Here is a 144,179-nt window from a genome sequence, read left to right on the forward strand (position 1 = left end):
CACTCCGTTCAACACGAAATTTCCAATGAAAGAGTAGCTTTCAAAAATTAATTTGACCACTCCTGACACACTCTTTTGGTTTTAGCAGTGTTGTATTGTCTTTTCAGACTCATATTTTGATTCAGAGAAGCAGATTTTCCTGTCAAATAAGTGGAATGTTGAGAAAATTGTCTTTGAGAAATATTTGAACCCTAACCCTAACTAGCAAAACCCGAAGCTAGGGTTAGGGTTTTATTCCCATACAATGTAGACAGTTTTTCATGGCATGGCTGTGTTTTAGGGCTGAAAGGATATTTAGGAATATAGTTCTTTCAATGTTTTCTAAACATTTTTTTCTGACCTATATGGCTGTATACAGTGCTTTGCCCCAAAAAGGAATGGTGTCTGAACTGCCCAACAAGCAAGAGTTCGAAAGAACCTGATTTAACTTTTAAAATCTTGCCATGGGCTTTGAAATCACAGGCAAATTAACAGATAAAGCCAAAATGTATTAGTTGTTTCGGACTTTTAGGCCACTTCAGCCTAAACGTACATTCATTCAGCACTCCGTTCAACACGAAATTTCCAATGAAAGAATAGCTTTCAAAAATTAATTTGACCATTCCTGACACACTCTTTTGGTTTTGGCAGTGTTGTATTGTCTTTTCAGACTCATATTTTGATTCAGAGAAGCAAATTTTCCAGTCAAATGAGTGGAATGTTGAGAAAATTGTCTTTGAGAAATATTTGAACCCTAACCCTAACTAGCAAAACCCGAAGCTAGGGTTAGGGTTTTATTCCCATACAATGTAGACAGTTTTTGATGGCATGGCTGTGTTTTAGGGCTGAAAGGATATTTAGGAATATAGTTCTTTCAATGTTTTCTAAACATTTTTTTCTGACCTATATGGCTGTATACAGTGCTTTGCCCCAAAAAGGAATGGTGTCTGAACTGCCCAACAAGCAAGAGTTCGAAAGAACCTGATTTAACTTTTAAAATCTTGCCATGGGCTTTGAAATCACAGGCAAATTAACAGATAAAGCCAAAATGTATTAGTTGTTTCGGACTTTTAGGCCACTTCAGCCTAAACGTCCATTCATTCAGCACTCCGTTCAACACGAAATTTCCAATGAAAGAATAGCTTTCAAAAATTAATTTGACCACTCCTGACACACTCTTTTGGTTTTGGCAGTGTTGTATTGTCTTTTCAGAATCATATTTTGATTCAGAGAAGCAAATTTTCCAGTCAAATGAGTGGAATGTTGAGAAAATTGTCTTTGAGAAATATTTGAACCCTAACCCTAACTAGCAAAACCCGAAGCTAGGGTTAGGGTTTTATTCCCATACAACGTAGACAGTTTTTGATGGCATGGCTGTGTTTTAGGGCTGAAAGGATATTTAGGAATATAGTTCTTTCAATGTTTTCTAAACATTTTTTTCTGACCTATATGGCTGTATACAGTGCTTTGCCCCAAAAAGGAATGGTGTCTGAACTGCCCAACAAGCAAGAGTTCGAAAGAACCTGATTTAACTTTTAAAATCTTGCCATGGGCTTTGAAATCACAGGCAAATTAACAGATAAAGCCAAAATGTATTAGTTGTTTCGGACTTTTAGGCCACTTCAGCCTAAACGTCCATTCATTCAGCACTCCGTTCAACACGAAATTTCCAATGAAAGAATAGCTTTCAAAAATTAATTTGACCACTCCTGACACACTCTTTTGGTTTTGGCAGTGTTGCATTGTCTTTTCAAACTAATATTTTCATTCAGAGAAGCAGATTTTCCAGTCAAATAAGTGGAATGTTGAGAAAATTGTCTTTGAGAAATATTTGAACCCTAACCCTAACTGGCAAGACCCGAAGCTAGGGTTAGGGTTTTATTCCCATACAATGTAGACAGTTTTTGATGGCATGGCTGTGTTTTAGGGCTGAAAGGATATTTAGGAATATAGTTCTTTCAATGTTTTCTAAACATTTTTTTCTGACCTATATGGCTGTATACAGTGCTTTGCCCCAAAAAGGAATGGTGGCTGAACTGCCCAACAAGCAAGAGTTCGAAAGAACCTGATTTAACTTTTAAAATCTTGCCATGGACTTTGAAATCACAGGCAAATTAACAGATAAAGCCGAAATGTATTAGTTGTTTCGGACTTTTAGGCCACTTCAGCCTAAACGTCCATTCATTCAGCACTCCGTTCAACACGAAATTTCCAATGAAAGAATAGCTTTCAAAAATTAATTTGACCACTCCTGACACACTCTTTTGGTTTTGGCAGTGTTGTATTGTCTTTTCAGACTCATATTTTGATTCAGAGAAGCAAATTTTCCAGTCAGATGAGTGGAATGTTGAGAAAATTGTCTTTGAGAAATATTTGAACCCTAACCCTAACTAGCAAAACCCGAAGCTAGGGTTAGGGTTTTATTCCCATACAATGTAGACAGTTTTTGATGGCATGGCTGTGTTTTAGGGCTGAAAGGATATTTAGGAATATAGTTCTTTCAATGTTTTCTAAATATTTTTTTCTGACCTATATGGCTGTATACAGTGCTTTGCCCCAAAAAGGAATGGTGGCTGAACTGCCCAAGAAGCAAGAGTTCGAAAGAACCTGATTTAACTTTTAAACTCTTGCCATGGGCTTTGAAATCACAGGCAGATTAACAGATAAAGCCAAAATGTATTAGTTGTTTCGGACTTTTAGGCCACTTCAGCCTAAACGTCCATTCATTCAGCACTCCATTCAACATGAAATTTCCAATGAAAGAATAGCTTTCAAAAATTAATTTGACCACTCCTGACACACTCTTTTGGTTTTGGCAGTGTTGTATTGACTTTTCAGACTCATATTTTGATTCAGAGAAGCAAATTTTCCAGTCAAATGAGTGGAATGTTGAGAAAATTGCCTTTGAGAAATATTTGAACCCTAACCCTAACTAGCAAAACCCGAAGCTAGGGTTAGGGTTTTATTCCCATACAATGTAGACAGTTTTTGATGGCATGGCTGTGATTTAGGGCTGAAAGGATATTTAGGAATATAGTTCTTTCAATGTTTTCTAAACATTTTTTTCTGACCTATATGGCTGTATACAGTGCTTTGCCCCAAAAAGGAATGGTGTCTGAACTGCCCAACAAGCAAAAAATTGAAAGAACCTGATTTAACTTTTAAAATCTTGCCATGGGCTTTGAAATCACAGGCAAATTAACAGATAAAGCCAAAATGTATTAGTTGTTTCGGACTTTTAGGCCACTTCAGCCTAAACGTACATTCATTCAGCACTCCGTTCAACACGAAATTTCCAATGAAAGAGTAGCTTTCAAAAATTAATTTGACCACTCCTGACACACTCTTTTGGTTTTAGCAGTGTTGTATTGTCTTTTCAGACTCATATTTTGATTCAGAGAAGCAGATTTTCCTGTCAAATAAGTGGAATGTTGAGAAAACTGTCTTTGAGAAATATTTGAACCCTAACCCTAACTAGCAAAACCCGAAGCTAGGGTTAGGGTTTTATTCCCATACAATGTAGACAGTTTTTGATGGCATGGCTGTGTTTTAGGGCTGAAAGGATATTTAGGAATATAGTTCTTTCAATGTTTTCTAAACATTTTTTTCTGACCTATATGGCTGTATACAGTGCTTTGCCCCAAAAAGGAATGGTGTCTGAACTGCCCAACAAGCAAGAGTTCGAAAGAACCTGATTTAACTTTTAAAATCTTGCCATGGGCTTTGAAATCACAGGCAAATTAATAGATAAAGCCAAAATGTATTAGTTGTTTCGGACTTTTAGGCCACTTCAGCCTAAACGTACATTCATTCAGCACTCCGTTCAACACGAAATTTCCAATGAAAGAATAGCTTTCAAAAATTAATTTGACCACTCCTGACACACTCTTTTGGTTTTGGCAGTGTTGTATTGTCTTTTCAGACTCATATTTTGATTCAGAGAAGCAAATTTTCCAGTCAAATGAGTGGAATGTTGAGAAAATTGTCTTTGAGAAATATTTGAACCCTAACCCTAACTAGCAAAACCCGAAGCTAGGGTTAGGGTTTTATTCCCATACAATGTAGACAGTTTTTGATGGCATGGCTGTGTTTTAGGGCTGAAAGGATACTTAGGAATATAGTTCTTTCAATGTTTTCTAAACATTTTTTTCTGACCTATATGGCTGTATACAGTGCTTTGCCCCAAAAAGGAATTGTGGCTGAACTGCCCAACAAGCAAGAGTTCGAAAGAACCTGATTTAACTTTTAAACTCTTGCCATGGGCTTTGAAATCACAGGCAGATTAACAGATAAAGCCAAAATGTATTAGTTGTTTCGGACTTTTAGGCCACTTCAGCCTAAACGTCCATTCATTCAGCACTCCATTCAACATGAAATTTCCAATGAAAGAATAGCTTTCAAAAATTAATTTGACCACTCCTGACACACTCTTTTGGTTTTGGCAGTGTTGTATTGACTTTTCAGACTCATATTTTGATTCAGAGAAGCAAATTTTCCAGTCAAATGAGTGGAATGTTGAGAAAATTGCCTTTGAGAAATATTTGAACCCTAACCCTAACTAGCAAAACCCGAAGCTAGGGTTAGGGTTTTATTCCCATACAATGTAGACAGTTTTTGATGGCATGGCTGTGATTTAGGGCTGAAAGGATACTTAGGAATATAGTTCTTTCAATGTTTTCTAAACATTTTTTTCTGACCTATATGGCTGTATACAGTGCTTTGCCCCAAAAAGGAATGGTGGCTGAACTGCCCAACAAGCAAGAGTTTGAAAGAACCTGATTTAACTTTTAAAATCTTGCCATGGGCTTTGAAATCACAGGCAAATTAACAGATAAAGCCAAAATGTATTAGTTGTTTCGGACTTTTAGGCCACTTCAGCCTAAACGTACATTCATTCAGCACTCCGTTCAACACGAAATTTCCAATGAAAGAATAGCTTTCAAAAATTAATTTGACCACTCCTGACACACTCTTTTGGTTTTGGCAGTGTTGTATTGTCTTTTCAGACTCATATTTTGATTCAGAGAAGCAAATTTTCCAGTCAAATGAGTGGAATGTTGAGAAAATTGTCTTTGAGAAATATTTGAACCCTAACCCTAACTAGCAAAACCCGAAGCTAGGGTTAGGGTTTTATTCCCATACAATGTAGACAGTTTTTGATGGCATGGCTGTGTTTTAGGGCTGAAAGGATATTTAGGAATATAGTTCTTTCAATGTTTTCTAAACATTTTTTTCTGACCTATATGGCTGTATACAGTGCTTTGCCCCAAAAAGGAATGGTGGCTGAACTGCCCAACAAGCAAAAAATTGAAAGAACCTGATTTAACTTTTAAAATCTTGCCATGGGCTTTGAAATCACAGGCAAATTAACAGATAAAGCCAAAATGTATTAGTTGTTTCGGACTTTTAGGCCACTTCAGCCTAAACGTACATTCATTCAGCACTCCGTTCAACACGAAATTTCGAATGAAAGAATAGCTTTCAAAAATTAATTCGACCACTCCTGACACACTCTTTTGGTTTTGGCAGTGTTGTATTGTCTTTTCAGACTCATATTTTGATTCAGAGAAGCAGATTTTCCTGTCAAATAAGTGGAATGTTGAGAAAATTGTCTTTGAGAAACATTTGAACCCTAACCCTAACTAGCAAAACCCGAAGCTAGGGTTAGGGTTTTATTCCCATTCAATGTAGACAGTTTTTGATGACATGGCTGTGTTTTAGGGCTGAAAGGATACTTAGGAATATAGTTCTTTCAATGTTTTCTAAACATTTTTTTCTCACCAATATGGCTGTATACAGTGCTTTGCCCCAAAAAGGAATGGTGGCTGAACTGCCCAACAAGCAAGAGTTCGAAAGAACCTGATTTAACTTTTAAAATCTTGCCATGGACTTTGAAATCACAGGCAAATTAACAGATAAAGCCAAAATGTATTAGTTGTTTCGGACTTTTAGGCAACTTCAGCCTAAACGTACATTCATTCAGCACTCCATTCAACACGAAATTTCGAATGAAAGAATAGCTTTCAAAAATTAATTTGACCACTCCTGACACACTCTTTTGGTTTTGGCAGTGTTGTATTGTCTTTTCAGACACATATTTTGATTCAGAGAAGCAAATTTTCCAGTCAAATAAGTGGAATGTTGAGAAAACTGTCTTTGAGAAATATTTGAACCTTAACCCTAACTAGCAAAACCCGAAGCTAGGGTTAGGGTTTTATTCCCATACAATGTAGACAGTTTTTGATGGCATGGCTGTGTTTTAGGGCTGAAAGGATATTTAGGAATATAGTTCTTTCAATGTTTTCTAAACATTTTTTTCTGACCTATATGGCTGTATACAGTGCTTTGCCCCAAAAAGGAATGGTGGCTGAACTGCCCAACAAGCAAAAAATTGAAAGAACCTGATTTAACTTTTAAAATCTTGCCATGGGCTTTGAAATCACAGGCAAATTAACAGATAAAGCCAAAATGTATTAGTTGTTTCGGACTTTTAGGCCATTTCAGCCTAAACGTACATTCATTCAGCACTCCATTCAACACGAAATTTCCAATGAAAGAATAGCTTTCAAAAATTAATTTGACCACTCCTGACACACTCTTTTGGTTTTGGCAGTGTTGCATTGTCTTTTCAAACTAATATTGTCATTCAGAGAAGCAGATTTTCCTGTCAAATAAGTGGAATGTAGAGAAAATTGTCTTTGAGAAATATTTGAACCCTAACCCTAACTGGCAAAACCCGAAGCTAGGGTTAGGGTTTTATTCCCATACAATGTAGACAGTTTTTGATGGCATGGCTGTGTTTTAGGGCTGAAAGGATTCTTAGGAATATAGTTCTTTCAATGTTTTCTAAACATTTTTTTCTGACCTATATGGCTGTATACAGTGCTTTGCCCCAAAAAGGAATGGTGTCTGAACTGCCCAACAAGCAAGAGTTCGAAAGAACCTGATTTAACTTTTAAAATCTTGCCATGGGCTTTGAAATCACAGGCAAAGTAACAGAAAAAGCCAAAATGTATTAGTTGTTTCGGACTTTTAGGCCACTTCAGCCTAAACGTCCATTCATTCAGCACTCCGTTCAACACGAAATTTCCAATGAAAGAATAGCTTTCAAAAATTAATTTGACCACTCCTGACACACTCTTTTGGTTTTGGCAGTGTTGCATTGTCTTTTCAAACTAATATTTTCATTCAGAGAAGCAGATTTTCCTGTCAAATAAGTGGAATGTTGAGAAAATTGTCTTTGAGAAATATTTGAACCCTAACCCTAACTGGCAAAACCCGAAGCTAGGGTTAGGGTTTTATTCCCAAACAATGTAGACAGTTTTTGATGGCATGGCTGTGTTTTAGGGCTGAAAGGATACTTAGGAATATAGTTCTTTCAATGTTTTCTAAACATTTTTTTCTGACCTATATGGCTGTATACAGTGCTTTGCCCCAAAAAGGAATGGTGGCTGAACTGCCCAACAAGCAAAAAATTGAAAGAACCTGATTTATCTTTTAAAATCTTGCCATGGGCTTTGAAATCACAGGCAAATTAACAGATAAAGCCAAAATGTATTAGTTGTTTCGGACTTTTAGGCCACTTCAGCCTAAACGTCCATTCATACAGCACTCCGTTCAACACGAAATTTCCAATGAAAGAATAGCTTTCAAAAATTAATTTGACCACTCCTGACACACTCTTTTGGTTTTGGCAGTGTTTTATTGACTTTTCAGACTCATATTTTGATTCAGAGAAGCAAATTTTCCAGTCAAATGAGTGGAATGTTGAGAAAATTGTCTTTGAGAAATATTTGAACCCTAACCCTAACTAGCAAAACCCGAAGCTAGGGTTAGGGTTTTATTCCCATACAATGTAGACAGTTTTTGATGGCATGGCTGTGATTTAGGGCTGAAAGGATATTTAGGAATATAGTTCTTTCAATGTTTTCTAAACATTTTTTTCTGACCTATATGGCTGTATACAGTGCTTTGCCCCAAAAAGGAATAGTGGCTGAACTGCCCAACAAGCAAGAGTTTGAAAGAACCTGATTTAACTTTTAAAATCTTGCCATGGGCTTTGAAATCACAGGCAAATTAACAGATAAAGCCAAAATGTATTATTTGTTTCGGACTTTTAGGCCACTTCAGCCTAAACGTACATTCATTCAGCACTCCGTTCAACACGAAATTTCGAATGAAAGAATAGCTTTCAAAAATTAATTCGACCACTCCTGACACACTCTTTTGGTTTTGGCAGTGTTGTATTGTCTTTTCAGACTTATATTTTGATTCAGAGAAGCAGATTTTCCTGTCAAATAAGTGGAATGTTGAGAAAACTGTCTTTGAGAAATATTTGATCCCTAACCCTAACTAGCAAAACCCGAAGCTAGGGTTTGGGTTTTATTCCCATACAATGTAGACAGTTTTTGATGACATGGCTGTGTTTTAGGGCTGAAAGGATTCTTAGGAATATAGTTCTTTCAATGTTTTCTAAACATTTTTTTCTGACCTATATGGCTGTATACAGTGCTTTGCCCCAAAAAGGAATGGTGTCTGAACTGCCCAACAAGCAAGAGTTCGAAAGAACCTGATTTAACTTTTAAAATCTTGCCATGGGCTTTGAAATCACAGGCAAAGTAACAGAAAAAGCCAAAATGTATTAGTTGTTTCGGACTTTTAGGCCACTTCAGCCTAAACGTCCATTCATTCAGCACTCCGTTCAACACGAAATTTCCAATGAAAGAATAGCTTTCAAAAATTAATTTGACCACTCCTGACACACTCTTTTGGTTTTGGCAGTGTTGCATTGTCTTTTCAAACTAATATTTTGATTCAGAGAAGCAAATTTTCCAGTCAAATTAGTGGAATGTTGAGAAAATTGTCTTTGAGAAATATTTGAACCCTAACCCTAACTAGCAAAACCCGAAGCTAGGGTTAGGGTTTTATTCCCATACAATGTAGACAGTTTTTGATGGCATGGCTGTGTTTTAGGGCTGAAAGGATATTTAGGAATATAGTTCTTTCAATGTTTTCTAAACATTTTTTCTGACCTATATGGCTGTATACAGTGCTTTGCCCCAAAAAGGAATGGTGGCTGAACTGCCCAACAAGCAAAAAATTGAAAGAACCTGATTTATCTTTTAAAATCTTGCCATGGGCTTTGAAATCACAGGCAAATTAACAGATAAAGCCAAAATGTATTAGTTGTTTCGGACTTTTAGGCCACTTCAGCCTAAACGTCCATTCATACAGCACTCCGTTCAACACGAAATTTCCAATGAAAGAATAGCTTTCAAAAATTAATTTGACCACTCCTGACACACTCTTTTGGTTTTGGCAGTGTTGTATTGACTTTTCAGACTCATATTTTGATTCAGAGAAGCAAATTTTCCAGTCAAATGAGTGGAATGTTGAGAAAATTGTCTTGAGAAATATTTGAACCCTAACCCTAACTAGCAAAACCCGAAGCTAGGGTTAGGGTTTTATTCCCATACAATGTAGACAGTTTTTGATGGCATGGCTGTGATTTAGGGCTGAAAGGATATTTAGGAATATAGTTCTTTCAATGTTTTCTAAACATTTTTTTCTGACCTATATGGCTGTATACAGTGCTTTGCCCCAAAAAGGAATAGTGGCTGAACTGCCCAACAAGCAAGAGTTTGAAAGAACCTGATTTAACTTTTAAAATCTTGCCATGGGCTTTGAAATCACAGGCAAATTAACAGATAAAGCCAAAATGTATTAGTTGTTTCGGACTTTTAGGCCACTTCAGCCTAAACGTACATTCATTCAGCACTCCGTTCAACACGAAATTTCGAATGAAAGAATAGCTTTCAAAAATTAATTCGACCACTCCTGACACACTCTTTTGGTTTTGGCAGTGTTGTATTGTCTTTTCAGACTCATATTTTGATTCAGAGAAGCAGATTTTCCTGTCAAATAAGTGGAATGTTGAGAAAATTGTCTTTGAGAAATATTTGAACCCTAACCCTAACTAGCAAAACCCGAAGCTAGGGTTAGGGTTTTATTCCCATACAATGTAGACAGTTTTTGATGGCATGGCTGTGTTTTAGGGCTGAAAGGATATTTAGGAATATAGTTCTTTCAATGTTTTCTAAACATTTTTTTCTGACCTATATGGCTGTATACAGTGCTTTGCCCCAAAAAGGAATGGTGTCTGAACTGCCCAACAAGCAAGAGTTCGAAAGAACCTGATTTAACTTTTAAAATCTTGCCATGGGCTTTGAAATCACAGGCAAATTAACAGATAAAGCCAAAATGTATTAGTTGTTTCGGACTTTTAGGCCACGTCAGCCTAAACGTACATTCATTCAGCACTCCGTTCAACACGAAATTTCCAATGAAAGAATAGCTTTCAAAAATTAATTTGACCACTCCTGACACACTCTTTTGGTTTTGGCAGTGTTGTATTGTCTTTTCAGACTCATATTTTGATTCAGAGAAGCAAATTTTCCAGTCAAATGAGTGGAATGTTGAGAAAATTGTCTTTGAGAAATATTTGAACCCTAACCCTAACTAGCAAAACCCGAAGCTAGGGTTAGGGATTTATTCCCATACAATGTAGACAGTTTTTGATGGCATGGCTGTGTTTTAGGGCTGAAAGGATATTTAGGAATATAGTTCTTTCAATGTTTTCTAAACATTTTTTTCTGACCTATATGGCTGTATACAGTGCTTTGCCCCAAAAAGGAATGGTGGCTGAACTGCCCAACAAGCAAAAAATTGAAAGAACCTGATTTAACTTTTAAAATCTTGCCATGGGCTTTGAAATCACAGGCAAATTAACAGATAAAGACAAAATGTATTAGTTGTTTCGGACTTTTAGGCCACTTCAGCCTAAACGTACATTCATTCAGCACTCCGTTCAACACGAAATTTCCAATGAAAGAATAGCTTTCAAAAATTAATTTGACCACTCCTGACACACTCTTTTGGTTTTGGCAGTGTTGTATTGTCTTTTCAGACTTATATTTTGATTCAGAGAAGCAGATTTTCCTGTCAAATAAGTGGAATGTTGAGAAAACTGTCTTTGAGAAATATTTGATCCCTAACCCTAACTAGCAAAACCCGAAGCTAGGGTTTGGGTTTTATTCCCATACAATGTAGACAGTTTTTGATGACATGGCTGTGTTTTAGGGCTGAAAGGATTCTTAGGAATATAGTTCTTTCAATGTTTTCTAAACATTTTTTTCTGACCTATATGGCTGTATACAGTGCTTTGCCCCAAAAAGGAATGGTGTCTGAACTGCCCAACAAGCAAGAGTTCGAAAGAACCTGATTTAACTTTTAAAATCTTGCCATGGGCTTTGAAATCACAGGCAAAGTAACAGAAAAAGCCAAAATGTATTAGTTGTTTCGGACTTTTAGGCCACTTCAGCCTAAACGTCCATTCATACAGCACTCCGTTCAACACGAAATTTCCAATGAAAGAATAGCTTTCAAAAATTAATTTGACCACTCCTGACACACACTGTTGGTTTTGGCAGTGTTGTATTGACTTTTCAGACTCATATTTTGATTCAGAGAAGCAAATTTTCCAGTCAAATGAGTGGAATGTTGAGAAAATTGTCTTTGAGAAATATTTGAACCCTAACCCTAACTAGCAAAACCCGAAGCTAGGGTTAGGGTTTTATTCCCATACAATGTAGACAGTTTTTGATGGCATGGCTGTGATTTAGGGCTGAAAGGATATTTAGGAATATAGTTCTTTCAATGTTTTCTAAACATTTTTTTCTGACCTATATGGCTGTATACAGTGCTTTGCCCCAAAAAGGAATAGTGGCTGAACTGCCCAACAAGCAAGAGTTTGAAAGAACCTGATTTAACTTTTAAAATCTTGCCATGGGCTTTGAAATCACAGGCAAATTAACAGATAAAGCCAAAATGTATTAGTTGTTTCGGACTTTTAGGCCACTTCAGCCTAAACGTACATTCATTCAGCACTCCGTTCAACACGAAATTTCCAATGAAAGAATAGCTTTCAAAAATTAATTTGACCACTCCTGACACACTCTTTTGGTTTTGGCAGTGTTGTATTGACTTTTCAGACTCATATTTTGATTCAGAGAAGCAAATTTTCCAGTCAAATGAGTGGAATGTTGAGAAAATTGTCTTTGAGAAATATTTGAACCCTAACCCTAACTAGCAAAACCCGAAGCTAGGGTTAGGGTTTTATTCCCATACAATGTAGACAGTTTTTGATGGCATGGCTGTGATTTAGGGCTGAAAGGATATTTAGGAATATAGTTCTTTCAATGTTTTCTAAACATTTTTTTCTGACCTATATGGCTGTATACAGTGCTTTGCCCCAAAAAGGAATAGTGGCTGAACTGCCCAACAAGCAAGAGTTTGAAAGAACCTGATTTAACTTTTAAAATCTTGCCATGGGCTTTGAAATCACAGGCAAATTAACAGATAAAGCCAAAATGTATTATTTGTTTCGGACTTTTAGGCCACTTCAGCCTAAACGTACATTCATTCAGCACTCCGTTCAACACGAAATTTCGAATGAAAGAATAGCTTTCAAAAATTAATTCGACCACTCCTGACACACTCTTTTGGTTTTGGCAGTGTTGTATTGTCTTTTCAGACTTATATTTTGATTCAGAGAAGCAGATTTTCCTGTCAAATAAGTGGAATGTTGAGAAAACTGTCTTTGAGAAATATTTGATCCCTAACCCTAACTAGCAAAACCCGAAGCTAGGGTTTGGGTTTTATTCCCATACAATGTAGACAGTTTTTGATGACATGGCTGTGTTTTAGGGCTGAAAGGATTCTTAGGAATATAGTTCTTTCAATGTTTTCTAAACATTTTTTTCTGACCTATATGGCTGTATACAGTGCTTTGCCCCAAAAAGGAATGGTGTCTGAACTGCCCAACAAGCAAGAGTTCGAAAGAACCTGATTTAACTTTTAAAATCTTGCCATGGGCTTTGAAATCACAGGCAAAGTAACAGAAAAAGCCAAAATGTATTAGTTGTTTCGGACTTTTAGGCCACTTCAGCCTAAACGTCCATTCATTCAGCACTCCGTTCAACACGAAATTTCCAATGAAAGAATAGCTTTCAAAAATTAATTTGACCACTCCTGACACACTCTTTTGGTTTTGGCAGTGTTGCATTGTCTTTTCAAACTAATATTTTGATTCAGAGAAGCAAATTTTCCAGTCAAATGAGTGGAATGTTGAGAAAATTGTCTTTGAGAAATATTTGAACCCTAACCCTAACTAGCAAAACCCGAAGCTAGGGTTAGGGTTTTATTCCCATACAATGTAGACAGTTTTTGATGGCATGGCTGTGTTTTAGGGCTGAAAGGATATTTAGGAATATAGTTCTTTCAATGTTTTCTAAACATTTTTTCTGACCTATATGGCTGTATACAGTGCTTTGCCCCAAAAAGGAATGGTGGCTGAACTGCCCAACAAGCAAAAAATTGAAAGAACCTGATTTATCTTTTAAAATCTTGCCATGGGCTTTGAAATCACAGGCAAATTAACAGATAAAGCCAAAATGTATTAGTTGTTTCGGACTTTTAGGCCACTTCAGCCTAAACGTCCATTCATACAGCACTCCGTTCAACACGAAATTTCCAATGAAAGAATAGCTTTCAAAAATTAATTTGACCACTCCTGACACACTCTTTTGGTTTTGGCAGTGTTGTATTGACTTTTCAGACTCATATTTTGATTCAGAGAAGCAAATTTTCCAGTCAAATGAGTGGAATGTTGAGAAAATTGTCTTGAGAAATATTTGAACCCTAACCCTAACTAGCAAAACCCGAAGCTAGGGTTAGGGTTTTATTCCCATACAATGTAGACAGTTTTTGATGGCATGGCTGTGATTTAGGGCTGAAAGGATATTTAGGAATATAGTTCTTTCAATGTTTTCTAAACATTTTTTTCTGACCTATATGGCTGTATACAGTGCTTTGCCCCAAAAAGGAATAGTGGCTGAACTGCCCAACAAGCAAGAGTTTGAAAGAACCTGATTTAACTTTTAAAATCTTGCCATGGGCTTTGAAATCACAGGCAAATTAACAGATAAAGCCAAAATGTATTAGTTGTTTCGGACTTTTAGGCCACTTCAGCCTAAACGTACATTCATTCAGCACTCCGTTCAACACGAAATTTCGAATGAAAGAATAGCTTTCAAAAATTAATTCGACCACTCCTGACACACTCTTTTGGTTTTGGCAGTGTTGTATTGTCTTTTCAGACTCATATTTTGATTCAGAGAAGCAGATTTTCCTGTCAAATAAGTGGAATGTTGAGAAAATTGTCTTTGAGAAATATTTGAACCCTAACCCTAACTAGCAAAACCCGAAGCTAGGGTTAGGGTTTTATTCCCATACAATGTAGACAGTTTTTGATGGCATGGCTGTGTTTTAGGGCTGAAAGGATATTTAGGAATATAGTTCTTTCAATGTTTTCTAAACATTTTTTTCTGACCTATATGGCTGTATACAGTGCTTTGCCCCAAAAAGGAATGGTGTCTGAACTGCCCAACAAGCAAGAGTTCGAAAGAACCTGATTTAACTTTTAAAATCTTGCCATGGGCTTTGAAATCACAGGCAAATTAACAGATAAAGCCAAAATGTATTAGTTGTTTCGGACTTTTAGGCCACGTCAGCCTAAACGTACATTCATTCAGCACTCCGTTCAACACGAAATTTCCAATGAAAGAATAGCTTTCAAAAATTAATTTGACCACTCCTGACACACTCTTTTGGTTTTGGCAGTGTTGTATTGTCTTTTCAGACTCATATTTTGATTCAGAGAAGCAAATTTTCCAGTCAAATGAGTGGAATGTTGAGAAAATTGTCTTTGAGAAATATTTGAACCCTAACCCTAACTAGCAAAACCCGAAGCTAGGGTTAGGGATTTATTCCCATACAATGTAGACAGTTTTTGATGGCATGGCTGTGTTTTAGGGCTGAAAGGATATTTAGGAATATAGTTCTTTCAATGTTTTCTAAACATTTTTTTCTGACCTATATGGCTGTATACAGTGCTTTGCCCCAAAAAGGAATGGTGGCTGAACTGCCCAACAAGCAAAAAATTGAAAGAACCTGATTTAACTTTTAAAATCTTGCCATGGGCTTTGAAATCACAGGCAAATTAACAGATAAAGACAAAATGTATTAGTTGTTTCGGACTTTTAGGCCACTTCAGCCTAAACGTACATTCATTCAGCACTCCGTTCAACACGAAATTTCCAATGAAAGAATAGCTTTCAAAAATTAATTTGACCACTCCTGACACACTCTTTTGGTTTTGGCAGTGTTGTATTGTCTTTTCAGACTTATATTTTGATTCAGAGAAGCAGATTTTCCTGTCAAATAAGTGGAATGTTGAGAAAACTGTCTTTGAGAAATATTTGATCCCTAACCCTAACTAGCAAAACCCGAAGCTAGGGTTTGGGTTTTATTCCCATACAATGTAGACAGTTTTTGATGACATGGCTGTGTTTTAGGGCTGAAAGGATTCTTAGGAATATAGTTCTTTCAATGTTTTCTAAACATTTTTTTCTGACCTATATGGCTGTATACAGTGCTTTGCCCCAAAAAGGAATGGTGTCTGAACTGCCCAACAAGCAAGAGTTCGAAAGAACCTGATTTAACTTTTAAAATCTTGCCATGGGCTTTGAAATCACAGGCAAAGTAACAGAAAAAGCCAAAATGTATTAGTTGTTTCGGACTTTTAGGCCACTTCAGCCTAAACGTCCATTCATACAGCACTCCGTTCAACACGAAATTTCCAATGAAAGAATAGCTTTCAAAAATTAATTTGACCACTCCTGACACACTCTGTTGGTTTTGGCAGTGTTGTATTGACTTTTCAGACTCATATTTTGATTCAGAGAAGCAAATTTTCCAGTCAAATGAGTGGAATGTTGAGAAAATTGTCTTTGAGAAATATTTGAACCCTAACCCTAACTAGCAAAACCCGAAGCTAGGGTTAGGGTTTTATTCCCATACAATGTAGACAGTTTTTGATGGCATGGCTGTGATTTAGGGCTGAAAGGATATTTAGGAATATAGTTCTTTCAATGTTTTCTAAACATTTTTTTCTGACCTATATGGCTGTATACAGTGCTTTGCCCCAAAAAGGAATAGTGGCTGAACTGCCCAACAAGCAAGAGTTTGAAAGAACCTGATTTAACTTTTAAAATCTTGCCATGGGCTTTGAAATCACAGGCAAATTAACAGATAAAGCCAAAATGTATTAGTTGTTTCGGACTTTTAGGCCACTTCAGCCTAAACGTACATTCATTCAGCACTCCGTTCAACACGAAATTTCCAATGAAAGAATAGCTTTCAAAAATTAATTTGACCACTCCTGACACACTCTTTTGGTTTTGGCAGTGTTGTATTGACTTTTCAGACTCATATTTTGATTCAGAGAAGCAAATTTTCCAGTCAAATGAGTGGAATGTTGAGAAAATTGTCTTTGAGAAATATTTGAACCCTAACCCTAACTAGCAAAACCCGAAGCTAGGGTTAGGGTTTTATTCCCATACAATGTAGACAGTTTTTGATGGCATGGCTGTGTTTTAGGGCTGAAAGGATATTTAGGAATATAGTTCTTTCAATGTTTTCTAAACATTTTTTTCTGACCTATATGGCTGTATACAGTGCTTTGCCCCAAAAAGGAATAGTGGCTGAACTGCCCAACAAGCAAGAGTTTGAAAGAACCTGATTTAACTTTTAAAATCTTGCCATGGGCTTTGAAATCACAGGCAAATTAACAGATAAAGCCAAAATGTATTATTTGTTTCGGACTTTTAGGCCACTTCAGCCTAAACGTACATTCATTCAGCACTCCGTTCAACACGAAATTTCGAATGAAAGAATAGCTTTCAAAAATTAATTCGACCACTCCTGACACACTCTTTTGGTTTTGGCAGTGTTGTATTGTCTTTTCAGACTTATATTTTGATTCAGAGAAGCAGATTTTCCTGTCAAATAAGTGGAATGTTGAGAAAACTGTCTTTGAGAAATATTTGATCCCTAACCCTAACTAGCAAAACCCGAAGCTAGGGTTTGGGTTTTATTCCTATACAATGTAGACAGTTTTTGATGACATGGCTGTGTTTTAGGGCTGAAAGGATTCTTAGGAATATAGTTCTTTCAATGTTTTCTAAACATTTTTTTCTGACCTATATGGCTGTATACAGTGCTTTGCCCCAAAAAGGAATGGTGTCTGAACTGCCCAACAAGCAAGAGTTCGAAAGAACCTGATTTAACTTTTAAAATCTTGCCATGGGCTTTGAAATCACAGGCAAAGTAACAGAAAAAGCCAAAATGTATTAGTTGTTTCGGACTTTTAGGCCACTTCAGCCTAAACGTCCATTCATTCAGCACTCCGTTCAACACGAAATTTCCAATGAAAGAATAGCTTTCAAAAATTAATTTGACCACTCCTGACACACTCTTTTGGTTTTGGCAGTGTTGCATTGTCTTTTCAAACTAATATTTTGATTCAGAGAAGCAAATTTTCCAGTCAAATGAGTGGAATGTTGAGAAAATTGTCTTTGAGAAATATTTGAACCCTAACCCTAACTAGCAAAACCCGAAGCTAGGGTTAGGGTTTTATTCCCATACAATGTAGACAGTTTTTGATGGCATGGCTGTGTTTTAGGGCTGAAAGGATATTTAGGAATATAGTTCTTTCAATGTTTTCTAAACATTTTTTCTGACCTATATGGCTGTATACAGTGCTTTGCCCCAAAAAGGAATGGTGGCTGAACTGCCCAACAAGCAAAAAATTGAAAGAACCTGATTTAACTTTTAAAATCTTGCCATGGGCTTTGAAATCACAGGCAAATTAACAGATAAAGCCAAAATGTATTAGTTGTTTCGGACTTTTAGGCCACGTCAGCCTAAACGTACATTCATTCAGCACTCCGTTCAACACGAAATTTCCAATGAAAGAATAGCTTTCAAAAATTAATTTGACCACTCCTGACACACTCTTTTGGTTTTGGCAGTGTTGTATTGTCTTTTCAGACTCATATTTTGATTCAGAGAAGCAAATTTTCCAGTCAAATGAGTGGAATGTTGAGAAAATTGTCTTTGAGAAATATTTGAACCCTAACCCTAACTAGCAAAACCCGAAGCTAGGGTTAGGGATTTATTCCCATACAATGTAGACAGTTTTTGATGGCATGGCTGTGTTTTAGGGCTGAAAGGATATTTAGGAATATAGTTCTTTCAATGTTTTCTAAACATTTTTTTCTGACCTATATGGCTGTATACAGTGCTTTGCCCCAAAAAGGAATGGTGGCTGAACTGCCCAACAAGCAAAAAATTGAAAGAACCTGATTTAACTTTTAAAATCTTGCCATGGGCTTTGAAATCACAGGCAAATTAACAGATAAAGACAAAATGTATTAGTTGTTTCGGACTTTTAGGCCACTTCAGCCTAAACGTACATTCATTCAGCACTCCGTTCAACACGAAATTTCCAATGAAAGAATAGCTTTCAAAAATTAATTTGACCACTCCTGACACACTCTTTTGGTTTTGGCAGTGTTGTATTGTCTTTTCAGACTTATATTTTGATTCAGAGAAGCAGATTTTCCTGTCAAATAAGTGGAATGTTGAGAAAACTGTCTTTGAGAAATATTTGATCCCTAACCCTAACTAGCAAAACCCGAAGCTAGGGTTAGGGTTTTATTCCCATACAATGTAGACAGTTTTTGATGGCATGGCTGTGATTTAGGGCTGAAAGGATTCTTAGGAATATAGTTCTTTCAATGTTTTCTAAACATTTTTTTCTGACCTATATGGCTGTATACAGTGCTTTGCCCCAAAAAGGAATAGTGGCTGAACTGCCCAACAAGCAAGAGTTTGAAAGAACCTGATTTAACTTTTAAAATCTTGCCATGGGCTTTGAAATCACAGGCAAATTAACAGATAAAGCCAAAATGTATTAGTTGTTTCGGACTTTTAGGCCACTTCAGCCTAAACGTACATTCATTCAGCACTCCGTTCAACACGAAATTTCCAATGAAAGAATAGCTTTCAAAAATTAATTTGACCACTCCTGACACACTCTTTTGGTTTTGGCAGTGTTGTATTGACTTTTCAGACTCATATTTTGATTCAGAGAAGCAAATTTTCCAGTCAAATGAGTGGAATGTTGAGAAAATTGTCTTTGAGAAATATTTGAACCCTAACCCTAACTAGCAAAACCCGAAGCTAGGGTTAGGGTTTTATTCCCATACAATGTAGACAGTTTTTGATGGCATGGCTGTGATTTAGGGCTGAAAGGATATTTAGGAATATAGTTCTTTCAATGTTTTCTAAACATTTTTGTCTGACCTATATGGCTGTATACAGTGCTTTGCCCCAAAAAGGAATGGTGGCTGAACTGCCCAACAAGCAAGAGTTTGAAAGAACCTGATTTAACTTTTAAAATCTTGCCATGGGCTTTGAAATCACAGGCAAATTAACAGATAAAGCCAAAATGTATTAGTTGTTTTGGACTTTTAGGCCACTTCAGCCTAAACGTACATTCATTCAGCACTCCGTTCAACACGAAATTTCCAATGAAAGAATAGCTTTCAAAAATTAATTTGACCACTCCTGACACACTCTTTTGGTTTTGGCAGTGTTGTATTGTCTTTTCAGACTCATATTTTGATTCAGAGAAGCAAATTTTCCAGTCAAATGAGTGGAATGTTGAGAAAATTGTCTTTGAGAAATATTTGAACCCTAACCCTAACTAGCAAAACCCGAAGCTAGGGTTAGGGTTTTATTCCCATACAATGTAGACAGTTTTTGATGGCATGGCTGTGTTTTAGGGCTGAAAGGATATTTAGGAATATAGTTCTTTCAATGTTTTCTAAACATTTTTTTCTGACCTATATGGCTGTATACAGTGCTTTGCCCCAAAAAGGAATGGTGGCTGAACTGCCCAACAAGCAAAAAATTGAAAGAACCTGATTTAACTTTTAAAATCTTGCCATGGGCTTTGAAATCACAGGCAAATTAACAGATAAAGACAAAATGTATTAGTTGTTTCGGACTTTTAGGCCACTTCAGCCTAAACGTACATTCATTCAGCACTCCGTTCAACACGAAATTTCCAATGAAAGAATAGCTTTCAAAAATTAATTTGACCACTCCTGACACACTCTTTTGGTTTTGGCAGTGTTGTATTGTCTTTTCAGACTCATATTTTGATTCAGAGAAGCAAATTTTCCAGTCAAATGAGTGGAATGTTGAGAAAATTGTCTTTGAGAAATATTTGAAACCTAACCCTAACTAGCAAAACCCGAAGCTAGGGTTAGGGTTTTATTCCCATACAATGTAGACAGTTTTTGATGGCATGGCTGTGTTTTAGGGCTGAAAGGATATTTAGGAATATAGTTCTTTCAATGTTTTCTAAACATTTTTTTCTGACCTATATGGCTGTATACAGTGCTTTGCCCCAAAAAGGAATGGTGGCTGAACTGCCCAACAAGCAAAAAATTAAAAGAACCTGATTTAACTTTTAAAATCTTGCCATGGGCTTTGAAATCACAGGCAAATTAACAGATAAAGCCAAAATGTATTAGTTGTTTCGGACTTTTAGGCCACTTCAGCCTAAACGTCTATTCATTCAGCACTCCGTTCAACACGAAATTTCCAATGAAAGAATAGCTTTCAAAAATTAATTTGACCACTCCTGACACACTCTTTTGGTTTTGGCAGTGTTGTATTGTCTTTTCAGACTCATATTTTGATTCAGAGAAGCAAATTTTCCAGTCAAATGAGTGGAATGTTGAGAAAATTGTCTTTGAGAAATATTTGAACCCTAACCCTAACTAGCAAAACCCGAAGCTAGGGTTAGGGTTTTATTCCCATACAATGTAGACAGTTTTTGATGGCATGGCTGTGTTTTAGGGCTGAAAGGATACTTAGGAATATAGTTCTTTCAATGTTTTCTAAACATTTTTTTCTGACCTATATGGCTGTATACAGTGCTTTGCCCCAAAAAGGAATGGTGGCTGAACTGCCCAACAAGCAAAAAATTGAAAGAACCTGATTTAACTTTTAAAATCTTGCCATGGGCTTTGAAATCACAGGCAGATTAACAGATAAAGCCAAAATGTATTAGTTGTTTCGGACTTTTAGGCCACTTCAGCCTAAACGTACATTCATTCAGCACTCCGTTCAACACAAAATTTCCAATGAAAGAATAGCTTTCAAAAATTAATTTGACCACTCCTGACACACTCTTTTGGTTTTGGCAGTGTTGTATTGACTTTTCAGACTCATATTTTGATTCAGAGAAGCAAATTTTCCAGTCAAATGAGTGGAATGTTGAGAAAATTGTCTTTGAGAAATATTTGAACCCTAACCCTAACTAGCAAAACCCGAAGCTAGGGTTAGGGTTTTATTCCCATACAATGTAGACAGTTTTTGATGGCATGGCTGTGATTTAGGGCTGAAAGGATATTTAGGAATATAGTTCTTTCAATGTTTTCTAAACATTTTTTTCTGACCTATATGGCTGTATACAGTGCTTTGCCCCAAAAAGGAATGGTGGCTGAACTGCCCAACAAGCAAGAGTTTGAAAGAACCTGATTTAACTTTTAAAATCTTGCCATGGGCTTTGAAATCACAGGCAAATTAACAGATAAAGCCAAAATGTATTAGTTGTTTCGGACTTTTAGGCCACTTCAGCCTAAACGTACATTCATTCAGCACTCCGTTCAACACGAAATTTCGAATGAAAGAATAGCTTTCAAAAATTAATTTGACCACTCCTGACACACTCTTTTGGTTTTGGCAGTGTTGTATTGTCTTTTCAGACTCATATTTTGATTCAGAGAAGCAAATTTTCCAGTCAAATGAGTGGAATGTTGAGAAAATTGTCTTTGAGAAATATTTGAACCCTAACCCTAACTAGCAAAACCCGAAGCTAGGGTTAGGGTTTTATTCCCATACAATGTAGACAGTTTTTGATGGCATGGCTGTGTTTTAGGGCTGAAAGGATATTTAGGAATATAGTTCTTTCAATGTTTTCTAAACATTTTTTTCTGACCTATATGGCTGTATACAGTGCTTTGCCCCAAAAAGGAATGGTGGCTGAACTGCCCAACAAGCAAAAAATTGAAAGAACCTGATTTAACTTTTAAAATCTTGCCATGGGCTTTGAAATCACAGGCAAATTAACAGATAAAGCCAAAATGTATTAGTTGTTTCGGACTTTTAGGCCACTTCAGCCTAAACGTACATTCATTCAGCACTCCGTTCAACACGAAATTTCGAATGAAAGAATAGCTTTCAAAAATTAATTCGACCACTCCTGACACACTCTTTTGGTTTTGGCAGTGTTGTATTGTCTTTTCAGACTCATATTTTGATTCAGAGAAGCAAATTTTCCAGTCAAATAAGTGGAATGTTGAGAAAACTGTCTTTGAGAAATATTTGAACCCTAACCCTAACTAGCAAGACCCGAAGCTAGGGTTAGGGTTTTATTCCCATACAATGTAGACAGTTTTTGATGGCATGGCTGTGTTTTAGGGCTGAAAGGATATTTAGGAATATAGTTCTTTCAATGTTTTCTAAACATTTTTTTCTCACCAATATGGCTGTATACAGTGCTTTACCCCAAAAAGGAATGGTGGCTGAACTGCCCAACAAGCAAAAAATTGAAATAACTTGATTTAACTTTTAAAATCTTGCCATTGGCTTTGAAATCACAGGCAAATTAACAGATAAAGCCAAAATGTATTAGTTGTTTCGGACTTTTAGGCCATTTCAGCCTAAACGTACATTCATTCAGCACTCCATTCAACACGAAATTTCCAATGAAAGAATAGCTTTCAAAAATTAATTTGACCACTCCTGACACACTCTTTTGGTTTTGGCAGTGTTGCATTGTCTTTTCAAACTAATATTGTCATTCAGAGAAGCAGATTTTCCTGTCAAATAAGTGGAATGTTGAGAAAATTGTCTTTGAGAAATATTTGAACCCTAACCCTAACTGGCAAAACCCGAAGCTAGGGTTAGGGTTTTATTCCCATACAATGTAGACAGTTTTTGATGGCATGGCTGTGTTTTAGGGCTGAAAGGATATTTAGGAATATAGTTCTTTCAATGTTTTCTAAACATTTTTTTCTGACCTATATGGCTGTATACAGTGCTTTCCCCAAAAAGGAATGGTGGCTGAACTGCCCAACAAGCAAGAGTTTGAAAGAACCTGATTTAACTTTTAAAATCTTGCCATGGACTTTGAAATCACAGGCAAATTAACAGATAAAGCCGAAATGTATTAGTTGTTTCGGACTTTTAGGCCACTTCAGCCTAAACGTACATTCATTCAGCACTCCGTTCAACACGAAATTTCCAATGAAAGAATAGCTTTCAAAAATTAATTTGACCACTCCTGACACACTCTTTTGGTTTTGGCAGTGTTGTATTGTCTTTTCAGACTTATATTTTGATTCAGAGAAGCAGATTTTCCTGTCAAATAAGTGGAATGTTGAGAAAACTGTCTTTGAGAAATATTTGATCCCTAACCCTAACTAGCAAAACCCGAAGCTAGGGTTAGGGTTTTATTCCCATACAATGTAGACAGTTTTTGATGGCATGGCTGTGATTTAGGGCTGAAAGGATATTTAGGAATATAGTTCTTTCAATGTTTTCTAAACATTTTTTTCTGACCTATATGGCTGTATACAGTGCTTTGCCCCAAAAAGGAATGGTGTCTGAACTGCCCAACAAGCAAGAGTTTGAAAGAACCTGATTTAACTTTTAAAATCTTGCCATGGGCTTTGAAATCACAGGCAAATTAACAGATAAAGCCAAAATGTATTAGTTGTTTCGGACTTGTAGGCCACTTCAGCCTAAACGTACATTCATTCAGCACTCCGTTCAACACGAAATTTCGAATGAAAGAATAGCTTTCAAAAATTAATTCGACCACTCCTGACACACTCTTTTGGTTTTGGCGGTGTTGTATTGTCTTTTCAGACTCATATTTTGATTCAGAGAAGCAGATTTTCCTGTCAAATAAGTGGAATGTTGAGAAAATTGTCTTTGAGAAATATTTGAACCCTAACCCTAACTAGCAAAACCCGAAGCTAGGGTTAGGGTTTTATTCCCATACAATGTAGACAGTTTTTGATGGCATGGCTGTGTTTTAGGGCTGAAAGGATACTTAGGAATATAGTTCTTTCAATGTTTTCTAAACATTTTTTTCTGACCAATATGGCTGTATACAGTGCTTTGCCCCAAAAAGGAATGGTGGCTGAACTGCCCAACAAGCAAGAGTTCGAAAGAACCTGATTTAACTTTTAAAATCTTGCCATGGACTTTGAAATCACAGGCAAATTAACAGATAAAGCCAAAATGTATTAGTTGTTTCGGACTTTTAGGCAACTTCAGCCTAAACGTACATTCATTCAGCACTCCGTTCAACACGAAATTTCGAATGAAAGAATAGCTTTCAAAAATTAATTTGACCACTCCTGACACACTCTTTTGGTTTTGGCAGTGTTGTATTGTCTTTTCAGACTCATATTTTGATTCAGAGAAGCAAATTTTCCAGTCAAATAAGTGGAATGTTGAGAAAACTGTCTTTGAGAAATATTTGTACCCTAACCCTAACTAGCAAAACCCGAAGCTAGGGTTAGGGTTTTATTCCCATACAATGTAGACAGTTTTTGATGGCATGGCTGTGTTTTAGGGCTGAAAGGATATTTAGGAATATAGTTCTTTCAATGTTTTCTAAACATTTTTTTCTGACCTATATGGCTGTATACAGTGCTTTGCCCCAAAAAGGAATGGTGGCTGAACTGCCCAACAAGCAAAAAATTGAAAGAACCTGATTTAACTTTTAAAATCTTGCCATGGGCTTTGAAATCACAGGCAAATTAACAGATAAAGCCAAAATGTATTAGTTGTTTCGGACTTTTAGGCCATTTCAGCCTAAACGTACATTCATTCAGCACTCCATTCAACACGAAATTTCCAATGAAAGAATAGCTTTCAAAAATTAATTTGACCACTCCTGACACACTCTTTTGGTTTTGGCAGTGTTGCATTGTCTTTTCAAACTAATATTGTCATTCAGAGAAGCAGATTTTCCTGTCAAATAAGTGGAATGTTGAGAAAATTGTCTTTGAGAAATATTTGAACCCTAACCCTAACTGGCAAAACCCGAAGCTAGGGTTAGGGTTTTATTCCCATACAATGTAGACAGTTTTTGATGGCATGGCTGTGTTTTAGGGCTGAAAGGATATTTAGGAATATAGTTCTTTCAATGTTTTCTAAACATTTTTTTCTGACCTATATGGCTGTATACAGTGCTTTCCCCAAAAAGGAATGGTGGCTGAACTGCCCAACAAGCAAGAGTTTGAAAGAACCTGATTTAACTTTTAAAATCTTGCCATGGACTTTGAAATCACAGGCAAATTAACAGATAAAGCCAAAATGTATTAGTTGTTTCGGACTTTTAGGCCACTTCAGCCTAAACGTACATTCATTCAGCACTCCGTTCAACACGAAATTTCCAATGAAAGAATAGCTTTCAAAAATTAATTTGACCACTCCTGACACACTCTTTTGGTTTTGGCAGTGTTGTATTGTCTTTTCAGACTTATATTTTGATTCAGAGAAGCAGATTTTCCTGTCAAATAAGTGGAATGTTGAGAAAACTGTCTTTGAGAAATATTTGATCCCTAACCCTAACTAGCAAAACCCGAAGCTAGGGTTTGGGTTTTATTCCCATACAATGTAGACAGTTTTTGATGACATGGCTGTGTTTTAGGGCTGAAAGGATTCTTAGGAATATAGTTCTTTCAATGTTTTCTAAACATTTTTTTCTGACCTATATGGCTGTATACAGTGCTTTGCCCCAAAAAGGAATGGTGTCTGAACTGCCCAACAACCAAGAGTTCGAAAGAACCTGATTTAACTTTTAAAATCTTGCCATGGGCTTTGAAATCACAGGCAAAGTAACAGAAAAAGCCAAAATGTATTAGTTGTTTCGGACTTTTAGGCCACTTCAGCCTAAACGTCCATTCATTCAGCACTCCGTTCAACACGAAATTTCCAATGAAAGAATAGCTTTCAAAAATTAATTTGACCACTCCTGACACACTCTTTTGGTTTTGGCAGTGTTGCATTGTCTTTTCAAACTAATATTTTCATTCAGAGAAGCAGATTTTCCTGTCAAATAAGTGGAATGTTGAGAAAATTGTCTTTGAGAAATATTTGAACCCTAACCCTAACTGGCAAAACCCTAAGCTAGGGTTAGGGTTTTATTCCCAAACAATGTAGACAGTTTTTGATGGCATGGCTGTGTTTTAGGGCTGAAAGGATACTTAGGAATATAGTTCTTTCAATGTTTTCTAAACATTTTTTTCTGACCTATATGGCTGTATACAGTGCTTTGCCCCAAAAAGGAATGGTGGCTGAACTGCCCAACAAGCAAGAGTTCGAAAGAACCTGATTTAACTTTTAAACTCTTGCCATGGGCTTTGAAATCACAGGCAGATTAACAGATAAAGCCAAAATGTATTAGTTGTTTCGGACTTTTAGGCCACTTCAGCCTAAACGTCCATTCATTCAGCACTCCGTTCAACACGAAATTTCCAATGAAAGAATAGCTTTCAAAAATTAATTTGACCACTCCTGACACACTCTTTTGGTTTTGGCAGTGTTGTATTGACTTTTCAGACTCATATTTTGATTCAGAGAAGCAAATTTTCCAGTCAAATGAGTGGAATGTTGAGAAAATTGTCTTTGAGAAATATTTGAACCCTAACCCTAACTAGCAAAACCCGAAGCTAGGGTTAGGGTTTTATTCCCATACAATGTAGACAGTTTTTGATGGCATGGCTGTGATTTAGGGCTGAAAGGATATTTAGGAATATAGTTCTTTCAATGTTTTCTAAACATTTTTTTCTGACCTATATGGCTGTATACAGTGCTTTGCCCCAAAAAGGAATGGTGGCTGAACTGCCCAACAAGCAAGAGTTTGAAAGAACCTGATTTAACTTTTAAAATCTTGCCATGGGCTTTGAAATCACAGGCAAATTAACAGATAAAGCCAAAATGTATTAGTTGTTTCGGACTTGTAGGCCACTTCAGCCTAAACGTACATTCATTCAGCACTCCGTTCAACACGAAATTTCGAATGAAAGAATAGCTTTCAAAAATTAATTCGACCACTCCTGACACACTCTTTTGGTTTTGGCAGTGTTGTATTGTCTTTTCAGACTCATATTTTGATTCAGAGAAGCAGATTTTCCTGTCAAATAAGTGGAATGTTGAGAAAATTGTCTTTGAGAAATATTTGAACCCTAACCCTAACTAGCAAAACCCGAAGCTAGGGTTAGGGTTTTATTCCCATACAATGTAGACAGTTTTTGATGACATGGCTGTGTTTTAGGGCTGAAAGGATACTTAGGAATATAGTTCTTTCAATGTTTTCTAAACATTTTTTTCTGACCAATATGGCTGTATACAGTGCTTTGCCCCAAAAAGGAATGGTGGCTGAACTGCCCAACAAGCAAGAGTTCGAAAGAACCTGATTTAACTTTTAAAATCTTGCCATGGACTTTGAAATCACAGGCAAATTAACAGATAAAGCCAAAATGTATTAGTTGTTTCGGACTTTTAGGCAACTTCAGCCTAAACGTACATTCATTCAGCACTCCGTTCAACACGAAATTTCGAATGAAAGAATAGCTTTCAAAAATTAATTTGACCACTCCTGACACACTCTTTTGGTTTTGGCAGTGTTGTATTGTCTTTTCAGACTCATATTTTGATTCAGAGAAGCAAATTTTCCAGTCAAATAAGTGGAATGTTGAGAAAACTGTCTTTGAGAAATATTTGAACCCTAACCCTAACTAGCAAAACCCGAAGCTAGGGTTAGGGTTTTATTCCCATACAATGTAGACAGTTTTTGATGGCATGGCTGTGTTTTAGGGCTGAAAGGATATTTAGGAATATAGTTCTTTCAATGTTTTCTAAACATTTTTTTCTGACCTATATGGCTGTATACAGTGCTTTTCCCCAAAAAGGAATGGTGGCTGAACTGCCCAACAAGCAAAAAATTGAAAGAACCTGATTTAACTTTTAAAATCTTGCCATGGGCTTTGAAATCACAGGCAAATTAACAGATAAAGCCAAAATGTATTAGTTGTTTCGGACTTTTAGGCCATTTCAGCCTAAACGTACATTCATTCAGCACTCCATTCAACACGAAATTTCCAATGAAAGAATAGCTTTCAAAAATTAATTTGACCACTCCTGACACACTCTTTTGGTTTTGGCAGTGTTGCATTGTCTTTTCAAACTAATATTGTCATTCAGAGAAGCAGATTTTCCTGTCAAATAAGTGGAATGTTGAGAAAATTGTCTTTGAGAAATATTTGAACCCTAACCCTAACTGGCAAAACCCGAAGCTAGGGTTAGGGTTTTATTCCCATACAATGTAGACAGTTTTTGATGGCATGGCTGTGTTTTAGGGCTGAAAGGATATTTAGGAATATAGTTCTTTCAATGTTTTCTAAACATTTTTTTCTGACCTATATGGCTGTATACAGTGCTTTCCCCAAAAAGGAATGGTGGCTGAACTGCCCAACAAGAAAGAGTTTGAAAGAACCTGATTTAACTTTTAAAATCTTGCCATGGACTTTGAAATCACAGGCAAATTAACAGATAAAGCCAAAATGTATTAGTTGTTTCGGACTTTTAGGCCACTTCAGCCTAAACGTACATTCATTCAGCACTCCGTTCAACACGAAATTTCCAATGAAAGAATAGCTTTCAAAAATTAATTTGACCACTCCTGACACACTCTTTTGGTTTTGGCAGTGTTGTATTGTCTTTTCAGACTTATATTTTGATTCAGAGAAGCAGATTTTCCTGTCAAATAAGTGGAATGTTGAGAAAACTGTCTTTGAGAAATATTTGATCCCTAACCCTAACTGGCAAAACCCGAAGCTAGGGTTAGGGTTTTATTCCTATACAATGTAGACAGTTTTTGATGGCATGGCTGTGTTTTAGGGCTGAAAGGATATTTAGGAATATAGTTCTTTCAATGTTTTCTAAACATTTTTTTCTGACCTATATGGCTGTATACAGTGCTTTCCCCAAAAAGGAATGGTGGCTGAACTGCCCAACAAGCAAGAGTTTGAAAGAACCTGATTTAACTTTTAAAATCTTGCCATGGACTTTGAAATCACAGGCAAATTAACAGATAAAGCCAAAATGTATTAGTTGTTTCGGACTTTTAGGCCACTTCAGCCTAAACGTACATTCATTCAGCACTCCGTTCAACACGAAATTTCCAATGAAAGAATAGCTTTCAAAAATTAATTTGACCACTCCTGACACACTCTTTTGGTTTTGGCAGTGTTGTATTGTCTTTTCAGACTTATATTTTGATTCAGAGAAGCAGATTTTCCTGTCAAATAAGTGGAATGTTGAGAAAACTGTCTTTGAGAAATATTTGATCCCTAACCCTAACTAGAAAAACCCGAAGCTAGGGTTTGGGTTTTATTCCCATACAATGTAGACAGTTTTTGATGACATGGCTGTGTTTTAGGGCTGAAAGGATTCTTAGGAATATAGTTCTTTCAATGTTTTCTAAACATTTTTTTCTGACCTATATGGCTGTATACAGTGCTTTGCCCCAAAAAGGAATGGTGTCTGAACTGCCCAACAAGCCAGAGTTCGAAAGAACCTGATTTAACTTTTAAAATCTTGCCATGGGCTTTGAAATCACAGGCAAAGTAACAGAAAAAGCCAAAATGTATTAGTTGTTTCGGACTTTTAGGCCACTTCAGCCTAAACGTCCATTCATTCAGCACTCCGTTCAACACGAAATTTCCAATGAAAGAATAGCTTTCAAAAATTAATTTGACCACTCCTGACACACTCTTTTGGTTTTGGCAGTGTTGCATTGTCTTTTCAAACTAATATTTTCATTCAGAGAAGCAGATTTTCCTGTCAAATAAGTGGAATGTTGAGAAAATTGTCTTTGAGAAATATTTGAACCCTAACCCTAACTGGCAAAACCCGAAGCTAGGGTTAGGGTTTTATTCCCAAACAATGTAGACAGTTTTTGATGGCATGGCTGTGATTTAGGGCTGAAAGGATATTTAGGAATATAGTTCTTTCAATGTTTTCTAAACATTTTTTTCTGACCTATATGGCTGTATACAGTGCTTTGCCCCAAAAAGGAATGGTGGCTGAACTGCCCAACAAGCAAGAGTTTGAAAGAACCTGATTTAACTTTTAAAATCTTGCCATGGGCTTTGAAATCACAGGCAAATTAACAGATAAAGCCAAAATGTATTAGTTGTTTCGGACTTGTAGGCCACTTCAGCCTAAACGTACATTCATTCAGCACTCCGTTCAACACGAAATTTCGAATGAAAGAATAGCTTTCAAAAATTAATTCGACCACTCCTGACACACTCTTTTGGTTTTGGCGGTGTTGTATTGTCTTTTCAGACTCATATTTTGATTCAGAGAAGCAGATTTTCCTGTCAAATAAGTGGAATGTTAAGAAAATTGTCTTTGAGAAATATTTGAACCCTAACCCTAACTAGCAAAACCCGAAGCTAGGGTTAGGGTTTTATTCCCATACAATGTAGACAGTTTTTGATGACATGGCTGTGTTATAGGGCTGAAAGGATACTTAGGAATATAGTTCTTTCAATGTTTTCTAAACATTTTTTTCTGACCAATATGGCTGTATACAGTGCTTTGCCCCAAAAAGGAATGGTGGCTGAACTGCCCAACAAGCAAGAGTTCGAAAGAACCTGATTTAACTTTTAAAATCTTGCCATGGACTTTGAAATCACAGGCAAATTAACAGATAAAGCCAAAATGTATTAGTTGTTTCGGACTTTTAGGCAACTTCAGCCTAAACGTACATTCATTCAGCACTCCGTTCAACACGAAATTTCGAATGAAAGAATAGCTTTCAAAAATTAATTTGACCACTCCTGACACACTCTTTTGGTTTTGGCAGTGTTGTATTGTCTTTTCAGACTCATATTTTGATTCAGAGAAGCAAATTTTCCAGTCAAATAAGTGGAATGTTGAGAAAACTGTCTTTGAGAAATATTTGAACCCTAACCCTAACTAGCAAAACCCGAAACTAGGGTTAGGGTTTTATTCCCATACAATGTAGACAGTTTTTGATGGCATGGCTGTGTTTTAGGGCTGAAAGGATATTTAGGAATATAGTTCTTTTAATGTTTTCTAAACATTTTTTTCTGACCTATATGGCTGTATACAGTGCTTTGCCCCAAAAAGGAATGGTGGCTGAACTGCCCAACAAGCAAAAAATTGAAAGAACCTGATTTAACTTTTAAAATCTTGCCATGGGCTTTGAAATCACAGGCAAATTAACAGATAAAGCCAAAATGTATTAGTTGTTTCGGACTTTTAGGCCATTTCAGCCTAAACGTACATTCATTCAGCACTCCATTCAACACGAAATTTCCAATGAAAGAATAGCTTTCAAAAATTAATTTGACCACTCCTGACACACTCTTTTGGTTTTGGCAGTGTTGCATTGTCTTTTCAAACTAATATTGTCATTCAGAGAAGCAGATTTTCCTGTCAAATAAGTGGAATGTTGAGAAAACTGTCTTTGAGAAATATTTGATCCCTAACCCTAACTAGCAAAACCCGAAGCTAGGGTTTGGGTTTTATTCCCATACAATGTAGACAGTTTTTGATGACATGGCTGTGTTTTAGGGCTGAAAGGATTCTTAGGAATATAGTTCTTTCAATGTTTTCTAAACATTTTTTTCTGACCTATATGGCTGTATACAGTGCTTTGCCCCAAAAAGGAATGGTGGCTGAACTGCCCAACAAGCAAAAAATTGAAAGAACCTGATTTAACTTTTAAAATCTTGCCATGGGCTTTGAAATCACAGGCAAATTAACAGATAAAGCCAAAATGTATTAGTTGTTTCGGACTTTTAGGCCATTTCAGCCTAAACGTACATTCATTCAGCACTCCATTCAACACGAAATTTCCAATGAAAGAATAGCTTTCAAAAATTAATTTGACCACTCCTGACACACTCTTTTGGTTTTGGCAGTGTTGCATTGTCTTTTCAAACTAATATTGTCATTCAGAGAAGCAGATTTTCCTGTCAAATAAGTGGAATGTTGAGAAAACTGTCTTTGAGAAATATTTGATCCCTAACCCTAACTAGCAAAACCCGAAGCTAGGGTTTGGGTTTTATTCCCATACAATGTAGACAGTTTTTGATGACATGGCTGTGTTTTAGGGCTGAAAGGATTCTTAGGAATATAGTTCTTTCAATGTTTTCTAAACATTTTTTTCTGACCTATATGGCTGTATACAGTGCTTTGCCCCAAAAAGGAATGGTGTCTGAACTACCCAACAAGCAAGAGTTCGAAAGAACCTGATTTAACTTTTAAAATCTTGCCATGGGCTTTGAAATCACAGACAAAGTAACAGAAAAAGCCAAAATGTATTAGTTGTTTCGGACTTTTAGGCCACTTCAGCCTAAACGTCCATTCATTCAGCACTCCGTTCAACACGAAATTTCCAATGAAATAATAGCTTTCAAAAATTAATTTGACCACTCCTGACACACTCTTTTGGTTTTGGCAGTGTTGCATTGTCTTTTCAAACTAATATTTTCATTCAGAGAAGCAGATTTTCCTGTCAAATAAGTGGAATGTTGAGAAAATTGTCTTTGAGAAATATTTGAACCCTAACCCTAACTAGCAAAACCCGAAGCTAGGGTTAGGGTTTTATTCCCATACAATGTAGACAGTTTTTGATGGCATGGCTGTGTTTTAGGGCTGAAAGGATACTTAGGAATATAGTTCTTTCAATGTTTTCTAAACATTTTTTTCTGACCTATATGGCTGTATACAGTGCTTTGCCCCAAAAAGGAATGGTGGCTGAACTGCCCAACAAGCAAAAAATTGAAAGAACCTGATTTATCTTTTAAAATCTTGCCATGGACTTTGAAATCACAGGCAAATTAACAGATAAAGCCAAAATGTATTAGTTGTTTCGGACTTTTAGGCAACTTCAGCCTAAACGTACATTCATTCAGCACTCCGTTCAACACGAAATTTCGAATGAAAGAATAGCTTTCAAAAATTAATTTGACCACTCCTGACACACTCTTTTGGTTTTGGCAGTGTTGTATTGTCTTTTCAGACTTATATTTTGATTCAGAGAAGCAGATTTTCCTGTCAAATAAGTGGAATGTTGAGAAAACTGTCTTTGAGAAATATTTGAACCCTAACCCTAACTAGCAAAACCCGAAGCTAGGGTTAGGGTTTTATTCCCATACAATGTAGACAGTTTTTGATGGCATGGCTGTGTTTTAGGGCTGAAAGGATACTTAGGAATATAGTTCTTTCAATGTTTTCTAAACATTTTTTTCTGACCAATATGGCTGTATACAGTGCTTTGCCCCAAAAAGGAATGGTGGCTGAACTGCCCAACAAGCAAAAAATTGAAAGAACCTGATTTAACTTTTAAAATCTTGCCATGGGCTTTGAAATCACAGGCAAATTAACAGATAAAGCCAAAATGTATTAGTTGTTTCGGACTTGTAGGCCACTTCAGCCTAAACGTACATTCATTCAGCACTCCGTTCAACACGAAATTTCGAATGAAAGAATAGCTTTCAAAAATTAATTCGACCACTCCTGACACACTCTTTTGGTTTTGGCGGTGTTGTATTGTCTTTTCAGACTCATATTTTGATTCAGAGAAGCAGATTTTCCTGTCAAATAAGTGGAATGTTGAGAAAATTGTCTTTGAGAAATATTTGAACCCTAACCCTAACTAGCAAAACCCGAAGCTAGGGTTAGGGTTTTATTCCCATACAATGTAGACAGTTTTTGATGACATGGCTGTGTTTTAGGGCTGAAAGGATACTTAGGAATATAGTTCTTTCAATGTTTTCTAAACATTTTTTTCTGACCAATATGGCTGTATACAGTGCTTTGCCCCAAAAAGGAATGGTGGCTGAACTGCGCAACAAGCAAGAGTTCGAAAGAACCTGATTTAACTTTTAAAATCTTGCCATGGACTTTGAAATCACAGGCAAATTAACAGATAAAGCCAAAATGTATTAGTTGTTTCGGACTTTTAGGCAACTTCAGCCTAAACGTACATTCATTCAGCACTCCGTTCAACACGAAATTTCGAATGAAAGAATAGCTTTCAAAAATTAATTTGACCACTCCTGACACACTCTTTTGGTTTTGGCAGTGTTGTATTGTCTTTTCAGACTCATATTTTGATTCAGAGAAGCAAATTTTCCAGTCAAATAAGTGGAATGTTGAGAAAACTGTCTTTGAGAAATATTTGAACCCTAACCCTAACTAGCAAAACCCGAAGCTAGGGTTAGGGTTTTATTCCCATACAATGTAGACAGTTTTTGATGGCATGGCTGTGTTTTAGGGCTGAAAGGATATTTAGGAATATAGTTCTTTCAATGTTTTCTAAACATTTTTTTCTGACCTATATGGCTGTATACAGTGCTTTCCCCAAAAAGGAATGGTGTCTGAACTGCCCAACAAGCAAGAGTTCGAAAGAACCTGATTTAACTTTTAAAATCTTGCCATGGACTTTGAAATCACAGGCAAATTAACAGATAAAGCCAAAATGCATTAGTTGTTTCGGACTTTTAGGCCACTTCAGCCTAAACGTACATTCATTCAGCACTCCGTTCAACACGAAATTTCCAATGAAAGAATAGCTTTCAAAAATTAATTTGACCACTCCTGACACACTCTTTTGGTTTTGGCAGTGTTGTATTGTCTTTTCAGACTTATATTTTGATTCAGAGAAGCAGATTTTCCTGTCAAATAAGTGGAATGTTGAGAAAACTGTCTTTGAGAAATATTTGATCCCTAACCCTAACTAGCAAAACCCGAAGCTAGGGTTAGGGTTTTATTCCCATACAATGTAGACAGTTTTTGATGGTATGGCTGTGATTTAGGGCTGAAAGGATATTTAGGAATATAGTTCTTTCAATGTTTTCTAAACATTTTTGTCTGACCTATATGGCTGTATACAGTGCTTTGCCCCAAAAAGGAATGGTGGCTGAACTGCCCAACAAGCAAGAGTTTGAAAGAACCTGATTTAACTTTTAAAATCTTGCCATGGGCTTTGAAATCACAGGCAAATTAACAGATAAAGCCAAAATGTATTAGTTGTTTCGGACTTTTAGGCCACTTCAGCCTAAACGTACATTCATTCAGCACTCCGTTCAACACGAAATTTCCAATGAAAGAATAGCTTTCAAAAATTAATTTGACCACTCCTGACACACTCTTTTGGTTTTGGCAGTGTTGTATTGTCTTTTCAGACTCATATTTTGATTTAGAGAAGCAAATTTTCCAGTCAAATGAGTGGAATGTTGAGAAAATTGTCTTTGAGAAATATTTGAACCCTAACCCTAACTAGCAAAACCCGAAGCTAGGGTTAGGGTTTTATTCCCATACAATGTAGACAGTTTTTGATGGCATGGCTGTGTTTTAGGGCTGAAAGGATATTTAGGAATATAGTTCTTTCAATGTTTTCTAAACATTTTTTTCTGACCTATATGGCTGTATACAGTGCTTTGCCCCAAAAAGGAATGGTGGCTGAACTGCCCAACAAGCAAAAAATTGAAAGAACCTGATTTAACTTTTAAAATCTTGCCATGGGCTTTGAAATCACAGGCAAATTAACAGATAAAGCCAAAATGTATTAGTTGTTTCGGACTTTTAGGCCACTTCAGCCTAAACGTCTATTCATTCAGCACTCCGTTCAACACGAAATTTCGAATGAAAGAATAGCTTTCAAAAATTAATTCGACCACTCCTGACACACTCTTTTGGTTTTGGCAGTGTTGTATTGTCTTTTCAGACTCATATTTTGATTCAGAGAAGCAAATTTTCCAGTCAAATGAGTGGAATGTTGAGAAAATTGTCTTTGAGAAATATTTGAACCCTAACCCTAACTAGCAAAACCCGAAGCTAGGGTTAGGGTTTTATTCCCATACAATGTAGACAGTTTTTGATGGCATGGCTGTGTTTTAGGGCTGAAAGGATACTTAGGAATATAGTTCTTTCAATGTTTTCTAAACATTTTTTTCTGACCAATATGGCTGTATACAGTGCTTTGCCCCAAAAAGGAATGGTGGCTGAACTGCCCAACAAGCAAGAGTTCGAAAGAACCTGATTTAACTTTTAAAATCTTGCCATGGGCTTTGAAATCACAGGCAAATTAATAGATAAAGCCAAAATGTATTAGTTGTTTCGGACTTTTAGGCCACTTCAGCCTAAACGTACATTCATTCAGCACTCCGTTCAACACGAAATTTCGAATGAAAGAATAGCTTTCAAAAATTAATTCGACCACTCCTGACACACTCTTTTGGTTTTGGCAGTGTTGTATTGTCTTTTCAGACTCATATTTTGATTCAGAGAAGCAGATTTTCCTGTCAAATAAGTGGAATGTTGAGAAAATTGTCTTTGAGAAATATTTGAACCCTAACCCTAACTAGCAAAACCCGAAGCTAGGGTTAGGGTTTTATTCCCATACAATGTAGACAGTTTTTGATGGCATGGCTGTGTTTTAGGGCTGAAAGGATATTTAGGAATATAGTTCTTTCAATGTTTTCTAAACATTTTTTTCTGACCTATATGGCTGTATACAGTGCTTTGCCCCAAAAAGGAATGGTGTCTGAACTGCCCAACAAGCAAGAGTTCGAAAGAACCTGATTTAACTTTTAAAATCTTGCCATGGGCTTTGAAATCACAGGCAAATTAACAGATAAAGCCAAAATGTATTAGTTGTTTCGGACTTTTAGGCCACTTCAGCCTAAACGTACATTCATTCAGCACTCCGTTCAACACGAAATTTCCAATGAAAGAATAGCTTTCAAAAATTATTTCGACCACTCCTGACACACTCTTTTGGTTTTGGCAGTGTTGTATTGTCTTTTCAGACTCATATTTTGATTCAGAGAAGCAAATTTTCCAGTCAAATGAGTGGAATGTTGAGAAAATTGTCATTGAGAAATATTTGAACCCTAACCCTAACTAGCAAAACCCGAAGCTAGGGTTAGGGTTTTATTCCCATACAATGTAGACAGTTTTTGATGGCATGGCTGTGTTTTAGGGCTGAAAGGATATTTAGGAATATAGTTCTTTCAATGTTTTCTAAACATTTTTTTCTGACCAATATGGCTGTATACAGTGCTTTGCCCCAAAAAGGAATGGTGGCTGAACTGCCCAACAAGCAAGAGTTCGAAAGAACCTTATTTAACTTTTAAAATCTTGCCATGGACTTTGAAATCACAGGCAAATTAACAGATAAAGCCAAAATGTATTAGTTGTTTCGGACTTATAGGCAACTTCAGCCTAAATGTACATTCATTCAGCACTCCGTTCAACACGAAATTTCGAATGAAAGAATAGCTTTCAAAAATTAATTTGACCACTCCTGACACACTCTTTTGGTTTTGGCAGTGTTGTATTGTCTTTTCAGACTCATATTTTGATTCAGAGAAGCAAATTTTCCAGTCAAATAAGTGGAATGTTGAGAAAACTGTCTTTGAGAAATATTTGAACCCTAACCCTAACTAGCAAAACCCGAAGCTAGGGTTAGGGTTTTATTCCCATACAATGTAGACAGTTTTTGATGGCATGGCTGTGTTTTAGGGCTGAAAGGATATTTAGGAATATAGTTCTTTCAATGTTTTCTAAACATTTTTTTCTGACCTATATGGCTGTATACAGTGCTTTGCCCCAAAAAGGAATGGTGGCTGAACTGCCCAACAAGCAAAAAATTGAAAGAACCTGATTTAACTTTTAAAATCTTGCCATGGGCTTTGAAATCACAGGCAAAGTAACAGAAAAAGCCAAAATGTATTAGTTGTTTCGGACTTTTAGGCCACTTCAGCCTAAACGTCCATTCATTCAGCACTCCGTTCAACACGAAATTTCCAATGAAAGAATAGCTTTCAAAAATTAATTTGACCACTCCTGACACACTCTTTTGGTTTTGGCAGTGTTGCATTGTCTTTTCAAACTAATATTTTCATTCAGAGAAGCAGATTTTCCTGTCAAATAAGTGGAATGTTGAGAAAATTGTCTTTGAGAAATATTTGAACCCTAACCCTAACTGGCAAAACCCGAAGCTAGGGTTAGGGTTTTATTCCCAAACAATGTAGACAGTTTTTGATGACATGGCTGTGTTATAGGGCTGAAAGGATACTTAGGAATATAGTTCTTTCAATGTTTTCTAAACATTTTTTTCTGACCAATATGGCTGTATACAGTGCTTTGCCCCAAAAAGGAATGGTGGCTGAACTGCCCAACAAGCAAGAGTTCGAAAGAACCTGATTTAACTTTTAAAATCTTGCCATGGACTTTGAAATCACAGGCAAATTAACAGATAAAGCCAAAATGTATTAGTTGTTTCGGACTTTTAGGCAACTTCAGCCTAAACGTACATTCATTCAGCACTCCGTTCAACACGAAATTTCGAATGAAAGAATAGCTTTCAAAAATTAATTTGACCACTCCTGACACACTCTTTTGGTTTTGGCAGTGTTGTATTGTCTTTTCAGACTCATATTTTGATTCAGAGAAGCAAATTTTCCAGTCAAATAAGTGGAATGTTGAGAAAACTGTCTTTGAGAAATATTTGAACCCTAACCCTAACTAGCAAAACCCGAAGCTAGGGTTAGGGTTTTATTCCCATACAATGTAGACAGTTTTTGATGGCATGGCTGTGTTTTAGGGCTGAAAGGATATTTAGGAATATAGTTCTTTTAATGTTTTCTAAACATTTTTTTCTGACCTATATGGCTGTATACAGTGCTTTGCCCCAAAAAGGAATGGTGGCTGAACTGCCCAACAAGCAAAAAATTGAAAGAACCTGATTTAACTTTTAAAATCTTGCCATGGGCTTTGAAATCACAGGCAAATTAACAGATAAAGCCAAAATGTATTAGTTGTTTCGGACTTTTAGGCCATTTCAGCCTAAACGTACATTCATTCAGCACTCCATTCAACACGAAATTTCCAATGAAAGAATAGCTTTCAAAAATTAATTTGACCACTCCTGACACACTCTTTTGGTTTTGGCAGTGTTGCATTGTCTTTTCAAACTAATATTGTCATTCAGAGAAGCAGATTTTCCTGTCAAATAAGTGGAATGTTGAGAAAACTGTCTTTGAGAAATATTTGATCCCTAACCCTAACTAGCAAAACCCGAAGCTAGGGTTTGGGTTTTATTCCCATACAATGTAGACAGTTTTTGATGACATGGCTGTGTTTTAGGGCTGAAAGGATTCTTAGGAATATAGTTCTTTCAATGTTTTCTAAACATTTTTTTCTGACCTATATGGCTGTATACAGTGCTTTGCCCCAAAAAGGAATGGTGTCTGAACTACCCAACAAGCAAGAGTTCGAAAGAACCTGATTTAACTTTTAAAATCTTGCCATGGGCTTTGAAATCACAGACAAAGTAACAGAAAAAGCCAAAATGTATTAGTTGTTTCGGACTTTTAGGCCACTTCAGCCTAAACGTCCATTCATTCAGCACTCCGTTCAACACGAAATTTCCAATGAAATAATAGCTTTCAAAAATTAATTTGACCACTCCTGACACACTCTTTTGGTTTTGGCAGTGTTGCATTGTCTTTTCAAACTAATATTTTCATTCAGAGAAGCAGATTTTCCTGTCAAATAAGTGGAATGTTGAGAAAATTGTCTTTGAGAAATATTTGAACCCTAACCCTAACTAGCAAAACCCGAAGCTAGGGTTAGGGTTTTATTCCCATACAATGTAGACAGTTTTTGATGGCATGGCTGTGTTTTAGGGCTGAAAGGATACTTAGGAATATAGTTCTTTCAATGTTTTCTAAACATTTTTTTCTGACCTATATGGCTGTATACAGTGCTTTGCCCCAAAAAGGAATGGTGGCTGAACTGCCCAACAAGCAAAAAATTGAAAGAACCTGATTTATCTTTTAAAATCTTGCCATGGACTTTGAAATCACAGGCAAATTAACAGATAAAGCCAAAATGTATTAGTTGTTTCGGACTTTTAGGCAACTTCAGCCTAAACGTACATTCATTCAGCACTCCGTTCAACACGAAATTTCGAATGAAAGAATAGCTTTCAAAAATTAATTTGACCACTCCTGACACACTCTTTTGGTTTTGGCAGTGTTGTATTGTCTTTTCAGACTCATATTTTGATTCAGAGAAGCAAATTTTCCAGTCAAATAAGTGGAATGTTGAGAAAACTGTCTTTGAGAAATATTTGAACCCTAACCCTAACTAGCAAAACCCGAAGCTAGGGTTAGGGTTTTATTCCCATACAATGTAGACAGTTTTTGATGGCATGGCTGTGTTTTAGGGCTGAAAGGATATTTAGGAATATAGTTCTTTCAATGTTTTCTAAACATTTTTTTCTGACCTATATGGCTGTATACAGTGCTTTCCCCAAAAAGGAATGGTGTCTGAACTGCCCAACAAGCAAGAGTTCGAAAGAACCTGATTTAACTTTTAAAATCTTGCCATGGACTTTGAAATCACAGGCAAATTAACAGATAAAGCCAAAATGCATTAGTTGTTTCGGACTTTTAGGCCACTTCAGCCTAAACGTACATTCATTCAGCACTCCGTTCAACACGAAATTTCCAATGAAAGAATAGCTTTCAAAAATTAATTTGACCACTCCTGACACACTCTTTTGGTTTTGGCAGTGTTGTATTGTCTTTTCAGACTTATATTTTGATTCAGAGAAGCAGATTTTCCTGTCAAATAAGTGGAATGTTGAGAAAACTGTCTTTGAGAAATATTTGAACCCTAACCCTAACTAGCAAAACCCGAAGCTAGGGTTAGGGTTTTATTCCCATACAATGTAGACAGTTTTTGATGGCATGGCTGTGTTTTAGGGCTGAAAGGATACTTAGGAATATAGTTCTTTCAATGTTTTCTAAACATTTTTTTCTGACCAATATGGCTGTATACAGTGCTTTGCCCCAAAAAGGAATGGTGGCTGAACTGCCCAACAAGCAAAAAATTGAAAGAACCTGATTTAACTTTTAAAATCTTGCCATGGGCTTTGAAATCACAGGCAAATTAACAGATAAAGCCAAAATGTATTAGTTGTTTCGGACTTGTAGGCCACTTCAGCCTAAACGTACATTCATTCAGCACTCCGTTCAACACGAAATTTCGAATGAAAGAATAGCTTTCAAAAATTAATTCGACCACTCCTGACACACTCTTTTGGTTTTGGCGGTGTTGTATTGTCTTTTCAGACTCATATTTTGATTCAGAGAAGCAGATTTTCCTGTCAAATAAGTGGAATGTTGAGAAAATTGTCTTTGAGAAATATTTGAACCCTAACCCTAACTAGCAAAACCCGAAGCTAGGGTTAGGGTTTTATTCCCATACAATGTAGACAGTTTTTGATGACATGGCTGTGTTTTAGGGCTGAAAGGATACTTAGGAATATAGTTCTTTCAATGTTTTCTAAACATTTTTTTCTGACCAATATGGCTGTATACAGTGCTTTGCCCCAAAAAGGAATGGTGGCTGAACTGCGCAACAAGCAAGAGTTCGAAAGAACCTGATTTAACTTTTAAAATCTTGCCATGGACTTTGAAATCACAGGCAAATTAACAGATAAAGCCAAAATGTATTAGTTGTTTCGGACTTTTAGGCAACTTCAGCCTAAACGTACATTCATTCAGCACTCCGTTCAACACGAAATTTCGAATGAAAGAATAGCTTTCAAAAATTAATTTGACCACTCCTGACACACTCTTTTGGTTTTGGCAGTGTTGTATTGTCTTTTCAGACTCATATTTTGATTCAGAGAAGCAAATTTTCCAGTCAAATAAGTGGAATGTTGAGAAAACTGTCTTTGAGAAATATTTGAACCCTAACCCTAACTAGCAAAACCCGAAGCTAGGGTTAGGGTTTTATTCCCATACAATGTAGACAGTTTTTGATGGCATGGCTGTGTTTTAGGGCTGAAAGGATATTTAGGAATATAGTTCTTTCAATGTTTTCTAAACATTTTTTTCTGACCTATATGGCTGTATACAGTGCTTTCCCCAAAAAGGAATGGTGTCTGAACTGCCCAACAAGCAAGAGTTCGAAAGAACCTGATTTAACTTTTAAAATCTTGCCATGGACTTTGAAATCACAGGCAAATTAACAGATAAAGCCAAAATGCATTAGTTGTTTCGGACTTTTAGGCCACTTCAGCCTAAACGTACATTCATTCAGCACTCCGTTCAACACGAAATTTCCAATGAAAGAATAGCTTTCAAAAATTAATTTGACCACTCCTGACACACTCTTTTGGTTTTGGCAGTGTTGTATTGTCTTTTCAGACTTATATTTTGATTCAGAGAAGCAGATTTTCCTGTCAAATAAGTGGAATGTTGAGAAAACTGTCTTTGAGAAATATTTGATCCCTAACCCTAACTAGCAAAACCCGAAGCTAGGGTTAGGGTTTTATTCCCATACAATGTAGACAGTTTTTGATGGTATGGCTGTGATTTAGGGCTGAAAGGATATTTAGGAATATAGTTCTTTCAATGTTTTCTAAACATTTTTGTCTGACCTATATGGCTGTATACAGTGCTTTGCCCCAAAAAGGAATGGTGGCTGAACTGCCCAACAAGCAAGAGTTTGAAAGAACCTGATTTAACTTTTAAAATCTTGCCATGGGCTTTGAAATCACAGGCAAATTAACAGATAAAGCCAAAATGTATTAGTTGTTTCGGACTTTTAGGCCACTTCAGCCTAAACGTACATTCATTCAGCACTCCGTTCAACACGAAATTTCCAATGAAAGAATAGCTTTCAAAAATTAATTTGACCACTCCTGACACACTCTTTTGGTTTTGGCAGTGTTGTATTGTCTTTTCAGACTCATATTTTGATTTAGAGAAGCAAATTTTCCAGTCAAATGAGTGGAATGTTGAGAAAATTGTCTTTGAGAAATATTTGAACCCTAACCCTAACTAGCAAAACCCGAAGCTAGGGTTAGGGTTTTATTCCCATACAATGTAGACAGTTTTTGATGGCATGGCTGTGTTTTAGGGCTGAAAGGATATTTAGGAATATAGTTCTTTCAATGTTTTCTAAACATTTTTTTCTGACCTATATGGCTGTATACAGTGCTTTGCCCCAAAAAGGAATGGTGGCTGAACTGCCCAACAAGCAAAAAATTGAAAGAACCTGATTTAACTTTTAAAATCTTGCCATGGGCTTTGAAATCACAGGCAAATTAACAGATAAAGCCAAAATGTATTAGTTGTTTCGGACTTTTAGGCCACTTCAGCCTAAACGTCTATTCATTCAGCACTCCGTTCAACACGAAATTTCGAATGAAAGAATAGCTTTCAAAAATTAATTCGACCACTCCTGACACACTCTTTTGGTTTTGGCAGTGTTGTATTGTCTTTTCAGACTCATATTTTGATTCAGAGAAGCAAATTTTCCAGTCAAATGAGTGGAATGTTGAGAAAATTGTCTTTGAGAAATATTTGAACCCTAACCCTAACTAGCAAAACCCGAAGCTATGTTAGGGTTTTATTCCCATACAATGTAGACAGTTTTTGATGGCATGGCTGTGTTTTAGGGCTGAAAGGATACTTAGGAATATAGTTCTTTCAATGTTTTCTAAACATTTTTTTCTGACCAATATGGCTGTATACAGTGCTTTGCCCCAAAAAGGAATGGTGGCTGAACTGCCCAACAAGCAAGAGTTCGAAAGAACCTGATTTAACTTTTAAAATCTTGCCATGGGCTTTGAAATCACAGGCAAATTAATAGATAAAGCCAAAATGTATTAGTTGTTTCGGACTTTTAGGCCACTTCAGCCTAAACGTACATTCATTCAGCACTCCGTTCAACACGAAATTTCGAATGAAAGAATAGCTTTCAAAAATTAATTCGACCACTCCTGACACACTCTTTTGGTTTTGGCAGTGTTGTATTGTCTTTTCAGACTCATATTTTGATTCAGAGAAGCAGATTTTCCTGTCAAATAAGTGGAATGTTGAGAAAATTGTCTTTGAGAAATATTTGAACCCTAACCCTAACTAGCAAAACCCGAAGCTAGGGTTAGGGTTTTATTCCCATACAATGTAGACAGTTTTTGATGGCATGGCTGTGTTTTAGGGCTGAAAGGATATTTAGGAATATAGTTCTTTCAATGTTTTCTAAACATTTTTTTCTGACCTATATGGCTGTATACAGTGCTTTGCCCCAAAAAGGAATGGTGTCTGAACTGCCCAACAAGCAAGAGTTCGAAAGAACCTGATTTAACTTTTAAAATCTTGCCATGGGCTTTGAAATCACAGGCAAATTAACAGATAAAGCCAAAATGTATTAGTTGTTTCGGACTTTTAGGCCACTTCAGCCTAAACGTACATTCATTCAGCACTCCGTTCAACACGAAATTTCCAATGAAAGAATAGCTTTCAAAAATTATTTCGACCACTCCTGACACACTCTTTTGGTTTTGGCAGTGTTGTATTGTCTTTTCAGACTCATATTTTGATTCAGAGAAGCAAATTTTCCAGTCAAATGAGTGGAATGTTGAGAAAATTGTCATTGAGAAATATTTGAACCCTAACCCTAACTAGCAAAACCCGAAGCTAGGGTTAGGGTTTTATTCCCATACAATGTAGACAGTTTTTGATGGCATGGCTGTGTTTTAGGGCTGAAAGGATATTTAGGAATATAGTTCTTTCAATGTTTTCTAAACATTTTTTTCTGACCAATATGGCTGTATACAGTGCTTTGCCCCAAAAAGGAATGGTGGCTGAACTGCCCAACAAGCAAGAGTTCGAAAGAACCTTATTTAACTTTTAAAATCTTGCCATGGACTTTGAAATCACAGGCAAATTAACAGATAAAGCCAAAATGTATTAGTTGTTTCGGACTTATAGGCAACTTCAGCCTAAATGTACATTCATTCAGCACTCCGTTCAACACGAAATTTCGAATGAAAGAATAGCTTTCAAAAATTAATTTGACCACTCCTGACACACTCTCTTGGTTTTGGCAGTGTTGTATTGTCTTTTCAGACTCATATTTTGATTCAGAGAAGCAAATTTTCCAGTCAAATAAGTGGAATGTTGAGAAAACTGTCTTTGAGAAATATTTGAACCCTAACCCTAACTAGCAAAACCCGAAGCTAGGGTTAGGGTTTTATTCCCATACAATGTAGACAGTTTTTGATGGCATGGCTGTGTTTTAGGGCTGAAAGGATATTTAGGAATATAGTTCTTTCAATGTTTTCTAAACATTTTTTTCTGACCTATATGGCTGTATACAGTGCTTTGCCCCAAAAAGGAATGGTGGCTGAACTGCCCAACAAGCAAAAAATTGAAAGAACCTGATTTAACTTTTAAAATCTTGCCATGGGCTTTGAAATCACAGGCAAATTAACAGATAAAGCCAAAATGTATTAGTTGTTTCGGACTTTTAGGCCATTTCAGCCTAAACGTACATTCATTCAGCACTCCATTCAACACGAAATTTCCAATGAAAGAATAGCTTTCAAAAATTAATTTGACCACTCCTGACACACTCTTTTGGTTTTGGCAGTGTTGCATTGTCTTTTCAAACTAATATTGTCATTCAGAGAAGCAGATTTTCCTGTCAAATAAGTGGAATGTTGAGAAAATTGTCTTTGAGAAATATTTGAACCCTAACCCTAACTGGCAAAACCCGAAGCTAGGGTTAGGGTTTTATTCCCATACAATGTAGACAGTTTTTGATGGCATGGCTGTGTTTTAGGGCTGAAAGGATACTTAGGAATATAGTTCTTTCAATATTTTCTAAACATTTTTTTCTGACCTATATGGCTGTATACAGTGCTTTGCCCCAAAAAGGAATGGTGGCTGAACTGCCCAACAAGCAAAAAATTGAAAGAACCTGATTTAACTTTTAAAATCTTGCCATGGGCTTTGAAATCACAGGCAAATTAACAGATAAAGCCAAAATGTATTAGTTGTTTCGGACTTTTAGGCCACTTCAGCCTAAACGTACATTCATTCAGCACTCCGTTCAACACGAAATTTCCAATGAAAGAGTAGCTTTCAAAAATTAATTTGACCACTCCTGACACACTCTTTTGGTTTTGGCAGTGTTGTATTGTCTTTTCAGACTCATATTTTGATTCAGAGAAGCAGATTTTCCTGTCAAATAAGTGGAATGTTGAGAAAATTGTCTTTGAGAAATATTTGAACCCTAACCCTAACTAGCAAAACCCGATGCTAGGGTTAGGGTTTTATTCCCATACAATGTAGACAGTTTTTGATGGCATGGCTGTGTTTTAGGGCTGAAAGGATACTTAGGAATATAGTTCTTTCAATGTTTTCTAAACATTTTTTTCTGACCTATATGGCTGTATACACTGCTTTGCCCCAAAAAGGAATGGTGGCTGAACTGCCCAACAAGCAAAAAATTGAAAGAACCTGATTTAACTTTTAAAATCTTGCTATGGGCTTTGAAATCACAGGCAAATTAACAGATAAAGCCAAAATGTATTAGTTGTTTCGGACTTTTAGGCCACTTCAGCCTAAACGTACATTCATTCAGCACTCCGTTCAACACGAAATTTCCAATGAAAGAATAGCTTTCAAAAATTATTTTGACCACTCCTGACACACTCTTTTGGTTTTGGCAGTGTTGTATTGTCTTTTCAGACTCATATTTTGATTCAGAGAAGCAAATTTTCCAGTCAAATGAGTGGAATGTTGAGAAAATTGTCTTTGAGAAATATTTGAACCCTAACCCTAACTAGCAAAACCCGAAGCTAGGGTTAGGGTTTTATTCCCATACAATGTAGACAGTTTTTGATGGCATGGCTGTGTTTTAGGGCTGAAAGGATATTTAGGAATATAGTTCTTTCAATGTTTTCTAAACATTTTTTTCTGACCTATATGGCTGTATACAGTGCTTTGCCCCAAAAAGGAATGGTGGCTGAACTGCCCAACAAGCAAAAAATTGAAAGAACCTGATTTAACTTTTAAAATCTTGCCATGGGCTTTGAAATCACAGGCAAATTAACAGATAAAGCCAAAATGTATTAGTTGTTTCGGACTTTTAGGCCACTTCAGCCTAAACGTACATTCATTCAGCACTCCGTTCAACACGAAATTTCGAATGAAAGAATAGCTTTCAAAAATTAATTCGACCACTCCTGACACACTCTTTTGGTTTTGGCAGTGTTGTATTGTCTTTTCAGACTCATATTTTGATTCAGAGAAGCAGATTTTCCTGTCAAATAAGTGGAATGTTGAGAAAATTGTCTTTGAGAAATTTTTGAACCCTAACCCTAACTAGCAAAACCCGAAGCTAGGGTTAGGGTTTTATTCCCATACAATGTAGACAGTTTTTGATGGCATGGCTGTGTTTTAGGGCTGAAAGGATATTTAGGAATATAGTTCTTTCAATGTTTTCTAAACATTTTTTTCTGACCAATATGGCTGTATACAGTGCTTTGCCCCAAAAAGGAATGGTGGCTGAACTGCCCAACAAGCAAGAGTTCGAAAGAACCTTATTTAACTTTTAAAATCTTGCCATGGACTTTGAAATCACAGGCAAATTAACAGATGAAGCCAAAATGTATTAGTTGTTTCGGACTTTTAGGCAACTTCAGCCTAAATGTACATTCATTCAGCACTCCGTTCAACACGAAATTTCGAATGAAAGAATAGCTTTCAAAAATTAATTTGACCACTCCTGACACACTCTTTTGGTTTTGGCAGTGTTGTATTGTCTTTTCAGACTCATATTTTGATTCAGAGAAGCAAATTTTCCAGTCAAATAAGTGGAATGTTGAGAAAACTGTCTTTGAGAAATATTTGAACCCTAACCCTAACTAGCAAAACCCGAAGCTAGGGTTAGGGTTTTATTCCCATACAATGTAGACAGTTTTTGATGGCATGGCTGTGTTTTAGGGCTGAAAGGATATTTAGGAATATAGTTCTTTCAATGTTTTCTAAACATTTTTTTCTGACCTATATGGCTGTATACAGTGCTTTGCCCCAAAAAGGAATGGTGGCTGAACTGCCCAACAAGCAAAAAATTGAATGAACCTGATTTAACTTTTAAAATCTTGCCATGGGCTTTGAAATCACAGGCAAATTAACAGATAAAGCCAAAATGTATTAGTTGTTTCGGACTTTTAGGCCATTTCAGCCTAAACGTACATTCATTCAGCACTCCATTCAACACGAAATTTCCAATGAAAGAATAGCTTTCAAAAATTAATTTGACCACTCCTGACACACTCTTTTGGTTTTGGCAGTGTTGCATTGTCTTTTCAAACTAATATTGTCATTCAGAGAAGCAGATTTTCCTGTCAAATAAGTGGAATGTTGAGAAAATTGTCTTTGAGAAATATTTGAACCCTAACCCTAACTGGCAAAACCCGAAGCTAGGGTTAGGGTTTTATTCCCATACAATGTAGACAGTTTTTGATGGCATGGCTGTGTTTTAGGGCTGAAAGGATACTTAGGAATATAGTAATTTCAATGTTTTCTAAACATTTTTTTCTGACCAATATGGCTGTATACAGTGCTTTGCCCCAAAAAGGAATGGTGGCTGAACTGCCCAACAAGCAAAAAATTGAAAGAACCTGATTTAACTTTTAAAATCTTGCCATGGGCTTTGAAATCACAGGCAAATTAACAGATAAAGCCAAAATGTATTAGTTGTTTCGGACTTTTAGGCCACTTCAGCCTAAACGTACATTCATTCAGCACTCCGTTCAACACGAAATTTCGAATGAAAGAATAGCTTTCAAAAATTAATTCGACCACTCCTGACACACTCTTTTGGTTTTGGCAGTGTTGTATTGTCTTTTCAGACTCATATTTTGATTCAGAGAAGCAGATTTTCCTGTCAAATAAGTGGAATGTTGAGAAAATTGTCTTTGAGAAATATTTGAACCCTAAACCTAACTAGCAAAACCCGAAGCTAGGGTTAGGGTTTTATTCCCATACAATGTAGACAGTTTTTGATGGCATGGCTGTGTTTTAGGGCTGAAAGGATACTTAGGAATATAGTTCTTTCAATGTTTTCTAAACATTTTTTTCTGACCTATATGGCTGTATACAGTGCTTTGCCCCAAAAAGGAATGGTGGCTGAACTGCCCAACAAGCAAGAGTTCGAAAGAACCTGATTTAACTTTTAAAATCTTGCCATGGACTTTGAAATCACAGGCAAATTAACAGATAAAGCCAAAATGTATTAGTTGTTTCGGACTTTTAGGCAACTTCAGCCTAAACGTACATTCATTCAGCACTCCGTTCAACACGAAATTTCGAATGAAAGAATAGCTTTCAAAAATTAATTTGACCACTCCTGACACACTCTTTTGGTTTTGGCAGTGTTGTATTGTCTTTTCAGACTCATATTTTGATTCAGAGAAGCAAATTTTCCAGTCAAATGAGTGGAATGTTGAGAAAACTGTCTTTGAGAAATATTTGAACCCTAACCCTAACTAGCAAAACCCGAAGCTAGGGTTAGGGTTTTATTCCCATACAATGTAGACAGTTTTTGATGGCATGGCTGTGTTTTAGGGCTGAAAGGATATTTAGGAATATAGTTCTTTCAATGTTTTCTAAACATTTTTTTCTGACCTATATGGCTGTATACAGTGCTTTGCCCCAAAAAGGAATGGTGTCTGAACTGCCCAACAAGCAAGAGTTCGAAAGAACCTGATTTAACTTTTAAAATCTTGCCATGGGCTTTGAAATCACAGGCAAATTAACAGATAAAGCCAAAATGTATTAGTTGTTTCGGACTTTTAGGCCACTTCAGCCTAAACGTACATTCATTCAGCACTCCGTTCAACACGAAATTTCCAATGAAAGAATAGCTTTCAAAAATTATTTTGACCACTCCTGACACACTCTTTTGGTTTTGGCAGTGTTGTATTGTCTTTTCAGACTCATATTTTGATTCAGAGAAGCAAATTTTCCAGTCAAATGAGTGGAATGTTGAGAAAACTGTCTTTGAGAAATATTTGAACCCTAACCCTAACTAGCAAAACCCGAAGCTAGGGTTAGGGTTTTATTCCCATACAATGTAGACAGTTTTTGATGGCATGGCTGTGTTTTAGGGCTGAAAGGATATTTAGGAATATAGTTCTTTCAATGTTTTCTAAACATTTTTTTCTGACCTATATGGCTGTATACAGTGCTTTGCCCCAAAAAGGAATGGTGGCTGAACTGCCCAACAAGCAAAAAATTGAAAGAACCTGATTTAACTTTTAAAATCTTGCCATGGGCTTTGAAATCACAGGCAAATTAACAGATAAAGCCAAAATGTATTAGTTGTTTCGGACTTTTAGGCCACTTCAGCCTAAACGTACATTCATTCAGCACTCCGTTCAACACGAAATTTCGAATGAAAGAATAGCTTTCAAAAATTAATTTGACCACTCCTGACACACTCTTTTGGTTTTGGCAGTGTTGTATTGTCTTTTCAGACTCATATTTTGATTCAGAGAAGCAAATTTTCCAGTCAAATAAGTGGAATGTTGAGAAAACTGTCTTTGAGAAATATTTGAACCCTAACCCTAACTAGCAAAACCCGAAGCTAGGGTTAGGGTTTTATTCCCATACAATGTAGACAGTTTTTGATGGCATGGCTGTGTTTTAGGGCTGAAAGGATATTTAGGAATATAGTTCTTTCAATGTTTTCTAAACATTTTTTTCTGACCTATATGGCTGTATACAGTGCTTTGCCCCAAAAAGGAATGGTGGCTGAACTGCCCAACAAGCAAGAGTTCGAAAGAACCTGATTTAACTTTTAAAATCTTGCCATGGACTTTGAAATCACAGGCAAATTAACAGATAAAGCCAAAATGTATTAGTTGTTTCGGACTTTTAGGCCACTTCAGCCTAAACGTACATTCATTCAGCACTCCATTCAACACGAAATTTCCAATGAAAGAATAGCTTTCAAAAATTAATTTGACCACTCCTGACACACTCTTTTGGTTTTGGCAGTGTTGTATTGTCTTTTCAAACTAATATTGTCATTCAGAGAAGCAGATTTTCCTGTCAAATAAGTGGAATGTTGAGAAAATTGTCTTTGAGAAATATTTGAACCCTAACCCTAACTGGCAAAACCCGAAGCTAGGGTTAGGGTTTTATTCCCATACAATGTAGACAGTTTTTGATGGCATGGCTGTGTTTTAGGGCTGAAAGGATATTTAGGAATATAGTTCTTTCAATGTTTTCTAAACATTTTTTTCTGACCTATATGGCTGTATACAGTGCTTTGCCCCAAAAAGGAATGGTGGCTGAACTGCCCAACAAGCAAGAGTTCGAAAGAACCTGATTTAACTTTTAAAATCTTGCCATGGGCTTTGAAATCACAGGCAAATTAACAGATAAAGCCAAAATGTATTAGTTGTTTCGGACTTTTAGGCCACTTCAGCCTAAACGTACATTCATTCAGCACTCCGTTCAACACGAAATTTCCAATGAAAGAATAGCTTTCAAAAATTATTTTGACCACTCCTGACACACTCTTTTGGTTTTGGCAGTGTTGTATTGTCTTTTCAGACTCATATTTTGATTCAGAGAAGCAAATTTTCCAGTCAAATGAGTGGAATGTTGAGAAAATTGTCTTTGAGAAATATTTGAACCCTAACCCTAACTAGCAAAACCCGAAGCTAGGGTTAGGGTTTTATTCCCATACAATGTAGACAGTTTTTGATGGCATGGCTGTGTTTTAGGGCTGAAAGGATATTTAGGAATATAGTTCTTTCAATGTTTTCTAAACATTTTTTTCTGACCTATATGGCTGTATACAGTGCTTTGCCCCAAAAAGGAATGGTGGCTGAACTGCCCAACAAGCAAAAAATTGAAAGAACCTGATTTAACTTTTAAAATCTTGCCATGGGCTTTGAAATCACAGGCAAATTAACAGATAAAGCCAAAATGTATTAGTTGTTTCGGACTTTTAGGCCATTTCAGCCTAAACGTACATTCATTCAGCACTCCGTTCAACACGAAATTTCCAATGAAAGAATAGCTTTCAAAAATTAATTTGACCACTCCTGACACACTCTTTTGGTTTTGGCAGTGTTGCATTGTCTTTTCAAACTAATATTGTCATTCAGAGAAGCAGATTTTCCTGTCAAATAAGTGGAATGTTGAGAAAATTGTCTTTGAGAAATATTTGAACCCTAACCCTAACTGGCAAAACCCGAAGCTAGGGTTAGGGTTTTATTCCCATACAATGTAGACAGTTTTTGATGGCATGGCTGTGTTTTAGGGCTGAAAGGATACTTAGGAATATAGTAATTTCAATGTTTTCTAAACATTTTTTTCTGACCAATATGGCTGTATGCAGTGCTTTGCCCCAAAAAGGAATGGTGGCTGAACTGCCCAACAAGCAAAAAATTGAAAGAACCTGATTTAACTTTTAAAATCTTGCCATGGGCTTTGAAATCACAGGCAAATTAACAGATAAAGCCAAAATGTATTAGTTGTTTCGGACTTTTAGGCCATTTCAGCCTAAACGTACATTCATTCAGCACTCCATTCAACACGAAATTTCCAATGAAAGAATAGCTTTCAAAAATTAATTTGACCACTCCTGACACACTCTTTTGGTTTTGGCAGTGTTGCATTGTCTTTTCAAACTAATATTGTCATTCAGAGAAGCAGATTTTCCTGTCAAATAAGTGGAATGTTGAGAAAATTGTCTTTGAGAAATATTTGAACCCTAACCCTAACTGGCAAAACCCGAAGCTAGGGTTAGGGTTTTATTCCCATACAATGTAGACAGTTTTTGATGGCATGGCTGTGTTTTAGGGCTGAAAGGATACTTAGGAATATAGTAATTTCAATGTTTTCTAAACATTTTTTTCTGACCAATATGGCTGTATACAGTGCTTTGCCCCAAAAAGGAATGGTGGCTGAACTGCCCAACAAGCAAAAAATTGAAAGAACCTGATTTAACTTTTAAAATCTTGCCATGGGCTTTGAAATCACAGGCAAATTAACAGATAAAGCCAAAATGTATTAGTTGTTTCGGACTTTTAGGCCACTTCAGCCTAAACGTACATTCATTCAGCACTCCGTTCAACACGAAATTTCGAATGAAAGAATAGCTTTCAAAAATTAATTCGACCACTCCTGACACACTCTTTTGGTTTTGGCAGTGTTGTATTGTCTTTTCAGACTCATATTTTGATTCAGAGAAGCAAATTTTCCTGTCAAATAAGTGGAATGTTGAGAAAATTGTCTTTGAGAAATATTTGAACCCTAACCCTAACTAGCAAAACCCGAAGCTAGGGTTAGGGTTTTATTCCCATACAATGTAGACAGTTTTTGATGACATGGCTGTGTTTTAGGGCTGAAAGGATACTTAGGAATATAGTTCTTTCAATGTTTTCTAAACATTTTTTTCTGACCAATATGGCTGTATACAGTGCTTTGCCCCAAAAAGGAATGGTGGCTGAACTGCCCAACAAGCAAGAGTTCGAAAGAACCTGATTTAACTTTTAAAATCTTGCCATGGACTTTGAAATCACAGGCAAATTAACAGATAAAGCCAAAATGTATTAGTTGTTTCGGACTTTTAGGCCACTTCAGCCTAAACGTACATTCATTCAGCACTCCATTCAACACGAAATTTCCAATGAAAGAATAGCTTTCAAAAATTAATTTGACCACTCCTGACACACTCTTTTGGTTTTGGCAGTGTTGTATTGTCTTTTCAGACTCATATTTTGATTCAGAGAAGCAAATTTTCCAGTCAAATAAGTGGAATGTTGAGAAAACTGTCTTTGAGAAATATTTGAACCCTAACCCTAACTAGCAAAACCCGAAGCTAGGGTTAGGGTTTTATTCCCATACAATGTAGACAGTTTTTGATGGCATGGCTGTGTTTTAGGGCTGAAAGGATATTTAGGAATATAGTTCTTTCAATGTTTTCTAAACATTTTTTTCTGACCTATATGGCTGTATACAGTGCTTTGCCCCAAAAAGGAATGGTGGCTGAACTGCCCAACAAGCAAAAAATTGAAAGAACCTGATTTAACTTTTAAAATCTTGCCATGGGCTTTGAAATCACAGGCAAATTAACAGATAAAGCCAAAATGTATTAGTTGTTTCGGACTTTTAGGCCATTTCAGCCTAAACGTACATTCATTCAGCACTCCATTCAACACGAAATTTCCAATGAAAGAATAGCTTTCAAAAATTAATTTGACCACTCCTGACACACTCTTTTGGTTTTGGCAGTGTTGCATTGTCTTTTCAAACTAATATTGTCATTCAGAGAAGCAGATTTTCCTGTCAAATAAGTGGAATGTTGAGAAAATTGTCTTTGAGAAATATTTGAACCCTAACCCTAACTAGCAAAACCCGAAGCTAGGGTTAGGGTTTTATTCCCATACAATGTAGACAGTTTTTGATGGCATGGCTGTGTTTTAGGGCTGAAAGGATATTTAGGAATATAGTTCTTTCAATGTTTTCTAAACATTTTTTTCTGACCTATATGGCTGTATACAGTGCTTTGCCCCAAAAAGGAATGGTGTCTGAACTGCCCAACAAGCAAGAGTTCGAAAGAACCTGATTTAACTTTTAAAATCTTGCCATGGGCTTTGAAATCACAGGCAAATTAACAGATAAAGCCAAAATGTATTAGTTGTTTCGGACTTTTAGGCCACTTCAGCCTAAACGTACATTCATTCAGCACTCCGTTCAACACGAAATTTCCAATGAAAGAATAGCTTTCAAAAATTAATTTGACCACTCCTGACACACTCTTTTGGTTTTGGCAGTGTTGCATTGTCTTTTCAAACTAATATTGTCATTCAGAGAAGCAGATTTTCCTGTCAAATAAGTGGAATGTTGAGAAAATTGTCTTTGAGAAATATTTGAACCCTAACCCTAACTGGCAAAACCCGAAGCTAGGGTTAGGGTTTTATTCCCATACAATGTAGACAGTTTTTGATGGCATGGCTGTGTTTTAGGGCTGAAAGGATACTTAGGAATATAGTAATTTCAATGTTTTCTAAACATTTTTTTCTGACCAATATGGCTGTATACAGTGCTTTGCCCCAAAAAGGAATGGTGGCTGAACTGCCCAACAAGCAAAAAATTGAAAGAACCTGATTTAACTTTTAAAATCTTGCCATGGGCTTTGAAATCACAGGCAAATTAACAGATAAAGCCAAAATGTATTAGTTGTTTCGGACTTTTAGGCCACTTCAGCCTAAACGTACATTCATTCAGCACTCCGTTCAACACGAAATTTCGAATGAAAGAATAGCTTTCAAAAATTAATTCGACCACTCCTGACACACTCTTTTGGTTTTGGCAGTGTTGTATTGTCTTTTCAGACTCATATTTTGATTCAGAGAAGCAGATTTTCCTGTCAAATAAGTGGAATGTTGAGAAAATTGTCTTTGAGAAATATTTGAACCCTAACCCTAACTAGCAAAACCCGAAGCTAGGGTTAGGGTTTTATTCCCATACAATGTAGACAGTTTTTGATGACATGGCTGTGTTTTAGGGCTGAAAGGATACTTAGGAATATAATTCTTTCAATGTTTTCTAAACATTTTTTTCTGACCAATATGGCTGTATACAGTGCTTTGCCCCAAAAAGGAATGGTGGCTGAACTGCCCAACAAGCAAGAGTTCGAAAGAACCTGATTTAACTTTTAAAATCTTGCCATGGACTTTGAAATCACAGGCAAATTAACAGATAAAGCCAAAATGTATTAGTTGTTTCGGACTTTTAGGCCACTTCAGCCTAAACGTACATTCATTCAGCACTCCATTCAACACGAAATTTCCAATGAAAGAATAGCTTTCAAAAATTAATTTGACCACTCCTGACAAACTCTTTTGGTTTTGGCAGTGTTGTATTGTCTTTTCAGACTCATATTTTGATTCAGAGAAGCAAATTTTCCAGTCAAATAAGTGGAATGTTGAGAAAACTGTCTTTGAGAAATATTTGAACCCTAACCCTAACTAGCAAAACCCGAAGCTAGGGTTAGGGTTTTATTCCCATACAATGTAGACAGTTTTTGATGGCATGGCTGTGTTTTAGGGCTGAAAGGATATTTAGGAATATAGTTCTTTCAATGTTTTCTAAACATTTTTTTCTGACCTATATGGCTGTATACAGTGCTTTGCCCCAAAATGGAATGGTGGCTGAACTGCCCAACAAGCAAAAAATTGAAAGAACCTGAATTAACTTTTAAAATCTTGCCATGGGCTTTGAAATCACAGGCAAATTAACAGATAAAGCCAAAATGTATTAGTTGTTTCGGACTTTTAGGCCATTTCAGCCTAAACGTACATTCATTCAGCACTCCATTCAACACGAAATTTCCAATGAAAGAATAGCTTTCAAAAATTAATTTGACCACTCCTGACACACTCTTTTGGTTTTGGCAGTGTTGCATTGTCTTTTCAAACTAATATTGTCATTCAGAGAAGCAGATTTTCCTGTCAAATAAGTGGAATGTTGAGAAAATTGTCTTTGAGAAATATTTGAACCCTAACCCTAACTGGCAAATCCCGAAGCTAGGGTTAGGGTTTTATTCCCATACAATGTAGACAGTTTTTGATGGCATGGCTGTGTTTTAGGGCTGAAAGGATACTTAGGAATATAGTTCTTTCAATATTTTCTAAACATTTTTTTCTGACCTATATGGCTGTATACAGTGCTTTGCCCCAAAAAGGAATGGTGGCTGAACTGCCCAACAAGCAAAAAATTGAAAGAACCTGATTTAACTTTTAAAATCTTGCCATGGGCTTTGAAATCACAGGCAAATTAACAGATAAAGCCAAAATGTATTAGTTGTTTCGGACTTTTAGGCCACTTCAGCCTAAACGTACATTCATTCAGCACTCCGTTCAACACGAAATTTCCAATGAAAGAGTAGCTTTCAAAAATTAATTTGACCACTCCTGACACACTCTTTTGGTTTTGGCAGTGTTGTATTGTCTTTTCAGACTCATATTTTGATTCAGAGAAGCAGATTTTCCTGTCAAATAAGTGGAATGTTGAGAAAATTGTCTTTGAGAAATATTTGAACCCTAACCCTAACTAGCAAAACCCGAAGCTAGGGTTAGGGTTTTATTCCCATACAATGTAGACAGTTTTTGATGGCATGGCTGTGTTTTAGGGCTGAAAGGATACTTAGGAATATAGTTCTTTCAATGTTTTCTAAACATTTTTTTCTGACCTATATGGCTGTATACAGTGCTTTGCCCCAAAAAGGAATGGTGGCTGAACTGCCCAACAAGCAAAAAATTGAAAGAACCTGATTTAAGTTTTAAAATCTTGCCATGGGCTTTGAAATCACAGGCAAATTAACAGATAAAGCCAAAATGTATTAGTTGTTTCGGACTTTTAGGCCACTTCAGCCTAAACGTACATTCATTCAGCACTCTGTTCAACACGAAAGTTCCAATGAAAGAGTAGCTTTCAAAAATTAATTTGACCACTCCTGACACACTCTTTTGGTTTTGGCAGTGTTGTATTGTCTTTTCAGACTCATATTTTGATTCAGAGAAGCAGATTTTCCTGTCAAATAAGTGGAATGTTGAGAAAATTGTCTTTGAGAAATATTTGAACCCTAACCCTAACTAGCAAAACCCGAAGCTAGGGTTAGGGTTTTATTCCCATACAATGTAGACAGTTTTTGATGACATGGCTGTGTTTTAGGGCTGAAAGGATACTTAGGAATATAGTTCTTTCAATGTTTTCTAAACATTTTTTTCTGACCAATATGGCTGTATACAGTGCTTTGCCCCAAAAAGGAATGGTGGCTGAACTGCCCAACAAGCAAGAGTTCGAAAGAACCTGATTTAACTTTTAAAATCTTGCCATGGACTTTGAAATCACAGGCAAATTAACAGATAAAGCCAAAATGTATTAGTTGTTTCGGACTTTTAGGCCACTTCAGCCTAAACGCACATTCATTCAGCACTCCATTCAACACGAAATTTCCAATGAAAGAATAGCTTTCAAAAATTAATTTGACCACTCCTGACACACTCTTTTGGTTTTGGCAGTGTTGTATTGTCTTTTCAGACTCATATTTTGATTCAGAGAAGCAAATTTTCCAGTCAAATAAGTGGAATGTTGAGAAAACTGTCTTTGAGAAATATTTGAACCCTAACCCTAACTAGCAAAACCCGAAGCTAGGGTTAGGGTTTTATTCCCATACAATGTAGACAGTTTTTGATGGCATGGCTGTGTTTTAGGGCTGAAAGGATACTTAGGAATATAGTAATTTCAATGTTTTCTAAACATTTTTTTCTGACCAATATGGCTGTATACAGTGCTTTGCCCCAAAAAGGAATGGTGGCTGAACTGCCCAACAAGCAAAAAATTGAAAGAACCTGATTTAACTTTTAAAATCTTGCCATGGGCTTTGAAATCACAGGCAAATTAACAGATAAAGCCAAAATGTATTAGTTGTTTCGGACTTTTAGGCCATTTCAGCCTAAACGTACATTCATTCAGCACTCCATTCAACACGAAATTTCCAATGAAAGAATAGCTTTCAAAAATTAATTTGACCACTCCTGACACACTCTTTTGGTTTTGGCAGTGTTGCATTGTCTTTTCAAACTAATATTGTCATTCAGAGAAGCAGATTTTCCTGTCAAATAAGTGGAATGTTGAGAAAATTGTCTTTGAGAAATATTTGAACCCTAACCCTAACTGGCAAAACCCGAAGCTAGGGTTAGGGTTTTATTCCCATACAATGTAGACAGTTTTTGATGGCATGGCTGTGTTTTAGGGCTGAAAGGATACTTAGGAATATAGTTCTTTCAATATTTTCTAAACATTTTTTTCTGACCTATATGGCTGTATACAGTGCTTTGCCCCAAAAAGGAATGGTGGCTGAACTGCCCAACAAGCAAAAAATTGAAAGAACCTGATTTAACTTTTAAAATCTTGCCATGGGCTTTGAAATCACAGGCAAATTAACAGATAAAGCCAAAATGTATTAGTTGTTTCGGACTTTTAGGCCACTTCAGCCTAAACGTACATTCATTCAGCACTCCGTTCAACACGAAATTTCCAATGAAAGAGTAGCTTTCAAAAATTAATTTGACCACTCCTGACACACTCTTTTGGTTTTGGCAGTGTTGTATTGTCTTTTCAGACTCATATTTTGATTCAGAGAAGCAGATTTTCCTGTCAAATAAGTGGAATGTTGAGAAAATTGTCTTTGAGAAATATTTGAACCCTAACCCTAACTAGCAAAACCCGATGCTAGGGTTAGGGTTTTATTCCCATACAATGTAGACAGTTTTTGATGGCATGGCTGTGTTTTAGGGCTGAAAGGATACTTAGGAATATAGTTCTTTCAATGTTTTCTAAACATTTTTTTCTGACCTATATGGCTGTATACACTGCTTTGCCCCAAAAAGGAATGGTGGCTGAACTGCCCAACAAGCAAAAAATTGAAAGAACCTGATTTAACTTTTAAAATCTTGCTATGGGCTTTGAAATCACAGGCAAATTAACAGATAAAGCCAAAACGTATTAGTTGTTTCGGACTTTTAGGCCACTTCAGCCTAAACGTACATTCATTCAGCACTCCGTTCAACACGAAATTTCGAATGAAAGAATAGCTTTCAAAAATTAATTCGACCACTCCTGACACACTCTTTTGGTTTTGGCAGTGTTGTATTGTCTTTTCAGACTCATATTTTGATTCAGAGAAGCAGATTTTCCTGTCAAATAAGTGGAATGTTGAGAAAATTGTCTTTGAGAAATATTTGAACCCTAACCCTAACTAGCAAAACCCGAAGCTAGGGTTAGGGTTTTATTCCCATACAATGTAGACAGTTTTTGATGGCATGGCTGTGTTTTAGGGCTGAAAGGATACTTAGGAATATAGTTCTTTCAATGTTTTCTAAACATTTTTTTCTGACCTATATGGCTGTATACAGTGCTTTGCCCCAAAAAGGAATGGTGGCTGAACTGCCCAACAAGCAAAAAATTGAAAGAACCTGATTTAAGTTTTAAAATCTTGCCATGGGCTTTGAAATCACAGGCAAATTAACAGATAAAGCCAAAATGTATTAGTTGTTTTGGACTTTTAGGCCACTTCAGCCAAAACGTACATTCATTCAGCACTCCGTTCAACACGAAAGTTCCAATGAAAGAGTAGCTTTCAAAAATTAATTTGACCACTCCTGACACACTGTTTTGGTTTTGGCAGTGTTGTATTGTCTTTTCAGACTCATATTTTGATTCAGAGAAGCAGATTTTCCTGTCAAATAAGTGGAATGTTGAGAAAATTGTCTTTGAGAAATATTTGAACCCTAACCCTAACTAGCAAAACCCGAAGCTAGGGTTAGGGTTTTATTCCCATACAATGTAGACAGTTTTTGATGGCATGGCTGTGTTTTAGGGCTGAAAGGATACTTAGGAATATAGTTCTTTCAATGTTTTCTAAACATTTTTTTCTGACCTATATGGCTGTATACAGTGATTTGCCCCAAAAAGGAATGGTGGCCGAACTGCCCAAGAAGCAAAAATTTGAAAGAACCTGATTTAACTTTTAAAATCTTGCCATGGGCTTTGAAATCACAGGCAAATTAACAGATAAAGCCAAAATGTATTAGTTGTTTCGGACTTTTAGGCCACTTCAGCCTAAACGTACATTCATTCAGCACTCCGTTCAACACGAAATTTCCAATGAAAGAGTAGCTTTCAAAAATTAATTTGACCACTCCTGACACACTCTTTTGGTTTTGGCAGTGTTGTATTGTCTTTTCAGACTCATATTTTGATTCAGAGAAGCAGATTTTCCTGTCAAATAAGTGGAATGTTGAGAAAATTGTCTTTGAGAAATATTTGAACCCTAACCCTAACTAGCAAAACCCGATGCTAGGGTTAGGGTTTTATTCCCATACAATGTAGACAGTTTTTGATGGCATGGCTGTGTTTTAGGGCTGAAAGGATATTTAGGAATATAGTTCTTTCAATGTTTTCTAAACATTTTTTTCTGACCTATATGGCTGTATACAGTGCTTTGCCCCAAAAAGGAATGGTGGCTGAACTGCCCAACAAGCAAAAAATTGAAAGAACCTGATTTAACTTTTAAAATCTTGCCATGGGCTTTGAAATCACAGGCAAATTAACAGATAAAGCCAAAATGTATTAGTTGTTTCGGACTTTTAGGCCACTTCAGCCTAAACGTACATTCATTCAGCACTCCGTTCAACACGAAATTTCGAATGAAAGAATAGCTTTCAAAAATTAATTCGACCACTCCTGACACACTCTTTTGGTTTTGGCAGTGTTGTATTGTCTTTTCAGACTCATATTTTGATTCAGAGAAGCAGATTTTCCTGTCAAATAAGTGGAATGTTGAGAAAATTGTCTTTGAGAAATATTTGAACCCTAACCCTAACTAGCAAAACCCGAAGCTAGGGTTAGGGTTTTATTCCCATACAATGTAGACAGTTTTTGATGGCATGGCTGTGTTTTAGGGCTGAAAGGATATTTAGGAATATAGTTCTTTCAATGTTTTCTAAACATTTTTTTCTGACCAATATGGCTGTATACAGTGCTTTGCCCCAAAAAGGAATGGTGGCTGAACTGCCCAACAAGCAAGAGTTCGAAAGAACCTGATTTAACTTTTAAAATCTTGCCATGGACTTTGAAATCACAGGCAAATTAACAGATAAAGCCAAAATGTATTAGTTGTTTCGGACTTTTAGGCAACTTCAGCCTAAACGTACATTCATTCAGCACTCCGTTCAACACGAAATTTCGAATGAAAGAATAGCTTTCAAAAATTAATTTGACCACTCCTGACACACTCTTTTGGTTTTGGCAGTGTTGTATTGTCTTTTCAGACTCATATTTTGATTCAGAGAAGCAAATTTTCCAGTCAAATAAGTGGAATGTTGAGAAAACTGTCTTTGAGAAATATTTGAACCCTAACCCTAACTAGCAAAACCCGAAGCTAGGGTTAGGGTTTTATTCCCATACAATGTAGACAGTTTTTGATGGCATGGCTGTGTTTTAGGGCTGAAAGGATACTTAGGAATATAGTTCTTTCAATGTTTTCTAAACATTTTTTTCTGACCTATATGGCTGTATACACTGCTTTGCCCCAAATAGGAATGGTGGCTGAACTGCCCAACAAGCAAAAAATTGAAAGAACCTGATTTAACTTTTAAAATCTTGCTATGGGCTTTGAAATCACAGGCAAATTAACAGATAAAGCCAAAATGTATTAGTTGTTTCGGACTTTTAGGCCACTTCAGCCTAAACGTACATTCATTCAGCACTCCGTTCAACACGAAATTTCGAATGAAAGAATAGCTTTCAAAAATTAATTCGACCACTCCTGACACACTCTTTTGGTTTTGGCAGTGTTGTATTGTCTTTTCAGACTCATATTTTGATTCAGAGAAGCAGATTTTCCTGTCAAATAAGTGGAATGTTGAGAAAATTGTCTTTGAGAAATATTTGAACCCTAACCCTAACTAGCAAAACCCGAAGCTAGGGTTAGGGTTTTATTCCCATACAATGTAGACAGTTTTTGATGGCATGGCTGTGTTTTAGGGCTGAAAGGATACTTAGGAATATAGTTCTTTCAATGTTTTCTAAACATTTTTTTCTGACCTATATGGCTGTATACAGTGCTTTGCCCCAAAAAGGAATGGTGGCTGAACTGCCCAACAAGCAAAAAATTGAAAGAACCTGATTTAAGTTTTAAAATCTTGCCATGGGCTTTGAAATCACAGGCAAATTAACAGATAAAGCCAAAATGTATTAGTTGTTTCGGACTTTTAGGCCACTTCAGCCTAAACGTACATTCATTCAGCACTCCGTTCAACACGAAATTTCCAATGAAAGAGTAGCTTTCAAAAATTAATTTGACCACTCCTGACACACTCTTTTGGTTTTGGCAGTGTTGTATTGTCTTTTCAGACTCATATTTTGATTCAGAGAAGCAGATTTTCCTGTCAAATAAGTGGAATGTTGAGAAAATTGTCTTTGAGAAATATTTGAACCCTAACCTTAACTAGCAAAACCCGAAGCTAGGGTTAGGGTTTTATTCCCATACAATGTAGACAGTTTTTGATGATATGGCTGTGTTTTAGGGCTGAAAGGATACTTAGGAATATAGTTCTTTCAATGTTTTCTAAACATTTTTTTCTGACCAATATGGCTGTATACAGTGCTTTGCCCCAAAAAGGAATGGTGGCTGAACTGCCCAACAAGCAAGAGTTCGAAAGAACCTGATTTAACTTTTAAAATCTTGCCATGGACTTTGAAATCACAGGCAAATTAACAGATAAAGCCAAAATGTATTAGTTGTTTCGGACTTTTAGGCCACTTCAGCCTAAACGTACATTCATTCAGCACTCCATTCAACACGAAATTTCCAATGAAAGAATAGCTTTCAAAAATTAATTTGACCACTCCTGACACACTCTTTTGGTTTTGGCAGTGTTGTATTGTCTTTTCAGACTCATATTTTGATTCAGAGAAGCAAATTTTCCAGTCAAATAAGTGGAATGTTGAGAACACTGTCTTTGAGAAATATTTGAACCCTAACCCTAACTAGCAAAACCCGAAGCTAGGGTTAGGGTTTTATTCCCATACAATGTAGACAGTTTTTGATGGCATGGCTGTGTTTTAGGGCTGAAAGGATACTTAGGAATATAGTTCTTTCAATGTTTTCTAAACATTTTTTTCTGACCTATATGGCTGTATACAGTGCTTTGCCCCAAAAAGGAATGGTGGCCGAACTGCCCAACAAGCAAAAATTTGAAAGAACCTGATTTAACTTTTAAAATCTTGCCATGGGCTTTGAAATCACAGGCAAATTAACAGATAAAGCCAAAATGTATTAGTTGTTTCGGACTTTTAGGCCACTTCAGCCTAAACGTACATTCATTCAGCACTCCGTTCAACACGAAATTTCCAATGAAAGAGTAGCTTTCAAAAATTAATTTGACCACTCCTGACTCACTCTTTTGGTTTTGGCAGTGTTGTATTGTCTTTTCAGACTCATATTTTGATTCAGAGAAGCAAATTTTCCTGTCAAATAAGTGGAATGTTGAGAAAATTGTCTTTGAGAAATATTTGAACCCTAACCCTAACTAGCAAAACCCGATGCTAGGGTTAGGGTTTTATTCCCATACAATGTAGACAGTTTTTGATGGCATGGCTGTGTTTTAGGGCTGAAAGGATATTTAGGAATATAGTTCTTTCAATGTTTTCTAAACATTTTTTTCTGACCTATATGGCTGTATACAGTGCTTTGCCCCAAAAAGGAATGGTGGCTGAACTGCCCAACAAGCAAAAAATTAAAAGAACCTGATTTAACTTTTAAAATCTTGCCATGGGCTTTGAAATCACAGGCAAATTAACAGATAAAGCCAAAATGTATTAGTTGTTTCGGACTTTTAGGCCACTTCAGCCTAAACGTACATTCATTCAGCACTCCGTTCAACACGAAATTTCGAATGAAAGAATAGCTTTCAAAAATTAATTCGACCACTCCTGACACACTCTTTTGGTTTTGGCAGTGTTGTATTGTCTTTTCAGACTCATATTTTGATTCAGAGAAGCAGATTTTCCTGTCAAATAAGTGGAATGTTGAGAAAATTGTCTTTGAGAAATATTTGAACCCTAACCCTAACTAGCAAAACCCGAAGCTAGGGTTAGGGTTTTATTCCCATACAATGTAGACAGTTTTTGATGGCATGGCTGTGTTTTAGGGCTGAAAGGATATTTAGGAATATAGTTCTTTCAATGTTTTCTAAACATTTTTTTCTGACCAATATGGCTGTATACAGTGCTTTGCCCCAAAAAGGAATGGTGGCTGAACTGCCCAACAAGCAAGAGTTCGAAAGAACCTGATTTAACTTTTAAAATCTTGCCATGGACTTTGAAATCACAGGCAAATTAACAGATAAAGCCAAAATGTATTAGTTGTTTCGGACTTTTAGGCAACTTCAGCCTAAACGTACATTCATTCAGCACTCCGTTCAACACGAAATTTCGAATGAAAGAATAGCTTTCAAAAATTAATTTGACCACTCCTGACACACTCTTTTGGTTTTGGCAGTGTTGCATTGTCTTTTCAAACTAATATTGTCATTCAGAGAAGCAGATTTTCCTGTCAAATAAGTGGAATGTTGAGAAAATTGTCTTTGAGAAATATTTGAACCCTAACCCTAACTGGCAAAACCCGATGCTAGGGTTAGGGTTTTATTCCCATACAATGTAGACAGTTTTTGATGGCATGGCTGTGTTTTAGGGCTGAAAGGATACTTAGGAATATAGTTCTTTCAATGTTTTCTAAACATTTTTTTCTGACCAATATGGCTGTATACAGTGCTTTGCCCCAAAAAGGAATGGTGGCTGAACTGCCCAACAAGCAAAAAATTGAAAGAACCTGATTTAACTTTTAAAATCTTGCCATGGGCTTTGAAATCACAGGCAAATTAACAGATAAAGCCAAAATGTATTAGTTGTTTCGGACTTTTAGGCCACTTCAGCCTAAACGTACATTCATTCAGCACACCGTTCAACACGAAATTTCGAATGAAAGAATAGCTTTCAAAAATTAATTCGACCACTCCTGACACACTCTTTTGGTTTTGGCAGTGTTGTATTGTCTTTTCAGACTCATATTTTGATTCAGAGAAGCAGATTTTCCTGTCAAATAAGTGGAATGTTGAGAAAATTGTCTTTGAGAAATATTTGAACCCTAACCCTAACTAGCAAAACCCGAAGCTAGGGTTAGGGTTTTATTCCCATACAATGTAGACAGTTTTTGATGACATGGCTGTGTTTTAGGGCTGAAAGGATACTTAGGAATATAGTTCTTTCAATGTTTACTAAACATTTTTTTCTGACCAATATGGCTGTATACAGTGCTTTGCCCCAAAAAGGAATGGTGGCTGAACTCCCCAACAAGCAAGAGTTCGAAAGAACCTGATTTAACTTTTAAAATCTTGCCATGGACTTTGAAATCACAGGCAAATTAACAGATAAAGCCAAAATGTATTAGTTGTTTCGGACTTTTAGGCCACTTCAGCCTAAACGTACATTCATTCAGCACTCCGTTCAACACGAAATTTCGAATGAAAGAATAGCTTTCAAAAATTAATTTGACCACTCCTGACACACTCTTTTGGTTTTGGCAGTGTTGTATTGTCTTTTCAGACTCATATTTTGATTCAGAGAAGCAAATTTTCCAGTCAAATAAGTGGAATGTTGAGAAAACTGTCTTTGAGAAATATTTGAACCCTAACCCTAACTAGCAAAACCCGAAGCTAGGGTTAGGGTTTTATTCCCATACAATGTAGACAGTTTTTGATGGCATGGCTGTGTTTTAGGGCTGAAAGGATATTTAGGAATATAGTTCTTTCAATGTTTTCTAAACATTTTTTTCTGACCTATATGGCTGTATACAGTGCTTTGCCCCAAAAAGGAATGGTGGCTGAACTGCCCAACAAGCAAAAAATTGAAAGAACCTGATTTAACTTTTAAAATGTTGCCATGGGCTTTGAAATCACAGGCAAATTAACAGATAAAGCCAAAATGTATTAGTTGTTTCGGACTTTTAGGCCATTTCAGCCTAAACATCCATTCATTCAGCACTCCATTCAACACGAAATTTCCAATGAAAGAATAGCTTTCAAAAATTAATTTGACCACTCCTGACACACTCTTTTGGTTTTGGCAGTGTTGCATTGTCTTTTCAAACTAATATTGTCATTCAGAGAAGCAGATTTTCCTGTCAAATAAGTGGAATGTTGAGAAAATTGTCTTTGAGAAATATTTGAACCCTAACCCTAACTGGCAAAACCCGAAGCTAGGGTTAGGGTTTTATTCCCATACAATGTAGACAGTTTTTGATGGCATGGCTGTGTTTTAGGGCTGAAAGGATACTTAGGAATATAGTTCTTTCAATGTTTTCTAAACATTTTTTTCTGACCTATATGGCTGTATGCAGTGCTTTGCCCCAAAAAGGAATGGTGGCCGAACTGCACAACAAGCAAAAAATTGAAAGAACCTGATTTAACTTTTAAAATCTTGCCATGGGCTTTGAAATCACAGGCAAATTAACAGATAAAGCCAAAATGTATTAGTTGTTTCGGACTTTTAGGCCACTTCAGCCTAAACGTACATTCATTCAGCACTCCTATCAAAACGAAATTTCCAATGAAAGAGTAGCTTTCAAAAATTAATTTGACCACTCCTGACACACTCTTTTGGTTTTGGCAGTGTTGTATTGTCTTTTCAGACTCATATTTTGATTCAGAGAAGCAGATTTTCCTGTCAAATAAGTGGAATGTTGAGAAAATTGTCTTTGAGAAATATTTGAACCCTAACCCTAACTGGCAAAACCCGATGCTAGGGTTAGGGTTTTATTCCCATACAATGTAGACAGTTTTTGATGGCATGGCTGTGTTTTAGGGCTGAAAGGATACTTAGGAATATAGTTCTTTCAATGTTTTCTAAACATTTTTTTCTGACCAATATGGCTGTATACAGTGCTTTGCCCCAAAAAGGAATGGTGGCTGAACTGCCCAACAAGCAAAAAATTGAAAGAACCTGATTTAACTTTTAAAATCTTGCCATGGACTTTGAAATCACAGGCAAATTAACAGATAAAGCCAAAATGTATTAGTTGTTTCGGACTTTTAGGCCACTTCAGCCTAAACGTACATTCATTCAGCACTCCGTTCAACACGAAATTTCGAATGAAAGAATAGCTTTCAAAAATTAATTTGACCACTCCTGACACACTCTTTTGGTTTTGGCAGTGTTGTATTGTCTTTTCAGACTCATATTTTGATTCAGAGAAGCAAATTTTCCAGTCAAATAAGTGGAATGTTGAGAAAACTGTCTTTGAGAAATATTTGAACCCTAACCCTAACTAGCAAAACCCGAAGCTAGGGTTAGGGTTTTATTCCCATACAATGTAGACAGTTTTTGATGGCATGGCTGTGTTTTAGGGCTGAAAGGATATTTAGGAATATAGTTCTTTCAATGTTTTCTAAACATTTTTTTCTGACCTATATGGCTGTATACAGTGCTTTGCCCCAAAAAGGAATGGTGGCTGAACTGCCCAACAAGCAAAAAATTGAAAGAACCTGATTTAACTTTTAAAATCTTGCCATAGGCTTTGAAATCACAGGCAAATTAACAGATAAAGCCAAAATGTATTAGTTGTTTCGGACTTTTAGGCCACTTCAGCCTAAACGTACATTCATTCAGCACTCCATTCAACACGAAATTTCCAATGAAAGAATAGCTTTCAAAAATTAATTTGACCACTCCTGACACACTCTTTTGGTTTTGGCAGTGTTGTATTGTCTTTTCAGACTCATATTTTGATTCAGAGAAGCAAATTTTCCAGTCAAATACAGATGCAGCCATTCAAAGTGCGCGTTACAGACACGTACCGCAGGTGACGTCGCTCAGTATGACGCAAGATGACGCGGGGCACCGCAGTACGTGATTGGTTGACCGACAGGGGCACTCGTGGTCCGTTGGTCTGTCGTAGAAAGACAGTAAACGTCTTTGCTGTGCCCGTTGTAGGTATTGAATTTTACCACTGAAGGGAAATCTTAGTAGCTGAGCATAAAAAGAATAGGAGCATACTGTAACGCGTGTGAAGGTCATAAACGATATTAATTTTGGAACATAAACATACAGTGTATAGCTGGTCTTGGTACTTTAAAGAAAAAAATACACACCAGTATTCCATTTCTCCCTAAACATTTTAAGCTTCGAAGTCTTTAACTAACGCGATACCGGAGTCAACAAGCATACTTTTAGAATTTGATTAAAAGGGAATATAATATGGAATCGCGTATCTAAAGAATTTAATAATGGTATTCGTGTGCTGCGACAGGGCTGTGTAGGGCTGTTTCGCCTGCCTGTTCATGTGAGCTGTCTTGTAGACGTGACTACCAGCTGACAGGTTGTGTTTTCGAATCCAGCTGGTGCTGGTCTTTTCTTTTAACAAACATTTCTTCGAAAAAATAGAATAGCGATATTATGGACAATCAATTGACTTTTATATTTCAAAATATCGCAACATGATCGATATTTGCGATATTTTGAACATATCTTCCCTTCTGACAGCGGTGCCTGCTTCTATTGTGTGTGTGTGTGCAACAGAGTAAATTTTTAATAGCGTTTTAAGCGAATAGGTAATTAGATTGCTCGTAAACCTAATCGCTTTTTCTACATAAACACAGCATGATTACTCTCTGAAAATGCTTTTCCTTTATTTTTAGAGTAGGCTCAGATTTCAACTATAGATCGTATTATTATAAACTTTCTTGGAAAAATGTATTTTATGTAAACCATGTTTGCTATTAATTCATTTAGGGCTAAAATACGTTCATTGTCTTCCAATCGAGTCGAGTTGACATTGGAAGCCTGCCACACCCGGACTGTTAAACCAACGCATTAGCACGTCAAAGCCCATTGAGGGTATTGAGCCAGTATTGGCTTTAGTATTCCCCCCCTCTCCCCTCAATTCAATTCAATTCAAGGTGTTTTATTTGCATGACAGATGGGTACAAGCAGTGTTGGGTATGTATATTGTAACGCTTACGGCAGACAGGCACTGTGTAACAGCCGGCGCACCAGAGCAGCGCACCGAGGGAGCGTCTGCATTTATAACTTGGTTTTTAAAATTAGTCAAGCAATATGAAGCATCTTCTTTTACTTTTGAGTCCCTTAAATACATTGAACACAGCTTTCTCACCACTTAAGATTGCTCTTGATACCATCCTTACACAAAGCAGAAGGGAGATTTTAGTGCCTGAGCATAAAAAGAATAGGAGCATACTGCAACGCGTGTGAAGTCCATAAACGATATTAATTTTGGAACTTAAACGTTCAGTATATGGCTGGTCTCGGTACTTTAAAGAAAACATACACACCAGTATTCCATTTCTCCCTAAACATTTTAAGCATCGAAGTCTTTAAGTAACGCGATACCGGAGTCAACAAGCATACTTTTAGAATTTGATTAAAAGGGAATATAATATGGAATCGCGTATCTCAAGAAATTAATATGCAATAACTGAGTCAAGGGACTCAGAGGATCCAAGGCTAGACTGAGTATAATAGGCTTCGGGCTTCTATTGTGACATCTACTGTAAATTACAGAAATGTTAAAAGTAAACAAAATAAAGTAACTAAAATGTGGTCTAAAATCACCCCTTTAGACACCCCTTTTACTTCACTGGTGTCAGATATGAAAGGCAATAGTCTCCCGTTCTGTCTGCTGTGTGTTGCAGCAGAGGGACTCCCTGCCGCTGAAAGGGGCAGAGTAACTTGCATGCCCTCTAGTACAGTTTACACATGCACGACTTTAAAAGCTAGCAAGACAGGTTTCGATTCACATTAGCTGGCGAGCCTTGTTAAAAAAACGAATGATAATGTAACATGCCACTGTTCATGAACAAAGTTATACTGAGATTTCCTAAGATACGCGATTAAAAAATAAATAAATAAAAATTTGAATCTCCCGCGGAACACATTCCATAAGAATCAGTGGTTTTACAGTATATATCGCCTTTAAAGGTGGCTTCTCAAAACGCTTTACGGGATAAAAACAACCAGAACAGCAGCAACAACAATATTGTATTTCGTTGCACTTTGAAAACCAAGTAATAACTTAACTATACAGTACGTGCAAACGTTTCGTATGTTGCTGTCGTGAATGTCTGCGTACCCATAAGTATCTTATTTGCCTTGAGTCTGTCTACAGTATCTCTGTCCCACTACCCCCATCTCTCCCTCAATTCAATTCAAGGTGTTTTATTTGCATGACAGATGGGTACAATTCTTGTTGGGAATGTATACTTTGATATTTACACCCGGCGCGGCACCGAGGGAGCGTCTGCATTTATAACTTGGTTTTTAAAATTAGTCAAGCAATATGAAGCATCTTCTTTTACTTTTGAGTCCCTTAAATACATTGAACACAGCTTTCTCACCACTTAAGATTGCTCTTGATACCATCCTTACACAAAGCAGAAGGGAGATTTTAGTGCCTGAGCATAAAAAGAATAGGAGCATACTGCAACGCGTGTGAAGTCCATAAACGATATTAATTTTGGAACTTAAACGTTCAGTATATGGCTGGTCTCGGTACTTTAAAGAAAACATACACACCAGTATTCCATTTCTCCCTAAACATTTTAAGCATCGAAGTCTTTAAGTAACGCGATACCGGAGTCAACAAGCATACTTTTAGAATTTGATTAAAAGGGAATATAATATGGAATCGCGTATCTCAAGAAATTAATATGCAATAACTGAGTCAAGGGACTCAGAGGATCCAAGGCTAGACTGAGTATAATAGGCTTCGGGCTTCTATTGTGACATCTACTGTAAATTACAGAAATGTTAAAAGTAACCAAAATAAAGTAACTAAAATGTGGTCTAAAATCACCCCTTTAGACACCCCTTTTACTTCACTGGTGTCAGATATGAAAGGCAATAGTCTCCCGTTCTGTCTGCTGTGTGTTGCAGCAGAGGGACTCCCTGCCGCTGAAAGGGGCAGAGTAACTTGCATGCCCTCTAGTACAGTTTACACATGCACGACTTTAAAAGCTAGCAAGACAGGTTTCGATTCACATTAGCTGGCGAGCCTTGTTAAAAAAACGAATGATAATGTAACATGCCACTGTTCATGAACAAAGTTATACTGAGATTTCCTAAGATACGCGATTAAAAAATAAATAAATAAAAATTTGAATCTCCTGCGGAGCACATTCCATAAGAATCAGTGGTTTTACAGTATATATCGCCTTTAAAGGTGGCTTCTCAAAACGCTTTACGGGATAAAAACAACCAGAACAGCAGCAACAACAATATTGTATTTCGTTGCACTTTGAAAACCAAGTAATAACTTAACTATACAGTACGTGCAAACGTTTCGTATGTTGCTGTCGTGAATGCCTGCGTACCCATAAGTATCTTATTTGCCTTGAGTCTGTCTACAGTATCTCTGTCCCACTACCCCCATCTCTCCCTCAATTCAATTCAAGGTGTTTTATTTGTTTGACAGATGGGTACAATTCTTGTTGGGAATGTATACTTTGATATTTACACCCGGCGCGGCACCGAGGGAGCGTCTGCATTTATAACTTGGTTTTTAAAATTAGTCACGCAATATGAAGCATCTTCTTTTACTTCTGAGTCCCTTAAATACATTGAACACAGCTTTCTCACCATCCTTACACAAAGCAGAAACTGTCCGATGACTCACAGTACAAGTGGAAAGATTACAGATTTTAATCGTCTTTAATTTTGTCTTTAATTTTGCCTGTGGAGTGTATCTTATTAAGCTCTAAATTGCATTTTGAGCGCGGTTTTTTACTTTTTTTTAATTGCATTTTGGGCGCGGACAGCACATACAAGGGTTAATGAACTGCGCCAAGAAATTTAAAATAGTATTCTTTAGGTGTGAGGGTAGGAGTGGACCGCAGCAGGCATAATCAGCAAACCAGGAAAACAAAGAACAGGACAGGTGAGATGTGTATCCAGAAAGCGAGTGATCAGAAAAAGGAAATGGAAAACGCAGAAAAAGAAAACGCTTTACAGGATAAAAACAATAACAACAGTAGTGGCTGGGCAAACGATTTTTTTTATCGAAATACAAATTGAGATACTGTACTGTATAATGATGTGCATGAACAAAGGTATTGTAACGCTTACGGCCGACAGACACTGTGTAAGAGCCGGCGTACCAGAGCAGGTGACGTCACCGCCCTTCCCTATGATAGCAGGACTACAGCTACTGGGCTGGAGAGAGATCTCTCTTTAGCTCACGGGGCTGGGTCGCTGCAGAGAGACGCGGAAGTCCCGGGTTCGAGCCTCAGTCGGGATGGGGCCGACCAGATGCGGCAAGGGCGCCCGCCAGAGCCCCCGTTGCGTTACATTGGTGTCAGAGCGGGGTGGGATAGCCCTTCGCCGGGGACGGCGATTTAAGCGGGGGAGAGTGTAACGCTTACGGCCGACAGGTACTGTGTAAGAGCCGGCGTACCAGAGCAGGTGACGTCACCGCCCTTCCCTGTGATAGCAGGACTACAGCTACTGGGCTGTAGAGAGATCTCTCTTTAGCTCACGGGGTTGGGTCGCTGCAGAGAGACGCGGAAGTCCCGGGTTCGAGCCCCGGACGGTGTGGGGCCGACCTGATGCGGCAAGGGCGCCCGCCGGAGCCCCCGTTGCGTTACAGTATACTGCAATTTTCCTTAGATACGCGATTAATGCTTCGTAGGAGGAGGCGGTCTTTTCCTCTTGTCTAACAGTTTGTCCACAAACAAAACATTCCTGTTAGACAAAAGGAATTGAAAAAAAACAATTTTGTCAATGAAAACCGGTGTGTGTGTCTCTCCCTGCTGGATGTTCCTCTCACAAACTGCTGAATGAATAAAATAATTTTATTGAAAATGCGTTTGCGATTGTCTGGTATTTAATCTGGTCCCTTTTAACTGTTTTTCGATCTACTGTATTGCTTTGAGATGCCACTTTTAAAGGCGATATGTAAAATAAAGTTTTTTTTATTATTGTTATAGAGAAACATGATCAGATTTTCCCTGGTTCAGAAAAAAGATCTAAAGTGCTACACATAACTTTCTTAATTCGATGTATTTAAAGCAGTGAACTACTGTAGGTGTCACATAACATTCAGAAATACAATCACGTATTTGACAAATAAAAACGATTATAATCTAATCCTTCCACGTTTGATCCCAAAATCCCAAGAAATATAAATCTTGACGGGTAGAAAGCTATGCTGAAAGTTTATTAAGATGCTTAGAAGACAAAGATACTGTATCAATTTATGTTGCATTAGCCTGATTATGATTAAAAAACACATATAATTAAACACGCGTTTGCGATTTAAATCAGAACACGATTTAAATCAATATCGATTCCATATTATATTAGCAGAAAAGCTTAAAACTACCACTTTTTCACACGCTATTTCACATGCTAGTTAAATACTTCGATGCTTAAAATCGTTAGGGAGAAATGGAATACCGGTGTGTATTTTTCCTTTAAAGTGCCGAATCCTGGAATCTGACTGGCTGACACCCCTCTGAAGTGGTTCCATAAAATCTGGTATACGGAAAAGAAAGCGTTGATAAATACAAGTGTCTTTTAATACACTCTTTGCTGTGCTCTTGAGGATCCTTGTGATATTTTAAGCTCTAGTTGAATGATAAGTGTCGCATTTTAAATCATTTTCGTAGTTAGAAATTATGAAACGCCCTGTTAAAAGCAAGGAAGTTTTTATGCCCGTTGAAGTAAAACAAAATGCCTGACAAAGTATGGCTTGGACAGATTCCAAGTGCTTGTACAAATGTGCTAAAGAAATTATACTTTGAGTATACAGCTTGTCTAAAGTCATCCATTATTAATACTATTAGTAATATCTTCAGTAAAGGCTTTGATGCATAAATATTTATGATAAAGGTAGGCTGTGTACTTTTGTCCAACTGAGCAATCTTGCTTTCATAAAATATACCAACATTTTAATGACTGATGATTAACATGCTGTAATACACAGTTCAAAATTAAAGGCTCAAATGCTGTACATGAGAGGTTAAGCTCCCCCTGGCGGTTTTACAAGGCGACGCCGGATAGTTAACCACGTGACACCACGTTAACTGCGTCATACCGCGTGATACTGTGACACGCCCACCGGGGTATGCCGCGAAATACCTCACGCATTTTGAATGGCTGCATCTGTAAGTGGAATGTTGAGAAAACTGTCTTTGAGAAATATTTGAACCCTAAACCTAACTAGCAAAACCCGAAGCTAGGGTTAGGGTTTTATTCCCATACAATGTAGACAGTTTTTGATGACATGGCTGTGTTTTAGGGCTGAAAGGATACTTAGGAATATAGTTCTTTCAATGTTTTCTAAACATTTTTTTCTGACCAATATGGCTGTATACAGTGCTTTGCCCCAAAAAGGAATGGTGGCTGAACTGCCCAACAAGCAAGAGTTCGAAAGAACCTGATTTAACTTTTAAAATCTTGCCATGGACTTTGAAATCACAGGCAAATTAACAGATAAAGCCAAAATGTATTAGTTGTTTCGGACTTTTAGGCCACTTCAGCCTAAACGTACATTCATTCAGCACTCCGTTCAACACGAAATTTCGAATGAAAGAATAGCTTTCAAAAATTAATTCGACCACTCCTGACACACTCTTTTGGTTTTGGCAGTGTTGTATTGTCTTTTCAGACTCATATTTTGATTCAGAGAAGCAGATTTTCCTGTCAAATAAGTGGAATGTTGAGAAAATTGTCTTTGAGAAATATTTGAACCCTAACCCTAACTAGCAAAACCCGAAGCTAGGGTTAGGGTTTTATTCCCATACAATGTAGACAGTTTTTGATGACATGGCTGTGTTTTAGGGCTGAAAGGATACTTAGGAATATAGTTCTTTCAATGTTTTCTAAACATTTTTTTCTGACCAATATGGCTGTATACAGTGCTTTGCCCCAAAAAGGAATGGTGGCTGAACTGCCCAACAAGCAAGAGTTCGAAAGAACCTGATTTAACTTTTAAAATCTTGCCATGGACTTTGAAATCACAGGCAAATTAACAGATAAAGCCAAAATGTATTAGTTGTTTCGGACTTTTAGGCAACTTCAGCCTAAACGTACATTCATTCAGCACTCCGTTCAACACGAAATTTCGAATGAAAGAATAGCTTTCAAAAATTAATTTGACCACTCCTGACACACTCTTTTGGTTTTGGCAGTGTTGTATTGTCTTTTCAGACTCATATTTTGATTCAGAGAAGCAAATTTTCCAGTCAAATAAGTGGAATGTTGAGAAAACTGTCTTTGAGAAATATTTGAACCCTAAACCTAACTAGCAAAACCCGAAGCTAGGGTTAGGGTTTTTTTTCCCACACAATGTAGACAGTTTTTGATGGCATGGCTGTGTTTTAGGGCTGAAAGGATATTTAGGAATATAGTTCTTTCAATGTTTTCTAAACATTTTTTTCTGACCTATATGGCTGTATACAGTGCTTTGCCCCAAAAAGGAATGGTGTCTGAACTGCCCAACAAGCAAGAGTTCGAAAGAACCTGATTTAACTTTTAAAATCTTGCCATGGGCTTTGAAATCACAGGCAAATTAACAGATAAAGCCAAAATGTATTAGTTGTTTCGGACTTTTAGGCCACTTCAGCCTAAACGTCCATTCATTCAGCACTCCGTTCAACACGAAATTTCCAATGAAAGAATAGCTTTCAAAAATTAATTTGACCACTCCTGACACACTCTTTTGGTTTTGGCAGTGTTGTATTGTCTTTTCAGACTCATATTTTGATTCAGAGAAGCAAATTTTCCAGTCAAATGAGTGGAATGTTGAGAAAATTGTCTTTGAGAAATATTTGAACCCTAACCCTAACTAGCAAAACCCGAAGCTAGGGTTAGGGTTTTATTCCCATACAATGTAGACAGTTTTTGATGGCATGGCTGTGTTATAGGGCTGAAAGGATACTTAGGAATATAGTTCTTTCAATGTTTTCTAAACATTTTTTTCTGACCTATATGGCTGTATACAGTGCTTTGCCCCAAAAAGGAATGGTGGCTGAACTGCCCAACAAGCAAGAGTTCGAAAGAACCTGATTTAACTTTTAAACTCTTGCCATGGGCTTTGAAATCACAGGCAGTTTAACAGATAAAGCCAAAATGCATTAGTTGTTTCGGACTTTTAGGCCACTTCAGCCTAAACGTCCATTCATTCAGCACTCCGTTCAACATGAAATTTCCAATGAAAGAATAGCTTTCAAAAATTAATTTGACCACTCCTGAAACACTCTTTTGGTTTTGGCAGTGTTGTATTGACTTTTCAGACTCATATTTTGATTCAGAGAAGCAAATTTTCCAGTCAAATGAGTGGTATGTTGAGAAAATTGTCTTTGAGAAATATTTGAACCCTAACCCTAACTAGCAAAACCAGAAGCTAGGGTTAGGGTTTTATTCCCATACAATGTAGACAGTTTTTGATGGCATGGCTGTGATTTAGGGCAGAAAGGATATTTAGGAATATAGTTCTTTCAATGTTTTCTAAACATTTTTTTCTGACCTATATGGCTGTATACAGTGCTTTCCCCAAAAAGGAATGGTGGCTGAACTGCCCAACAAGCAAGAGTTTGAAAGAACCTGATTTAACTTTTAAAATCTTGCCATGGACTTTGAAATCATAGGCAAATTAACAGATAAAGCCAAAATGTATTAGTTGTTTCGGACTTTTAGGCCACTTCAACCTAAACGTACATTCATTCAGCAATCCGTTCAACACGAAATTTCCAATGAAAGAATAGCTTTCAAAAATTAATTTGACCACTCCTGACACACTCTTTTGGTTTTGGCAGTGTTGCATTGTCTTTTCAAACTAATATTTTCATTCAGAGAAGCAGATTTTCCTGTCAAATAAGTGGAATGTTGAGAAAATTGTCTTTGAGAAATATTTGAACCCTAACCCTAACTAGCAAAACCCGAAGCTAGGGTTAGGGTTTTATTCCCATACAATGTAGACAGTTTTTGATGGCATGGCTGTGTTTTAGGGCTGAAAGGATACTTAGGAATATAGTTCTTTCAATGTTTTCTAAACATTTTTTTCTGACCTATATGGCTGTATACAGTGCTTTGCCCCAAAAAGGAATGGTGGCTGAACTGCCCAACAAGCAAAAAATTGAAAGATCCTGATTTAACTTTTAAAATCTTGCCATGGGCTTTGAAATCACAGGCAGATTAACAGATAAAGCCAAAATGTATTAGTTGTTTCGGACTTTTAGGCCACTTCAGCCTAAACGTACATTCATTCAGCACTCCGTTCAACACAAAATTTCCAATGAAAGAATAGCTTTCAAAAATTAATTTGACCACTCCTGACACACTCTTTTGGTTTTGGCAGTGTTGTATTGTCTTTTCAGACACATATTTTGATTCAGAGAAGCAAATTTTCCAGTCAAATAAGTGGAATGTTGAGAAAACTGTCTTTGAGAAATATTTGAACCCTAACCCTAACTAGCAAAACCCGAAGCTAGGGTTAGGGTTTTATTCCCATACAATGTAGACAGTTTTTGATGGCATGGCTGTGTTTTAGGGCTGAAAGGATACTTAGGAATATAGTTCTTTCAATGTTTTCTAAACATTTTTTTCTGACCTATATGGCTGTATACAGTGCTTTGCTTCAAAAAGGAATGGTGGCTGAACTGCCCAACAAGCAAGAGTTCGAAAGAACCTGATTTAACTTTTAAACTCTTGCCATGGGCTTTGAAATCACAGGCAGATTAACAGATAAAGCCAAAATGTATTAGTTGTTTCGGACTTTTAGGCCACTTCAGCCTAAACGTCCATTCATTCAGCACTCCGTTCAACATGAAATTTCCAGTGAAAGAATAGCTTTCAAAAATTAATTTGACCACTCCTGACACACTCTTTTGGTTTTGGCAGTGTTGTATTGACTTTTCAGACTCATATTTTGATTCAGAGAAGCAAATTTTCCAGTCAAATGAGTGGAATGTTGAGAAAATTGTCTTTGAGAAATATTTGAACCCTAACCCTAACTAGCAAAAAACGTAGCTAGGGTTAGGGTTTTATTCCCATACAATGTAGACAGTTTTTGATGGCATGGCTGTGTTTTAGGGCTGAAAGGATATTTAGGAATATAGTTCTTTCAATGTTTTCTAAACATTTTTTTCTGACCTATATGGCTGTATACAGTGCTTTGCTTCAAAAAGGAATGGTGGCTGAACTGCCCAACAAGCAAGAGTTTGAAAGAACCTGATTTAACTTTTAAAATCTTGCCATGGACTTTGAAATCATAGGCAAATTAACAGATAAAGCCAAAATGTATTAGTTGTTTCGGACTTTTAGGCCACTTCAGCCTAAACGTCCATTCATTCAGCACTCCGTTCAACACGAAATTTCCAATGAAAGAATAGCTTTCAAAAATTAATTTGACCACTCCTGACACACTCTTTTGGTTTTGGCAGTGTTGCATTGTCTTTTCAAACTAATATTTTCATTCAGAGAAGCAAATTTTCCAGTCAAATGAGTGGAATGTTGAGAAAATTGTCTTTGAGAAATATTTGAAACCTAACCCTAACTAGCAAAACCCGAAGCTAGGGTTAGGGTTTTATTCCCATACAATGTAGACAGTTTTTGATGGCATGGCTGTGTTTTAGGGCTGAAAGGATACTTAGGAATATAGTTCTTTCAATGTTTTCTAAACATTTTTTTCTGACCTATATGGCTGTATACAGTGCTTTGCCCCAAAAAGGAATGGTGGCTGAACTGCCCAACAAGCAAAAAATTGAAAGAACCTGATTTAACTTTTAAAATCTTGCCATGGGCTTTGAAATCACAGGCAGATTAACAGATAAAGCCAAAATGTATTAGTTGTTTCGGACTTTTAGGCCACTTCAGCCTAAACGTACATTCATTCAGCACTCCGTTCAACACAAAATTTCCAATGAAAGAATAGCTTTCAAAAATTAATTTGACCACTCCTGACACACTCTTTTGGTTTTGGCAGTGTTGTATTGTCTTTTCAGACACATATTTTGATTCAGAGAAGCAAATTTTCCAGTCAAATAAGTGGAATGTTGAGAAAACTGTCTTTGAGAAATATTTGAACCCTAACCCTAACTAGCAAAACCCGAAGCTAGGGTTAGGGTTTTATTCCCATACAATGTAGACAGTTTTTGATGGCATGGCTGTGTTTTAGGGCTGAAAGGATACTTAGGAATATAGTTCTTTCAATGTTTTCTAAACATTTTTTTCTGACCTATATGGCTGTATACAGTGCTTTGCTTCAAAAAGGAATGGTGGCTGAACTGCCCAACAAGCAAGAGTTCGAAAGAACCTGATTTAACTTTTAAACTCTTGCCATGGGCTTTGAAATCACAGGCAGATTAACAGATAAAGCCAAAATGTATTAGTTGTTTCAGACTTTTAGGCCACTTCAGCCTAAACGTCCATTCATTCAGCACTCCGTTCAACATGAAATTTCCAGTGAAAGAATAGCTTTCAAAAATTAATTTGACCACTCCTGACACACTCTTTTGGTTTTGGCAGTGTTGTATTGACTTTTCAGACTCATATTTTGATTCAGAGAAGCAAATTTTCCAGTCAAATGAGTGGAATGTTGAGAAAATTGTCTTTGAGAAATATTTGAACCCTAACCCTAACTAGCAAAACCCGAAGCTAGGGTTAGGGTTTTATTCCCATACAATGTAGACAGTTTTTGATGGCATGGCTGTGATTTAGGGCTGAAAGGATATTTAGGAATATAGTTCTTTCAATGTTTTCTAAACATTTTTTTCTGACCTATATGGCTGTATACAGTGCTTTGCCCCAAAAAGGAATGGTGGCTGAACTGCCCAACAAGCAAGAGTTTGAAAGAACCTGATTTAACTTTTAAAATCTTGCCATGGGCTTTGAAATCACAGGCAAATTAACAGATAAAGCCAAAATGTATTAGTTGTTTCGGACTTTTAGGCCACTTCAGCCTAAACGTACATTCATTCAGCACTCCGTTCAACACGAAATTTCCAATGAAAGAATAGCTTTCAAAAATTAATTCGACCACTCCTGACACACTCTTTTGGTTTTGGCAGTGTTGTATTGTCTTTTCAGACTCATATTTTGATTCAGAGAAGCAGATTTTCCTGTCAAATAAGTGGAATGTTGAGAAAATTGTCTTTGAGAAATATTTGAACCCTAACCCTATCTAGCAAAACCAGAAGCTAGGGTTAGGGTTTTATTCCCATACAATGTAGACAGTTTTTGATGACATGGCTGTGTTTTAGGGCTGAAAGGATACTTAGGAATATAGTTCTTTCAATGTTTTCTAAACATTTTTTTCTCACCAATATGGCTGTATACAGTGCTTTGCCCCAAAAAGGAATGGTGGCTGAACTGCCCAACAAGCAAGAGTTCGAAAGAACCTGATTTAACTTTTAAAATCTTGCCATGGACTTTGAAATCACAGGCAAATTAACAGATAAAGCCAAAATGTATTAGTTGTTTCGGACTTTTAGGCAACTTCAGCCTAAACGTACATTCATTCAGCACTCCGTTCAACACGAAATTTCGAATGAAAGAATAGCTTTCAAAAATTAATTTGACCACTCCTGACACACTCTTTTGGTTTTGGCAGTGTTGTATTGTCTTTTCAGACTCATATTTTGATTCAGAGAAGCAAATTTTCCAGTCAAATAAGTGGAATGTTGAGAAAACTGTCTTTGAGAAATATTTGAACCCTAACCCTAACTAGCAAAACCCGAAGCTAGGGTTAGGGTTTTATTCCCATACAATGTAGACAGTTTTTGATGGCATGGCTGTGTTTTAGGGCTGAAAGGATATTTAGGAATATAGTTCTTTCAATGTTTTCTAAACATTTTTTTCTGACCTATATGGCTGTATACAGTGCTTTGCCCCAAAAAGGAATGGTGTCTGAACTGCCCAACAAGCAAGAGTTCGAAAGAACCTGATTTAACTTTTAAAATCTTGCCATGGGCTTTGAAATCACAGGCAAATTAACAGATAAAGCCAAAATGTATTAGTTGTTTCGGACTTTTAGGCCACTTCAGCCTAAACGTCTATTCATTCAGCACTCCGTTCAACACGAAATTTCCAATGAAAGAATAGCTTTCAAAAATTAATTTGACCACTCCTGACACACTCTTTTGGTTTTGGCAGTGTTGTATTGTCTTTTCAGACTCATATTTTGATTCAGAGAAGCAAATTTTCCAGTCAAATGAGTGGAATGTTGAGAAAATTGTCTTTGAGAAATATTTGAACCCTAACCCTAACTAGCAAAACCCGAAGCTAGGGTTAGGGTTTTATTCCCATACAATGTAGACAGTTTTTGATGGCATGGCTGTGTTTTAGGGCTGAAAGGATACTTAGGAATATAGTTCTTTCAATGTTTTCTAAACATTTTTTTCTGACCTATATGGCTGTATACAGTGCTTTGCCCCAAAAAGGAATGGTGGCTGAACTGCCCAACAAGCAAGAGTTCGAAAGAACCTGATTTAACTTTTAAACTCTTGCCATGGGCTTTGAAATCACAGGCAGTTTAACAGATAAAGCCAAAATGCATTAGTTGTTTCGGACTTTTAGGCCACTTCAGCCTAAACGTCCATTCATTCAGCACTCCGTTCAACATGAAATTTCCAATGAAAGAATAGCTTTCAAAAATTAATTTGACCACTCCTGAAACACTCTTTTGGTTTTGGCAGTGTTGTATTGACTTTTCAGACTCATATTTTGATTCAGAGAAGCAAATTTTCCAGTCAAATGAGTGGTATGTTGAGAAAATTGTCTTTGAGAAATATTTGAACCCTAACCCTAACTAGCAAAACCAGAAGCTAGGGTTAGGGTTTTATTCCCATACAATGTAGACAGTTTTTGATGGCATGGCTGTGATTTAGGGCAGAAAGGATATTTAGGAATATAGTTCTTTCAATGTTTTCTAAACATTTTTTTCTGACCTATATGGCTGTATACAGTGCTTTCCCCAAAAAGGAATGGTGGCTGAACTGCCCAACAAGCAAGAGTTTGAAAGAACCTGATTTAACTTTTAAAATCTTGCCATGGACTTTGAAATCATAGGCAAATTAACAGATAAAGCCAAAATGTATTAGTTGTTTCGGACTTTTAGGCCACTTCAGCCTAAACGTACATTCATTCAGCAATCCGTTCAACACGAAATTTCCAATGAAAGAATAGCTTTCAAAAATTAATTTGACCACTCCTGACACACTCTTTTGGTTTTGGCAGTGTTGCATTGTCTTTTCAAACTAATATTTTCATTCAGAGAAGCAGATTTTCCTGTCAAATAAGTGGAATGTTGAGAAAATTGTCTTTGAGAAATATTTGAACCCTAACCCTAACTAGCAAAACCCGAAGCTAGGGTTAGGGTTTTATTCCCATACAATGTAGACAGTTTTTGATGGCATGGCTGTGTTTTAGGGCTGAAAGGATATTTAGGAATATAGTACTTTCAGTGTTTTCTAAACATTTTATTCTGACCTATATGGCTGTATACAGTGCTTTGCCCCAAAAAGGAATGGTGGCTGAACTGCCCAACAAGCAAGAGTTTGAAAGAACCTGATTTAACTTTTAAAATCTTGCCATGGACTTGGAAATCACAGGCAAATTAACAGATAAAGCCAAAATGTATTAGTTGTTTCGGACTTTTAGGCCACTTCAGCCTAAACGTCCATTCATTCAGCACTCCGTTCAACACGAAATTTCCAATGAAAGAATAGCTTTCAAAAATTAATTTGACCACTCCTGACACACTCTTTTGGTTTTGGCAGTGTTGTATTGTCTTTTCAGACTCATATTTTGATTCAGAGAAGCAAATTTTCCAGTCAAATGAGTGGAATGTTGAGAAAATTGTCTTTGAGAAATATTTGAACCCTAACCCTAACTAGCAAAACCCGAAGCTAGGGTTAGGGTTTTATTCCCATACAATGTAGACAGTTTTTGATGGCATGGCTGTGTTTTAGGGCTGAAAGGATACTTAGGAATATAGTTCTTTCAATGTTTTCTAAACATTTTTTTCTGACCTATATGGCTGTATACAGTGCTTTGCTTCAAAAAGGAATGGTGGCTGAACTGCCCAACAAGCAAGAGTTCGAAAGAACCTGATTTAACTTTTAAACTCTTGCCATGGGCTTTGAAATCACAGGCAGATTAACAGATAAAGCCAAAATGTATTAGTTGTTTCGGACTTTTAGGCCACTTCAGCCTAAACGTCCATTCATTCAGCACTCCGTTCAACATGAAATTTCCAGTGAAAGAATAGCTTTCAAAAATTAATTTGACCACTCCTGACACACTCTTTTGGTTTTGGCAGTGTTGTATTGACTTTTCAGACTCATATTTTGATTCAGAGAAGCAAATTTTCCAGTCAAATGAGTGGAATGTTGAGAAAATTGTCTTTGAGAAATATTTGAACCCTAACCCTAACTAGCAAAAAACGTAGCTAGGGTTAGGGTTTTATTCCCATACAATGTAGACAGTTTTTGATGGCATGGCTGTGTTTTAGGGCTGAAAGGATATTTAGGAATATAGTTCTTTCAATGTTTTCTAAACATTTTTTTCTGACCTATATGGCTGTATACAGTGCTTTCCCCAAAAAGGAATGGTGGCTGAACTGCCCAACAAGCAAGAGTTTGAAAGAACCTGATTTAACTTTTAAAATCTTGCCATGGACTTTGAAATCATAGGCAAATTAACAGATAAAGCCAAAATGTATTAGTTGTTTCGGACTTTTAGGCCACTTCAGCCTAAACGTACATTCATTCAGCAATCCGTTCAACACGAAATTTCCAATGAAAGAATAGCTTTCAAAAATTAATTTGACCACTCCTGACACACTCTTTTGGTTTTGGCAGTGTTGCATTGTCTTTTCAAACTAATATTTTCATTCAGAGAAGCAGATTTTCCTGTCAAATAAGTGGAATGTTGAGAAAATTGTCTTTGAGAAATATTTGAACCCTAACCCTAACTAGCAAAACCCGAAGCTAGGGTTAGGGTTTTATTCCCATACAATGTAGACAGTTTTTGATGGCATGGCTGTGTTTTAGGGCTGAAAGGATATTTAGGAATATAGTACTTTCAGTGTTTTCTAAACATTTTTTTCTGACCTATATGGCTGTATACAGTGCTTTGCCCCAAAAAGGAATGGTGGCTGAACTGCCCAACAAGCAAGAGTTTGAAAGAACCTGATTTAACTTTTAAAATCTTGCCATGGACTTGGAAATCACAGGCAAATTAACAGATAAAGCCAAAATGTATTAGTTGTTTCGGACTTTTAGGCCACTTCAGCCTAAACGTCCATTCATTCAGCACTCCGTTCAACACGAAATTTCCAATGAAAGAATAGCTTTCAAAAATTAATTTGACCACTCCTGACACACTCTTTTGGTTTTGGCAGTGTTGTATTGTCTTTTCAGACAAATATTTTGATTCAGAGAAGCAAATTTTCCAGTCAAATGAGTGGAATGTTGAGAAAATTGTCTTTGAGAAATATTTGAAACCTAACCCTAACTAGCAAAACCCGAAGCTAGGGTTAGGGTTTTATTCCCATAGAATGTAGACAGTTTTTGATGGCATGGCTGTGTTTTAGGGCTGAAAGGATACTTAGGAATATAGTTCTTTCAATGTTTTCTAAACATTTTTTTCTGACCTATATGGCTGTATACAGTGCTTTGCCCCAAAAAGGAATGGTGGCTGAACTGCCCAACAAGCAAAAAATTGAAAGAACCTGATTTAACTTTTAAAATCTTGCCATGGGCTTTGAAATCACAGGCAGATTAACAGATAAAGCCAAAATGTATTAGTTGTTTCGGACTTTTAGGCCACTTCAGCCTAAACGTACATTCATTCAGCACTCCGTTCAACACAAAATTTCCAATGAAAGAATAGCTTTCAAAAATTAATTTGACCACTCCTGACACACTCTTTTGGTTTTGGCAGTGTTGTATTGTCTTTTCAGACACATATTTTGATTCAGAGAAGCAAATTTTCCAGTCAAATAAGTGGAATGTTGAGAAAACTGTCTTTGAGAAATATTTGAACCCTAACCCTAACTAGCAAAACCCGAAGCTAGGGTTAGGGTTTTATTCCCATACAATGTAGACAGTTTTTGATGGCATGGCTGTGTTTTAGGGCTGAAAGGATACTTAGGAATATAGTTCTTTCAATGTTTTCTAAACATTTTTTTCTGACCTATATGGCTGTATACAGTGCTTTGCTTCAAAAAGGAATGGTGGCTGAACTGCCCAACAAGCAAGAGTTCGAAAGAACCTGATTTAACTTTTAAACTCTTGCCATGGGCTTTGAAATCACAGGCAGATTAACAGATAAAGCCAAAATGTATTAGTTGTTTCAGACTTTTAGGCCACTTCAGCCTAAACGTCCATTCATTCAGCACTCCGTTCAACATGAAATTTCCAGTGAAAGAATAGCTTTCAAAAATTAATTTGACCACTCCTGACACACTCTTTTGGTTTTGGCAGTGTTGTATTGACTTTTCAGACTCATATTTTGATTCAGAGAAGCAAATTTTCCAGTCAAATGAGTGGAATGTTGAGAAAATTGTCTTTGAGAAATTTTGAACCCTAACCCTAACTAGCAAAACCCGAAGCTAGGGTTAGGGTTTTATTCCCATACAATGTAGACAGTTTTTGATGGCATGGCTGTGATTTAGGGCTGAAAGGATATTTAGGAATATAGTTCTTTCAATGTTTTCTAAACATTTTTTTCTGACCTATATGGCTGTATACAGTGCTTTGCCCCAAAAAGGAATGGTGTCTGAACTGCCCAACAAGCAAGAGTTCGAAAGAACCTGATTTAACTTTTAAAATCTTGCCATGGGCTTTGAAATCACAGGCAAATTAACAGATAAAGCCAAAATGTATTAGTTGTTTCGGACTTTTAGGCCACTTCAGCCTAAACGTACATTCATTCAGCACTCCGTTCAACACGAAATTTCGAATGAAAGAATAGCTTTCAAAAATTAATTTGACCACTCCTGACACACTCTTTTGGTTTTGGCAGTGTTGTATTGTCTTTTCAGACTCATATTTTGATTTAGAGAAGCAAATTTTCCAGTCAAATAAGTGGAATGTTGAGAAAACTGTCTTTGAGAAATATTTGAACCCTAACCCTAACTAGCAAAACCCGAAGCTAGGGTTAGGGTTTTATTCCCATACAATGTAGACAGTTTTTGATGGCATGGCTGTGTTTTAGGGCTGAAAGGATATTTAGGAATATAGTTCTTTCAATGTTTTCTAAACATTTTTTTCTGACCTATATGGCTGTATACAGTGCTTTGCCCCAAAAAGGAATGGTGTCTGAACTGCCCAACAAGCAAGAGTTCGAAAGAACCTGATTTAACTTTTAAAATCTTGCCATGGGCTTTGAAATCACAGGCAAATTAACAGATAAAGCCAAAATGTATTAGTTGTTTCGGACTTTTAGGCCACTTCAGCCTAAACGTACATTCATTCAGCACTCCGTTCAACACGAAATTTCCAATGAAAGAATAGCTTTCAAAAATTAATTTGACCACTCCTGACACACTCTTTTGGTTTTGGCAGTGTTGTATTGACTTTTCAGACTCATATTTTGATTCAGAGAAGCAAATTTTCCAGTCAAATGAGTGGAATGTTGAGAAAATTGTCTTTGAGAAATATTTGAACCCTAACCCTAACTAGCAAAACCCGAAGCTAGGGTTAGGGTTTTATTCCCATACAATGTAGACAGTTTTTGATGGCATGGCTGTGATTTAGGGCTGAAAGGATATTTAGGAATATAGTTCTTTCAATGTTTTCTAAACATTTTTTTCTGACCTATATGGCTGTATACAGTGCTTTGCCCCAAAAAGGAATGGTGGCTGAACTGCCCAACATGCAAGAGTTTGAAAGAACCTGATTTAACTTTTAAAATCTTGCCATGGGCTTTGAAATCACAGGCAAATTAACAGATAAAGCCAAAATGTATTAGTTGTTTCGGACTTTTAGGCCACTTCAGCCTAAACGTACATTCATTCAGCACTCCGTTCAACACGAAATTTCGAATGAAAGAATAGCTTTCAAAAATTAATTCGACCACTCCTGACACACTCTTTTGGTTTTGGCAGTGTTGTATTGTCTTTTCAGACTCATATTTTGATTCAGAGAAGCAGATTTTCCTGTCAAATAAGTGGAATGTTGAGAAAATTGTCTTTGAGAAATTTTTGAACCCTAACCCTAACTAGCAAAACCCGAAGCTAGGGTTAGGTTTTATTCCCATACAATGTAGACAGTTTTTGATGGCATGGCTGTGTTTTAGGGCTGAAAGGATATTTAGGAATATAGTTCTTTCAATGTTTTCTAAACATTTTTTTCTGACCAATATGGCTGTATACAGTGCTTTGCCCCAAAAAGGAATGGTGGCTGAACTGCCCAACAAGCAAGAGTTCGAAAGAACCTGATTTAACTTTTAAAATCTTGCCATGGGCTTTGAAATCACAGGCAAATTAACAGATAAAGCCAAAATGTATTAGTTGTTTCGGACTTTTAGGCCATTTCAGCCTAAACGTACATTCATTCAGCACTCCATTCAACACGAAATTTCCAATGAAAGAATAGCTTTCAAAAAATAATTTGACCACTCCTGACACACTCTTTTGGTTTTGGCAGTGCTGCATTGTCTTTACAAACTAATATTGTCATTCAGAGAAGCAGATTTTTCTGTCAAATAAGTGGAATGTTGAGAAAATTGTCTTTGAGAAATATTTGAACCCTAACCCTAACTGGCAAAACCCGAAGCTAGGGTTAGGGTTTTATTCCCATACAATGTAGACAGTTTTTGATGGCATGGCTGTGTTTTAGGGCTGAAAGGATACTTAGGAATATAGTTCTTTCAATGTTTTCTAAACATTTTTTTCTGACCAATATGGCTGTATACAGTGCTTTGCCCCAAAAAGGAATGGTGGCTGAACTGCCCAACAAGCAAAAAATTGAAAGAACCTGATTTAACTTTTAAAATCTTGCCATGGGCTTTGAAATCACAGGCAAATTAACAGATAAAGCCAAAATGTATTAGTTGTTTCGGACTTTTAGGCCACTTCAGCCTAAACGTACATTCATTCAGCACTCCGTTCAACACGAAATTTCGAATGAAAGAATAGCTTTCAAAAATTAATTCGACCACTCCTGACACACTCTTTTGGTTTTGGCAGTGTTGTATTGTCTTTTCAGACTCATATTTTGATTCAGAGAAGCAGATTTTCCTGTCAAATAAGTGGAATGTTGAGAAAATTGTCTTTGAGAAATATTTGAACCCTAACCCTAACTAGCAAAACCCGAAGCTAGGGTTAGGGTTTTATTCCCATACAATGTAGACAGTTTTTGATGACATGGCTGTGTTTTAGGGCTGAAAGGATACTTAGGAATATAGTTCTTTCAATGTTTTCTAAACATTTTTTTCTGACCAATATGGCTGTATACAGTGCTTTGCCCCAAAAAGGAATGGTGGCTGAACTGCCCAACAAGCAAGAGTTCGAAAGAACCTGATTTAACTTTTAAAATCTTGCCATGGACTTTGAAATCACAGGCAAATTAACAGATAAAGCCAAAATGTATTAGTTGTTTCGGACTTTTAGGCCACTTCAGCCTAAACGTACTTTCATTCAGCACTCCATTCAACACGAAATTTCCAATGAAAGAATAGCTTTCAAAAATTAATTTGACCACTCCTGACACACTCTTTTGGTTTTGGCAGTGTTGTATTATCTTTTCAGACTCATATTTTGATTCAGAGAAGCAAATTTTCCAGTCAAATAAGTGGAATGTTGAGAAAACTGTCTTTGAGAAATATTTGAACCCTAACCCTAACTAGCAAAACCCGAAGCTAGGGTTAGGGTTTTATTCCCATACAATGTAGACAGTTTTTGATGGCATGGCTGTGTTTTAGGGCTGAAAGGATATTTAGGAATATAGTTCTTTCAATGTTTTCTAAACATTTTTTTCTGACCTATATGGCTGTATACAGTGCTTTGCCCCAAAAAGGAATGGTGGCTGAACTGCCCAACAAGCAAAAAATTGAAAGAACCTGATTTAACTTTTAAAATCTTGCCATGGGCTTTGAAATCACAGGCAAATTAACAGATAAAGCCAAAATGTATTAGTTGTTTCGGACTTTTAGGCCATTTCAGCCTAAACGTACATTCATTCAGCACTCCGTTCAACACGAAAGTTCGAATGAAAGAATAGCTTTCAAAAATTAATTCGACCACTCCTGACACACTCTTTTGGTTTTGGCAGTGTTGTATTGTCTTTTCAGACTCAAATTTTGATTCAGAGAAGCAGATTTTCCTGTCAAATAAGTGGAATGTTGAGAAAATTGTCTTTGAGAAATATTTGAACCCTAACCCTAACTAGCAAAACCCGAAGCTAGGGTTAGGGTTTTATTCCCATACAATGTAGACAGTTTTTGATGGCATGGCTGTGTTTTCGGGCTGAAAGGATACTTAGGAATATAGTTCTTTCAATGTTTTCTAAACATTTTTTATTGACCTATATGGCTGTATACAGTGCTTTGCCCCAAAAAGGAATGGTGGCTGAACTGCCCAACAAGCAAAAAATTGAAAGAACCTGATTTAACTTTTAAAATCTTGCTATGGGCTTTGAAATCACAGGCAAATTAACAGATAAAGCCAAAATGTATTAGTTGTTTCGGACTTTTAGGCCACTTCAGCCTAAACGTACATTCATTCAGCACTCCGTTCAACACGAAATTTCCAATGAAAGAGTAGCTTTCAAAAATTAATTTGACCACTCCTGACACACTCTTTTGGTTTTGGCAGTGTTGTATTGTCTTTTCAGACTCATATTTTGATTCAGAGAAGCAGATTTTCCTGTCAAATAAGTGGAATGTTGAGAAAATTGTCTTTGAGAAATATTTGAACCCTAACCCTAACTAGCAAAACCCGAAGCTAGGGTTAGGGTTTTATTCCCATACAATGTAGACAGTTTTTGATGGCATGGCTGTGTTTTAGGGCTGAAAGGATATTTAGGAATATAGTTCTTTCAATGTTTTCTAAACATTTTTTTCTGACCTATATGGCTGTATACAGTGCTTTGCCCCAAAAAGGAATGGTGGCTGAACTGCCCAACAAGCAAAAAATTGAAAGAACCTGATTTAACTTTTAAAATCTTGCCATGGGCTTTGAAATCACAGGCAAATTAACAGATAAAGCCAAAATGTATTAGTTGTTTCGGACTTTTAGGCCACTTCAGCCTAAACGTACATTCATTCAGCACTCCGTTCAACACTAAATTTCGAATGAAAGAATAGCTTTCAAACATTAATTCGACCACTCCTGACACACTCTTTTGGTTTTGGCAGTGTTGTATTGTCTTTTCAGACTCATATTTTGATTCAGAGAAGCAGATTTTCCTGTCAAATAAGTGGAATGTTGAGAAAATTGTCTTTGAGAAATATTTGAACCCTAACCCTAACTAGCAAAACCCGAAGCTAGGGTTAGGGTTTTATTCCCATACAATGTAGACAGTTTTTGATGGCATGGCTGTGTTTTAGGGCTGAAAGGATATTTAGGAATATAGTTCTTTCAATGTTTTCTAAACATTTTTTTCTGACCAATATGGCTGTATACAGTGCTTTGCCCCAAAAAGGAATGGTGGCTGAACTGCCCAACAAGCAAGAGTTCGAAAGAACCTGATTTAACTTTTAAAATCTTGCCATGGACTTTGAAATCACAGGCAAATTAACAGATAAAGCCAAAATGTATTAGTTGTTTCGGACTTTTAGGCAACTTCAGCCTAAACGTACATTCATTCAGCAGTCCGTTCAACACGAAATTTCGAATGAAAGAATAGCTTTCAAAAATTAATTTGACCACTCCTGACACACTCTTTTGGTTTTGGCAGTGTTGTATTGTCTTTTCAGACTCATATTTTGATTCAGAGAAGCAAATTATCCAGTCAAATAAGTGGAATGTTGAGAAAACTGTCTTTGAGAAATATTTGAACCCTAACCCTAACTAGCAAAACCCGAAGCTAGGGTTAGGGTTTTATTCCCATACAATGTAGACAGTTTTTGATGGCATGGCTGTGTTTTAGGGCTGAAAGGATATTTAGGAATATAGTTCTTTCAATGTTTTCTAAACATTTTTTTCTGACCTATATGGCTGTATACAGTGCTTTGCCCCAAAAAGGAATGGTGGCTGAACTGCCCAACAAGCAAAAAATTGAAAGAACCTGATTTAACTTTTAAAATCTTGCCATGGGCTTTGAAATCACAGGCAAATTAACAGATAAAGCCAAAATGTATTAGTTGTTTCGGACTTTTAGGCCATTTCAGCCTAAACGTACATTCATTCAGCACTCCATTCAACACGAAATTTCCAATGAAAGAATAGCTTTCAAAAATTAATTTGACCACTCCTGACACACTCTTTTGGTTTTGGCAGTGTTGCATTGTCTTTTCAAACTAATATTGTCATTCAGAGAAGCAGATTTTCCTGTCAAATAAGTGGAATGTTGAGAAAATTGTCTTTGAGAAATATTTGAACCCTAACCCTAACTGGCAAAACCCGAAGCTAGGGTTAGGGTTTTATTCCCATACAATGTAGACAGTTTTTGATGGCATGGCTGTGTTTTAGGGCTGAAAGGATACTTAGGAATATAGTTCTTTCAATGTTTTCTAAACATTTTTTTCTGACCTATATGGCTGTATACAGTGCTTTGCCCCAAAAAGGAATGGTGGCCGAACTGCCCAACAAGCAAAAAATTGAAAGAACCTGATTTAACTTTTAAAATCTTGCCATGGGCTTTGAAATCACAGGCAAATTAACAGATAAAGCCAAAATGTATTAGTTGTTTCGGACTTTTAGGCCACTTCAGCCTAAACGTACATTCATTCAGCACTCCGTTCAACACGAAATTTCCAATGAAAGAGTAGCTTTCAAAAATTAATTCGACCACTCCTGACACACTCTTTTGGTTTTGGCAGTGTTGTATTGTCTTTTCAGACTCATATTTTGATTCAGAGAAGCAGATTTTCCTGTCAAATAAGTGGAATGTTGAGAAAATTGTCTTTGAGAAATATTTGAACCCTAACCCTAACTAGCAAAACCCGAAGCTAGGGTTAGGGTTTTATTCCCATACAATGTAGACAGTTTTTGATGACATGGCTGTGTTTTAGGGCTGAAAGGAAACTTAGGAATATAGTTCTTTCAATGTTTTCTAAACATTTTTTTCTGACCAATATGGCTGTATACAGTGCTTTGCCCCAAAAAGGAATGGTGGCTGAACTGCCCAACAAGCAAGAGTTCGAAAGAACCTGATTTAACTTTTAAAATCTTGCCATGGACTTTGAAATCACAGGCAAATTAACAGATAAAGCCAAAATGTATTAGTTGTTTCGGACTTTTAGGCCACTTCAGCCTAAACGTACATTCATTCAGCACTCCATTCAACACGAAATTTCCAATGAAAGAATAGCTTTCAAAAATTAATTTGACCACTCCTGACACACTCTTTTGGTTTTGGCAGTGTTGCATTGTCTTTTCAGACTCATATTTTGATTCAGAGAAGCAAATTTTCCAGTCAAATAAGTGGAATGTTGAGAAAACTGTCTTTGAGAAATATTTGAACCCTAACCCTAACTAGCAAAACCCGAAGCTAGGGTTAGGGTTTTATTCCCATACAATGTAGACAGTTTTTGATGGCATGGCTGTGATTTAGGGCTGAAAGGATACTTAGGAATATAGTTCTTTCAATGTTTTCTAAACATTTTTTTCTGACCTATATGGCTGTATACAGTGCTTTGCCCCAAAAAGGAATGGTGGCCGAACTGCCCAACAAGCAAAAAATTGAAAGAACCTGATTTAACTTTTAAAATCTTGACATGGGCTTTGAAATCACAGGCAAATTAACAGATAAAGCCAAAATGTATTAGTTGTTTCGGACTTTTAGGCCACTTCAGCCTAAACGTACATTCATTCAGCACTCCGTTCAACACGAAATTTCCAATGAAAGAGTAGCTTTCAAAAATTAATTTGACCACTCCTGACACACTCTTTTGGTTTTGGCAGTGTTGTATTGTCTTTTCAGACTCATATTTTGATTCAGAGAAGCAGATTTTCCTGTCAAATAAGTGGAATGTTGAGAAAATTGTCTTTGAGAAATATTTGAACCCTAACCCTAACTAGCAAAACCCGATGCTAGGGTTAGGGTTTTATTCCCATACAATGTAGACAGTTTTTGATGGCATGGCTGTGTTTTAGGGCTGAAAGGATATTTAGGAATATAGTTCTTTCAATGTTTTCTAAACATTTTTTTCTGACCTATATGGCTGTATACAGTGCTTTGCCCCAAAAAGGAATGGTGGCTGAACTGTCCAACAAGCAAAAAATTGAAAGAACCTGATTTAACTTTTAAAATCTTGCCATGGGCTTTGAAATCACAGGCAAATTAACAGATAAAGCCAAAATGTATTAGTTGTTTCGGACTTTTAGGCCACTTCAGCCTAAACGTACATTCATTCAGCACTCCGTTCAACACGAAATTTCGAATGAAAGAATAGCTTTCAAAAATTAATTCGACCACTCCTGACACACTCTTTTGGTTTTGGCAGTGTTGTATTGTCTTTTCAGACTCATATTTTGATTCAGAGAAGCAGATTTTCCTGTCAAATAAGTGGAATGTTGAGAAAATTGTCTTTGAGAAATATTTGAACCCTAACCCTAACTAGCAAAACCCGAAGCTAGGGTTAGGGTTTTATTCCCATACAATGTAGACAGTTTTTGATGGCATGGCTGTGTTTTAGGGCTGAAAGGATATTTAGGAATATAGTTCTTTCAATGTTTTCTAAACATTTTTTTCTGACCAATATGGCTGTATACAGTGCTTTGCCCCAAAAAGGAATGGTGGCTGAACTGCCCAACAAGCAAGAGTTCGAAAGAACCTGATTTAACTTTTAAAATCTTGCCGTGGGCTTTGAAATCACAGGCAAATTAACAGATAAAGCCAAAATGTATTAGTTGTTTCGGACTTTTAGGCCACTTCAGCCTAAACGTACATTCATTCAGCACTCCGTTCAACACGAAATTTCCAATGAAAGAGTAGCTTTCAAAAATTAATTTGACCACTCCTGACACACTCTTTTGGTTTTGGCAGTGTTGTATTGTCTTTTCAGACTCATATTTTGATTCAGAGAAGCAGATTTTCCTGTCAAATAAGTGGAATGTTGAGAAAATTTTCTTTGAGAAATATTTGAACCCTAACCCTAACTAGCAAAACCCGATGCTAGGGTTAGGGTTTTATTCCCATACAATGTAGACAGTTTTTGATGGCATGGCTGTGTTTTAGGGCTGAAAGGATACTTAGGAATATAGTTCTTTCAATGTTTTCTAAACATTTTTTTCTGACCTATATGGCTGTATACACTGCTTTGCCCCAAAAAGGAATGGTGGCTGAACTGCCCAACAAGCAAAAAATTGAAAGAACCTGATTTAACTTTTAAAATCTTGCTATGGGCTTTGAAATCACAGGCAAATTAACAGATAAAGCCAAAATGTATTAGTTGTTTCGGACTTTTAGGCCACTTCAGCCTAAACGTACATTCATTCAGCACTCCGTTCAACACGAAATTTCGAATGAAAGAATAGCTTTCAAAAATTAATTCGACCACTCCTGACACACTCTTTTGGTTTTGGCAGTGTTGTATTGTCTTTTCAGACTCATATTTTGATTCAGAGAAGCAAATTTTCCAGTCAAATAAGTGGAATGTTGAGAAAACTGTCTTTGAGAAATATTTGAACCCTAACCCTAACTAGCAAAACCCGAAGCTAGGGTTAGGGTTTTATTCCCATACAATGTAGACAGTTTTTGATGGCATGGCTGTGATTTAGGGCTGAAAGGATACTTAGGAATATAGTTCTTTCAATGTTTTCTAAACATTTTTTTCTGACCTATATGGCTGTATACAGTGCTTTGCCCCAAAAAGGAATGGTGGCCGAACTGCCCAACAAGCAAAAAATTGAAAGAACCTGATTTAACTTTTAAAATCCTGACATGGGCTTTGAAATCACAGGCAAATTAACAGATAAAGCCAAAATGTATTAGTTGTTTCGGACTTTTAGGCCACTTCAGCCTAAACGTACATTCATTCAGCACTCCGTTCAACACGAAATTTCGAATGAAAGAATAGCTTTCAAAAATTAATTCGACCACTCCTGACACACTCTTTTGGTTTTGGCAGTGTTGTATTGTCTTTTCAGACTCATATTTTGATTCAGAGAAGCAAATTTTCCAGTCAAATAAGTGGAATGTTGAGAAAACTGTCTTTGAGAAATATTTGAACCCTAACCCTAACTAGCAAAACCCGAAGCTAGGGTTAGGGTTTTATTCCCATACAATGTAGACAGTTTTTGATGGCATGGCTGTGATTTAGGGCTGAAAGGATACTTAGGAATATAGTTCTTTCAATGTTTTCTAAACATTTTTTTCTGACCTATATGGCTGTATACAGTGCTTTGCCCCAAAAAGGAATGGTGGCCGAACTGCCCAACAAGCAAAAAATTGAAAGAACCTGATTTAACTTTTAAAATCCTGACATGGGCTTTGAAATCACAGGCAAATTAACAGATAAAGCCAAAATGTATTAGTTGTTTCGGACTTTTAGGCCACTTCAGCCTAAACGTACATTCATTCAGCACTCCGTTCAACACGAAATTTCCAATGAAAGAGTAGCTTTCAAAAATTAATTTGACCACTCCTGACACACTCTTTTGGTTTTGGCAGTGTTGTATTGTCTTTTCAGACTCATATTTTGATTCAGAGAAGCAGATTTTCCTGTCAAATAAGTGGAATGTTGAGAAAATTGTCTTTGAGAAATATGTGAACCCTATCCCTAACTAGCAAAACCCGATGCTAGGGTTAGGGTTTTATTCCCATACAATGTAGACAGTTTTTGATGGCATGGCTGTGTTTTAGGGCTGAAAGGATATTTAGGAATATAGTTCTTTCAATGTTTTCTAAACATTTTTTTCTGACCTATATGGCTGTATACAGTGCTTTGCCCCAAAAAGGAATGGTGGCTGAACTGCCCAACAAGCAAAAAATTGAAAGAACCTGATTTAACTTTTAAAATCTTGCCATGGGCTTTGAAATCACAGGCAAATTAACAGATAAAGCCAAAATGTATTAGTTGTTTCGGACTTTTAGGCCACTTCAGCCTAAACGTACATTCATTCAGCACTCCGTTCAACACGAAATTTCGAATGAAAGAATAGCTTTCAAAAATTAATTCGACCACTCCTGACACACTCTTTTGGTTTTGGCAGTGTTGTATTGTCTTTTCAGACTCATATTTTGATTCAGAGAAGCAGATTTTCCTGTCAAATAAGTGGAATGTTGAGAAAATTGTCTTTGAGAAATATTTGAACCCTAACCCTAACTAGCAAAACCCGAAGCTAGGGTTAGGGTTTTATTCCCATACAATGTAGACAGTTTTTGATGGCATGGCTGTGTTTTAGGGCTGAAAGGATATTTAGGAATATAGCTCTTTCAATGTTTTCTAAACATTTTTTTCTGACCAATATGGCTGTATACAGTGCTTTGCCCCAAAAAGGAATGGTGGCTGAACTGCCCAACAAGCAAGAGTTCGAAAGAACCTGATTTAACTTTTAAAATCTTGCCATGGAGTTTGAAATCACAGGCAAATTAACAGATAAAGCCAAAATGTATTAGATGTTTCGGACTTTTAGGCAACTTCAGCCTAAACGTACATTCATTCAGCACTCCGTTCAACACGAAATTTCGAATGAAAGAATAGCTTTCAAAAATTAATTCGACCACTCCTGACACACTCTTTTGGTTTTGGCAGTGTTGTATTGTCTTTTCAGACTCATATTTTGATTCAGAGAAGCAGATTTTCCTGTCAAATAAGTGGAATGTTGAGAAAATTGTCTTTGAGAAATATTTGAACCCTATCCCTAACTAGCAAAACCCGATGCTAGGGTTAGGGTTTTATTCCCATACAATGTAGACAGTTTTTGATGGCATGGCTGTGTTTTAGGGCTGAAAGGATATTTAGGAATATAGTTCTTTCAATGTTTTCTAAACATTTTTTTCTGACCTATATGGCTGTATACAGTGCTTTGCCCCAAAAAGGAATGGTGGCTGAACTGCCCAACAAGCAAAAAATTGAAAGAACCTGATTTAACTTTTAAAATCTTGCCATGGGCTTTGAAATCACAGGCAAATTAACAGATAAAGCCAAAATGTATTAGTTGTTTCGGACTTTTAGGCCACTTCAGCCTAAACGTACATTCATTCAGCACTCCGTTCAACACGAAATTTCGAATGAAAGAATAGCTTTCAAAAATTAATTCGACCACTCCTGACACACTCTTTTGGTTTTGGCAGTGTTGTATTGTCTTTTCAGACTCATATTTTGATTCAGAGAAGCAGATTTTCCTGTCAAATAAGTGGAATGTTGAGAAAATTGTCTTTGAGAAATATTTGAACCCTAACCCTAACTAGCAAAACCCGAAGCTAGGGTTAGGGTTTTATTCCCATACAATGTAGACAGTTTTTGATGGCATGGCTGTGTTTTAGGGCTGAAAGGATATTTAGGAATATAGCTCTTTCAATGTTTTCTAAACATTTTTTTCTGACCAATATGGCTGTATACAGTGCTTTGCCCCAAAAAGGAATGGTGGCTGAACTGCCCAACAAGCAAGAGTTCGAAAGAACCTGATTTAACTTTTAAAATCTTGCCATGGAGTTTGAAATCACAGGCAAATTAACAGATAAAGCCAAAATGTATTAGATGTTTCGGACTTTTAGGCAACTTCAGCCTAAACGTACATTCATTCAGCACTCCGTTCAACACGAAATTTCGAATGAAAGAATAGCTTTCAAAAATTAATTTGACCACTCCTGACACACTCTTTTGGTTTTGGCAGTGTTGTATTGTCTTTTCAGACTCATATTTTGATTCAGAGAAGCAAATTTTCCAGTCAAATAAGTGGAATGTTGAGAAAACTGTCTTTGAGAAATATTTGAACCCTAACCCTAACTAGCAAAACCCGAAGCTAGGGTTAGGGTTTTATTCCCATACAATGTAGACAGTTTTTGATGGCATGGCTGTGTTTTAGGGCTGAAAGGATATTTAGGAATATAGTTCTTTCAATGTTTTCTAAACATTTTTTTCTGACCTATATGGCTGTATACAGTGCTTTGCCCCAAAAAGGAATGGTGGCTGAACTGCCCAACAAGCAAAAAATTGAAAGAACCTGATTTAACTTTTAAAATCTTGCCATGGGCTTTGAAATCACAGGCAAATTAACAGATAAAGCCAAAATGTATTAGTTGTTTCGGACTTTTAGGCAACTTCAGCCTAAACGTACATTCATTCAGCAGTCCGTTCAACACGAAATTTCCAATGAAAGAGTAGCTTTCAAAAATTAATTTGACCACTCCTGACACACTCTTTTGGTTTTGGCAGTGTTGTATTGTCTTTTCAGACTCATATTTTGATTCAGAGAAGCAGATTTTCCTGTCAAATAAGTGGAATGTTGAGAAAATTTTCTTTGAGAAATATTTGAACCCTAACCCTAACTAGCAAAACCCGATGCTAGGGTTAGGGTTTTATTCCCATACAATGTAGACAGTTTTTGATGGCATGGCTGTGTTTTAGGGCTGAAAGGATACTTAGGAATATAGTTCTTTCAATGTTTTCTAAACATTTTTTTCTGACCTATATGGCTGTATACACTGCTTTGCCCCAAAAAGGAATGGTGGCTGAACTGCCCAACAAGCAAAAAATTGAAAGAACCTGATTTAACTTTTAAAATCTTGCTATGGGCTTTGAAATCACAGGCAAATTAACAGATAAAGCCAAAATGTATTAGTTGTTTCGGACTTTTAGGCCACTTCAGCCTAAACGTACATTCATTCAGCACTCCGTTCAACACGAAATTTCGAATGAAAGAATAGCTTTCAAAAATTAATTCGACCACTCCTGACACACTCTTTTGGTTTTGGCAGTGTTGTATTGTCTTTTCAGACTCATATTTTGATTCAGAGAAGCAGATTTTCCTGTCAAATAAGTGGAATGTTGAGAAAATTTTCTTTGAGAAATATTTGAACCCTAACCCTAACTAGCAAAACCCGATGCTAGGGTTAGGGTTTTATTCCCATACAATGTAGACAGTTTTTGATGGCATGGCTGTGTTTTAGGGCTGAAAGGATACTTAGGAATATAGTTCTTTCAATGTTTTCTAAACATTTTTTTCTGACCTATATGGCTGTATACACTGCTTTGCCCCAAAAAGGAATGGTGGCTGAACTGCCCAACAAGCAAAAAATTGAAAGAACCTGATTTAACTTTTAAAATCTTGCTATGGGCTTTGAAATCACAGGCAAATTAACAGATAAAGCCAAAATGTATTAGTTGTTTCGGACTTTTAGGCCACTTCAGCCTAAACGTACATTCATTCAGCACTCCGTTCAACACGAAATTTCGAATGAAAGAATAGCTTTCAAAAATTAATTCGACCACTCCTGACACACTCTTTTGGTTTTGGCAGTGTTGTATTGTCTTTTCAGACTCATATTTTGATTCAGAGAAGCAAATTTTCCAGTCAAATAAGTGGAATGTTGAGAAAACTGTCTTTGAGAAATATTTGAACCCTAACCCTAACTAGCAAAACCCGAAGCTAGGGTTAGGGTTTTATTCCCATACAATGTAGACAGTTTTTGATGGCATGGCTGTGATTTAGGGCTGAAAGGATACTTAGGAATATAGTTCTTTCAATGTTTTCTAAACATTTTTTTCTGACCTATATGGCTGTATACAGTGCTTTGCCCCAAAAAGGAATGGTGGCCGAACTGCCCAACAAGCAAAAAATTGAAAGAACCTGATTTAACTTTTAAAATCCTGACATGGGCTTTGAAATCACAGGCAAATTAACAGATAAAGCCAAAATGTATTAGTTGTTTCGGACTTTTAGGCCACTTCAGCCTAAACGTACATTCATTCAGCACTCCGTTCAACACGAAATTTCCAATGAAAGAGTAGCTTTCAAAAATTAATTTGACCACTCCTGACACACTCTTTTGGTTTTGGCAGTGTTGTATTGTCTTTTCAGACTCATATTTTGATTCAGAGAAGCAGATTTTCCTGTCAAATAAGTGGAATGTTGAGAAAATTGTCTTTGAGAAATATTTGAACCCTATCCCTAACTAGCAAAACCCGATGCTAGGGTTAGGGTTTTATTCCCATACAATGTAGACAGTTTTTGATGGCATGGCTGTGTTTTAGGGCTGAAAGGATATTTAGGAATATAGTTCTTTCAATGTTTTCTAAACATTTTTTTCTGACCTATATGGCTGTATACAGTGCTTTGCCCCAAAAAGGAATGGTGGCTGAACTGCCCAACAAGCAAAAAATTGAAAGAACCTGATTTAACTTTTAAAATCTTGCCATGGGCTTTGAAATCACAGGCAAATTAACAGATAAAGCCAAAATGTATTAGTTGTTTCGGACTTTTAGGCCACTTCAGCCTAAACGTACATTCATTCAGCACTCCGTTCAACACGAAATTTCGAATGAAAGAATAGCTTTCAAAAATTAATTCGACCACTCCTGACACACTCTTTTGGTTTTGGCAGTGTTGTATTGTCTTTTCAGACTCATATTTTGATTCAGAGAAGCAGATTTTCCTGTCAAATAAGTGGAATGTTGAGAAAATTGTCTTTGAGAAATATTTGAACCCTAACCCTAACTAGCAAAACCCGAAGCTAGGGTTAGGGTTTTATTCCCATACAATGTAGACAGTTTTTGATGGCATGGCTGTGTTTTAGGGCTGAAAGGATATTTAGGAATATAGCTCTTTCAATGTTTTCTAAACATTTTTTTCTGACCAATATGGCTGTATACAGTGCTTTGCCCCAAAAAGGAATGGTGGCTGAACTGCCCAACAAGCAAGAGTTCGAAAGAACCTGATTTAACTTTTAAAATCTTGCCATGGAGTTTGAAATCACAGGCAAATTAACAGATAAAGCCAAAATGTATTAGATGTTTCGGACTTTTAGGCAACTTCAGCCTAAACGTACATTCATTCAGCACTCCGTTCAACACGAAATTTCGAATGAAAGAATAGCTTTCAAAAATTAATTTGACCACTCCTGACACACTCTTTTGGTTTTGGCAGTGTTGTATTGTCTTTTCAGACTCATATTTTGATTCAGAGAAGCAAATTTTCCAGTCAAATAAGTGGAATGTTGAGAAAACTGTCTTTGAGAAATATTTGAACCCTAACCCTAACTAGCAAAACCCGAAGCTAGGGTTAGGGTTTTATTCCCATACAATGTAGACAGTTTTTGATGGCATGGCTGTGTTTTAGGGCTGAAAGGATATTTAGGAATATAGTTCTTTCAATGTTTTCTAAACATTTTTTTCTGACCTATATGGCTGTATACAGTGCTTTGCCCCAAAAAGGAATGGTGGCTGAACTGCCCAACAAGCAAAAAATTGAAAGAACCTGATTTAACTTTTAAAATCTTGCCATGGGCTTTGAAATCACAGGCAAGTTAACAGATAAAGCCAAAATGTATTAGTTGTTTCGGACTTTTAGGCAACTTCAGCCTAAACGTACATTCATTCAGCACTCCGTTCAACACGAAATTTCGAATGAAAGAATAGCTTTCAAAAATTAATTTGACCACTCCTGACACACTCTTTTGGTTTTGGCAGTGTTGTATTGTCTTTTCAGACTCATATTTTGATTCAGAGAAGCAAATTTTCCAGTCAAATAAGTGGAATGTTGAGAAAACTGTCTTTGAGAAATATTTGAACCCTAACCCTAACTAGCAAAACCCGAAGCTAGGGTTAGGGTTTTATTCCCATACAATGTAGACAGTTTTTGATGGCATGGCTGTGTTTTAGGGCTGAAAGGATATTTAGGAATATAGTTCTTTCAATGTTTTCTAAACATTTTTTTCTGACCTATATGGCTGTATACAGTGCTTTGCCCCAAAAAGGAATGGTGGCTGAACTGCCCAACAAGCAAAAAATTGAAAGAACCTGATTTAACTTTTAAAATCTTGCCATGGGCTTTGAAATCACAGGCAAATTAACAGATAAAGCCAAAATGTATTAGTTGTTTCGGACTTTTAGGCCATTTCAGCCTAAACGTACATTCATTCAGCACTCCATTCAACACGAAATTTCGAATGAAAGAATAGCTTTCAAAAATTAATTTGACCACTCCTGACACACTCTTTTGGTTTTGGCATTGTTGTATTGTCTTTTCAGACTCATATTTTGATTCAGAGAAGCAAATTTTCCAGTCAAATAAGTGGAATGTTGAGAAAACTGTCTTTGAGAAATATTTGAACCCTAACCCTAACTAGCAAAACCCGAAGCTAGGGTTAGGGTTTTATTCCCATACAATGTAGACAGTTTTTGATGGCATGGCTGTGTTTTAGGGCTGAAAGGATATTTAGGAATATAGTTCTTTCAATGTTTTCTAAACATTTTTTTCTGACCTATATGGCTGTATACAGTGCTTTGCCCCAAAAAGGAATGGTGGCTGAACTGCCCAACAAGCAAAAAATTGAAAGAACCTGATTTAACTTTTAAAATCTTGCCATGGGCTTTGAAATCACAGGCAAATTAACAGATAAAGCCAAAATGTATTAGTTGTTTCGGACTTTTAGGCCATTTCAGCCTAAACGTACATTCATTCAGCACTCCATTCAACACGAAATTTCCAATGAAAGAATAGCTTTCAAAAATTAATTTGACCACTCCTGACACACTCTTTTGGTTTTGGCAGTGTTGCATTGTCTTTTCAAACTAATATTGTCATTCAGAGAAGCAGATTTTCCTGTCAAATAAGTGGAATGTTGAGAAAATTGTCTTTGAGAAATATTTGAACCCTAACCCTAACTGGCAAAACCCGAAGCTAGGGTTAGGGTTTTATTCCCATACAATGTAGACAGTTTTTGATGGCATGGCTGTGTTTTAGGGCTGAAAGGATACTTAGGAATATAGTTCTTTCAATGTTTTCTAAACATTTTTTTCTGACCTATATGGCTGTATACAGTGCTTTGCCCCAAAAAGGAATGGTGGCCGAACTGCCCAACAAGCAAAAAATTGAAAGAACCTGATTTAACTTTTAAAATCTTGCCATGGGCTTTGAAATCACAGGCAAATTAACAGATAAAGCCAAAATGTATTAGTTGTTTCGGACTTTTAGGCCACTTCAGCCTAAACGTACATTCATTCAGCACTCCATTCAACACGAAATTTCCAATGAAAGAATAGCTTTCAAAAATTAATTTGACCACTCCTGACACACTCTTTTGGTTTTGGCAGTGTTGCATTGTCTTTTCAGACTCATATTTTGATTCAGAGAAGCAAATTTTCCAGTCAAATAAGTGGAATGTTGAGAAAACTGTCTTTGAGAAATATTTGAACCCTAACCCTAACTAGCAAAACCCGAAGCTAGGGTTAGGGTTTTATTCCCATACAATGTAGACAGTTTTTGATGGCATGGCTGTGATTTAGGGCTGAAAGGATACTTAGGAATATAGTTCTTTCAATGTTTTCTAAACATTTTTTTCTGACCTATATGGCTGTATACAGTGCTTTGCCCCAAAAAGGAATGGTGGCCGAACTGCCCAACAAGCAAAAAATTGAAAGAACCTGATTTAACTTTTAAAATCTTGACATGGGCTTTGAAATCACAGGCAAATTAACAGATAAAGCCAAAATGTATTAGTTGTTTCGGACTTTTAGGCCACTTCAGCCTAAACGTACATTCATTCAGCACTCCGTTCAACACGAAATTTCCAATGAAAGAGTAGCTTTCAAAAATTAATTTGACCACTCCTGACACACTCTTTTGGTTTTGGCAGTGTTGTATTGTCTTTTCAGACTCATATTTTGATTCAGAGAAGCAGATTTTCCTGTCAAATAAGTGGAATGTTGAGAAAATTGTCTTTGAGAAATATTTGAACCCTAACCCTAACTAGCAAAACCCGATGCTAGGGTTAGGGTTTTATTCCCATACAATGTAGACAGTTTTTGATGGCATGGCTGTGTTTTAGGGCTGAAAGGATATTTAGGAATATAGTTCTTTCAATGTTTTCTAAACATTTTTTTCTGGCCTATATGGCTGTATACAGTGCTTTGCCCCAAAAAGGAATGGTGGCTGAACTGCCCAACAAGCAAAAAATTGAAAGAACCTGATTTAACTTTTAAAATCTTGCCATGGGCTTTGAAATCACAGGCAAATTAACAGATAAAGCCAAAATGTATTAGTTGTTTCGGACTTTTAGGCCACTTCAGCCTAAACGTACATTCATTCAGCACTCCGTTCAACACGAAATTTCGAATGAAAGAATAGCTTTCAAAAATTAATTCGACCACTCCTGACACACTCTTTTGGTTTTGGCAGTGTTGTATTGTCTTTTCAGACTCATATTTTGATTCAGAGAAGCAGATTTTCCTGTCAAATAAGTGGAATGTTGAGAAAATTGTCTTTGAGAAATATTTGAACCCTAACCCTAACTAGCAAAACCCGAAGCTAGGGTTAGGGTTTTATTCCCATACAATGTAGACAGTTTTTGATGGCATGGCTGTGTTTTAGGGCTGAAAGGATATTTAGGAATATAGTTCTTTCAATGTTTTCTAAACATTTTTTTCTGACCAATATGGCTGTATACAGTGCTTTGCCCCAAAAAGGAATGGTGGCTGAACTGCCCAACAAGCAAGAGTTCGAAAGAACCTGATTTAACTTTTAAAATCTTGCCATGGGCTTTGAAATCACAGGCAAATTAACAGATAAAGCCAAAATGTATTAGTTGTTTCGGACTTTTAGGCCACTTCAGCCTAAACGTACATTCATTCAGCACTCCGTTCAACACGAAATTTCCAATGAAAGAGTAGCTTTCAAAAATTAATTTGACCACTCCTGACACACTCTTTTGGTTTTGGCAGTGTTGTATTGTCTTTTCAGACTCATATTTTGATTCAGAGAAGCAGATTTTCCTGTCAAATAAGTGGAATGTTGAGAAAATTGTCTTTGAGAAATATTTGAACCCTATCCCTAACTAGCAAAACCCGATGCTAGGGTTAGGGTTTTATTCCCATACAATGTAGACAGTTTTTGATGGCATGGCTGTGTTTTAGGGCTGAAAGGATATTTAGGAATATAGTTCTTTCAATGTTTTCTAAACATTTTTTTCTGACCTATATGGCTGTATACAGTGCTTTGCCCCAAAAAGGAATGGTGGCTGAACTGCCCAACAAGCAAAAAATTGAAAGAACCTGATTTAACTTTTAAAATCTTGCCATGGAGTTTGAAATCACAGGCAAATTAACAGATAAAGCCAAAATGTATTAGTTGTTTCGGACTTTTAGGCAACTTCAGCCTAAACGTACATTCATTCAGCACTCCGTTCAACACGAAATTTCGAATGAAAGAATAGCTTTCAAAAATTAATTTGACCACTCCTGACACACTCTTTTGGTTTTGGCAGTGTTGTATTGTCTTTTCAGACTCATATTTTGATTCAGAGAAGCAAATTTTCCAGTCAAATAAGTGGAATGTTGAGAAAACTGTCTTTGAGAAATATTTGAACCCTAACCCTAACTAGCAAAACCCGAAGCTAGGGTTAGGGTTTTATTCCCATACAATGTAGACAGTTTTTGATGGCATGGCTGTGTTTTAGGGCTGAAAGGATATTTAGGAATATAGTTCTTTCAATGTTTTCTAAACATTTTTTTCTGACCTATATGGCTGTATACAGTGCTTTGCCCCAAAAAGGAATGGTGGCTGAACTGCCCAACAAGCAAAAAATTGAAAGAACCTGATTTAACTTTTAAAATCTTGCCATGGGCTTTGAAATCACAGGCAAATTAACAGATAAAGCCAAAATGTATTAGTTGTTTCGGACTTTTAGGCCATTTCAGCCTAAACGTACATTCATTCAGCACTCCATTCAACACGAAATTTCCAATGAAAGAATAGCTTTCAAAAATTAATTTGACCACTCCTGACACACTCTTTTGGTTTTGGCAGTGTTGCATTGTCTTTTCAAACTAATATTGTCATTCAGAGAAGCAGATTTTCCTGTCAAATAAGTGGAATGTTGAGAAAATTGTCTTTGAGAAATATTTGAACCCTAACCCTAACTGGCAAAACCCGAAGCTAGGGTTAGGGTTTTATTCCCATACAATGTAGACAGTTTTTGATGGCATGGCTGTGTTTTAGGGCTGAAAGGATACTTAGGAATATAGTTCTTTCAATGTTTTCTAAACATTTTTTTCTGACCTATATGGCTGTATACAGTGCTTTGCCCCAAAAAGGAATGGTGGCCGAACTGCCCAACAAGCAAAAAATTGAAAGAACCTGATTTAACTTTTAAAATCTTGCCATGGGCTTTGAAATCACAGGCAAATTAACAGATAAAGCCAAAATGTATTAGTTGTTTCGGACTTTTAGGCCACTTCAGCCTAAACGTACATTCATTCAGCACTCCGTTCAACACGAAATTTCCAATGAAAGAGTAGCTTTCAAAAATTAATTTGACCACTCCTGACACACTCTTTTGGTTTTGGCAGTGTTGTATTGTCTTTTCAGACTCATATTTTGATTCAGAGAAGCAGATTTTCCTGTCAAATAAGTGGAATGTTGAGAAAATTGTCTTTGAGAAATATTTGAACCCTAACCCTAACTAGCAAAACCCGATGCTAGGGTTAGGGTTTTATTCCCATACAATGTAGACAGTTTTTGATGGCATGGCTGTGTTTAAGGGCTGAAAGGATACTTAGGAATATAGTTCTTTCAATGTTTTCTAAACATTTTTTTCTGACCAATATGGCTGTATACAGTGCTTTGCCCCAAAAAGGAATGGTGGCTGAACTGCCCAACAAGCAAAAAATTGAAAGAACCTGATTTTTTCTTTTAAAATCTTGCCATGGGCTTTGAAATCACAGGCAAATTAACAGATAAAGCCAAAATGTATTAGTTGTTTCGGACTTTTAGGCCACTTCAGCCTAAACGTACATTCATTCAGCACTCCGTTCAACACGAAATTTCGAATGAAAGAATAGCTTTCAAAAATTAATTCGACCACTCCTGACACACTCTTTTGGTTTTGGCAGTGTTGTATTGTCTTTTCAGACTCATATTTTGATTCAGAGAAGCAGATTTTCCTGTCAAATAAGTGGAATGTTGAGAAAATTGTCTTGGAGAAATATTTGAACCCTAACCCTAACTAGCAAAACCCGAAGCTAGGGTTAGGGTTTTATTCACATACAATGTAGACAGTTTTTCATGGCATGGCTGTGTTTTAGGGCTGAAAGGATATTTAGGAATATAGTTCTTTCAATGTTTTCTAAACATTTTTTTCTGACCAATATGGCTGTATACAGTGCTTTGCCCCAAAAAGGAATGGTGGCTGAACTGCCCAACAAGCAAGAGTTCGAAAGAACCTGATTTAACTTTTAAAATCTTGCCATGGACTTTGAAATCACAGGCAAATTAACAGATAAAGCCAAAATGTATTAGTTGTTTCGGACTTTTAGGCAACTTCAGCCTAAACGTACATTCATTCAGCACTCCGTTCAACACGAAATTTCGAATGAAAGAATAGCTTTCAAAAATTAATTTGACCACTCCTGACACACTCTTTTGGTTTTGGCAGTGTTGTATTGTCTTTTCAGACTCATATTTTGATTCAGAGAAGCAAATTTTCCAGTCAAATGAGTGGAATGTTGAGAAAATTGTCTTTGAGAAATATTTTAACCCTAACCCTAACTAGCAAAACCCGAAGCTAGGGTTAGGGTTTTATTCCCATACAATGTAGACAGTTTTTGATGGCATGGCTGTGATTTAGGGCTGAAAGGATATTTAGGAATATAGTTCTTTCAATGTTTTCTAAACATTTTTTTCTGACCTATATGGCTGTATACAGTGCTTTGCCCCAAAAAGGAATGGTGGCTGAACTGCCCAACAAGCAAAAAATTGAAAGAACCTGATTTAACTTTTAAAATTTTGCCATGGGCTTTGAAATCACAGGCAAATTAACAGATAAAGCCAAAATGTATTAGTTGTTTCGGACTTTTAGGCCATTTCAGCCTAAACGTACATTCATTCAGCACTCCATTCAACACGAAATTTCCAATGAAAGAATAGCTTTCAAAAATTAATTTGACCACTCCTGACACACTCTATTGGTTTTGGCAGTGTTGCATTGTCTTTTCAAACTAATATTGTCATTCAGAGAAGCAGATTTTCCTGTCAAATAAGTGGAATGTTGAGAAAATTGTCTTTGAGAAATATTTGAACCCTAACCCTAACTGGCAAAACCCGAAGCTAGGGTTAGGGTTTTATTCCCATACAATGTAGACAGTTTTTGATGGCATGGCTGTGTTTTAGGGCTGAAAGGATACTTAGGAATATAGTTCTTTCAATGTTTTCTAAACATTTTTTTCTGACCTATATGGCTGTATACAGTGCTTTGCCCCAAAAAGGAATGGTGGCCGAACTGCACGACAAGCAAAAAATTGAAAGAACCTGATTTAACTTTTAAAATCTTGCCATGGGCTTTGAAATCACAGGCAAATTAACAGATAAAGCCAAAATGTATTAGTTGTTTCGGACTTTTAGGCCACTTCAGCCTAAACGTACATTCATTCAGCACTCCGTTCAAAACGAAATTTCCAATGAAAGAGTAGCTTTCAAAAATTAATTTGACCACTCCTGACACACTCTTTTGGTTTTGGCAGTGTTGTATTGTCTTTTCAGACTCATATTTTGATTCAGAGAAGCAGATTTTCCTGTCAAATAAGTGGAATGTTGAGAAAATTGTCTTTGAGAAATATTTGAACCCTAACCCTAACTAGCAAAACCCGAAGCTAGGGTTAGGGTTTTATTCCCATACAATGTAGACAGTTTTTGATGACATGGCTGTGTTTTAGGGCTGAAAGGATACTTAGGAATATAGTTCTTTCAATGTTTTCTAAACATTTTTTTCTGACCAATATGGCTGTATACAGTGCTTTGCCCCAAAAAGGAATGGTGCCTGAACTGCCCAACAAGCAGAAAATTGAAAGAACCTGATTTAACTTTTAAAATCTTGCCATGGGCTTTGAAATCACAGGCAAATTAACAGATAAAGCCAAAATGTATTAGTTGTTTCGGACTTTTAGGCCACTTCAGCCTAAACGTACATTCATTCAGCAATCCATTCAACACGAAATTTCCAATGAAAGAAGAGCTTTCAAAAATTAATTTGACCACTCCTGACACACTCTTTTGGTTTTGGCAGTGTTGTATTGTCTTTTCAGACTCATATTTTGATTCAGAGAAGCAGATTTTCCTGTCAAATAAGTGGAATGTTGAGAAAATTGTCTTTGAGAAATATTTGAACCCTAACCCTAACTAGCAAAACCCGAAGCTAGGGTTAGGGTTTTATTCCCATACAATGTAGACAGTTTTTGATGGCATGGCTGTGTTTTAGGGCTGAAAGGATATTTAGGAATATAGCTCTTTCAATGTTTTCTAAACATTTTTTTCTGACCAATATGGCTGTATACAGTGCTTTGCCCCAAAAAGGAATGGTGGCTGAACTGCCCAACAAGCAAGAGTTCGAAAGAACCTGATTTAACTTTTAAAATCTTGCCATGGAGTTTGAAATCACAGGCAAATTAACAGATAAAGCCAAAATGTATTAGTTGTTTCGGACTTTTAGGCAACTTCAGCCTAAACGTACATTCATTCAGCACTCCGTTCAACACGAAATTTCGAATGAAAGAATAGCTTTCAAAAATTAATTTGACCACTCCTGACACACTCTTTTGGTTTTGGCAGTGTTGTATTGTCTTTTCAGACTCATATTTTGATTCAGAGAAGCAAATTTTCCAGTCAAATAAGTGGAATGTTGAGAAAACTGTCTTTGAGAAATATTTGAACCCTAACCCTAACTAGCAAAACCCGAAGCTAGGGTTAGGGTTTTATTCCCATACAATGTAGACAGTTTTTGATGGCATGGCTGTGTTTTAGGGCTGAAAGGATATTTAGGAATATAGTTCTTTCAATGTTTTCTAAACATTTTTTTCTGACCTATATGGCTGTATACAGTGCTTTGCCCCAAAAAGGAATGGTGGCTGAACTGCCCAACAAGCAAAAAATTGAAAGAACCTGATTTAACTTTTAAAATCTTGCCATGGGCTTTGAAATCACAGGCAAATTAACAGATAAAGCCAAAATGTATTAGTTGTTTCGGACTTTTAGGCCATTTCAGCCTAAACGTACATTCATTCAGCACTCCATTCAACACGAAATTTCCAATGAAAGAATAGCTTTCAAAAATTAATTTGACCACTCCTGACACACTCTTTTGGTTTTGGCAGTGTTGCATTGTCTTTTCAAACTAATATTGTCATTCAGAGAAGCAGATTTTCCTGTCAAATAAGTGGAATGTTGAGAAAATTGTCTTTGAGAAATATTTGAACCCTAACCCTAACTGGCAAAACCCGAAGCTAGGGTTAGGGTTTTATTCCCATACAATGTAGACAGTTTTTGATGGCATGGCTGTGTTTTAGGGCTGAAAGGATACTTAGGAATATAGTTCTTTCAATGTTTTCTAAACATTTTTTTCTGACCTATATGGCTGTATACAGTGCTTTGCCCCAAAAAGGAATGGTGGCCGAACTGCCCAACAAGCAAAAAATTGAAAGAACCTGATTTAACTTTTAAAATCTTGCCATGGGCTTTGAAATCACAGGCAAATTAACAGATAAAGCCAAAATGTATTAGTTGTTTCGGACTTTTAGGCCACTTCAGCCTAAACGTACATTCATTCAGCACTCCGTTCAACACGAAATTTCCAATGAAAGAGTAGCTTTCAAAAATTAATTTGACCACTCCTGACACACTCTTTTGGTTTTGGCAGTGTTGTATTGTCTTTTCAGACTCATATTTTGATTCAGAGAAGCAGATTTTCCTGTCAAATAAGTGGAATGTTGAGAAAATTGTCTTTGAGAAATATTTGAACCCTAACCCTAACTAGCAAAACCCGATGCTAGGGTTAGGGTTTTATTCCCATACAATGTAGACAGTTTTTGATGGCATGGCTGTGTTTTAGGGCTGAAAGGATACTTAGGAATATAGTTCTTTCAATGTTTTCTAAACATTTTTTTCTGACCTATATGGCTGTATACAGTGCTTTGCCCCAAAAAGGAATGGTGGCTGAACTGCCCAACAAGCAAAAAATTGAAAGAACCTGATTTAACTTTTAAAATCTTGCCATGGGCTTTGAAATCACAGGCAAATTAACAGATAAAGCCAAAATGTATTAGTTGTTTCGGACTTTTAGGCCACTTCAGCCTAAACGTACATTCATTCAGCACTCCATTCAACACGAAATTTCCAATGAAAGAAGAGCTTTCAAAAATTAATTTGACCACTCCTGACACACTCTTTTGGTTTTGGCAGTGTTGTATTGTCTTTTCAGACTCATATTTTGATTCAGAGAAGCAGATTTTCCTGTCAAATAAGTGGAATGTTGAGAAAATTGTCTTTGAGAAATATTTGAACCCTAACCCTAACTAGCAAAACCCGAAGCTAGGGTTAGGGTTTTATTCCCATACAATGTAGACAGTTTTTGATGACATGGCTGTGTTTTAGGGCTGAAAGGATACTTAGGAATATAGTTCTTTCAATGTTTTCTAAACATTTTTTTCTGACCTATATGGCTGTATACAGTGCTTTGCCCCAAAAAGGAATGGTGGCTGAACTGCCCAACAAGCAAAAAATTGAAAGAACCTGATTTAACTTTTAAAATCTTGCCATGGGCTTTGAAATCACAGGCAAATTAACAGATAAAGCCAAAATGTATTAGTTGTTTCGGACTTTTAGGCCATTTCAGCCTAAACGTACATTCATTCAGCACTCCATTCAACACGAAATTTCCAATGAAAGAATAGCTTTCAAAAATTAATTTGACCACTCCTGACACACTCTTTTGGTTTTGGCAGTGTTGCATTGTCTTTTCAAACTAATATTGTCATTCAGAGAAGCAGATTTTCCTGTCAAATAAGTGGAATGTTGAGAAAATTGTCTTTGAGAAATATTTGAACCCTAACCCTAACTGGCAAAACCCGAAGCTAGGGTTAGGGTTTTATTCCCATACAATGTAGACAGTTTTTGATGGCATGGCTGTGTTTTAGGGCTGAAAGGATACTTAGGAATATAGTTCTTTCAATGTTTTCTAAACATTTTTTTCTGACCTATATGGCTGTATACAGTGCTTTGCCCCAAAAAGGAATGGTGGCCGAACTGCCCAACAAGCAAAAAATTGAAAGAACCTGATTTAACTTTTAAAATCTTGCCATGGGCTTTGAAATCACAGGCAAATTAACAGATAAAGCCAAAATGTATTAGTTGTTTCGGACTTTTAGGCCACTTCAGCCTAAACGTACATTCATTCAGCACTCCGTTCAACACGAAATTTCCAATGAAAGAGTAGCTTTCAAAAATTAATTTGACCACTCCTGACACACTCTTTTGGTTTTGGCAGTGTTGTATTGTCTTTTCAGACTCATATTTTGATTCAGAGAAGCAGATTTTCCTGTCAAATAAGTGGAATGTTGAGAAAATTGTCTTTGAGAAATATTTGAACCCTAACCCTAACTAGCAAAACCCGATGCTAGGGTTAGGGTTTTATTCCCATACAATGTAGACAGTTTTTGATGGCATGGCTGTGTTTTAGGGCTGAAAGGATACTTAGGAATATAGTTCTTTCAATGTTTTCTAAACATTTTTTTCTGACCAATATGGCTGTATACAGTGCTTTGCCCCAAAAAGGAATGGTGGCTGAACTGCCCAACAAGCAAAAAATTGAAAGAACCTGATTTAACTTTTAAAATCTTGCCATGGGCTTTGAAATCACAGGCAAATTAACAGATAAAGCCAAAATGTATTAGTTGTTTCGGACTTTTAGGCCACTTCAGCCTAAACGTACATTCATTCAGCACTCCGTTCAACACGAAATTTCGAATGAAAGAATAGCTTTCAAAAATTAATTCGACCACTCCTGACACACTCTTTTGGTTTTGGCAGTGTTGTATTGTCTTTTCAGACTCATATTTTGATTCAGAGAAGCAGATTTTCCTGTCAAATAAGTGGAATGTTGAGAAAATTGTCTTGGAGAAATATTTGAACCCTAACCCTAACTAGCAAAACCCGAAGCTAGGGTTAGGGTTTTATTCACATACAATGTAGACAGTTTTTCATGGCATGGCTGTGTTTTAGGGCTGAAAGGATATTTAGGAATATAGTTCTTTCAATGTTTTCTAAACATTTTTTTCTGACCAATATGGCTGTATACAGTGCTTTGCCCCAAAAAGGAATGGTGGCTGAACTGCCCAACAAGCAAGAGTTCGAAAGAACCTGATTTAACTTTTAAAATCTTGCCATGGACTTTGAAATCACAGGCAAATTAACAGATAAAGCCAAAATGTATTAGTTGTTTCGGACTTTTAGGCAACTTCAGCCTAAACGTACATTCATTCAGCACTCCGTTCAACACGAAATTTCGAATGAAAGAATAGCTTTCAAAAATTAATTTGACCACTCCTGACACACTCTTTTGGTTTTGGCAGTGTTGTATTGTCTTTTCAGACTCATATTTTGATTCAGAGAAGCAAATTTTCCAGTCAAATGAGTGGAATGTTGAGAAAATTGTCTTTGAGAAATATTTGAACCCTAACCCTAACTAGCAAAACCCGAAGCTAGGGTTAGGGTTTTATTCCCATACAATGTAGACAGTTTTTGATGGCATGGCTGTGATTTAGGGCTGAAAGGATATTTAGGAATATAGTTCTTTCAATGTTTTCTAAACATTTTTTTCTGACCTATATGGCTGTATACAGTGCTTTGCCCCAAAAAGGAATGGTGGCTGAACTGCCCAACAAGCAAAAAATTGAAAGAACCTGATTTAACTTTTAAAATTTTGCCATGGGCTTTGAAATCACAGGCAAATTAACAGATAAAGCCAAAATGTATTAGTTGTTTCGGACTATTAGGCCATTTCAGCCTAAACGTACATTCATTCAGCACTCCATTCAACACGAAATTTCCAATGAAAGAATAGCTTTCAAAAATTAATTTGACCACTCCTGACACACTCTATTGGTTTTGGCAGTGTTGCATTGTCTTTTCAAACTAATATTGTCATTCAGAGAAGCAGATTTTCCTGTCAAATAAGTGGAATGTTGAGAAAATTGTCTTTGAGAAATATTTGAACCCTAACCCTAACTGGCAAAACCCGAAGCTAGGGTTAGGGTTTTATTCCCATACAATGTAGACAGTTTTTGATGGCATGGCTGTGTTTTAGGGCTGAAAGGATACTTAGGAATATAGTTCTTTCAATGTTTTCTAAACATTTTTTTCTGACCTATATGGCTGTATACAGTGCTTTGCCCCAAAAAGGAATGGTGGCCGAACTGCACGACAAGCAAAAAATTGAAAGAACCTGATTTAACTTTTAAAATCTTGCCATGGGCTTTGAAATCACAGGCAAATTAACAGATAAAGCCAAAATGTATTAGTTGTTTCGGACTTTTAGGCCACTTCAGCCTAAACGTACATTCATTCAGCACTCCGTTCAAAACGAAATTTCCAATGAAAGAGTAGCTTTCAAAAATTAATTTGACCACTCCTGACACACTCTTTTGGTTTTGGCAGTGTTGTATTGTCTTTTCAGACTCATATTTTGATTCAGAGAAGCAGATTTTCCTGTCAAATAAGTGGAATGTTGAGAAAATTGTCTTTGAGAAATATTTGAACCCTAACCCTAACTAGCAAAACCCGAAGCTAGGGTTAGGGTTTTATTCCCATACAATGTAGACAGTTTTTGATGACATGGCTGTGTTTTAGGGCTGAAAGGATACTTAGGAATATAGTTCTTTCAATGTTTTCTAAACATTTTTTTCTGACCAATATGGCTGTATACAGTGCTTTGCCCCAAAAAGGAATGGTGGCTGAACTGCCCAACAAGCAGAAAATTGAAAGAACCTGATTTAACTTTTAAAATCTTGCCATGGGCTTTGAAATCACAGGCAAATTAACAGATAAAGCCAAAATGTATTAGTTGTTTCGGACTTTTAGGCCACTTCAGCCTAAACGTACATTCATTCAGCACTCCATTCAACACGAAATTTCCAATGAAAGAAGAGCTTTCAAAAATTAATTTGACCACTCCTGACACACTCTTTTGGTTTTGGCAGTGTTGTATTGTCTTTTCAGACTCATATTTTGATTCAGAGAACCAGATTTTCCTGTCAAATAAGTGGAATGTTGAGAAAATTGTCTTTGAGAAATATTTGAACCCTAACCCTAACTAGCAAAACCCGAAGCTAGGGTTAGGGTTTTATTCCCATACAATGTAGACAGTTTTTGATGACATGGCTGTGTTTTAGGGCTGAAAGGATACTTAGGAATATAGTTCTTTCAATGTTTTCTAAACATTTTTTTCTGACCAATATGGCTGTATACAGTGCTTTGCCCCAAAAAGGAATGGTGGCTGAACTGCCCAACAAGCAAAAAATTGAAAGAACCTGATTTAACTTTTAAAATCTTGCCATGGGCTTTGAAATCACAGGCAAATTAACAGATAAAGCCAAAATGTATTAGTTGTTTCGGACTTTTAGGCCATTTCAGCCTAAACGTACATTCATTCAGCACTCCATTCAACACGAAATTTCCAATGAAAGAATAGCTTTCAAAAATTAATTTGACCACTCCTGACACACTCTATTGGTTTTGGCAGTGTTGCATTGTCTTTTCAAACTAATATTGTCATTCAGAGAAGCAGATTTTCCTGTCAAATAAGTGGAATGTTGAGAAAATTGTCTTTGAGAAATATTTGAACCCTAACCCTAACTGGCAAACCCGAAGCTAGGGTTAGGGTTTTATTCCCATACAATGTAGACAGTTTTTGATGGCATGGCTGTGTTTTAGGGCTGAAAGGATACTTAGGAATATAGTTCTTTCAATGTTTTCTAAACATTTTTTTCTGACCTATATGGCTGTATACAGTGCTTTGCCCCAAAAAGGAATGGTGGCCGAACTGCACGACAAGCAAAAAATTGAAAGAACCTGATTTAACTTTTAAAATCTTGCCATGGGCTTTGAAATCACAGGCAAATTAACAGATAAAGCCAAAATGTATTAGTTGTTTCGGACTTTTAGGCCACTTCAGCCTAAACGTACATTCATTCAGCACTCCGTTCAAAACGAAATTTCCAATGAAAGAGTAGCTTTCAAAAATTAATTTGACCACTCCTGACACACTCTTTTGGTTTTGGCAGTGTTGTATTGTCTTTTCAGACTCATATTTTGATTCAGAGAAGCAGATTTTCCTGTCAAATAAGTGGAATGTTGAGAAAATTGTCTTTGAGAAATATTTGAACCCTAACCCTAACTAGCAAAACCCGAAGCTAGGGTTAGGGTTTTATTCCCATACAATGTAGACAGTTTTTGATGACATGGCTGTGTTTTAGGGCTGAAAGGATACTTAGGAATATAGTTCTTTCAATGTTTTCTAAACATTTTTTTCTGACCAATATGGCTGTATACAGTGCTTTGCCCCAAAAAGGAATGGTGGCTGAACTGCCCAACAAGCAGAAAATTGAAAGAACCTGATTTAACTTTTAAAATCTTGCCATGGGCTTTGAAATCACAGGCAAATTAACAGATAAAGCCAAAATGTATTAGTTGTTTCGGACTTTTAGGCCACTTCAGCCTAAACGTACATTCATTCAGCACTCCATTCAACACGAAATTTCCAATGAAAGAAGAGCTTTCAAAAATTAATTTGACCACTCCTGACACACTCTTTTGGTTTTGGCAGTGTTGTATTGTCTTTTCAGACTCATATTTTGATTCAGAGAAGCAGATTTTCCTGTCAAATAAGTGGAATGTTGAGAAAATTGTCTTTGAGAAATATTTGAACCCTAACCCTAACTAGCAAAACCCGAAGCTAGGGTTAGGGTTTTATTCCCATACAATGTAGACAGTTTTTGATGACATGGCTGTGTTTTAGGGCTGAAAGGATACTTAGGAATATAGTTCTTTCAATGTTTTCTAAACATTTTTTTCTGACCAATATGGCTGTATACAGTGCTTTGCCCCAAAAAGGAATGGTGGCTGAACTGCCCAACAAGCAAAAAATTGAAAGAACCTGATTTAACTTTTAAAATCTTGCCATGGGCTTTGAAATCACAGGCAAATTAACAGATAAAGCCAAAATGTATTAGTTGTTTCGGACTTTTAGGCCACTTCAGCCTAAACGTACATTCATTCAGCACTCCGTTCAACACGAAATTTCGAATGAAAGAATAGCTTTCAAAAATTAATTCGACCACTCCTGACACACTCTTTTGGTTTTGGCAGTGTTGTATTGTCTTTTCAGACTCATATTTTGATTCAGAGAAGCAGATTTTCCTGTCAAATAAGTGGAATGTTGAGAAAATTGTCTTTGAGAAATATTTGAACCCTGACCCTAACTAGCAAAACCCGAAGCTAGGGTTAGGGTTTTATTCCCATACAATGTAGACAGTTTTTCATGGCATGGCTGTGTTTTAGGGCTGAAAGGATATTTAGGAATATAGTTCTTTCAATGTTTTCTAAACATTTTTTTCTGACCAATATGGCTGTATACAGTGCTTTGCCCCAAAAAGGAATGGTGGCTGAACTGCCCAACAAGCAAGAGTTCGAAAGAACCTGATTTAACTTTTAAAATCTTGCCATGGACTTTGAAATCACAGGCAAATTAACAGATAAAGCCAAAATGTATTAGTTGTTTCGGACTTTTAGGCAACTTCAGCCTAAACGTACATTCATTCAGCACTCCGTTCAACACGAAATTTCGAATGAAAGAATAGCTTTCAAAAATTAATTTGACCACTCCTGACACACTCTTTTGGTTTTGGCAGTGTTGTATTGTCTTTTCAGACTCATATTTTGATTCAGAGAAGCAAATTTTCCAGTCAAATAAGTGGAATGTTGAGAAAACTGTCTTTGAGAAATTTTTGAACCCTAACCCTAACTAGCAAAACCCGAAGCTAGGGTCAGGGTTTTATTCCCATACAATGTAGACAGTTTTTGATGGCATGGCTGTGTTTTGGGGCTGAAAGGATATTTAGGAATATAGTTCTTTCAATGTTTTCTAAACATTTTTTTCTGACCTATATGGCTGTATACAGTGCTTTGCCCCAAAAAGGAATGGTGGCTGAACTGCCCAACAAGCAAAAAATTGAAAGAACCTGATTTAACTTTTAAAATTTTGCCATGGGCTTTGAAATCACAGGCAAATTAACAGATAAAGCCAAAATGTATTAGTTGTTTCGGACTTTTAGGCCACTTCAGCCTAAACGTACATTCATTCAGCACTCCATTCAACACGAAATTTCGAATGAAAGAATAGCTTTCAAAAATTAATTTGACCACTCCTGACACACTCTTTTGGTTTTGGCAGTGTTGCATTGTCTTTTCAAACTAATATTGTCATTCAGAGAAGCAGATTTTCCTGTCAAATAAGTGGAATGTTGAGAAAACTGTCTTTGAGAAATATTTGAACCCTAACCCTAAATAGCAAAACCCGAAGCTAGGGTTAGGGTTTTATTCCCATACAATGTAGACAGTTTTTGATGGCATGGCTGTGTTTTAGGGCTGAAAGGATATTTAGGAATATAGTTCTTTCAATGTTTTCTAAACATTTTTTTCTGACCTATATGGCTGTATACAGTGCTTTGCCCCAAAAAGGAATGGTGGCTGAACTGCCCAACAAGCAAAAAATTGAAAGAACCTGATTTAACTTTTAAAATCTTGCCATGGGCTTTGAAATCACAGGCAAATTAACAGATAAAGCCAAAATGTATTAGTTGTTTCGGACTTTTAGGCCACTTCAGCCTAAACGTACATTCATTCAGCACTCCATTCAACACGAAATTTCCAATGAAAGAAGAGCTTTCAAAAATTAATTTGACCACTCCTGACACACTCTTTTGGTTTTGGCAGTGTTGTATTGTCTTTTCAGACTCATATTTTGATTCAGAGAAGCAAATTTTCCAGTCAAATAAGTGGAATGTTGAGAAAACTGTCTTTGAGAAATATTTGAACCCTAAACCTAACTAGCAAAACCCGAAGCTAGGGTTAGGGTTTTATTCCCATACAATGTAGACAGTTTTTGATAACATGGCTGTGTTTTAGGGCTGAAAGGATACTTAGGAATATAGTTCTTTCAATGTTTTCTAAACATTTTTTTCTGACCAATATGGCTGTATACAGTGCTTTGCCCCAAAAAGGAATGGTGGCTGAACTGCCCAACAAGCAAGAGTTCGAAAGAACCTGATTTAACTTTTAAAATCTTGCCATGGACTTTGAAATCACAGGCAAATTAACAGATAAAGCCAAAATGTATTAGTTGTTTCGGACTTTTAGGCCACTTCAGCCTAAACGTACATTCATTCAGCACTCCGTTCAACACGAAATTTCGAATGAAAGAATAGCTTTCAAAAATTAATTTGACCACTCCTGACACACTCTTTTGGTTTTGGCAGTGTTGTATTGTCTTTTCAGACTCATATTTTGATTCAGAGAAGCAAATTTTCCAGTCAAATAAGTGGAATGTTGAGAAAACTGTCTTTGAGAAATATTTGAACCCTAACCCTAACTAGCAAAACCCGAAGCTAGGGTAAGGGTTTTATTCCCATACAATGTAGACAGTTTTTGATGGCATGGCTGTGTTTTAGGGCTGAAAGGATATTTAGGAATATAGTTCTTTCAATGTTTTCTAAACATTTTTTTCTGACCTATATGGCTGTATACAGTGCTTTGCCCCAAAAAGGAATGGTGGCTGAACTACCCAACAAGCAAAAAATTGAAAGAACCTGATTTAACTTTTAAAATCTTGCCATGGGCTTTGAAATCACAGGGAAATTAACAGATAAAGCCAAAATGTATTAGTTGTTTCGGACTTTTAGGCCATTTCAGCCTAAACGTACATTCATTCAGCACTCCATTCAACACGAAATTTCCAATGAAAGAATAGCTTTCAAAAATTAATTTGACCACTCCTGACACACTCTTTTGGTTTTGGCAGTGTTGCATTGTCTTTTCAAACTAATATTGTCATTCAGAGAAGCAGATTTTCCTGTCAAATAAGTGGAATGTTGAGAAAATTGTCTTTGAGAAATATTTGAACCCTAACCCTAACTGGCAAAACCCGAAGCTAGGGTTAGGGTTTTATTCCCATACAATGTAGACAGTTTTTGATGGCATGGCTGTGTTTTAGGGCTGAAAGGATACTTAGGAATATAGTTCTTTCAATGTTTTCTAAACATTTTTTTCTGACCTATATGGCTGTATACAGTGCTTTGCCCCAAAAAGGAATGGTGGCTGAACTGCCCAACAAGCAAAAAATTGAAAGAACCTGATTTAACTTTTAAAATCTTGCCATGGGCTTTGAAATCACAGGCAAATTAACAGATAAAGCCAAAATGTATTAGTTGTTTCTGACTTTTAGGCCACTTCAGCCTAAACGTACATTCATTCAGCACTCCGTTCAACACGAAATTTCCAATGAAAGAGTAGCTTTCAAAAATTAATTTGACCACTCCTGACACACTCTTTTGGTTTTGGCAGTGTTGTATTGTCTTTTCAGACTCATATTTTGATTCAGAGAAGCAGATTTTCCTGTCAAATAAGTGGAATGTTGAGAAAATTGTCTTTGAGAAATATTTGAACCCTAACCCTAACTAGCAAAACCCGATGCTAGGGTTAGGGTTTTATTCCCATACAATGTAGACAGTTTTTGATGGCATGGCTGTGTTTTAGGGCTGAAAGGATACTTAGGAATATAGTTCTTTCAATGTTTTCTAAACATTTTTTTCTGACCTATATGGCTGTATACAGTGCTTTGCCCCAAAAAGGAATGGTGGCTGAACTGCCCAACAAGCAAAAAATTGAAAGAACCTGATTTAACTTTTAAAATCTTGCCATGGGCTTTGAAATCACAGGCAAATTAACAGATAAAGCCAAAATGTATTAGTTGTTTCGGACTTTTAGGCCACTTCAGCCTAAACGTACATTCATTCAGCACTCCGTTCAACACGAAATTTCCAATGAAAGAGTAGCTTTCAAAAATTAATTTGACCACTCCTGACACACTCTTTTGGTTTTGGCAGTGTTGTATTGTCTTTTCAGACTCATATTTTGATTCAGAGAAGCAGATTTTCCTGTCAAATAAGTGGAATGTTGAGAAAATTGTCTTTGAGAAATATTTGAACCCTAACCCTAACTAGCAAAACCCGATGCTAGGGTTAGGGTTTTATTCCCATACAATGTAGACAGTTTTTGATGGCATGGCTGTGTTTTAGGGCTGAAAGGATACTTAGGAATATAGTTCTTTCAATGTTTTCTAAACATTTTTTTCTGACCTATATGGCTGTATACAGTGCTTTGCCCCAAAAAGGAATGGTGGCTGAACTGCCCAACAAGCAAAAAATTGAAAGAACCTGATTTAACTTTTAAAATCTTGCCATGGGCTTTGAAATCACAGGCAAATTAACAGATAAAGCCAAAATGTATTAGTTGTTTCGGACTTTTAGGCCACTTCAGCCTAAACGTACATTCATTCAGCACTCCGTTCAACACGAAATTTCCAATGAAAGAGTAGCTTTCAAAAATTAATTTGACCACTCCTGACACACTCTTTTGGTTTTGGCAGTGTTGTATTGTCTTTTCAGACTCATATTTTGATTCAGAGAAGCAGATTTTCCTGTCAAATAAGTGGAATGTTGAGAAAATTGTCTTTGAGAAATATTTGAACCCTAACCCTAACTAGCAAAACCCGATGCTAGGGTTAGGGTTTTATTCCCATACAATGTAGACAGTTTTTGATGGCATGGCTGTGTTTTAGGGCTGAAAGGATACTTAGGAATATAGTTCTTTCAATGTTTTCTAAACATTTTTTTCTGACCTATATGGCTGTATACAGTGCTTTGCCCCAAAAAGGAATGGTGGCTGAACTGCCCAACAAGCAAAAAATTGAAAGAACCTGATTTAACTTTTAAAATCTTGCCATGGGCTTTGAAATCACAGGCAAATTAACAGATAAAGCCAAAATGTATTAGTTGTTTCGGACTTTTAGGCCACTTCAGCCTAAACGTACATTCATTCAGCACTCCGTTCAACACGAAATTTCCAATGAAAGAGTAGCTTTCAAAAATTAATTTGACCACTCCTGACACACTCTTTTGGTTTTGGCAGTGTTGTATTGTCTTTTCAGACTCATATTTTGATTCAGAGAAGCAGATTTTCCTGTCAAATAAGTGGAATGTTGAGAAAATTGTCTTTGAGAAATATTTGAACCCTAACCCTAACTAGCAAAACCCGATGCTAGGGTTAGGGTTTTATTCCCATACAATGTAGACAGTTTTTGATGGCATGGCTGTGTTTTAAGGCTGAAAGGATACTTAGGAATATAGTTCTTTCAATGTTTTCTAAACATTTTTTTCTGACCTATATGGCTGTATACAGTGCTTTGCCCCAAAAAGGAATGGTGGCTGAACTGCCCAACAAGCAAGAGTTTGAAAGAACCTGATTTAACTTTTAAAATCTTGCCATGGACTTTGAAATCACAGGCAAATTAACAGATAAAGCCAAAATGTATTAGTTGTTTCGGACTTTTAGGCCACTTCAGCCTAAACGTACATTCATTCAGCACTCCGTTCAACACGAAATTTCCAATGAAAGAATAGCTTTCAAAAATTAATTTGACCACTCCTGACACACTCTTTTGGTTTTGGCAGTGTTGTATTGTCTTTTCAGACTTTTATTTTGATTCAGAGAAGCAGATTTTCCTGTCAAATAAGTGGAATGTTGAGAAAACTGTGTTTGAGAAATATTTGAACCCTAACCCTAACTAGCAAAACCCGAAGCTAGGGTTAGGGTTTTATTCCCATACAATGTAGACAGTTTTTGATGGCATGGCTGTGTTTTAGGGCTGAAAGGATACTTAGGAATATAGTTCTTTCAATGTTTTCTAAACATTTTTTTCTGACCTATATGGCTGTATACAGTGCTTTGCCCCAAAAAGGAATGGTGGCTGAACTGCCCAACAAGCAAAAAATTGAAAGAACCTGATTTAACTTTTAAAATCTTGCCATGGGCTTTGAAATCACAGGCAAATTAACAGATAAAGCCAAAATGTATTAGTTGTTTCGGACTTTTAGGCCACTTCAGCCTAAACGTACATTCATTCAGCACTCCGTTCAACACGAAATTTCCAATGAAAGAGTAGCTTTCAAAAATTAATTTGACCACTCCTGACACACTCTTTTGGTTTTGGCAGTGTTGTATTGTCTTTTCAGACTCATATTTTGATTCAGAGAAGCAGATTTTCCTGTCAAATAAGTGGAATGTTGAGAAAACTGTCTTTGAGAAATATTTGAACCCTAACCCTAACTAGCAAAACCCAAAGCTAGGGTTAGGGTTTTATTCCCATACAATGTAGACAGTTTTTGATGGCATGGCTGTGTTTTAGGGCTGAAAGGATACTTAGGAATATAGTTCTTTCAATGTTTTCTAAACATTTTTTTCTGAACTATATGGCTGTATACAGTGCTTTGCCCCAAAAAGGAATGGTGGCTGAACTGCCCAACAAGCAAAAAATTGAAAGAACCTGATTTAACTTTTAAAATCTTGCCATGGGCTTTGAAATCACAGGCAAATTAACAGATAAAGCCAAAATGTATTAGTTGTTTCGGACTTTTAGGCCACTTCAGCCTAAACGTACATTCATTCAGCACTCCGTTCAACACGAAATTTCCAATGAAAGAGTAGCTTTCAAAAATTAATTTGACCACTCCTGACACACTCTTTTGGTTTTGGCAGTGTTGTATTGTCTTTTCAGACTCATATTTTGATTCAGAGAAGCAGATTTTCCTATCAAATAAGTGGAATGTTGAGAAAATTGTCTTTGAGAAATATTTGAACCCTAACCCTAACTAGCAAAACCCAAAGCTAGGGTTAGGGTTTTATTCCCATACAATGTAGACAGTTTTTGATGGCATGGCTGTGTTTTAGGGCTGAAAGGATACTTAGGAATATAGTTCTTTCAATGTTTTCTAAACATTTTTTTCTGAACTATATGGCTGTATACAGTGCTTTGCCCCAAAAAGGAATGGTGGCTGAACTGCCCAACAAGCAAAAAATTGAAAGAACCTGATTTAACTTTTAAAATCTTGCCATGGGCTTTGAAATCACAGGCAGATTAACAGATAAAGCCAAAATGTATTAGTTGTTTCGGACTTTTAGGCCCCTTCAGCCTAAACGTACATTCATTCAGCACTCCGTTCAACACGAAATTTCGAATGAAAGAATAGCTTTCAAAAATTAATTTGACCACTCCTGACACACTCTTTTGGTTTTGGCAGTGTTGTATTGTCTTTTCAGACTCATATTTTGATTCAGAGAAGCAGATTTTCCTGTCAAATAAGTGGAATGTTGAGAAAATTGTCTTTGAGAAATATTTGAACCCTAACCCTAACTAGCAAAACCCGAAGCTAGGGTTATGGTTTTATTCCCATACAATGTAGACAGTTTTTGATGGCATGGCTGTGTTTTAAGGCTGAAAGGATATTTAGGAATATAGTTCTTTCAATGTTTTCTAAACATTTTTTTCTGACCTATATGGCTGTATACAGTGCTTTGCCCCAAAAAGGAATGGTGGCTGAACTGCCCAACAAGCAAGAGTTTGAAAGAACCTGATTTAACTTTTAAAATCTTGCCATGGACTTTGAAATCACAGGCAAATTAAGAGATAAAGCCAAAATGTATTAGTTGTTTCGGACTTTTAGGCCACTTCAGCCTAAACGTACATTCATTCAGCACTCCGTTCAACACGAAATTTCCAATGAAAGAATAGCTTTCAAAAATTAATTTGACCGCTCCTGACACACTCTTTTGGTTTTGGCAGTGTTGTATTGTCTTTTCAGACTTTTATTTTGATTCAGAGAAGCAGATTTTCCTGTCAAATAAGTGGAATGTTGAGAAAACTGTCTTTGAGAAATATTTGAACCCTAACCCTAACTAGCAAAACCCAAAGCTAGGGTTAGGGTTTTATTCCCATACAATGTAGACAGTTTTTGATGGCATGGCTGTGTTTTAGGGCTGAAAGGATACTTAGGAATATAGTTCTTTCAATGTTTTCTAAACATTTTTTTCTGAACTATATGGCTGTATACAGTGCTTTGCCCCAAAAAGGAATGGTGGCTGAACTGCCCAACAAGCAAAAAATTGAAAGAACCTGATTTAACTTTTAAAATCTTGCCATGGGCTTTGAAATCACAGGCAAATTAACAGATAAAGCCAAAATGTATTAGTTGTTTCGGACTTTTAGGCCACTTCAGCCTAAACGTACATTCATTCAGCACTCCGTTCAACACGAAATTTCCAATGAAAGAGTAGCTTTCAAAAATTAATTTGACCACTCCTGACACACTCTTTTGGTTTTGGCAGTGTTGTATTGTCTTTTCAGACTCATATTTTGATTCAGAGAAGCAGATTTTCCTATCAAATAAGTGGAATGTTGAGAAAATTGTCTTTGAGAAATATTTGAACCCTAACCCTAACTAGCAAAACCCGATGCTAGGGTTAGGGTTTTATTCCCATACAATGTAGACAGTTTTTGATGGCATGGCTGTGTTTTAGGGCTGAAAGGATACTTAGGAATATAGTTCTTTCAATGTTTTCTAAACATTTTTTTCTGACCAATATGGCTGTATACAGTGCTTTGCCCCAAAAAGGAATGGTGGCTGAACTGCCCAACAAGCAAAAAATTGAAAGAACCTGATTTAACTTTTAAAATCTTGCCATGGGCTTTGAAATCACAGGCAAATTAACAGATAAAGCCAAAATGTATTAGTTGTTTCGGACTTTTAGGCCACTTCAGCCTAAACGTACATTCATTCAGCACTCCATTCAACACGAAATTTCCAATGAAAGAATAGCTTTCAAAAATTAATTTGACCACTCCTGACACACTCTTTTGGTTTTGGCAGTGTTGCATTGTCTTTTCAAACTAATATTGTCATTCAGAGAAGCAGATTTTCCTGTCAAATAAGTGGAATGTTGAGAAAATTGTCTTTGAGAAATATTTGAACCCTAACCCTAACTGGCAAAACCCGAAGCTAGGGTTAGGGTTTTATTCCCATACAATGTAGACAGTTTTTGATGGCATGGCTGTGTTTTAGGGCTGAAAGGATACTTAGGAATATAGTTCTTTCAATGTTTTCTAAACATTTTTTTCTGACCTATATGGCTGTATACAGTGCTTTGCCCCAAAAAGGAATGGTGGCTGAACTGCCCAACAAGCAAGAGTTCGAAAGAACCTGATTTAACTTTTAAAATCTTGCCATGGGCTTTGAAATCACAGGCAGATTAACAGATAAAGCCAAAATGTATTAGTTGTTTCGGACTTTTAGGCAACTTCAGCCTAAACGTCCATTCATTCAGCACTCCGTTCAACACGAAATTTCCAATGAAAGAATAGCTTTCAAAAATTAATTTGACCACTCCTGACACACTCTTTTGGTTTTGGCAGTGTTGTATTGTCTTTTCAGACTTTTATTTTGATTCAGAGAAGCAGATTTTCCTGTCAAATAAGTGGAATGTTGAGAAAACTGTCTTTGAGAAATATTTGAACCCTAACCCTAACTAGCAAAACCCAAAGCTAGGGTTAGGGTTTTATTCCCATACAATGTAGACAGTTTTTGATGGCATGGCTGTGTTTTAGGGCTGAAAGGATACTTAGGAATATAGTTCTTTCAATGTTTTCTAAACATTTTTTTCTGAACTATATGGCTGTATACAGTGCTTTGCCCCAAAAAGGAATGGTGGCTGAACTGCCCAACAAGCAAAAAATTGAAAGAACCTGATTTAACTTTTAAAATCTTGCCATGGGCTTTGAAATCACAGGCAAATTAACAGATAAAGCCAAAATGTATTAGTTGTTTCGGACTTTTAGGCCACTTCAGCCTAAACGTACATTCATTCAGCACTCCGTTCAACACGAAATTTCCAATGAAAGAGTAGCTTTCAAAAATTAATTTGACCACTCCTGACACACTCTTTTGGTTTTGGCAGTGTTGTATTGTCTTTTCAGACTCATATTTTGATTCAGAGAAGCAGATTTTCCTATCAAATAAGTGGAATGTTGAGAAAATTGTCTTTGAGAAATATTTGAACCCTAACCCTAACTAGCAAAACCCGATGCTAGGGTTAGGGTTTTATTCCCATACAATGTAGACAGTTTTTGATGGCATGGCTGTGTTTTAGGGCTGAAAGGATATTTAGGAATATAGTTCTTTCAATGTTTTCTAAACATTTTTTTCTGACCTATATGGCTGTATACAGTGCTTTGCCCCAAAAAGGAATGGTGGCTGAACTGCCCAACAAGCAAAAAATTGAAAGAACCTGATTTAACTTTTAAAATCTTGCCATGGGCTTTGAAATCACAGGCAAATTAACAGATAAAGCCAAAATGTATTAGTTGTTTCGGACTTTTAGGCCACTTCAGCCTAAACGTACATTCATTCAGCACTCCATTCAACACGAAATTTCCAATGAAAGAAGAGCTTTCAAAAATTAATTTGACCACTCCTGACACACTCTTTTGGTTTTGGCAGTGTTGTATTGTCTTTTCAGACTCATATTTTGATTCAGAGAAGCAAATTTTCCAGTCAAATAAGTGGAATGTTGAGAAAACTGTCTTTGAGAAATATTTGAACCCTAAACCTAACTAGCAAAACCCGAAGCTAGGGTTAGGGTTTTATTCCCATACAATGTAGACAGTTTTTGATAACATGGCTGTGTTTTAGGGCTGAAAGGATACTTAGGAATATAGTTCTTTCAATGTTTTCTAAACATTTTTTTCTGACCAATATGGCTGTATACAGTGCTTTGCCCCAAAAAGGAATGGTGGCTGAACTGCCCAACAAGCAAGAGTTCGAAAGAACCTGATTTAACTTTTAAAATCTTGCCATGGACTTTGAAATCACAGGCAAATTAACAGATAAAGCCAAAATGTATTAGTTGTTTCGGACTTTTAGGCCACTTCAGCCTAAACGTACATTCATTCAGCACTCCGTTCAACACGAAATTTCGAATGAAAGAATAGCTTTCAAAAATTAATTTGACCACTCCTGACACACTCTTTTGGTTTTGGCAGTGTTGTATTGTCTTTTCAGACTCATATTTTGATTCAGAGAAGCAAATTTTCCAGTCAAATAAGTGGAATGTTGAGAAAACTGTCTTTGAGAAATATTTGAACCCTAACCCTAACTAGCAAAACCCGAAGGTAGGGTAAGGGTTTTATTCCCATACAATGTAGACAGTTTTTGATGGCATGGCTGTGTTTTAGGGCTGAAAGGATATTTAGGAATATAGTTCTTTCAATGTTTTCTAAACATTTTTTTCTGACCTATATGGCTGTATACAGTGCTTTGCCCCAAAAAGGAATGGTGGCTGAACTACCCAACAAGCAAAAAATTGAAAGAACCTGATTTAACTTTTAAAATCTTGCCATGGGCTTTGAAATCACAGGGAAATGAACAGATAAAGCCAAAATGTATTAGTTGTTTCGGACTTTTAGGCCATTTCAGCCTAAACGTACATTCATTCAGCACTCCATTCAACACGAAATTTCCAATGAAAGAATAGCTTTCAAAAATTAATTTGACCACTCCTGACACACTCTTTTGGTTTTGGCAGTGTTGCATTGTCTTTTCAAACTAATATTGTCATTCAGAGAAGCAGATTTTCCTGTCAAATAAGTGGAATGTTGAGAAAATTGTCTTTGAGAAATATTTGAACCCTAACCCTAACTGGCAAAACCCGAAGCTAGGGTTAGGGTTTTATTCCCATACAATGTAGACAGTTTTTGATGGCATGGCTGTGTTTTAGGGCTGAAAGGATACTTAGGAATATAGTTCTTTCAATGTTTTCTAAACATTTTTTTCTGACCTATATGGCTGTATACAGTGCTTTGCCCCAAAAAGGAATGGTGGCTGAACTGCCCAACAAGCAAGAGTTCGAAAGAACCTGATTTAACTTTTAAAATCTTGCCATGGACTTTGAAATCACAGGCAAATTAACAGATAAAGCCAAAATGTATTAGTTGTTTCGGACTTTTAGGCCACTTCAGCCTAAACGTACATTCATTCAGCACTCCGTTCAACACGAAATTTCGAATGAAAGAATAGCTTTCAAAAATTAATTTGACCACTCCTGACACACTCTTTTGGTTTTGGCAGTGTTGTATTGTCTTTTCAGACTCATATTTTGATTCAGAGAAGCAAATTTTCCAGTCAAATAAGTGGAATGTTGAGAAAACTGTCTTTGAGAAATATTTGAACCCTAACCCTAACTAGCAAAACCCGAAGGTAGGGTAAGGGTTTTATTCCCATACAATGTAGACAGTTTTTGATGGCATGGCTGTGTTTTAGGGCTGAAAGGATATTTAGGAATATAGTTCTTTCAATGTTTTCTAAACATTTTTTTCTGACCTATATGGCTGTATACAGTGCTTTGCCCCAAAAAGGAATGGTGGCTGAACTACCCAACAAGCAAAAAATTGAAAGAACCTGATTTAACTTTTAAAATCTTGCCATGGGCTTTGAAATCACAGGGAAATTAACAGATAAAGCCAAAATGTATTAGTTGTTTCGGACTTTTAGGCCATTTCAGCCTAAACGTACATTCATTCAGCACTCCATTCAACACGAAATTTCCAATGAAAGAATAGCTTTCAAAAATTAATTTGACCACTCCTGACACACTCTTTTGGTTTTGGCAGTGTTGCATTGTCTTTTCAAACTAATATTGTCATTCAGAGAAGCAGATTTTCCTGTCAAATAAGTGGAATGTTGAGAAAATTGTCTTTGAGAAATATTTGAACCCTAACCCTAACTGGCAAAACCCGAAGCTAGGGTTAGGGTTTTATTCCCATACAATGTAGACAGTTTTTGATGGCATGGCTGTGTTTTAGGGCTGAAAGGATACTTAGGAATATAGTTCTTTCAATGTTTTCTAAACATTTTTTTCTGACCTATATGGCTGTATACAGTGCTTTGCCCCAAAAAGGAATGGTGGCTGAACTGCCCAACAAGCAAAAAATTGAAAGAACCTGATTTAACTTTTAAAATCTTGCCATGGGCTTTGAAATCACAGGCAAATTAACAGATAAAGCCAAAATGTATTAGTTGTTTCAGACTTTTAGGCCACTTCAGCCTAAACGTACATTCATTCAGCACTCCGTTCAACACGAAATTTCCAATGAAAGAGTAGCTTTCAAAAATTAATTTGACCACTCCTGACACACTCTTTTGGTTTTGGCAGTGTTGTATTGTCTTTTCAGACTCATATTTTGATTCAGAGAAGCAGATTTTCCTGTCAAATAAGTGGAATGTTGAGAAAATTGTCTTTGAGAAATATTTGAACCCTAACCCTAACTAGCAAAACCCGATGCTAGGGTTAGGGTTTTATTCCCATACAATGTAGACAGTTTTTGATGGCATGGCTGTGTTTTAGGGCTGAAAGGATACTTAGGAATATAGTTCTTTCAATGTTTTCTAAACATTTTTTTCTGACCTATATGGCTGTATACAGTGCTTTGCCCCAAAAAGGAATGGTGGCTGAACTGCCCAACAAGCAAAAAATTGAAAGAACCTGATTTAACTTTTAAAATCTTGCCATGGGCTTTGAAATCACAGGCAAATTAACAGATAAAGCCAAAATGTATTAGTTGTTTCGGACTTTTAGGCCACTTCAGCCTAAACGTACATTCATTCAGCACTCCGTTCAACACGAAATTTCCAATGAAAGAGTAGCTTTCAAAAATTAATTTGACCACTCCTGACACACTCTTTTGGTTTTGGCAGTGTTGTATTGTCTTTTCAGACTCATATTTTGATTCAGAGAAGCAGATTTTCCTGTCAAATAAGTGGAATGTTGAGAAAATTGTCTTTGAGAAATATTTGAACCCTAACCCTAACTAGCAAAACCCGATGCTAGGGTTAGGGTTTTATTCCCATACAATGTAGACAGTTTTTGATGGCATGGCTGTGTTTTAGGGCTGAAAGGATACTTAGGAATATAGTTCTTTCAATGTTTTCTAAACATTTTTTTCTGACCTATATGGCTGTATACAGTGCTTTGCCCCAAAAAGGAATGGTGGCTGAACTGCCCAACAAGCAAAAAATTGAAAGAACCTGATTTAACTTTTAAAATCTTGCCATGGGCTTTGAAATCACAGGCAAATTAACAGATAAAGCCAAAATGTATTAGTTGTTTCGGACTTTTAGGCCACTTCAGCCTAAACGTACATTCATTCAGCACTCCGTTCAACACGAAATTTCCAATGAAAGAGTAGCTTTCAAAAATTAATTTGACCACTCCTGACACACTCTTTTGGTTTTGGCAGTGTTGTATTGTCTTTTCAGACTCATATTTTGATTCAGAGAAGCAGATTTTCCTGTCAAATAAGTGGAATGTTGAGAAAATTGTCTTTGAGAAATATTTGAACCCTAACCCTAACTAGCAAAACCCGATGCTAGGGTTAGGGTTTTATTCCCATACAATGTAGACAGTTTTTGATGGCATGGCTGTGTTTTAAGGCTGAAAGGATACTTAGGAATATAGTTCTTTCAATGTTTTCTAAACATTTTTTTCTGACCTATATGGCTGTATACAGTGCTTTGCCCCAAAAAGGAATGGTGGCTGAACTGCCCAACAAGCAAGAGTTTGAAAGAACCTGATTTAACTTTTAAAATCTTGCCATGGACTTTGAAATCACAGGCAAATTAACAGATAAAGCCAAAATGTATTAGTTGTTTCGGACTTTTAGGCCACTTCAGCCTAAACGTACATTCATTCAGCACTCCGTTCAACACGAAATTTCGAATGAAAGAATAGCTTTCAAAAATTAATTTGACCACTCCTGACACACTCTTTTGGTTTTGGCAGTGTTGTATTGTCTTTTCAGACTTTTATTTTGATTCAGAGAAGCAGATTTTCCTGTCAAATAAGTGGAATGTTGAGAAAACTGTGTTTGAGAAATATTTGAACCCTAACCCTAACTAGCAAAACCCGAAGCTAGGGTTAGGGTTTTATTCCCATACAATGTAGACAGTTTTTGATGGCATGGCTGTGTTTTAGGGCTGAAAGGATACTTAGGAATATAGTTCTTTCAATGTTTTCTAAACATTTTTTTCTGACCTATATGGCTGTATACAGTGCTTTGCCCCAAAAAGGAATGGTGGCTGAACTGCCCAACAAGCAAAAAATTGAAAGAACCTGATTTAACTTTTAAAATCTTGCCATGGGCTTTGAAATCACAGGCAAATTAACAGATAAAGCCAAAATGTATTAGTTGTTTCGGACTTTTAGGCCACTTCAGCCTAAACGTACATTCATTCAGCACTCCGTTCAACACGAAATTTCCAATGAAAGAGTAGCTTTCAAAAATTAATTTGACCACTCCTGACACACTCTTTTGGTTTTGGCAGTGTTGTATTGTCTTTTCAGACTCATATTTTGATTCAGAGAAGCAGATTTTCCTGTCAAATAAGTGGAATGTTGAGAAAACTGTCTTTGAGAAATATTTGAACCCTAACCCTAACTAGCAAAACCCAAAGCTAGGGTTAGGGTTTTATTCCCATACAATGTAGACAGTTTTTGATGGCATGGCTGTGTTTTAGGGCTGAAAGGATACTTAGGAATATAGTTCTTTCAATGTTTTCTAAACATTTTTTTCTGAACTATATGGCTGTATACAGTGCTTTGCCCCAAAAAGGAATGGTGGCTGAACTGCCCAACAAGCAAAAAATTGAAAGAACCTGATTTAACTTTTAAAATCTTGCCATGGGCTTTGAAATCACAGGCAAATTAACAGATAAAGCCAAAATGTATTAGTTGTTTCGGACTTTTAGGCCACTTCAGCCTAAACGTACATTCATTCAGCACTCCGTTCAACACGAAATTTCCAATGAAAGAGTAGCTTTCAAAAATTAATTTGACCACTCCTGACACACTCTTTTGGTTTTGGCAGTGTTGTATTGTCTTTTCAGACTCATATTTTGATTCAGAGAAGCAGATTTTCCTGTCAAATAAGTGGAATGTTGAGAAAATTGTCTTTGAGAAATATTTGAACCCTAACCCTAACTAGCAAAACCCGAAGCTAGGGTTATGGTTTTATTCCCATACAATGTAGACAGTTTTTGATGGCATGGCTGTGTTTTAAGGCTGAAAGGATATTTAGGAATATAGTTCTTTCAATGTTTTCTAAACATTTTTTTCTGACCTATATGGCTGTATACAGTGCTTTGCCCCAAAAAGGAATGGTGGCTGAACTGCCCAACAAGCAAGAGTTTGAAAGAACCTGATTTAACTTTTAAAATCTTGCCATGGACTTTGAAATCACAGGCAAATTAACAGATAAAGCCAAAATGTATTAGTTGTTTCGGACTTTTAGGCCACTTCAGCCTAAACGTACATTCATTCAGCACTCCGTTCAACACGAAATTTCCAATGAAAGAATAGCTTTCAAAAATTAATTTGACCGCTCCTGACACACTCTTTTGGTTTTGGCAGTGTTGTATTGTCTTTTCAGACTTTTATTTTGATTCAGAGAAGCAGATTTTCCTGTCAAATAAGTGGAATGTTGAGAAAACTGTCTTTGAGAAATATTTGAACCCTAACCCTAACTAGCAAAACCCAAAGCTAGGGTTAGGGTTTTATTCCCATACAATGTAGACAGTTTTTGATGGCATGGCTGTGTTTTAGGGCTGAAAGGATACTTAGGAATATAGTTCTTTCAATGTTTTCTAAACATTTTTTTCTGAACTATATGGCTGTATACAGTGCTTTGCCCCAAAAAGGAATGGTGGCTGAACTGCCCAACAAGCAAAAAATTGAAAGAACCTGATTTAACTTTTAAAATCTTGCCATGGGCTTTGAAATCACAGGCAAATTAACAGATAAAGCCAAAATGTATTAGTTGTTTCGGACTTTTAGGCCACTTCAGCCTAAACGTACATTCATTCAGCACTCCGTTCAACACGAAATTTCCAATGAAAGAGTAGCTTTCAAAAATTAATTTGACCACTCCTGACACACTCTTTTGGTTTTGGCAGTGTTGTATTGTCTTTTCAGACTCATATTTTGATTCAGAGAAGCAGATTTTCCTATCAAATAAGTGGAATGTTGAGAAAATTGTCTTTGAGAAATATTTGAACCCTAACCCTAACTAGCAAAACCCGATGCTAGGGTTAGGGTTTTATTCCCATACAATGTAGACAGTTTTTGATGGCATGGCTGTGTTTTAGGGCTGAAAGGATACTTAGGAATATAGTTCTTTCAATGTTTTCTAAACATTTTTTTCTGACCAATATGGCTGTATACAGTGCTTTGCCCCAAAAAGGAATGGTGGCTGAACTGCCCAACAAGCAAAAAATTGAAAGAACCTGATTTAACTTTTAAAATCTTGCCATGGGCTTTGAAATCACAGGCAAATTAACAGATAAAGCCAAAATGTATTAGTTGTTTCGGACTTTTAGGCCACTTCAGCCTAAACGTACATTCATTCAGCACTCCGTTCAACACGAAATTTCGAATGAAAGAATAGCTTTCAAAAATTAATTCGACCACTCCTGACACACTCTTTTGGTTTTGGCAGTGTTGTATTGTCTTTTCAGACTCATATTTTGATTCAGAGAAGCAGATTTTCCTGTCAAATAAGTGGAATGTTGAGAAAATTGTCTTTGAGAAATATTTGAACCCTAACCCTAACTAGCAAAACCCGAAGCTAGGGTTAGGGTTTTATTCCCATACAATGTAGACAGTTTTTGATGACATGGCTGTGTTTTAGGGCTGAAAGGATACTTAGGAATATAGTTCTTTCAATGTTTTCTAAACATTTTTTTCTGACCAATATGGCTGTATACAGTGCTTTGCCCCAAAAAGGAATGGTGGCTGAACTGCCCAACAAGCAAGAGTTCGAAAGAACCTGATTTAACTTTTAAAATCTTGCCATGGACTTTGAAATCACAGGCAAATTAACAGATAAAGCCAAAATGTATTAGTTGTTTCGGACTTTTAGGCCACTTCAGCCTAAACGTACATTCATTCAGCACTCCATTCAACACGAAATTTCCAATGAAAGAATAGCTTTCAAAAATTAATTTGACCACTCCTGACACACTCTTTTGGTTTTGGCAGTGTTGTATTGTCTTTTCAGACTCATATTTTGATTCAGAGAAGCAAATTTTCCAGTCAAATAAGTGGAATGTTGAGAAAACTGTCTTTGAGAAATATTTGAACCCTAACCCTAACTAGCAAAACCCGAAGCTAGGGTTAGGGTTTTATTCCCATACAATGTAGACAGTTTTTGATGGCATGGCTGTGTTTTAGGGCTGAAAGGATATTTAGGAATATAGTTCTTTCAATGTTTTCTAAACATTTTTTTCTGACCTATATGGCTGTATACAGTGCTTTGCCCCAAAAAGGAATGGTGGCTGAACTGCCCAACAAGCAAAAAATTGAAAGAACCTGATTTAACTTTTAAAATCTTGCCATGGGCTTTGAAATCACAGGCAAATTAACAGATAAAGCCAAAATGTATTAGTTGTTTCGGACTTTTAGGCCATTTCAGCCTAAACGTACATTCATTCAGCACTCCATTCAACACGAAATTTCCAATGAAAGAATAGCTTTCAAAAATTAATTTGACCACTCCTGACACACTCTTTTGGTTTTGGCAGTGTTGCATTGTCTTTTCAAACTAATATTGTCATTCAGAGAAGCAGATTTTCCTGTCAAATAAGTGGAATGTTGAGAAAATTGTCTTTGAGAAATATTTGAACCCTAACCCTAACTGGCAAAACCCGAAGCTAGGGTTAGGGTTTTATTCCCATACAATGTAGACAGTTTTTGATGGCATGGCTGTGTTTTAGGGCTGAAAGGATACTTAGGAATATAGTTCTTTCAATGTTTTCTAAACATTTTTTTCTGACCTATATGGCTGTATACAGTGCTTTGCCCCAAAAAGGAATGGTGGCTGAACTGCCCAACAAGCAAGAGTTCGAAAGAACCTGATTTAACTTTTAAAATCTTGCCATGGGCTTTGAAATCACAGGAAAATTAACAGAGAAAGCCAAAATGTATTAGTTGTTTCGGTCTTTTAGGCCACTTCAGCCTAAACGTCCATTCATTCAGCACTCCGTTCAACACGAAATTTCCAATGAAAGAATAGCTTTCAAAAATTAATTTGACCACTCCTGACACACTCTTTTGGTTTTGGCAGTGTTGCATTGTCTTTTCAAACTAATATTTTCATTCAGAGAAGCAGATTTTCCTGTCAAATAAGTGGAATGTTGAGAAATTGTCTTTGAGAAATATTTGAACCCTAACCCTAACTAGCAAAACCCGAAGCTAGGGTTAGGGTTTTATTCCCATACAATGTAGACAGTTTTTGATGGCATGGCTGTGTTTTAGGGCTGAAAGGATACTTAGGAATATAGTTCTTTCAATGTTTTCTAAACATTTTTTTCTGACCTATATGGCTGTATACAGTGCTTTGCCCCAAAAAGGAATGGTGTCTGAACTGCCCAATAAGCAAGAGTTCGAAAGAACCTGATTTAACTTTTAAAATCTTGCTATGGGCTTTGAAATCACAGGCAGATTAACAGATAAAGCCAAAATGTATTAGTTGTTTCGGACTTTTAGGCAACTTCAGCCTAAACGTCCATTCATTCAGCACTCCGTTCAACACGAAATTTCCAATGAAAGAATAGCTTTCAAAAATTAATTTGACCACTCCTGACACACTCTTTTGGTTTTGGCAGTGTTGTATTGTCTTTTCAGACTTTTATTTTGATTCAGAGAAGCAGATTTTCCTGTCAAATAAGTGGAATGTTGAGAAAACTGTCTTTGAGAAATATTTGAACCCTAACCCTAACTAGCAAAACCCAAAGCTAGGGTTAGGGTTTTATTCCCATACAATGTAGACAGTTTTTGATGGCATGGCTGTGTTTTAGGGCTGAAAGGATACTTAGGAATATAGTTCTTTCAATGTTTTCTAAACATTTTTTTCTGAACTATATGGCTGTATACAGTGCTTTGCCCCAAAAAGGAATGGTGGCTGAACTGCCCAACAAGCAAAAAATTGAAAGAACCTGATTTAACTTTTAAAATCTTGCCATGGGCTTTGAAATCACAGGCAAATTAACAGATAAAGCCAAAATGTATTAGTTGTTTCGGACTTTTAGGCCACTTCAGCCTAAACGTACATTCATTCAGCACTCCGTTCAACACGAAATTTCCAATGAAAGAGTAGCTTTCAAAAATTAATTTGACCACTCCTGACACACTCTTTTGGTTTTGGCAGTGTTGTATTGTCTTTTCAGACTCATATTTTGATTCAGAGAAGCAGATTTTCCTATCAAATAAGTGGAATGTTGAGAAAATTGTCTTTGAGAAATATTTGAACCCTAACCCTAACTAGCAAAACCCGATGCTAGGGTTAGGGTTTTATTCCCATACAATGTAGACAGTTTTTGATGGCATGGCTGTGTTTTAGGGCTGAAAGGATACTTAGGAATATAGTTCTTTCAATGTTTTCTAAACATTTTTTTCTGACCAATATGGCTGTATACAGTGCTTTGCCCCAAAAAGGAATGGTGGCTGAACTGCCCAACAAGCAAAAAATTGAAAGAACCTGATTTAACTTTTAAAATCTTGCCATGGGCTTTGAAATCACAGGCAGATTAACAGATAAAGCCAAAATGTATTAGTTGTTTCGGACTTTTAGGCCACTTCAGCCTAAACGTACATTCATTCAGCACTCCGTTCAACACGAAATTTCGAATGAAAGAATAGCTTTCAAAAATTAATTTGACCACTCCTGACACACTCTTTTGGTTTTGGCAGTGTTGTATTGTCTTTTCAGACTCATATTTTGATTCAGAGAAGCAGATTTTCCTGTCAAATAAGTGGAATGTTGAGAAAATTGTCTTTGAGAAATATTTGAACCCTAACCCTAACTAGCAAAACCCGAAGCTAGGGTTATGGTTTTATTCCCATACAATGTAGACAGTTTTTGATGGCATGGCTGTGTTTTAAGGCTGAAAGGATATTTAGGAATATAGTTCTTTCAATGTTTTCTAAACATTTTTTTCTGACCTATATGGCTGTATACAGTGCTTTGCCCCAAAAAGGAATGGTGGCTGAACTGCCCAACAAGCAAGAGTTTGAAAGAACCTGATTTAACTTTTAAAATCTTGCCATGGACTTTGAAATCACAGGCAAATTAACAGATAAAGCCAAAATGTATTAGTTGTTTCGGACTTTTAGGCCACTTCAGCCTAAACGTACATTCATTCAGCACTCCGTTCAACACGAAATTTCCAATGAAAGAATAGCTTTCAAAAATTAATTTGACCGCTCCTGACACACTCTTTTGGTTTTGGCAGTGTTGTATTGTCTTTTCAGACTTTTATTTTGATTCAGAGAAGCAGATTTTCCTGTCAAATAAGTGGAATGTTGAGAAAACTGTCTTTGAGAAATATTTGAACCCTAACCCTAACTAGCAAAACCCAAAGCTAGGGTTAGGGTTTTATTCCCATACAATGTAGACAGTTTTTGATGGCATGGCTGTGTTTTAGGGCTGAAAGGATACTTAGGAATATAGTTCTTTCAATGTTTTCTAAACATTTTTTTCTGACCAATATGGCTGTATACAGTGCTTTGCCCCAAAAAGGAATGGTGGCTGAACTGCCCAACAAGCAAAAAATTGAAAGAACCTGATTTAACTTTTAAAATCTTGCCATGGGCTTTGAAATCACAGGCAAATTAACAGATAAAGCCAAAATGTATTAGTTGTTTCGGACTTTTAGGCCACTTCAGCCTAAACGTACATTCATTCAGCACTCCGTTCAACACGAAATTTCGAATGAAAGAATAGCTTTCAAAAATTAATTCGACCACTCCTGACACACTCTTTTGGTTTTGGCAGTGTTGTATTGTCTTTTCAGACTCATATTTTGATTCAGAGAAGCAGATTTTCCTGTCAAATAAGTGGAATGTTGAGAAAATTGTCTTTGAGAAATATTTGAACCCTAACCCTAACTAGCAAAACCCGAAGCTAGGGTTAGGGTTTTATTCCCATACAATGTAGACAGTTTTTGATGACATGGCTGTGTTTTAGGGCTGAAAGGATACTTAGGAATATAGTTCTTTCAATGTTTTCTAAACATTTTTTTCTGACCAATATGGCTGTATACAGTGCTTTGCCCCAAAAAGGAATGGTGGCTGAACTGCCCAACAAGCAAGAGTTCGAAAGAACCTGATTTAACTTTTAAAATCTTGCCATGGACTTTGAAATCACAGGCAAATTAACAGATAAAGCCAAAATGTATTAGTTGTTTCGGACTTTTAGGCCACTTCAGCCTAAACGTACATTCATTCAGCACTCCATTCAACACGAAATTTCCAATGAAAGAATAGCTTTCAAAAATTAATTTGACCACTCCTGACACACTCTTTTGGTTTTGGCAGTGTTGTATTGTCTTTTCAGACTCATATTTTGATTCAGAGAAGCAAATTTTCCAGTCAAATAAGTGGAATGTTGAGAAAACTGTCTTTGAGAAATATTTGAACCCTAACCCTAACTAGCAAAACCCGAAGCTAGGGTTAGGGTTTTATTCCCATACAATGTAGACAGTTTTTGATGGCATGGCTGTGTTTTAGGGCTGAAAGGATATTTAGGAATATAGTTCTTTCAATGTTTTCTAAACATTTTTTTCTGACCTATATGGCTGTATACAGTGCTTTGCCCCAAAAAGGAATGGTGGCTGAACTGCCCAACAAGCAAAAAATTGAAAGAACCTGATTTAACTTTTAAAATCTTGCCATGGGCTTTGAAATCACAGGCAAATTAACAGATAAAGCCAAAATGTATTAGTTGTTTCGGACTTTTAGGCCATTTCAGCCTAAACGTACATTCATTCAGCACTCCATTCAACACGAAATTTCCAATGAAAGAATAGCTTTCAAAAATTAATTTGACCACTCCTGACACACTCTTTTGGTTTTGGCAGTGTTGCATTGTCTTTTCAAACTAATATTGTCATTCAGAGAAGCAGATTTTCCTGTCAAATAAGTGGAATGTTGAGAAAATTGTCTTTGAGAAATATTTGAACCCTAACCCTAACTGGCAAAACCCGAAGCTAGGGTTAGGGTTTTATTCCCATACAATGTAGACAGTTTTTGATGGCATGGCTGTGTTTTAGGGCTGAAAGGATACTTAGGAATATAGTTCTTTCAATGTTTTCTAAACATTTTTTTCTGACCTATATGGCTGTATACAGTGCTTTGCCCCAAAAAGGAATGGTGGCTGAACTGCCCAACAAGCAAGAGTTCGAAAGAACCTGATTTAACTTTTAAAATCTTGCCATGGGCTTTGAAATCACAGGAAAATTAACAGAGAAAGCCAAAATGTATTAGTTGTTTCGGTCTTTTAGGCCACTTCAGCCTAAACGTCCATTCATTCAGCACTCCGTTCAACACGAAATTTCCAATGAAAGAATAGCTTTCAAAAATTAATTTGACCACTCCTGACACACTCTTTTGGTTTTGGCAGTGTTGCATTGTCTTTTCAAACTAATATTTTCATTCAGAGAAGCAGATTTTCCTGTCAAATAAGTGGAATGTTGAGAAATTGTCTTTGAGAAATATTTGAACCCTAACCCTAACTAGCAAAACCCGAAGCTAGGGTTAGGGTTTTATTCCCATACAATGTAGACAGTTTTTGATGGCATGGCTGTGTTTTAGGGCTGAAAGGATACTTAGGAATATAGTTCTTTCAATGTTTTCTAAACATTTTTTTCTGACCTATATGGCTGTATACAGTGCTTTGCCCCAAAAAGGAATGGTGTCTGAACTGCCCAATAAGCAAGAGTTCGAAAGAACCTGATTTAACTTTTAAAATCTTGCCATGGGCTTTGAAATCACAGGCAGATTAACAGATAAAGCCAAAATGTATTAGTTGTTTCGGACTTTTAGGCAACTTCAGCCTAAACGTCCATTCATTCAGCACTCCGTTCAACACGAAATTTCCAATGAAAGAATAGCTTTCAAAAATTAATTTGACCACTCCTGACACACTCTTTTGGTTTTGGCAGTGTTGTATTGTCTTTTCAGACTTTTATTTTGATTCAGAGAAGCAGATTTTCCTGTCAAATAAGTGGAATGTTGAGAAAACTGTCTTTGAGAAATATTTGAACCCTAACCCTAACTAGCAAAACCCAAAGCTAGGGTTAGGGTTTTATTCCCATACAATGTAGACAGTTTTTGATGGCATGGCTGTGTTTTAGGGCTGAAAGGATACTTAGGAATATAGTTCTTTCAATGTTTTCTAAACATTTTTTTCTGAACTATATGGCTGTATACAGTGCTTTGCCCCAAAAAGGAATGGTGGCTGAACTGCCCAACAAGCAAAAAATTGAAAGAACCTGATTTAACTTTTAAAATCTTGCCATGGGCTTTGAAATCACAGGCAAATTAACAGATAAAGCCAAAATGTATTAGTTGTTTCGGACTTTTAGGCCACTTCAGCCTAAACGTACATTCATTCAGCACTCCGTTCAACACGAAATTTCCAATGAAAGAGTAGCTTTCAAAAATTAATTTGACCACTCCTGACACACTCTTTTGGTTTTGGCAGTGTTGTATTGTCTTTTCAGACTCATATTTTGATTCAGAGAAGCAGATTTTCCTATCAAATAAGTGGAATGTTGAGAAAATTGTCTTTGAGAAATATTTGAACCCTAACCCTAACTAGCAAAACCCGATGCTAGGGTTAGGGTTTTATTCCCATACAATGTAGACAGTTTTTGATGGCATGGCTGTGTTTTAGGGCTGAAAGGATACTTAGGAATATAGTTCTTTCAATGTTTTCTAAACATTTTTTTCTGACCAATATGGCTGTATACAGTGCTTTGCCCCAAAAAGGAATGGTGGCTGAACTGCCCAACAAGCAAAAAATTGAAAGAACCTGATTTAACTTTTAAAATCTTGCCATGGGCTTTGAAATCACAGGCAGATTAACAGATAAAGCCAAAATGTATTAGTTGTTTCGGACTTTTAGGCCACTTCAGCCTAAACGTACATTCATTCAGCACTCCGTTCAACACGAAATTTCGAATGAAAGAATAGCTTTCAAAAATTAATTTGACCACTCCTGACACACTCTTTTGGTTTTGGCAGTGTTGTATTGTCTTTTCAGACTCATATTTTGATTCAGAGAAGCAGATTTTCCTGTCAAATAAGTGGAATGTTGAGAAAATTGTCTTTGAGAAATATTTGAACCCTAACCCTAACTAGCAAAACCCGAAGCTAGGGTTATGGTTTTATTCCCATACAATGTAGACAGTTTTTGATGGCATGGCTGTGTTTTAAGGCTGAAAGGATATTTAGGAATATAGTTCTTTCAATGTTTTCTAAACATTTTTTTCTGACCTATATGTCTGTATACAGTGCTTTGCCCCAAAAAGGAATGGTGGCTGAACTGCCCAACAAGCAAGAGTTTGAAAGAACCTGATTTAACTTTTAAAATCTTGCCATGGACTTTGAAATCACAGGCAAATTAACAGATAAAGCCAAAATGTATTAGTTGTTTCGGACTTTTAGGCCACTTCAGCCTAAACGTACATTCATTCAGCACTCCGTTCAACACGAAATTTCCAATGAAAGAATAGCTTTCAAAAATTAATTTGACCGCTCCTGACACACTCTTTTGGTTTTGGCAGTGTTGTATTGTCTTTTCAGACTTTTATTTTGATTCAGAGAAGCAGATTTTCCTGTCAAATAAGTGGAATGTTGAGAAAACTGTCTTTGAGAAATATTTGAACCCTAACCCTAACTAGCAAAACCCAAAGCTAGGGTTAGGGTTTTATTCCCATACAATGTAGACAGTTTTTGATGGCATGGCTGTGTTTTAGGGCTGAAAGGATACTTAGGAATATAGTTCTTTCAATGTTTTCTAAACATTTTTTTCTGACCAATATGGCTGTATACAGTGCTTTGCCCCAAAAAGGAATGGTGGCTGAACTGCCCAACAAGCAAAAAATTGAAAGAACCTGATTTAACTTTTAAAATCTTGCCATGGGCTTTGAAATCACAGGCAAATTAACAGATAAAGCCAAAATGTATTAGTTGTTTCGGACTTTTAGGCCACTTCAGCCTAAACGTACATTCATTCAGCACTCCGTTCAACACGAAATTTCGAATGAAAGAATAGCTTTCAAAAATTAATTCGACCACTCCTGACACACTCTTTTGGTTTTGGCAGTGTTGTATTGTCTTTTCAGACTCATATTTTGATTCAGAGAAGCAGATTTTCCTGTCAAATAAGTGGAATGTTGAGAAAA

This window comes from Atractosteus spatula, chromosome 5 (genome assembly GCF_055471065.1).
Source record: "Atractosteus spatula isolate fAtrSpa1 chromosome 5, fAtrSpa1.hap1, whole genome shotgun sequence".
Lineage (NCBI taxonomy): Eukaryota > Metazoa > Chordata > Actinopteri > Semionotiformes > Lepisosteidae > Atractosteus > Atractosteus spatula.